This window comes from Catharus ustulatus, chromosome 1 (genome assembly GCF_009819885.2).
Source record: "Catharus ustulatus isolate bCatUst1 chromosome 1, bCatUst1.pri.v2, whole genome shotgun sequence".
Lineage (NCBI taxonomy): Eukaryota > Metazoa > Chordata > Aves > Passeriformes > Turdidae > Catharus > Catharus ustulatus.
Window position 1 is genome coordinate 1,878,268 of NC_046221.1, and position 143,728 is coordinate 2,021,995.

Sequence of the window (143,728 nt, forward strand, 5' to 3'; positions counted from 1 at the left end):
GGAGCAAAGCTCTCTGCCTGCTGGGGCTCCCAGTCAGGTGCTGAGAGCAGCAGGAGGCTTAGTGCTGCCGCAATCCAGGATCACGGCCGTGGCACTTGGGGAAATCGGGATTTGTGAGCGTTTCTGGGGAGAGCTGGGACAAAAACAAGCACAGTTTCCACTGCTTGGAATGGTTTGGAACTGTGCTGCAGATGAGAAATGGGGAGGGCCTTATTTACCTGAACAGATGGATGCAGGAATGTTTTCTTTCCCAGTCATTTTCCTCTCCAGACAGCAGCGGTCTCGGGACTACAGAAGATCCTTGGAAAGGGAAGGACATCTTTTTCCCTGTGGTCATCACCATGTGGCTGTGATTACCCACGGAATTAGGTGCCACCATACCTTTCCCAGATGGCATTTCCAGACGGGAAATCCCAGACTGAGCCTTCCCGTACATCGCTCGTCTAATTTTCCAAACAGAAAACAGAGTCTTGTGTCCCCAGCTCTGAGTGAATCAGCATCTCCCTGGAGATTTCAACTGACACCAGCCACCAGTCTGACCCGTAATGTCACTTTTTGTGGGCTTCATGGTCAAAATCTCTTCTCCTGAGTAGTGAGAATATGTTGGATGGGATTTTATTTGTTGGCAAAAGCCCTTGCAAAAGTGTCTCAGAGAGAAATTGTCAGTGAAACAAGTAACCATCATTCCTCAGTCGTCATTCCCCATCCCTGGGAGTGTCCAAGGCCAGGATGGATGGCACTTGGAGCAGCCTGAGACAGTGGAAGGTGTCCCTGGGTGGACCAAGTTGAGTTTTAAGGTCCCTTCCAACCAAACCCTAGAATTCCATGATCAGTGATGCTGTTAAGAGCTGTTTTCCTGCTGGTCTGGATCAAGGACTTATTTCCTGCAGTGTCTCAGGAGGTCATAAGGGATGTGGAACCTCTCCATGAAGTAGCCCAAGGACAGTGGGAATCCTTCCAGAATGGTTCCAGATGCATGACAGACTCCAGTTTCAGATCTCCTGTCCTTTCCAGTACTCACCCCTCTCCACTGCCATATTTTGGGGGATGAATTTCACCCTGGACATTCCCCCTTGTACCAGCCCATTCCCTAATCATTATGAACATGTTCCATTATAAATGGGGTGTCTTCCCCAGATCTTCTCCTCCCTTCCAGCATCCTCATGCTCTGGGAATCCTTTTCTGCCTTCCCACCACGTTCCTGATGCCCTTCCTATGCCCACCAGGCACCTCCAGTCACAGCTCCACACTCCTGACATCCATGGCAATTTGTCTTCCTTGTCTTCCTCTGAGACATTTCTAGGTATAAAAACATGAACTTCTCTTTTCTGAAACAGCTCAAAATATTCAAGAAGAAAATCACTGTTGGCAATATGAAAATAAGCTGAAAATTATTTTATTGAAGGAAGAGGATACAATAAAAGGTGTGGATAGAAATAGAAAGCACTCACATGTATGAAACAAATAAGGCCTATTATAATAATTTAAGGAATTATGATGGTTTTTACATGGAAAACAGTCCTCAAACTGGAAAGTCACGACGACATGAAAATTGGTAATTCTGTTTTCTGACAAAGGTTAACCCAGAATGTTTCCATCCCACAAAATGCTACATTTGCATATGCTCAGACACTCACATATGTTTGCAAAATGCAGCCTGCTCCAGACACAGCTTTTTTTTTCTGTAAGGAAAAAAATAATTCAAAATACCAACCCTATTTTCATCACAGAGCTGTCTCTTCAGGAAGTGCCAGCCATGAGTGGAGACAGTGGCAGAAAAGTAAACCTGGTTGCTCTGTAAAGCCACCACAGCATGAACTAATGTCCTGGATGGTGTAAATTACTCCAGAGCTCCAGCTATGTGGAGAAAGTATGGAAAATCAATGGAATGTGTGGGGCTACAGCTTCTCCAGAGCTTTTCCAGACACATCCACCACCAGCACCTTGGCTTGGGAGGAAAAGTTCTCTACCTGTTCCTCAAACTCATGGGTTTTTGCTCTAATGTGCAAGTGGGATATGTTTTTTGAGCCATCCTGATCTCAGGAATACCTGATGGATGTCCCTGATGCTTCCCTGCTGTGGCAGGTTTGGCCTTGGATCTTTGGAGGGATCTTGGTGTCTGTTGTTGGGAGACCACATCCAGTTTCATCCAAAACAGGAAAAGAAGGAGAAGGAGGAGGAGGAAGAGGAGGAGGAGAAGGAGAAGGAGAAGGAGGAGAAGGAGGAGAAGGAGGAGAAGGAGGAGAAGGAGGAGAAGGAGGAGAAGGAGGAGAAGGAGGAGAAGGAGGAGAAGGAGGAGAAGGAGGAGAAGGAGGAGAAGGAGGAGAAGGAGGAGAAGGAGGAGAAGGAGAAGGAGAAGGAGAAGGAGAAGGAGAAGGAGGAGGTTGCGAGGAAGGAGAGAAAGGAGAAGAAGACAGTGAAGAAGGAGAAGAAAGAGAAAGAGAAGAAGAAGAAGAAGGAGAAGAAGTAAAAGGAGAAGAAGAAGAAAAAGAAGGTGAAGAAGGTGAAGGAGAAGAAAGAGAAGGAGATGGAAAAGGAGAAATAAAATCCCCACATGTTGATTGTGTTGAATCACAAAGCCAACATCACACTGTGGTGGAAATTCCTCCCTCTCCCCAATGCCTCCCCTCCTGGCTTTCTGTCTCCCCTTGGAGCCAGTGGTTACTGGAACCACCAAATCCCACATTTCGTCGGGCCAAGTCCTCTCCAGTGTCCACCAGCACTGAGCCCCAAGCCCTGGAGGGCAGAGCCCAGGCTAGAAAAGCCCTGCAAGCCTCTGCAGTCAGCAATATCTGCGTGGAGACCTCCCCACCTGGCTGGAGGAGCCATTCCTGTGGTGGCCTCGTGGCTGCTTTTACGAGCAGCAGAAAAAGGGGAGGAGGAGAGAGGAGGCGTCAAAGCTGAATGACAAAATCGAGGCTGGCTCAGCCAGGGCATTTCCTCCTGCAAGAGGAGCAATGGGATGGTTTCCTACACCCCTGTGGCCAAAGGAATGCGGGAGCACACGGATCCTAAAGGAGTCAGGAACATGCGTGGGCTGGCCCAGCCATGCCAGGGAATGAAGGAATATTCATTCCTCCAGCTCTGCTCCAGAGCTTCCCTTCCTCCCGTCCAAGGGATTAAACGATTCACTCCAGGGTTTGCAGGGAAAAGCCTGGGGGAGCCAGCCAAAGGCAGAGCACTGCAAGGAGTTCAGCTCAGGATTCCTTGTTAAAGGAAGAGAAGGGAACAAAAATAAAGTCGAATTCCTGCATCTATTAAACAAAAGTCTCCATGTTTTGCCAGATTCCAGGACGAAGGGCTTGTAATGCAACACTTTCTTTTATTTTTCTAAATCTTTCTCTCAGTCTTCCTCATCCTAACCTTTCTCACTGAGGTCTCCAATGCTGTTGTTACCCATCCATGTAATGCCCAGTGTCCTTAGGGAACACAATTATTAAAGATAAAACAAATGTCAACAGACTGACCAGCACCTATTCTCCTCCCTAGGGCAAGAAAAGAGATTTATCAGCACTTCACTCCCTAAAAGTGCTTCCCCAGGTTTGATTGAGCACTGATGAGCTCCTGGCATCCCTTTCTTAATTATTTCCACTAATAAGGGCAGATATCAGTGGCAATTCTGGCTTTAGGAAGTTCATTCTAGGAAATTAATTCCCCTCAGAGCCTGTTAAGGAGGGAAATGAGGTGCTGAAATCAGCTGAGTGCACCTTGCTCTGGTTGCTGACCACCTTCCAGATGTTTCCTCATGGAGTTTGCAACATCTCTGCCCTTTGGGAAACACAACCTTGCAGGTACAGCAGGGAGAGGCAGGGTTTATTGGACTGCATGAACCATTGGGAAAAGAATTTAACACATTGATTGAGGGGAGTGTTCATTCTGCAAAGCTTTTTCCTTGGAGAAAGTTTAGATCTGAACACAAATCCTGCCCCCATCTCCCACAGTCGCAGTCACAACAGTCCCCAGACTCTTTAAATCTTAGAATCGGGATCATGGAGTGGTTTGGATTGAAAGGAACCTCAAAACTCTTGTTTCAGCCCTGCCCTGGGGCAGCTTCCTTTACTCCAGGTTGCTCCAAGCCCTGTCCAACCTTGAGCATTTCCAGGGCTGTGGTAGCCACAATTTATCTGGGAAAACCAGTGATAATTTTCTCTGCCTTTGTAAGAGGAGCTGCTTCATCAGCAGTGAAGCGCTGTGCATGAAAAAATATAAATACACTTTAGGTAAATTTTTTCCATTTCAATAATTTTCCAATATTCCAATGAAAAATCCTTCTTTGTGAGCATCTATTCTAAACACTGCACCTAATCCCAACATATTTCATCCTCCCTAGGAAATCCTGGAGTACTCAGAGGCCTTTATTCCATGTTTGTGCTGTTCATGCAATGGCACAGCCAGCAGTGAAGTCTGCTGGTGAATAAATGTCCGAGGTGAGGGACATGCAGCATTTCTGCAGTGTTGTATTTCAGTTTATCCGACCTGGCTGTTCTCAGATCAAGTGAAAATCAAACTGCTCCTTTGTTGGATCCACATTCTGAAAATCCAAGCCCTTCTTTTTCTCCTCTGAGCCAAGTTCATGTCCCAGTGATTCCCCCACTCAGCTCTTTCACCTGGCTTGCAGAGGGAGAAAAGCAAGTTGTTTCCAGAGAAAGGGAATGACAATGGGCGGGCCAGTTTCAAGCTGGGATAGAAATGCAGCTTAATATGCTGTCAAAAATGATTTGAAACAGATCCCTTCGTGCCAGCTGATAAAACTGAAATGTTCTGCTTCGGGCTGAGCCACCGCAGGTTGGAAGCTGACTTTTTAACCTTTTCCCATGGAAAAAAAAACCTGAAAAACACACTTTTGGGGGGAAAAATGTAAAAATGTTAATATTGAAGCCTTGCCTTGAAGCATTTATGAAACTCCTGGTGTGAGGTGAAGCAGTGGAGTGTTGGTGTCAGAGTGAAAGGACAAGGCAGGGTTTGTTCCAGGGAGGGACACTGCTGCTCCTGATGCCTTGGGTTGGATGCCAAAATTGTGGCAGCAGAGTGCCACACATCCCTGGGATAGCTTTTAGGAATTATCCACCACAGCCTGGAGTGCTTGCAAGAGCACCACAGCACTGTAGTGCACCCAGCTCCTCCATTTGCCCAGCCCAAAAAGAAAGATAAGAAGATCCCCGAGTTTGATTTCTCTAAAACTGATATCTTGTTCCATTCATGCTCCAGCATCAAGGTTTAAAAAGAGAGGATCCAGCTGACACAGACAGCAAAGTTAAAATAAAAGTCAATATTGAAGTCTTGTCCTGAAGCATTTTTAAGACTCCTGGTGTGAGATGAGGCAGTGGAGTGTGGAGTGTTGATGCCTGGACAGGTTGACCTGGCACAGAGGCTGGACAGAATCAAAGCAGGGATTTATTAAAATCCTTCAAAGGATTCACCTTGGGCAGTGCAAGAGCCTGGTGACACCCAAGACAGACTCAGAGTCAGGAGTGTCACACTTTTATAAGTTTGGGTCCATTCCCATTTTGGGTTCATTGTCCAGTTCCAGCTCCAGGCTCTGCAGTCCCACCCTCCCAGATTCTCCTCAATTCCCTGTTTGCACATTTTGGGGCTGGAGCTGCAGTGTGCCCTTGGTTCTGGGTTGGAAAAGAATTGTTTTGTGTGACTGAGCTGGGAGGAGAATTTGTAACATTTGATATGGAGTTCAGAGTCACACACTAATGCAGAGCAGAATCTGGAAAATATAAAAGCTAAAACTTAAAGCATCAATGTCAGAGCAGGAGGAGGAGGCAGGGCTCCTCAGTGGGACCCTGCTGGCCCTGATGCCAAAATTCTGGCAGCAGGCTGGGCTGGCTTTTAGGAGTTATCCACCACAGAATATTTGCAAAGAACAACTCACAACCACCAAAACCTTGGTGTGCATCCAACTCCCCCACTGCCCCTTGTGTGCCCAGCCCAGAGAGGAAAGTGAGCAGATCCCTGCCTTTGATTTCCTTAAGCTGATAACTCTTTCCAACAGCAAGGTTTAAAGGGGCTGACCCGGGTGACCTCCAGAGCATCCCCCAGCCCTGTCCCTGCCTGCGGGATCAGGACAGCAGGAGTTTGTGTACAAAGCTGTCACCACTCCCAGGGTGGGTGGATTTTCCAGCTCATCTGTAACCTGAGTGCCACTTCAGCCCCGGGATCTTTCTTCCCAGTGTCAACAGCACGCAGCGGCCGAGCTATCCCCTTACACATTATCTTCGATCAACTTGATGGACAGGAGGGAGCAGAGCCAGGAGTCATTGTGGCAGGCTGGGTGTTTTTACAGGCACAATGGTTAATGGGCTGGTTAATGTAAAGGATTAGCCCCTTCAGCCCTGGGACATCTGAGAGGGGAGGAAGGGGGTGCTGCTGCTCAGCCAGCCCCGCTAGGAAACACCAAAATCGGCTCGGAATCGAATAGGAATGAACCAGAAAAGAATTCTTTATGGGCGTGTTGGGTTTGGCGTTTTGGGATGGTGATGCTCAGAACATCATGGTCTGCAGGGAATGGTCCTGTTCCCAAAGCTGCCAGAGCTGTAGGAATGCTTGGACAGCACTGCCAGGATGGGATTTCTGGGATCATCCTGTGCAGGGTCAGGAGCTGGACTGGATATCCCAGTAAGACCCATCCAGATCAGGATGTTCCATGATTCTCTGATTTCTCCTTTTGGAGGAGCAGGGAGGGATGAGGAGGCTGAACAGGCTCTCCATCCCTAGCCAAGGATGAGAGGAGAAGGCAAGGGGAAAGCTCAGCTGTGCCCTGGGGACACCAGAACCCTTCTCCCCAAATCTCCATCCTCCAGAGGATGCCCAGAGCTCTGTCTCTGTGTCAGGGGCCCCAAAAAGCGCCTGCCCAGAGGGATTGCTGCATAGAAAGTGAACCTTTGCAAAGCCCTTGGAGCCTTCCCCTTCCCTGCTCATCCCCTCCCACCTTGCAGCATTATTCCAAGCCCATCGAGTGCTATTGGATCACCACTAAGAGCCCAAGCTTATGGGATTTATGGCCATATGCTCGCATGGCTTATGCACTGAGCAGCTTAGAAACCCTTCCTCCAAATTCCTCAGCAGGGTAAAACCTCCTGCCTGCCTGGCTCAGCTTACAGCAGCGAGAGCTCCTGGAGAGACCCTCCCGGGAAAGCTACTGGGATCCAGGAGAAAAGGGGCTGGGAAAATCCTCCTTGGGAGAAAAGGGGATGGAGAGACCCTATCCACAAGAAATGGGGATGGCAAAACCCTCCCCAGGAGAAAAGGGGCTGGAAAAATTCTCCCCAGTAGAGAAGGAGATGGAGAGACTTTCCCCAGGAGAAAAAGGGACAGGAGAAACCCTCCCCAGGAAAGCTGCTGGTTTCCAGGAGAAAAGGGGCTGGAAAAAATCCTCCTTGGGAGAAAAGGGGATGGAGAGACCTTCCCCAGGAGAAAAAGGGACAGGAGAAACCTCCCCAGGAAAGCTGCTGGGTTCCAGGAGAAAAGGCTGGGGAAAATCCTCCCCAGGAGAAAAGGGGATGGAGAAACCCTCTCCAGGAGAAAAGAGGATGGAGAAAAACATTCCTCAGGAGAAAAGGGCTGAAAAAACCATCCCCAAGGGAAAAGAGGCAAGAAAAACCTTCTTCAGGAGAAAAGGGGATGCAGAAACCCTCCCAGGAGAAAAGAGGATGGAGAGAACCTCACCAGGAGTAAAGGGGCTGGAGAAACCTTCCTTAGGAGAAAAGGGGATGGAAAAAACCTCCCCAGGAGAGAAGGGGATGGAGAAACCCTCCCCAGGAAAGCTGCTGAATTCCAGGAGAAAAGGAGAAAAAGTCTGGGATGGTTAGAGCTGCCTCAGTGAGGCAGGTGAATCACTCAGGGCTGGTTTCCCTCCTGTCACTGAGCCAGAGAAACACAGATCTGTCTGTGGCCAAATCGTTTGCAGATATGGTTTAACCTATAATTGTTTAGGGTTTGTATCAGGCTGCTGGGATTTAACCATTTGGTCAGGCCCAATCCTGTCAGCAAAGTGATGCTCAGCATCCCTATGTCTCATGGTAACAACTACCTGAAAAAAAGAAAAAACCCTCAGTTTCAGTTGGTTAAAACTCACAGAAAAAAAATTATTTCCTTACTTTCCTTCTCGCCCCAAATGGCACCCTAATTTCAGAAATGAGGGAGTAAAATGTAGTTTCAGCTTAGCTGCTTTTCTTTTCCTCATTTCCATACATTTTAATTATTATTCCATACTCTGAAGGAGAAAAATACAGGAAAATATTTTAAAATTAAGCTTGTGATTTTTCTGTCTTTCACCAATTCACTCCAGCAGCATCCTGGGACTGCTCTGAAAAGTGAAAAAGAGATGGGCCTGCACCAGGACACTTCATCTGAACCTTGGGATTTGATGGCAGCAGGGATCTGAGCACAGGCAGGGAGCTGATGGAGCCTGGAATGTGATTTTGGAGCTGAGAAAGCATTTTCTATGATTAAATTTATATTATTATTTTGTACTGATGACCTGTGGTGACACCCACCCTTGGTTTCTCCATTGGGGTCCTTCTCCCTCTATCCTAAATATGATTTAAATTCTGTAGGAAAGCAAAAGTGGTTTCTCCTTCTGGTTCAGGTGCATAAAAAAAAAAAAATCCAAGTTAGCAGAGCTCAATTTTCTGCTGAAGGCAAATCCCAGCTTTCAATTCTCTGTGTGTCCATCTGTGCAGAAAGGCTGAGATGTTGCTGTTGTGAAATATGAGAGTGACAGAGAAAGGAAAGAGCTTGTTCTGTTCTCAGAAAATCACCCAGGGGCAAAACCCCAAACCCTGTCAATAATATATAATTTTAATTGCCATTTTCTAAGAGGAACCCATTGAATTTTGGAGACTGAATGGGCCAGGGGTGGTTCCAGCCCTACCTTATAATGAGAATTTAGACATCTGCTGTGTTTGAGGAAATGGGGAATGTTGTGGTGGGCTCAGCAAGGAACAAAGTCCTCCCTCAGCCAGGGACTCCCAAAATGATGGAGCTGGAAATCTCCCTGGATCAAAGAGCTCAGGCACAAAGCAAGAATTATCATGGTCACTACAGATCAAGGCACCCAAAGATGAAAGGCTGGATTCTTTATATTTATAGAAATATAAATGTATGCACTATTCTGCCTTGATAAAGGGACACTTAATTGCACACAGTTATTATAAATCCTGTGCAGAATGGTCAGTGCACAGTGATGAGACAAAGGGAGCATTTTTCATATTTTCTGTCAATTCATAAATAAGGTGAAGAGGTAACATCACATTCCCAAGTGACAGAGGGAATTTGTGGCAAAATAAAACCTGAGGATCCAAATTTTCTTTCAGGTCTTGTTCTTCTCAAGGGGTGTTTTTATTATTTCTCTTTCTGTATAAGTCATTTAAACAAATTTATATTTTAGCAAAGCCTGGAGCTGTTTCAGCTGCAAGTGGCCTTTCTACAGAAAAAAAACAATGCCCCAATTTTCAGCACAAGTGGGGAAAAGAAAACAAATATCCTCAGGAAACAGTTCCAGCAAATTTGTCACTTCACTGATAAAGTAGTTAGGGGTTTAAATGAGACTCACCTCATCTGTAGACCTGGGTTGAATTCACCTGAGGGCAAAATACAAAAAAAAAATCACACAGAAATCACAGTTTTCAGCAACCTTTGCAATATTTTGCCAAGCAAAACCCACCTCAGTTCTGTGCCAGCCTAGAAACAAATTTAAATAGAGTGAAGCAAGACAATGTTTTTATTTAACAAAGGAGCAACAGGTGGGGGAGATGCAGGAGAACAGTTAATTAATGTAAATTTGGCTGCATCCATCCACATGTTGGTTGTTAGCCACTGAGCTCTGGGTTTCTGCACTTGGATCTTTCAGGTTGCCTTCAACCCTAAAAAAACAGCAAAACTGGTTCAACATAAACAGTTATCTATAGGACAAAGAATGACATCGATTTAGGGTTTATTTATACAAAACAAGGTGAGATTAGGAGGAGCAGATGAGGAAAGGGGTGAGAAATGATGAGGGGGAAGGAGAAAAATAATTGATATCAAAGCCTTGGTTCAGCAAAGAATCTGGAAATTCACATTAAGCCTGAATTTTCTGCAGGTTAAGCCCACGCTTAAGTGCTCACATGGAGGTTGAGAAAGGGCCTTAATTACAAAAGAAAATGTCACATTTATGCCAAAAGAACTGAATAATTTGTTGGTTTTGATTAACGAAATAATTAATTACATTTTTGGCAGCCATGTTGTTGAGACAATCATTGAATCTTAGAATCTCCTGAACTAGAAGGGACCCACAAGGATCAAGGTTTGATTTTTATCCAGGTGAGTTATTAAACCCTTATAAATTCAACAATGAGATGGAATGGATTTTTTAAAGCCCTTCATCACACGCATCCAATAAACTCAGATTCCCCAAACCCCAACAACCTCTCACAGGACAAACTCCATGGCCTGAATTCCCTCCTTCCTCAGGGGATGGAAAGGGATTTGATGGGATGGGAGGTCTGAATGAATTGTGACTGCAGAAATCCAGAACCCAGTGCTGAACATAAAAAACACCTTTTATGGAATCCCAGAGTGGTTTGGGTTGGAAGGGACCTCAAAGATCATCTTATTCCACTGTCCCAGGTTGCTCCAAGCCCTGTCCAGCCTGGCCTTGGACACCTCCAGGGATGGGGATGCTGATGGCTGGGTAATGTTTCTTTTCTAAAGAAAACAATAAAGTGTCAATACAAAGAAGCTGGGAAATGGTGGCCTTGCTTCTTGAAAAATTGCACCAAACATAAAATGCTGATGTGGTGGATTTCTTATTCAACAAAATTTTTGTTTAATAAAATATTTATTTAATTAATTTTATTTATTTATTTATTTAAAATTTAATAAAATGTCCATTTATCCTCAGCCTAAAACCTGAGGGTCACAACAATCTGCTGGATCCATCTGGGACAGGATTTGTTTTTTCTTGTGGTTTCTGACTTCAGGAAACCATTGACTGCAGCACTGCTGGACACTGGAATATCCCAGTGGAATATCCCAGTGGAATATCCCAGTGGAATATCCCAGTGGAATATCCCAGTGGAATATCAGTGCTGAGATATTCCACCCCTGGGGCAAACAGCTTGTGGTCCATCCATGATTCCAACTTCTCTCCTCCAAATTATTCCTCCATATTTTGACATCAATTGTGTGGTTTTCAAACCAGACCATGCAGGGCATGCCCTGGTAGGACAGGGAGGGAATGGGTGAGAATTTCCTGGAGAAGTGAAAGTTGGCTTGTCAGGTCATGTGGATCCGTGGAACTGATTTCATCCCAAGGAAAGATGTGAGCTGCAATTCAATCCAGTGCCTTCAAGCAGGAGAATTCCCCCAAGGGGAAAAATTCCATTGCTGAAATTCCATTGCTGAATGCTGGATGTGGAGGCTGTGCCTTCTCTCTGGACCTGTGGAATAGGTGACAGCAAGGGGGACGAGGATTTATTCAGTTTTTGCCTTTATGGTCCCATTGTGGAGATCACAATTAAAAATGAAATTAAAAACAAAATCAAAACCAAAATTAGAAACGAAATTAAGTGACTGTTAGCAGGGTGCTCCCATTGCCAGATAAATTCCCTCCCAAGCCCTTCACTCCTTCTGAAGGAAGAAATAACCTTGATGCTGAGGTTGTTTTCACACACGTGAAAACTGGTTAAGGTTCAGTGGTTTTAATGTTGAATTTTGACTTGGGCTTGTGGGGGGAAGGGGTTGGCTGAGAGGTGCAGAGCAGCAGAGGAGAGATGAGATGGGAAGGCAAAAAGAGGAAAGCAGAGGAATTTGTGGGATTTGCTCAAGTTCACGCACCTATTAATAAAGGGCAAACGAGAAGTGACAGGGAGGTAACACTGAGCAGGCCTCGGCCATCCCACAAAACATCTCCATAATTTCAGGGAGCAGGAACTCCAGCTGACAGATTTTTGGCGCTGCCATGGGACTGGGGAGAGGAAGAGGAGAGGGGGGATGTGTAGGAAGGGGGCAGAGCTGGTGGAGAGGAGCAGGAGCAAGGCTGAGCTCCGGGGCGAGGCGCTGGGGGCAGCCCGCGTTCCGCCGGCTCCCGTCGCGCGCGGAGCGAAATCGCCAAAAATCTCCAACTCTGCAGCTGGGTTGGGATGCACTGGGACAAGGAACACGTCATAAACTCCGGGCTGGAGCGTGGCAGAGCTGGGAAAAGCTGAGTCCCCCTCCAGGGTGGCTGCTGAGGCCACATTACCTGACATTTCCCCCGCCCCAGCTCGACATGACTCAAGTGCCGGGGGTTGCATTAAGGAGGTGTGAACATCATGAGCCTGGAAAGCAGCCAAAGCTTGGGAAGGTCAAGAGAGGAATTTTTCCACCAAGTTCAACTGGACTTTCAATCAATTCCAGCTTCACCCTGTGGCTTTCCCTACGTGTACCCAAAAAAATGAGGTGACGTGCCACGTAACGAGTGAGACCACACAGGGCTGACTCGCTCAGGGCTCCTCTCTCATGCAAAGTTTGCTGAGGACATCTGGGAACATTCCTGTTCGAAAAAGGGGTGTCCAAAAAGGGCTTTTTTGCTATTTTTTCAAAGGAAGCAGTGGGCAGAAAAATATGGAAACAACATGAAAAAATAGGATTGGAAAGATAACAGCGGATGATTGGCAAATTTTGGGATGAGTTTATGGCATTGGGGACAACCACCGAGGGGAGATTGTTGAGACAGCCAAAGCTCAGCTGCTGCACCCTCAGTCAGAAATACAAACTCCTAAGAGCACAAAAGGTGCTGGCAGGGCCACAGCACCGAGCTCAGTGAGGGAATTCCGTGCCCTGATGGAGAAGCCGTCGCTCCATTCCCTTGGTGGGTCCTCGTCTGGTTCAGCTGCCTTTGCACATCTCACCCCAAGTGCTGAAATTCATCTTCAGCTTTGCCATCAGCTCTCCAATAAATTACCCTGGAGAGGTGTTTAGAGACCCCAAAGTTCCCAACGTGTTTGGGGAAAAGCACTAAAGAATGATGAAGAGCTGCTGAAATTTTATGTTACAAATATTTTTACAGCTTTAGCCCCTATTTTTAGTTAACAAATCATCTACGGACCAATTATAATTTCCTTCACACGTATTAAGTACACAGAAGAATTTGCCAAACACACTGGTGCTAACCCCAAACATTCAAAAAACATGAGTCAGCCCCTCTCACTGCCTTCCCCCCTCCCACCCTGCCCTTATTATGGACTTAATCTTCATCAGACTTCTGCAAAAATAAGTGCAGGCTCTTTATTTGCCTTCTGGAAATTTTTCCATTTTGCCTCTTTAAGGTTTCTTCTGCACCTCGGAGGATTAGGGATTTGTTTTCTTTTTAAAAGAAGTCTGATGTTTCCTCCTATTTACTTGTCTTCCAGAGTGAGGGATGCCTAAAAATCCCTCCAGGTAAAGACTGGGACACAAACTCCTACAATCCCTGGATTTTCCCATTTTGGTTGTATCCATGTGCAAGTACCCTGTTTATCCTTCATTATGTGGAGTATGAAAATGAAAAAATAATGTGATTACTGCTCCATCTTCCCAGTGGGATTGAGGGCATGGTCAGACCTTCAAAATGTTGGAACCATTTTAGACCTTCCAGACCTTCAAAATGTTGGAACCATTTTAGACCTTCCAGTTTTTTTAAAAGGAGAGTAATTTCCCTTTTCTCCAAGCTGGTCATGCTGACTGAAGGCTTTTATTTCCTTTCCCAAACTAAAGTGCCCAACACCATCTGAGGTGCTCCTGAAAACCAAAACACCAACAGTTTTATTTTTGTACAGATCTATCTTGAAACATCAGCATTTACTGATTTATTCACATCATACTTTTCCCCTGAATATCAAATACCCATAAATTAATTCTCTGTGAGTTTCCATTTTGCTGATGGGGTCAGGAAGGAAAAAATGCTCAAGGAATTTTCATCCCCCTTGATTTCACCTGTTCCAGAGGATCACAGTTAGTGCCTGTACCAGAGGAAAAGTCCCAGGCCCATCATCCAGAGCTCAGGGATGTGAAAAAAAACCCCACAAGGATCCCAACCCTCTTTATCAGAGTGCACCAAGCTCCTTGGGAAAGCAGGAGCCTGGATGAGAGCTCCTGGAGAAGCAGGACATGGACACCTGGAGCAGGTCCAGATGTTTGCAGGATGAGAAGAGATGGAGAGAGAAGGGGAATGGGATGAGTTTCACACCTCCAAATCCAATTCTTCTCTTTCCAAGGGATCTGGAGACAGCTGATTCTCATTTTAAGGTCATAACTTAAATGTTTTTTTAACAGCCAATATAGATAAAGACATGAGCTGTATCTGGCTTTCCACATGGCTGGAACTTCTAAGAGGATTTTAGTGCTCTGTGCACTTTGGGGCTTTCTTTTTGTCTCTTCTAACAGGGCCACAGAAACACTCAGCACACACAGAATCATCTGCACAAAGCTTCTTTCTGGACCTGTGCACTGTGGCAGACACTGAAGTCAATCCCTCCTGGCCTGTGTGGTTTTGTGAGAATCCAGGAAAAAAAAAAAAAAAAAGGTAAAAAGCAAAATTCACCAGATCAGCTTTCTAAGCAGTGACTTTCCCCGAGCTTTCCTAGAAACCCTGCTCTGCTTTTCCCATCTCCTGCCAAGCTGTATAGAATTGGATGAGCATAATTTTTCTTTTGCTCCTTCTCCACGAGCTTGTGCCAGTGCGAGGAAGTTTATTTTTGTAACTTAACCCCCTCTTGCAAAGTGCACTTAAAGCACCTGGCTTTCCATTTTGAATTAAACCAGAACTGACCCTACTTTGCTGAAAATGTAGCTGCTCTTTATTTGACTTGCAGGGCTTTAAGTCAGCTGTAATGGGCTGGGGTTAAGAGAGTCTCTGGTGAGGAAAACTTAGGAGGGGAGAGAGCAGCTGCAAGTAAAATAGATTTTAAAAATCCCTGAGATGCTCAGAGCCAGCCCTGTGTGACAGCCTTCAGATTCTACCTGCTGTGAAGGAAAACCCATTTGGGGTGCTTGGGTTGATCCTCTTTTCTTTTATTTCTCTTTTAACCAGGTTTGTAGAGGCCTGGAATGAAATTGAACCTGGAGGGCAGGGAGGGAAGGGGTGTCTGGAGGCTGTAAAGGCAGAACTGAGTGACTTGCACAGACTTCAATAATTTGCAGACATCTGATATTAAAATGAGAGAAACCCCACCCCCACATGCACAGCCTGGGAACTGTGCCCTGCTGACAATTTTAATGGCTTGTGTGCACCCCAACCTTCCAGAAATGCCTTTTGCTGGGATATTTATTGATTTTTCTGGATCTAAACAAAAAGCCCAGGAAAGCAGGAGGGGGAAGAAAAAATATTAATAATAATAAAAAAAAATGGAAATGAGATGAAAACCAGCTGATAACTCAGCCTCAGGGAATTCCTGTCTCTCTGCAAAGACAGACATCCAAAGAGACGTGGCAGCTTCGTGGGTCTGGGAGAAGCAGGTCAGGACGTCAAGGGGAGTTAACAGAGCTGGGAAAATCCCTGAGCAGGAGGCATTAAGGGCACCCATCACACTAAGCCTGCTAACTCCTTCTGAAGCCTCATCTGCTCCCAGCAAGAAGCCTGTGATCAAGAGCAGAGAATAAAAATTACAGGCTTCAAAGGGGAAAATTAGTTTATATCAGAATCTGGAGTGTTCAAGGCCTAATAATTCACTAATTTGGAGGTTTCTGTCGTTGTTCTAGCTGAGTGAATTAGTGCTTTAATGTTGGGAAAAGAATTCTCAGCAACACAGGTTTGCAGATCAGAGGTAATATTCTGAAATGAAGTATTTAGCTCACTTTGATTTACCCCTCTTCCATTCCTAATCCTGAGAATGATCTGACATGGATGCATTTATGACAGGATCCTGTGGAATCAGATCATTTACCCTCTAAAGGAAAAAATAAAAATAATGATTTATATAAGCTATCTCATTTTAGATGGGTGATACTGACTGAAATGAACATTACACCTCCTTTTCCTTTATACCAATCCCAGTTTTCACTTGGAGAATGAGGATGTTGCCATTGCACACCTCAGATGGTGCAATAAGCCACAAAAAAAAAAAGTAATTCTGTAGCACTGGAGACCCTGAAGGCACTTCCTAGAGCAGCCAGACCTACCCAGAGTTGTCTCTAGCACCAGCTCTGTTCTTTAACTCTAATTTAGCTCTGGATCTGTCATTCTGCTCCCAGAATCCCATCTCTTTGTTTCATTCTGTGTAAATGATGAGCAATGCAGAATTCAGAATCCCTGGAACAAGAGAACCAAGGGCTCTTCTTCAAGCTTCGGGGCATTTGGAAAGAAGTGGCTTTTCCAGAGGTTCAAAGGAATTCTGCCAGCCTGACATCACTGCCTGTCCCAGGGCAGGGGTGATGCCACCCTGCTGGGCTCAGGGAAGGCTGATCTTCAATGTCAGATGATGAGGAATCTTTCCCTTGGTCCTTTTTCATCGTCCTTTCACAAAAACTGGGTTTGGGGTGAGAGCTCATCCACCCAACCTCTCTGAGCTCTCCTCATCTCTGACCCTGCTGTGAGAAAGAGGTTGGACGAGGCCAGCTGAAGTCTCCTCTGAATTTTCCTCTGTTGTGGTCTGGCTTCCAGGAAAAAGCTGGAAGTGGGAAGGGAGGCACACAATCAGTCACAGGCAGGGATTTGGAAGGAGCCTGGCAAACCAAGCCAGGAACCCAGGGAAACTCAGCTGGGAGGGGTGAACATGAGGGGAAATCAAGAAGGTTGGACAGGAGCACTCAGATCATCGAGTCCAACCATTGCCATGCCCACCAATCAACCATTTCTAGCCTAGAAACCTTCTGAACCTTTCCAAGAAGAATGATTCCAGCCTGGTCCAGTGCTTGACCACCCTTCCCGTGGATTAATTTTTCCTGATATCCAAACAAACAAACTCCATCCCAAATCCTGCTGGGAGCAGTGCAGGGATGAGTCACTGCAGACCTTGCTCCTGAGGCTGTTTGATCCCTCTGCTCCTCCCTAACCTTTGTCCTGCCTCCCAAATTTCCATTCGTGTCCGCGCCGCCGCTCCCGACCCTCGGCTGCCGTGCCAAATTTTTCTGTGACTGTATCACTCCATATCTGAGCTGCAAACCTCGACCACAGCACGGTCCCCGGCTTCAAATCTATCAAGAGAACATATGGAGAGCTGCTTTTTATATTTGGCCCCCAGCAGTAACCTCAAAGTTTTCCCACATGCTGAGATGAGACATCGTTCATTTTTAGAATCCATCTTTTCTCTCCTTATTTAGAGATGTTTCACCATTGGCTCGTTGGGTTTTTTGGTCAGTTCTGGAGTGGTTGGGTCACTTGGTGCCGTCATGGGGTGAACAAAACAGTGAACATTTGTTTCCACGTTATTAATCAGATCTTTTTATAACCCCAAAGGTGCTGTGAACTGTGCTGGGAAGTTTTAATTATTGACTGACCCTCAGAAACGCAGTAGGGAAGGCTGAGACTGTCCTTTTTTTGTCTGTTTATTCATCAAGATTTAGGGGGGAAAAGGAAGAGGGGGGAAGGAGTGAAAAGCATCTGTGACACCTCTGCTATGAATAGCAGAGCAGAGGAAAAGGCCACGCTCAAAATTGTGAATGTATTTCCTTTTTAAGAGATTAAAAATGCAGCTTCTCTGCAGGAGCAGAGTTATCCGTGGAACAGGTTGAAAGGGACTCGTGGCAAAGATGATCCCATGGTCCTGTTCACTAAAATAAAAATAAAATCAGGAAAAGCAGGGCTTTTCAGAGAGGGGATTGGCTTTTGGATGGGAAGGAAAGGCAGACTGCCCACCCCAGCAGAGCTGAGCTTAAAACACAGATAGAACTGACAGACAGACAGACAGACAGACAGACTGTTCCTGCAGGGATCACAGCCTCCTGCCAGAAACCCAACGTGCTCCCAGTACTGCTGAGCAAGGCCCTGTGAAATAAGGAGCAATGACCACAAAAATGCCTGCGCTCCAAATTCCTGAGCAGCTGGCACTGCTGGCAGGGCTGGCTGCACAGGGAGCGGCCAAATCCGCCAGGAGCATCCTCAGCAAGGGGGGATTTGCTGAGCACTGCCCCAGCTCCACACCAGCCCTGCCCAGAGCCTTTTGGAAAAGGGATTTTGTCTTTTCACAGAGCTGTGCTTGTCCCTCCAAAGGGAGATCCCACTGCTGTGGGACCCGGGCACCTGCAGGGCTCTGCTCACTCTCAGTGGATCCCAAATCAAAATTGGAGCATTAATTCAAGGAAATCACAACCTGGGAGACAGAAAGTGAAGAAAGGTAGAAAATATTAACCAGAGAGTTATCCAAGATCTACTATCTCCCCTTCTCTTTAAATATAAAGAATATGGGGGGAAACAAGCCACTTTTTTATTGTTGTGCTTGTAATTCTGAAGCTCACAATGAGGACACCAAGGAGGAAAATTCCACTGAGTACCAGGGCTGAATAAAAATATTCCAGAGAACAAACATATTCCAGAGAATTAACATATTCCAAAGAAAAAACATATTCCAAAGAAAAAACATATTCCAAAGAAAAAACATATTCCAAAGAATGAACATATTCCAAAGAAAAAACATATTCCAAAGAAAAAACATATTCCAAAGAAAAAACATGTTCCAAAGAAAAACATATTCCAAAGAAAAAACATATTCCAACCTCCAGGTGCAGCACATAAGACAAGCATGGGTGTGATTTCCTGCTCCTCCAGTTGTCCATCCTTCCTCAGAATCTGGATTTAGGGTTGGATCCCAAAAGGAGCCTCAAAGCCCTTGATAAAGTCTGTTCAGACACCATCCCAAACTGAAGTTTTCTCCATCCCATTTCAGCCCCTGCTCCCACACATGAAGTCCATGGTTGATATCTCCAATGAATTGGCCAAATTCAGGGAAATTCTCCTTGTTCCTGGGCCACCATGGAGAGATGATGTGGGAGCAGTCCCAGGCTGAACTTGGGGCTCTGTTTCCACCAGCACTGGAGACCTGAGGACACAGCAGGTCCTTGATGAGCACCTTGGACATTGAACATTCCTCCAAGATCTTGTATTCCCATGAGGACTGAGGAGGAATTTGCAGTTTTCCACATGGAGGAAGGGTTGCATGGCCTTGCTCAATTTGGGAAATGGGATTTTAGTCCTGACTAATATTTTTTCTTCTCTCTGCTTCCTGTCTCCTAAACTCCAGAGCATCAACCTTTTTTCTCACTGTGGAGAGATCCAAACCCCCATTTGTCCCAGATAACATATTTTGGATTGTTTGATACCACACTGCTGTGTTTCCAATTAGGTTTCCTTGCTTTTATCTTTTTCTGTGTAATCTATTCAGTCCCTCCCCCTAATTAGAACCTTATTTGCCTTTTCCCCCCTTTCAACAGTGTTTATCCTTCACATTGTTCCCTCCATCTCTGCTCAGCGAGACTGACTTCTGTTATCTTTGTTTTTTAAATATATGTTTAGGTTTTATTGGCACAGACATTTGTTTGAGCGATCCAACTATTCATTACAGACCTCATGATTTTCCACAGTAAATTTTCGAGACAATCAACACAGATCAACATTATTTCGTGTCTCATTCCACATTCTTTCGGAGAGTTATGTGTTATGAACAGCCCAATGCTTCAGATTATTACCTTCCATCCACAAGATACCCTCGGAATCAGAGGATATCTGATGATATTCTGATGGCTAGACTTCCAGATGTTTTATTTTATTTATCCTGCTTGGCTTGTTTTCTAGGACCGAGTCCAAACCAGCCTCGAATCTCAGGGGTTGCTCAACAGATTCTGTGAGGGGCTGTGAGAAGTTATAAAGCAAGGGGGGAAAAAAAAGTCCTTGCACAACAAATAATTCTGCAAACTCCAGTATTGTCCTTGTGTATTTAAAATAAATGTTGACTAATAACATTGTAAGGAGATTAATAAGGAATTTTAACATGGACTTTTGGGACGGCAATTCCCAAAATAAACAGATTTCTTGCTGACACAAATCAGCAAGAAACTTTCCAAGGGCAGCTTTCCCTGAGTGTTATTAGGAATATTTTTGCTGTGGAGGATGGCACTTGTCTCTGGGAGTCAGGGTGTGTATTTGAGTCAGGATATCAGCCTCCATTCCCAGAAAACAGATGGAACAAGGATGAGAGGAAGAAAACCACGAGCTGTGGTGTCCTCCTGCCCGTGTGGAGCCTCATGGGGCTGGGGACCAAGGAGCACCTTCCTGGAAGGAGCTACCACATCCACAGAGGTCAATAAAGAGGCAGAAGAGGCTCAAAATTGGGCAGAATAAACAAACCAGTAAGTTCACAATTAATAATTTCACCTTGTTGTGTAAAGACATTGACAGATTTCATTTATTGATAGGCAAGAGGGGTATTCTCATAAAATATCTCTGGGAAGAAACCATTTCAGTCCACTCTACTTTCCTTTTTCCTCCCTGGTTTTGGTATCAAATGAGGAAATTAAGGGGCTTGGAATTAAGCATTTTCATTTGAGTGGGAGGTTTTTACTTCCAGGAAAGTCTAATTCCATCAGAAAATTCATAATTCCACCAGAAAAAATCACCAGATTAATGATGGACACCACCATGGCTTGGTTATCCCAAGGAAACCTGCATTGCTTGGAAGCTTTGGAGGCATCATCCCATTCCCTGGAGCTCAAGGGCTGGGAACTCCCCAGGCAGGAGCAATCCTCTGGTTCTGGGAGGAAAGTTTGTGGTGGTGCCAGTCATCCAGACCCAGGAAAAAGGGATCTCATTTATCCCATCTCTCACCATAATGAGATAAAAACTAGCCCTGGAAGTGTCCAGGATGTGGCACCTGGGGATGTGGATTATTGGTGTGTTGGAACTCTGGAAACTGAGAATTTTGGACTTTCTGTGCTGCTGGGCACTGACCCCCAGGAAAGCACTGCTCTTGACCTGAGGCTGTGGAGAAAGCTTCCAAAACTGAGTGACAGAAATGGGATTGTGGGTGTGTAGTTTGAATGGAAGTGTGCGGTGCAACGTGGTGGGAGATTTGGAGTTTGAGGTTTTGGGATATGGTGATGTGTGTGGAGAAAGGGGGAGGTTTTGGATCAGGCTTGGTCCTTTTTCTTTGTGGGTCTGGTGATCTTGTTTACAGTAATTTCATTATTATAAACCACACTGAGTATAAGCCGCACTTACGGGTTTCAGCAACTTTTCGTTCTTTGTCCATACATAAGCCGCACATTACAATACAGGGTGTGATAAAAGGTATCTATTCTGTCACCATCTGTTGAGGGTGGGGCAGTGATCCTGATCTCCACGGGAGATATTCTGCTAATGGGCCATCCATTGAAACCAGGCAGGGCATTGTTCTTTATCTTTTCACAGCCCATCCTTCCTCCAGCCAGTCATTTTCCGCTCATGGCCATTGAGTCCCACTGTGGCACTGATAAAATTACTGCATCCCATTGGGAGTTGCTCCAGCCAGGGGGAAGAGCCCAACATTTCTTACCAAGATAAAAACAGAGGTTTTGGGACACTAAGGGAGCCCCTTTCTCCACTGGACTCCAGAGGAAAACCGGATTTCTCCACATCCCCGCTGGAGCTCCGGAGGGAAACTGCACCTTGTACAGGAGCACTGCTCCAACTGAGCCACATCTGTCACTGCAGGAGGATGCAGCCACCATGGGATGGGACTGCTGCCAACACCCTGCCTGACGGGTGTCAGGCTGTACTCTGACTGTGTCAGGGTTTGGGGTTTGTTTCTTTGTAGTACTGTATTTCTATTTTAATTTCCCTAGTAAAGAACTGTTATTCTTAATTCCCATATCTTTGCCTGAGAGCCCCTTGATTTCAAAATTATAATAATTTGGAGGGAGAGGGTTTACATTCTCCGTTTCAAAGAGAGGCTCCTGCCTTTCTCAGCAGACACCTGTCCTCCAAACTAAAACAACAACTTTTCATTCTTTGTCCATATAGAAGCCACACCTGATTACAAACTGCACTTTGGGTTCGGACCAAAATTTTAGTCCAAATGGTGCGGCTTATAATTGTGAAATTACTGTAATTGGGTGGGGGACTCTGCATTGCAGGTCACTGGTGGGTGGCTGTTGGGTTGAAAGTAGGGATGGTTTGGGTGGATTTTCCCAGTTGAATGGTTGGTCCTTGGAGGCATTTTGGAGAAAGAGACGTGGCTCCATTTTTAGGCAGCTTGAAGTGCTGTAGAACTCACTGTAACACAGATAAGAATTAATAAACATCCGAGTCTGAACACAAAATATCATCTGGAGCATTCAATCCCGACCCTGGCAAGAAAAGGAAAATAAAACGTGGTAGTGGTGAGGGTTTTGCCAACCTCAATGACTCCATGAGTCCACTCTGTTCCCTTCAGTGGGAATCACAAATTCTGCCACAGGTGAATCCCTGCATTATCCCTCCAGGATTCCCGTGGGTTTTCATCTCCCAGATCATGGATCCAAGCTGATCCAACCACACAGCCCAGCCTTGTCAAGCTGCTCTGGAATTCCTCTCACCAGGTTCTATGGCCTTGGTTCCTTGCAGCCACCAGCAGAGTTCTTGGGAAAGGCAGAAAAATGAGACAGAAGAGACAAAAATAAACCCATTTTTGTGAGTGTTCAAGGGAGTCTAGAAGCCTTTTTGTAATTTTAAGCCTCTCCCCCCAATTTAATGCAAATCTCTTTCCTTTCAAACCAAGTTCAAAACTGAAATTCCCAATACCAAAAAAAAAGAAAAAAAAAAAGAAAAGGTAGGAAATTTGAGGATTTTCCCACCCCACCCCACTTTCAACAGCTTCCAAACCTTTTTACTACGACGGCCTGAGAGGGCTCTTTATTTTTACAGCTGCTGCATACCTACTTCTCCTCGCTGGAAGACGCACACGCAGCTCCAGCGATCCTAATCTCTTCATTCCAGGAAAGGAACCAGCTGTAAATCCACTGCAGCAGGATCAGGATACAGCACCAGGGCTGTTGTTCTGCCCTCCTGCTGCTTCAGACTTCCCCTGAACCGCTCTCACACTCAGTCCTGTCCTGGCTCCAGGAGCCTGTGTTTTAACAATCCCTTCCCATCTCCCAGTCCTGCCCTTAAAGACATTGGAATTCGGATTTTCCAGATCTGCTGAGACACCCCTGGAAAGCAACATTGGAGTTTTTTGGTTTCTTCCACCCTGAGAGCACCCGAGAGAGGGGTTGGGTTTGCATCCACTCCCAATTTCCAAACAAATGGCAGGGATAAACTCACTCCCTGTCCCTGGGTGATGCAAATGAATTTATTTAACGATGTGCAGCACAGCTTCTTCCCACTTTTACTCCAAGCAGGATTATCCCTATCCCTGCTGAGGTCTTGTCATAGGGCAGGCTGTGAGAACAACAAAAATATTGGCATTATCTGGAAATAAAAAATAAAATCCAATCGATATTTGCAAGGTGTGAGAATTTCCCTGCACCCCTGGAATGCTGCTCAGGGAGTCACCTTGTGTCCATGAAAACGTCACCTCCAGGGTGAGCCTTTCCCAAATTTTCGTGGTAACCTGGTGCTGAGTGTGTACAAACACTCACAATGAGTGCTTAGCAACCCCTCCTGCCAGCCCCGGCAGGGGCAGAGGGAACAAAAATGTGTGGGGAGCTCTCCAGCTCTTCCTGCAAGGAAAATAAAGCGGCAAGGAACAGAAAAACCTGGGCTGGGCTGATGGGGAGGAGGCAGAGCAGGACCTCTCCCTCTATCCCTATTTCCCTCTTTCCTCTTTTCTTCTTTCCTCTTTCCTTCTTTCCCTATTTCCCTCTTTCCTCTTTTCTTCTTTCCTCTTTCCTTCTTTTCCTATTTCCCTCTTTTCTTCTTTCCCTATTTCTCTATTTTCCTTTTCCCCTTTCCCTCTTTCCTTATTTCCCTCTTTCTCTCTTTCCCTCTTTCCTTATTTTCCTCTTTTTCCTCATTTTCCTCTTTTTCCTTCTTTTCCTCTTTTTCTTTTTCCCTCTTTCTCTTTTCTTTCTTTCTTTCTTTCTTTCTTTCTTTCTTTCTTTCTTTCTTTCTTTCTTTCTTTCTTTCTTTCTTTCTTTCTTTCTTTCTTCCTTCCTTCCTTCCTTCCTTCCTTCCTTCCTTCCTTCCTTCCTTCCTTCCTTCCTTCCTTCCTTCCTTCCTTCCTTCCTTCTTCCTTCTCTCTTTCCCTCTTTCCTTCTTTCCTTGCTGTCAGCATAAGCCTGGCTTTGGGTTCTTGGACTTGGCAAGTCTGATTTGGGGTCTAGAGAACCTCGTGTCCTCAGTTAAAGTGGCACAAGCAATATAAATATAAATATAAATATAAATATAAATATAAATATAAATATAAATATAAATATAAATATAAATATAAATATAAATATAAATATAAATATAAATATAAATATAAATATAAATATAAATATAAATATAAATATAAATATAAATTGATTGCTTGGGGACAACAATGCCTCGCTGAATCCTTCACCCTCACCTGGCACCTCAGCCTAAAATCTGTTTTATTTGGTTTTCTGAGAGGCCAGGACAAAGAATTTCTTCACTGGGGCAGCTGTGGGAGATGGGCATGTGTGTCACCAGGATGATGTTCATTTGTCACCAGCTTCTCCTCTTTCCTGGAGTCTCCTGAATGCATTAAACTGCTTTAAAATGCAGAGCCTGGAATGTGAAATGTTACTGAGTGGGTGTTAATAATTCCCAGTCAAAACTCAGAGACAAGGCACCGTGCAGTTTCTGAACAAGCATTCAACAAGCACAGCAACCCTTGTGAGTTGTGAGTTGTGTTTGGAAAAATCCCTCAAATATTTGTGAGCTGGAATATATTTTAAATGACTGCTCCTGGGTAGCTCCTCCTGCAGACATCCTTGTTTCTGCTGCTGGAATTCCACCTCGTGCTGCTTCCCATGGAGAGCTGACTGCAGGGCACCCCCAGAGCTGGAGAGGAATGGCAGGGTGTCAGATGTGCTGAAAGGTGAGCACCTTTAGCAGACCCTCTCTGGTGTCCCTTGAAGGTTGATTTAGCTGAAGACATTGAAATGTTCTCCCATCCCAGCAGCATTTCAGCCTTGGGACTAACACCTGCCTTAGCTCCACGCACACAACGTGACACAAACCCATCAAAAGGCAACCTGGACCACACAACACCGATTTCCTGCTCCTGCATCCACCAATTCCATCCATGATTTGTCTTCCCTGCTCATGCCTGGGCCGTACAAATGTCAGCTGAAAGGGACACCAGCTGCTCTGCAATCCTCAGAGGCAATTCCTAGGCACAGCTCATAAATACCAGCTCTTAAATTTGGCTACGTCTGAGCCTTTCTAGCCCTGCTCTGCTGCCCTGCTCTCCACGTCTGCAAGGATTAAAGCTCCCCCCCAGCCCTGCCCCTCCCTGGCTTTGATCCTTTTGTCTGGCCTGAAGAAATCCAAGCTGAGATAGAAAGCATGTGGGATACATCAGCCTGGTAGAAAGCTCCTCCGTGTATTAGCCTTCTTCTGGAGGAGTGAGATTTTTGTGGTATGATGCACAGAGCCAAACCTGCCAGCATTCCCTGGAAAGCAAGGAGAACGGGGAGAGGGGGGGGGGAGAGAAAAATCTGAGCTCATTATTTGAGACCTGAACATGTCATTATACAAATATATCCTCATCATTAAACAAAACATCCACCCAGCTAATTTCCCCATTGCCACCCTGGTCAGGGGGCCCTGAGGAACGGGAATATTGATCCATTTGGAGGGTGAGGGCTGGGCTTGTCCGTGCTGGTGAGGAGGAACAGCTGGAGGGAGCATTCCCCAGCACAGCAACAGCTGGATGCCCCTGCATCCATCCCAGCCACATCTGGCAGAGGCACGAGAGCGCTGCCACAGCTCCTCAGGCTCTCCAGTGCTGCTCCAGGGGCTCTTTGCCTCCTATCAAATCCTCAAGTTCCCATTTCCAGTGCTGTTCCAGGGGTTATTTCCCTGCCAATCAAATCCTCAGGTTCCCATTTCCAGCACTGCTTCCAGGGGCTCTTTGCCTCCCATCAAATCCTCAGGTTCTCATTCCAGTGCTGTTTTCAGGGGTTATTTCCCTCCCATCGAGTCCTCAGGTTCCCATTTCCAGCACTGCTTCCAGGTGTTATTTCCCTCCTATCAAATCCTCAGGTTCTCACTTCCAGTGCTGTTACAGGAGTTATTTCCCTGCCAACAAATCCTCATATTCCCATTTCCAGTGCTGTTCCAGGAGTTATTTCCCTCCTATAAAATCTTCAGAACACAGAATCACAGGGTTGGAAGAGACCTCCAAGATCATCTAGTCCAACCCATTCCTAGCATCTCAGCTAGAACATGACACCCAGTGCCACATCCAGGCTTTTTTTAAACTCATCCAGGGGTGGTGACTCCAACACCTCCCCAGGCAAACCAATACAGCACTTTATTATTCTTTCCACTAAAAACTTTCTCCTAATATCCAGCCTATATTTCCCTTGTCGCAGCTTGAGGCTGCGTCCTCTGGTTCTGTCAGTGCTGCCTGGTGAGACACCAACCCCCCCTGACCCAGCCACCTTTCAGGGAATGTAGAAAGTGATAAGGCTTCCCTTTCCAGTGCTGTTCCATGGTTATTTCCCTGCCATCAAGCCCTCAGGTTCCCATTCCAGTGCTGTTCCTGGGGTTATTTCCCCCCTATATAATCCTCATATTCCCATTTCCAGTGCTGTTCCATGGTTATTTCGCTCCCATCAAATTCTCATATTCCCATTTCCAGTGCTTTTCCAGGGGTTATTTCTATCCCATCAAATCCTCAGGTTCTCACTTCCAGTGCTGTTCCAGGGGTTACTTCCCTCCTATCAAACACTCATATTCCCATTTCCAGTGCTGTTCCAGGTATTATTTCCCTCCTATCAAATCCTCAAGTTCCCATTTCCAGTGCTTTTCCAGGTATTATTTCCCTCCCACCAAATCCTCATATTCCCCTTTCCAGTGCTGTTCCATGGTTATTTCCCTGCCCTCAAACCCTCAGCCCTTGGCTGTCCCCCCAGGGCAGTGACACAGCACAGTGACAGTGACACCAGGGACTGTGTCCCGTCCATCCTGGGGGAATGAATGACAGCATTTCCACTCCCAGGGGTGCCAGGGCTGTTCCCAGGAGGAGATGACTCGTGGGCTCTGTCACAGGACATTGCTAAAACCGCTGGCTTCCCTCCCAAGGGAAAAACCTCCCGGCTGGAATTCCAGCCCGGCTGGCATTTCACCACACAAAGGATCCCTCTGAACTTGTCCCAAAGCTCTGACTAATCCCTCCTGCATGGCACAAAGGGCTTGTCACCCTCCCTCAGTGACACCATCCCATCTCCCTTCATCCCAAAAAACCCTTCTCCCCCTCCAGTCATCCTCTGGTGGCCACAGCCAGCCCACAAACCCTGCTCCCTCGGGATGTGTGGATGACTTCTCCCTGCAAGCATCCCCATCCCACCACTGTGCCACCGAGGAGGGGTCAGGTCTCCAGCCCCTGAACCGAGAACCTCCTGTACTTGCTGTGAAGCCACAGGGCTCTTTGACCATCTGAAGCTTTCTTTAATTAAAACTAGGAATCAAATTCTCAAAATAGAGATGACTCTACTTTGAGCTGAGCCCTGGGTTTGATGTTGTGCTGGTCAAACTGTCTCCTTGCCCTCCACTGGAACAGCAGTGGGATCACTTTATTATAAAAGTGTTAGACAGCAGAGAAATAATTCCTGAAATCTGAAATAATGGGGCAGGACACAGGAGTCATTTAAATTGCTGAGTTTTGGTGCTCTTGCCCACGATGCATTTGTCACCATGAAGTGTGGAGTGCTGAGAGCCTGAAACACTTCTGCAAAGGCTTAAACTCATGGATTTGCAAATCCAGGAATGGCAGACTTTTTATTCACGTTGGAGAAACTGAGGCAAGACAACTGACTTGTCACAAGGAGTCTCTTCAATGCACTAAATCATTTATCTTCATTATAAATCAAATTATAAATGGGTGGGCAGGAATGTTACTAACATTGACTTCTAATTTAACTGTTTGGGAAAGCTCCTGGGAAAATCTGGGCCAAAAGGAAGATGTTGCCAAGCTGTGTTTCTGCAAGGCTGAGGGGTGCAAAGCCTTCCAAGGTGAATGCAATGCAAACATCCTCTGCACCTGTAACAGAGGCTGTGGCTGCCCCTGGATCCCTGGAGGTGTCCAAGGCCAGGCTGGACAGGGCTGGGAGCAGCCTGGGATGGTGGAAGGTGTCCCTGGCCATGGCAGGGAATGGCACAAGAGGAACTCTAAGGTCCTTTCCACCCCAAAATATTGATTCTATCATTTAAATCCCATGGTTTCCCTAAAACCCCACAACAATCCATGAGTGGCCTGAGGACATAAGCCATTAACTACACCATCCATCCAGAGAACCAGGAGATAAAATCCAACCTCAGCTGTCCTGGGAGCTAAATCTAGGGCAAATCTGGATAAGGATAAAGCACTCCAGACTTGGGGTGAAGACCAAAATCAGACTTGAACAGCTACATTCCACCTTTTCCCAGCAATGGGATGGAAAATGGAAAAGGAAGCTATTTAGGACATTGAGGACAGAGCTGGGGAAGGTTCTGGAGCCCCAGGAGAGGCTGAGAGAGCTGGAAAAGGGGCTCAGCCTGGAGAAAAGGAGGCTCAGGGGGAACTTGTGGCTCTGCACAACTCCCTGACAGGAAGGGACAGCCAGGGGGATTTGGGATCTGCCCCAGGGAACAGGGACAGGAGGAGAGGGAACAGCTCAGGATGGGCCAGGGAAGGTTCAGATTGAATATCAGGGAAAATGTTTTCCCTAAAGGGGTTGTCAGGCTCTGGAACAGGCTGCCCAGGGCAGTGGTTGAGCAGCCATTCCTGGAGGTATTTAAAATATGTGTGGATTCGGCACTTGGGGACAGGGTTTAGTCACAGCCTTGGCAGTGCTGGGGGAATGGTTGGACTCAATGATCCTGGAGCTCTTTTCCAGCTGAAAATGATGCTGTGACTCTCTCTGCTTTCTTTTATTCGGTTTGCTTTGGTTTTCCTCGAGGTTCAGGAGCGGGGATGGCTTTTCCCCACAAATCCACGCTTAATCAGGGTCAGAGCGCCGTGCCTCTTCCCACTTCCCAACCACTGGTCTGCTGAGCAGAACACCACTCATTAACCCCTGCACCAGAGCAGGGCTTGGCTTGCCTGCCCCATCCCCAGACAATTACAGATGTTAAGGATGACACAGCCCCCGAGTGTCCTGGGAAATGGGCTCAGACCACAAATCCATTTCACGTCACTCACCGCCAACACCCCAGAGCCTTTGGCCACTGCAACCAAAACAGGCTGCTCTGAGCTAGAGGAAAAACAGGAGAGGGATATTTTCTACTTTTCACAATAAAAATGGGTCCAGCTCCTTAGTGGCACCGCTTGGTTGTCAATATTGGGACCCTTCCTCAGAATCTCCACGGATGGAATAAAAACAAACATTGACTTTTCTTTTTTAGCCAGTGTAATCCAGACAAATAACAGGATGTGTTTATCTGAATTGCTTTCACAGCCATCTTCTCAAGCAACTGTAAGTTAGAGGGAATTCTCTTATTCCAGGTCCAACCCTGGAATTCCCAGCTGGATCCCACTGGGTGTGATCAGCAACACCAACATAAAAGAGCATCAAAACAAGAAATCTGAAAGAAAGGCTAAGACTAGACTTGGAGCTGGTTCTTGAGAGCAATTTCCTAAATTCCATGTTTTGAGGGAGGTGTGGGGTTGGGATCAAAGCAAAGGTTACACCTCACTCTGCCCATCATCCTCAGTGACACTGCTGAGCCTGTGCTGAGCTGCACAGTGAGCAGAGAAGGATGTTAATTATTTCATTAAAGTGCTTTGGGCTCTCTCTGGGTGATGGTGCAGCTGGGAATTGCACTGGGATCAAGGACAGGAGAAGTTTGGAGCCAGTCTGGGCAACGGAGAGGCAGAAGAAGCCCTTGGTGGAAGCTGTGCCTCTTGAGCCACTCCTGCTCATATTCTTGGGCTTCTCCCAGGATCTTTCCACAGTTTTTCCCTTCAAACACAAACACTCAAAAGTACAAATACAACACTGGAAGATCTTTAAGATTCCTTCCAACTCAAACTCTTCTATGATTCCATTCTTAAAATCCTTCCAAAGTGCATCCACCATCACCAGGATATGCCACAAAAGTCTCCTTAAAATACACGAGCCATGTTCAGGAAAAAAAAAAAAAAAGGGAATAAACCCCACTGCAAAATCTTCTGCAAAGTCTAAATATGGTGTATTCTGTTTCCTTCCTTTTCACCACTCACCATGGTCTATCACAGCTGGAATTATTTCACAGAATTCTCAGAATCACAGGGTTGGAAGAGATCTTCAGTATCATCAAGTCCAACCACGCCCTGACATCTCGACCAGACCATGGCACCAAGTGCCACATTCAGGGTTTTTTATTTGTGTGTCTTCAGTTGTCCCTGGGAAATTCCCAAGAAGAAAAACAGACAATAATCCACATCAGGTCTTCTGTAAAATCCAGGATTTGGAATAGAGGAAAGATCTAGGGCAGAGTTCTGCTCTCTGTAGATGATCAATAATTTTTTAGTTATTATTATCCCAGTTAGTACCCCTGACAGGATTTGACTTCTGCCCTTGCCAAGGGGTCCAAGACAGGGTACAGCAGAATAAATTAAAAAAAAAAAAAATTTGGTTTTTTTTCCTTTTCATTCAGCACTGAATCGACCCCAGCAGGGGAGGATGGAGGAGATTCCCTCACTCTTGCTGTGGTCTGTGAGTACTGGGTTTAATCAGAGACTTTAAGATCTCCAAGCCACCACTGCAGGACTTCAATCCCAGCAGCTCCCAGAGGTGCTGTGCACACGAGGCTCATGCAAACGAGGCGTTGTCCCAGCCCAATGCCCCCTCCATCATCCCCAGCTCCTGCAGCTCCTCAGGTCCTTCCTGCTCCTTGGGCTGCCCTGGCCCCGTGTGCGGTCCTGGAGCACAGCCAAGCTGTCAGAGGGACACCTTTCCTCACTCTCTGGGGTGCAATGTCCTCAGTTTATGAACACGGAGCAATTCTGGCTCTACGGCCCTCATGAGCGCCATCAATCACGGATTTTCATCTCAAACTCTCCTTTTTTTTATGGCACTTACCAGGCTGGCTGGGAGAAATGCTGTCACTCCCACCACACTGCTGGGGTTGCTGGGCTGGGTGCTAAATTTATTTTTAATACTCGGAGTGGAGCCTCCAGCAGATTCCTGATGAGGGTTTTGGAAATCTGGGAATGAAAAAGGCTCTCTCAAATATTCCAGCTCAATCCAAACTTAGTGTAAAACGGGATTTGTGTACTTAGAGTTGTGGTTCAGTGTTTCTCAGGGATAAAGTTACGCAGATATTCCCCCAAAAAATCCAGGCCAGTAATAGATGGGAGTCTGTGGGACATGGTTCTAACACCTGAGGTATTTCAAATTTATTGATTTATTGATTTATTCAATACAAATCAATATATTGTTTTATTTATCTATCACTTGAATAGCTCTAGACGTCAATATTGAGATTATTAATTATAATCTATGGGGATATTCTCCATTTTAAAATACTATAACCAAGAAAAGAAACAAATAAAAAGCCTGAGATACCAGTTCAGCCCCCTACAATTGCTCATTCTCATATTTTACTGGATATCTTTGGATATTAGAAATCAGAATTTTATAGAATTTCTAATAACAACAGGCACAAAGCTACCCAGTCCAGAAAAGGAGTAAAGACTGTTCTTATTTTATGGAATTACTCAAGAAATAACCAGAACAGACATGGTAATTATTTCCTAGTGCTTTGGAGATACTATCATTCATTGGGATTTTACCTTCAAAATATTTCTGACCTAGAAAAATCATAATTTATTTTTTAGAGCATGACAATCCTGCTCAATTAACCTGTGAATGCCACTCAGATAAGATTGCTTGGATATTTGCTTGGTTTCAAAGGGCTCCTGGATTATTGTTTGTGATGGAAATTTTCTAATGGAAAAACATTATTTCATCGTAGAAAAACATTATTTCATCTATTACCTTAGACCCTGTCAGGTTCAGGGTAAAATTTCCCATCAGAGTCTGAAAAATATTCCCAAGCTTGGGAAAACAGATTGGAGGAGCAAAACAGAGTCAGTGACCAATTTCTGGGATTTATGACGATGCAGAAATTTCATTCTGTGGGCACCCTTCCTTCCTATCTCTTTACCTTTGGAGCTCCTTGGTTTCCTGAAAAGTTCTGCTGATTTTAGACAAAGAAATCTCAGATTTCTCAGTTACCCAGGTAGAAAACAAAAAATACTGACAGCATCTGTCTGACAGCTATGGGTTTTAAGAGAAAAGCTGAACATTCAATTTCCTAGAGTTCAGACCTCATGGTAATTCCAAATCCAACCTGTTTCATTTTTAGACACGGGTGTGAAGGAAATTTGTGTTTCCCAAAGGGCAGTGGAAGCCCTCAGTGCTAGGAGAGGGCTCCTTTGGCAGAGGAGGAAAAAGCAGAGTATGGAGGGGCTTGACAGCTGTAAACCAAACTGAGTTAACAGAGAATTGATGAGTTCTGAGTGTATCTGCAACAAGGAAAAATTGAAAAAGATACACGAAGGATTTTTGTAGTTAAACCACGCGCATAAATAAACGTGTATACGTGCCCTATTAAATTGTTGCAAAACTTTTACCAAATATATTGATGCTGATTGCTTTGCACCAATGAATAGAACAGGTTTTTGTGATGCAGTCAATGACTTAAGAATATTTGTTAAGAATATATAAAGTGGAGAACATGCAGAATAAAGACACCGTTGTTATTCTGATCGAGTGTGTGTGTGACATCCAACCCAACAGTGACAGGAGCCATTCCAACCTTGGATGCAATCAGCATGAGACCACACATCCCTGCTGGGTGCTCAGGAGCCTCAGTGTTCCCAAATTCCTCAGGGGACAGGAAAATGAAGCTCACTCACCACGGAGTCCCCTCCCTGTGCCAACCCCTGTCCTTGCCAGAGCTTCCAGCGCCAAACCCCTGAGCTACGGCGCAAAACTCTTCCATGATTGTGGCACCCTCCTTTTTCCCAGCACAGCTTGTGCTCCAGCCTGCCCTGAACCCTGGCCAGATGGAATTGCAGAGGATGAATCCTCCCAGCAGGGAGGGCGTCAAGGTGCACCCAGGAATTTCCCCCAAAATCTCCACGGCTCCTCCAGCCCTCCCAGACACCTCCACAGCCTCCACCTCCCAAACTGCAGCCCAGAGAGGCTTTGTGCAGCCACCCTGCTGCCCTGAGGGAAACAAGGAGGGTATTTTCCCTTAATTCAGTCGGCAAACATTCCCCACACAAAACAGCTGGGCTGGGAAGAATGGCTGGAGGCACCATCTTGCATTTGCCCAATGGATTAGTTGGTAATTGCTGGGTGTCTCAAATGCAAAAGGGCTCCTGACTCCTGTGTGCAGCAGGACAAGGCTTGGTCTTTATTTAATTTATTGGCCATTATTATTTTCCTCCCCCTTTCTCACCCTGACCTGTTTCCTAAATCCTTTTTCTCAGGAGGGAGAGGGAAGCAGCGTTGTGGGGTTTTCATTAACAAAACCTTGTGAGCCCCAGAGTGACTTTGGAAGGCAGGATATTGACCTTTATGGCTCCTAATGCCACATTACAACATCTAATCCCACATTCCAGGCCGAAACATGGGGAAGGGATGGGTAGGAGAGAAAATGCCACTCATTGTGCAAAACGCTCCAAAGGAAACAGAGGTCAGTGCAAGGGAGGTGCAGAGAGGTGGCAAAAAATAAAATAAAAAAAAATTTAAAAATTAAAAAGAAAAGAAAGGAACAAAATTAGATTTGGGTGGATTTTTTCTGAGGATGTACAGAAATTTCCAACAGAAGAACTCTGGAGTGGTTTATCATAATGAGAATTTCACATCCTCTCTTTGACTTCACATCCCTCCCAAAATTAATCTGCTTCTGATTTTCATCAAGCTTTTATCACCCAGGAGGTGGGGGCACGACAAAGGCTGCCCCAACCAGACCAGGGAGGAGCTGGACACAAGGTGGGCACTGATAAAAGACAGGCTGGGAAAGCTGGAGCTGCTCATCCTGAAGAAGGGAAGGATCCCAGGAGACCTCAGAGCCCCTTCCAGCCTTGGGAGCTTCCTTGGGAGAGGAGTTTTGGACAAGGGCCTGGAGTGACAGGAAAAGGGGGAATGATTTCAAGCTGGAGGTGGGTAGATTTAGATTAAATATTAAGTTTTTCACTGTAAAGGTGAATAAATCTGGCATAGGATGTCCAGAGAAGCTGTGGCTGCTCCTGGATCCCTGGAATTGTTCAAGGACAGGTTGGATGGGCTTGGAGAAACCTGGGACAATGGGAGATGTCCCTGCCATGGCAGGGGTGGCACTGGAGGATCTTTAAGGTCCCTTCCCACCCAAACCATTCAAACATTGCATGAACAGCCCTTCCCTCTGGATGAAGAGTGGGGAAATCCCATTTGCTTTTTTATTTTATTGGCAAAACCAACAATGCTGGAAGACAAACAAACCCCTTGCTGTGTGCAGGGAGCAAACAGGCTCACCCCACCAAACTGTCCCTAAGGGTGACAGTGCCCAGGACAAGCTCTGTCCCCATCATCTCCCTAAAATATTTCTCTCCTTGTATTCCCCACATTGTATGGATGTAAAATTCTGATTTCACGAGTCCACGCATGTCTGAGCACAACATCATTGAAAGTCTTGCTTCAAGGCACTTTATACACATAAAAAAGGAAAAAGATGGATTTGGGCAGAGCAAGGAAAAACAGGCAACTCTAAATAACCAATAAAACCTCTGCTGGAAAATAAATAGAATAAATTAAAAAAAAAAAAAAAAAAAGGACTTTATAACAATTTGCAAGCCAACACTGATACCTGTGACCTGAAGAACATCTCCAAAGTTTGGTTTGCATCCAAAAGTTCCTGAGAGGTTTTAATCTGGAAGTTTGCTTTTCAGGTAAAGAATGGGAATATCATGTGAAAACAAATTGATTTTGATAATGCTTTATTCTAGAGAAAAAAACCCAATAGAAAATTAATACTTTAAGATGAAAATTTCCTGGTCTGCCATGTGCAGGGTGGAATGATTCATGTTATTCGAGCAATCTGGGGGAGAGAGAGGGTAAGGAAGGGGATTAACTTCTTGGGAAAGTTTACAGAGTTTTTTTCAAGTTCCAGGATTCTCTTCAAAGCCAGAGGCAGATCCCACACATTTTGTGTGCCTTCCAGTCTGCCTCTCCGCAGATGGCTGCGCTGATACATCCCCATGTGGAAACCCAGACATCCAACTAATAATTAGAGCTCATTTCTGCAGCCCCGAGGAGGCTCCTGGTGTCTTCCTCAGAGCCCTGACTCCCCATCTTGTCTGGGGGCAAGGGAGAAACCAGAGGCTGTGGCTGGGCATGAACACGCACAGAGCTGCTGGAAAATCACTCCTTGGTCCCTCTCCTTGATCCCATCCCGGCTCCTCTGCTCAGACACCCCGCTTTTAAATCGTTTTTGGTTTACGTTCATGCGAATTAAACAAAATAAACCGAAGCAAATCAGCCCTGACTGGATTTGGGTTTGCTCCCTTTCCGCAAGACGCACACCAGGGCTTTGCTCGCAGCGCAGCCAAAACCAAAGGACAATTAAACTCCAGGTTCCCTTTTAAATTAAACATTCCCTTGCAGCTCGTGGGTTCTGCTCCAAACCAGACAGCGAAACGGGTCGGTAAGAGAGTTCAGAGTTGTGGCACAGCTCCCCCAAAATCCCCCTCACGCCCTGGATTTTGGGGATGAACTCCTGCTCCAGGATGGGAACATCCTGGTTTTTCAGCAGGTCTGCAGAGATGGGGGAAGGATGTTTGTTATTCTTGAGGAGTTTTATTATTTTTTCCTGGATTCACAGCAGCACAGAGGCTTGGAGGAGCTCGTTGCTTTGCTAATGTGTGGTTTGCAACAAGAGCTGCGGGAAGGCTCCTTGAAGGAAAACCAAAGTGGCTTCGGGAAGGAGCCAAGCCCAAGTGTTTGGGAGGGATCCGGGGAAGAGGATGAGGAGTGGGGAGGGGGAGAGGTGAAGGAGGGTAATAAGAGCTGTGTGTGGTACTTCCACACAGAAAAAAAACCCCTTGAGGAACGGATTTGGGATGCCTCCCTTTGGAAACAGTTGAAAAAAGGGAGCAGAAGGCTGCATTTAAGAAGAGGTTAGAAATGTTTAAAGAGCAAATAGACCCAAAAAAACCCCAAACCATGTCCTTGAGGGCTCCTCTCCCATCAGCACTCCCATTCCAGGAGAGCACACTGGGTAAGGCTACGTGACCAGTGAATGTGTCCTGACCCCAAGTGCACCACAAGAATAATAGAACCCATCTTGTGCTTTCCTCTGCTAGAGTTCAGAACACTTTGTGGGAAAAGTTGTGTTTTCCACAAAAAAAAATTGTTCTCCAACAGGAACTGGAACCGGGAAAACAAAACAAAACAAACCCCAACTTTTAGACATTTTCCATCTAAAATATAAAAATGGGAGGGAGAAACATTTTAAAGAGGGGAAAACAGTTTTGCTCAAAACCAAAACATTTTGTTTCTGAGAAAAAAAAATAAAATAAAAAAGCAGCCAAGGCACAGGGGAGGTTCAAGTGGCTTGTCCAGAATCCCACTTGGGACTTGCACCTACATCTCCTAAGCCACAAGTGAGTCTGTCTTCAGTTAAACTGTAATGTCAACAGTGATTTCAGGCAAATGCTGAAAAAATGAGCCCAGTTTTACTGGTGAAGGCGCCGGGCTCTAAACCAGCCTCTGGAAGAGCTCTCCTTGCCCACACACGTTATCCAGCACTGGGGAGGAACAGCAGAGAAGGCAGGGAGAGAACATCCACCCCTCTGAACACCCTGAACACCCACAAACCTTCCCCAAATTCCTGCTGCTCCGCTCAGGCCAGCCCTGGGATGGAATTCCCCCGAATGACCCCGAGTTTTGGCCTCTCCAAGCCCTCCAGGTTTTCTCCGGAGCAGAGTTTTCCCAGAGCACACGGATCATGCCACGCATGGAGACTCTCAGGATGTCATCTGCCACTTCAGAGGGACTCAGAGAGCCAAGAATAGCAGAAAGCCAGAGCAGCACATACCCCTGGGTGCTCTACAGCTGTGCTCGAGCCTGAGACCTGTAATTTTCACACCATTTCTCACCACCCTACATTCAGACAACTCCGTTTTCCCCAGCTCTGCGGTCTGCACACCCAGATCTCCAATTTTTACATTGTCTCCTCATTCCAAAGGGCTGGCAGAGCCTGGAGGCAAAGTGCTTCCAGTGTGCTGTGTTTCTTGCCCTGGTTTGTGTTGGCTTCTGGAAGTAATTCTTCTGTTTAATAATTATTTCATTAAGCAGAAAAGTGGTGAAAAATGCCCCAAACAATGGCGTGGATGGGTTGATGGATGTTCCATGATTGGTTTTGCCTGCACAAGAGCTGTGAGTGAAGTGGGACACTGAGAACTGGAGAGGAAACCACAGCAGAGTGAGGCAGAAAAAAAATCTATTCTACCTCCTTTCCACCTCCTCCTTTTGAGGGGGATGAAGAAATCTTTGAAACTTTCAGTCCTTACCCATCTTTTCAAGTTAAACATGCACATTCCTCCAGCTGGTAGAGGTAGAGAGGTCATTTGTGTAATCAAAATTTTAAAAAGGGGGAAAAAAGGGGAATTCTTTATTTGGAAGGTAAATTTGTAGCTTGGCTGTTGGACCTCTGTGCAGTGACCAATGTAACTCATCTCTCAGCTGGAACCAGCCACATTCCAGCAATACCCTCACCCTAAATTAAGCAAATCTGTTCCAGATTTCCAAAGAATTTTACACCTCAAACCTGCATGAGGTGTAACCAATCTAATCTTTCATCCAGTGGGGCAGCAGAGGATACAGAAAAATACCTTGTGAGGTGGATTTCTTTTCCTGACTTGGTGAGAATTAGAGCAGAAGTGTTGGATCTGCAATGACAACTTGACACAAAACCCAAAGCTGGAGGATATTATTGCTTTGTTGTTCAGTGTGTGAGCAGTGAATCCAATCTCCAAGGTTTTCAAACCCAGCTGGGCTTAGATATTTAGATTTTACTTTTCTTCTTGGTATCCAAGTGAGTTTAGGTGCTGAAGACTCAGTGAATGCTCCTGTGGATATCTGGAGGCTGTGCTGGAACCAGCCCTGCAGCCAGCCCTGACACACAGCCTGGCAACAGAAGGGTTAACACAGCACCTAAGGCACAGTTCCAAAATGCAAATGGATTTAAAGTTCTGTGTTATTTACTGGCAGAAGCATCACCCTTTACCAGTGCCAGTAGCTCATTGCACTCAAGTCCTCTCAGGCCCAAGAATTTCACAGAGCAGATTCTTGGTGTAATTATATCCGCAATTTTTTAAAGGATGGTCTTTCACAGAAGTCTAAAACAAGCTCCACACGAGGAAAACACCTGTCAGCAATGAAAGCAAGGAGAAACTGCAGATGGGTCAGGTCTGCCAGGGATGTCTTCTCCAAACTCCAGTTGGTCAGGGTCGAGGGAATATCTGCCTGCCTGGATTGCCATGAGGGATGGAATCCCAATCCTCTGGGTGACAGCCCTTGTGAGAGATGAGGGATGGAGGTCAGCTCCAAGGGTTCCTCCACCAGAGGAGGAAGATGTCATTGTGCCACTCTGGCAGCCAGAATCTTTCCTGGGCTGGAGCCCTCTGTGCAGGATCTGCTGGGGAGCATCTCCTCCTTTTTTGTCCTGTTTTGGAGTGGGGATTCTGTCTGAGAGGGGCTGCACATCCAACACTCACCTGTAAGAGACTGTAGGAGGTCAGGATGGTCAGGACAGAGGGAGAGATCCCTAAAGCCAGGTCTGGAACTTTGGGTTTATTGCAAAGGGCGTGGGTGGAAGGGCCCTGCCTGGAGCTGCAGCCACAGCTCGGAGCAGGGCAGGGACAGAGTGAGGGGTGAGAGAGCAAGGGCTGAGAGAAAGAGCTCAGAGAGCGAGGGTCCTGTTACAATACAATAAATAAATACAATAAATACAATACAATACAATAAATCTTCTTCTGTGTTGAATATTCTAATTTCCACTGACCAATCTAACAGAAGATACAAATCCTACAGCATTTACACACAGCCTGTAAGAATTATTGCATTACCATGCTGTGTTACACTTTAAACCCTAAAAATGACTCTTTGGGCCCCTCCTGCCAAGCCAGCAGGGTCTTCTCTGACCCTTGGACTGTCTGCAAGCAGAGGGAATTGTTCAATCCAGAGGGGATTGTTCAATCCAGAGGGAATTGTTCAATCCAGAGGGGATCACTTTTAGCTTTTATTACTTTTATTCTATTGTTTTCTAGTTATTTAGTAACTAAGGTTTGGTATCTCAGAGATGGCTTTCATTGCAATCTCATTTATGGTTTCCGTATTCTCAGCATCTTTTGCCAGGCAATCATATTTATAAGGTTTTCCTGTTCCATCCTCCCCAGCACTCACCCATCTCACCAGCTCTTCCCAAAGGGCTCTCTCACCACCCTAAATTTGCCCATGGATATCTTTGTGGAGCCAATAGATTTTGGGTGAAGATCTAAACCAAACGGAATTCACTCTTCCAGGTGCTGTGTCCATCCCTAAAGCACCACGATGCACATCCTGGAATTTTTGGGGTGAAGAGAAATGTTTTTTGAGAGAGGGTCTTAGTGATTGGAACAAAAATAAAGCTGCACTAATTTAAATTAGGATCAGAAAATCAAATAAACACCAAAATCTGTCTATCCACATCTGAACTTTTCTCTGATTCTTAAAAAAAAAAAAAAATAAAGAAAAAAGATCCCAGTTTGGCTTGGATTGAACCGAGTTGAGTACAAAGACCAAACCCGTCACTAATTAACGGTGTCTCGTTTTCTGGTATTTATGCACCATAAAAATTAATAAGGGACTTCTCTGGGAAAATAAATGGTTAGCTGGAAAGCCAGCTCTGGCCTTTGGTTTTTTCCTGTTACTCATAACTTCTCAATGAGATTCCTTGAAACTTTGAGCTGGTTCCCTCCCAGGAACTTTTAGCAGCTTCCCAGAGCCAACATTTCACACAAGGAATTGATGCAGCCTCCCTGGTATCAGTGGAGAGAGACTGGGTGTAAAACTGAACTGGTTTACAGATTTCCAGACCTCATATTCTCAAAAAATAAAACCAGGAAGAACACACGCAAAATTTTGGGAAGCTGTGGATTCAGGTACATCTATCTCTATAATTTTTTTTTTTTTTTTTGTGTTTTATGGTTTAGGCACCAAATGTTCTATTTTTAACAGTGGTGATCACCTGTAGTGGTCACATGGAAGGCAGCAGGTGTTTTCTTTCCTAAAAAAAAAGTCTAAAATTTGGGAACATCTCCAGTGAGCAATGGAATCTTTCATTGACACTCAGTTTTATCCAATTTCCTCATATAATCCATTCTGGGAGGGCTGGGGAGGGGAGGGAAGCACAGCAGAGCTGGGGATGGACCAGCAGAGCTCCAAGGATGGAGCCAGGAGCTTGTTTTTAGGGGAAAAAGCACTACTGACTCCACATCCTTGCACTGAAAAATGGAATATCCTGGGTCAAACCTCCAGCTGGATAAAGCAAAGAGAGCTTTGGTTTTTGTTTGGTTTTTTTTGGTGGGTTTTTTTGTTTTTTTGGTTTTTTTAGTTTTTTTTTTTTTTAACCTCTGTAATTCTCCCAAAATCTTCAATTCCAGCTTTTCTCCTCTTCCTGCAGCAGCCCAGCACTGCAGAAGGAATGGGCATTTCCAGGCAGCCAGGTCTTCTTTGAGGCCTGTGGAGAGCTGTGGGAGCTTGGCTGGGGATGAAAGCAGGAATGAACAATGCTGGTTTATTCCTGATATTTTGCTGCAATATTTCAGTGATGTCAGAGCCAAACCTTCGGGAAAAAAATATATATGTAGTACACAGGGTTGGGTCCAGTGGCTGGATTAAAAGAACAGGATTATTTTGATTACCTTGATTTAGAGCACCAGCAGTGCTGAATCATGTTCAGCCAAAGAAATATCACAGAGGTAAAATTTACTCCTCTGTACGGGGAAAAGCAGGAGAGGAAGAAGGCAGGGAGGAAAGAAAAATGACTCTGAATCAAAAGATGAAAATATACACCGGTTCAACATTTTCTTCTTGTAATGATTTTCTTTCTTAAGCAGGCAACCACAAAAGACAGAGATGTTTAATCCATTAAAAGTGCAGCTTTCTGGACAGAATAATCCAAGTTTTGTCAAGCCACCAGCCTGCTTCTCCCTGGGTGGGCCCGGGCTGGGGAGGGAATGGGCTTTTATTTGATTCCCCAGAACAGGTCAGTGTGCACAGGCTTCAGGGATGGGATCTAATAACCTTCCCTGGCAGGTTTTCAACAGGAGAATGGGGAAAATGGATTTTCATCAGGGAGCAGCACAAATCTGAATTTTATCAGAACCACAGTGGTAAGAGGGAGGATGGCTCTGGGGAGAGGGTGGATGAAGCTCTGCCTCTCTTTCAGTGGCTCCCTTCACCAGTCATTCCCATTTTCTTCAAAGGTTGGAAAGACAGAAGATGCCCCACTTTAGCAGCACGTGGATTGATGGAGGGAGGTTTTGACAGCCTGGCTTGAGTCAGAGCAGTGTAAATCATCTCTGCTGAAAGAGGGACTTTCCTGGAGGATAGCACAGGCAAGGACAGTGAAGGGATGGAAATCTCTCCCATTCCCTACTCCTCTCCACCAGGAGAATTTATGCACAAACACTGAAAGCCTGATTGGAAAACAGCAGCTATTGGGAGATAAGAGTTATTGGGAGATAAGAGTTTATTGGAGATAAGATAAGAGTTATTAGGAGATAAGATAAGACAACCCAGGCTTTGCTGTCGTGGCATGGGCACCACCAACCCAACACCCTCCCTCCAGCACCAGCCCTGGGTGAGGTTGCAAATCATCTTGGATGTGGGAGGTCTAAATTCCAATTTCACATCCTTGGTCACTCTTCTTGGTACCAGCTCTTGGGCTGTCCTCACACCTCTTATTTTTTTAACAAATGCTCTGAGAGCTCAGTTTTGTCTTGAGGTAAGAAAAATGGGTGAAAGCTCTTTAAAAAAGCAGGATATTTGCAGCACTTGAAAAAAAAAAAAGTGTTTTCCTACTCATATTATTTATACCTTCTACTTTCATTTGAAGGCAAATGTAAAATCACAGAATCACAGAATCATTTGGGTTGGAAAACACCACTGAGATGTTAAAGTCCAACTGTTAACCTTGACAAAAGCAAAGAGGTTTTGCCCCTCTCTCCTTTGGGAGAAAAAAACCCCAACAAAACAAAACCTCAAACAAACATACAAAACCCAAACTAAATTGAAAAGCATCAAAAAACCCGAAAACAAACCCCAAGAAATACAAGTCTCATCTCTTCAGTTAAAACTTCAGTTAAAGAAGATTTCCATACTAAAAATTAATTCTGTTCTCATCAAAATGATCATTTCTATTACAACAAACAGCAAAAGCAACTCTGACATCCCTAAACCCCCAGTACAGCAGAGGGCTGAGGAAATGTGAGCCAAAATAGAAATGTTCCCTCTACAGAGTTGGACTCTGAAGATCCTTGTGGGTCCCCTCCAGCTCAGGATATTCCATGATTCCCTAATTAGGAAGGATTGATAGACAGAGGTTGAAGGTTGGGATTCCCTGAGAGGAAACTCAAGGAAAATCCCTTCTGGAAACTCACCCTGGTCCCAGGAATCTGCCTGTGGGTGATGCCTGCAAAGGCTGAGCTGGAACAGAACAGAGCAAAAGGGATAAAATTGGGATTTATTGAAAGGATCCACCTTGGGCAGTGCAAGAGCCTGGCTGGGGCTGCACCCAAATCAAATCCAGGATGGATCCTGGGCACGAGTTTTACACTTTTATAAGTTTTGGTTTATTTAGAGATGGGAGTTAATTGTCCAAGCACAGCCCCAGGTTATGAAGACTCAACCCCTTGGCTTGCCCCCTTTCTCTCACTGTTGTTTCTGCTTTTTGAGTACTGGGTGTCCTTGATTCTCTAGCTGGAAAGCAATTGTTTTGTCACTACCCTGTGAAGAAAATTTACTAACACCCAATATGAAGTTTCAGAGTTACACACTAAGCAGCAGAGATTCTGAAAAATAAAAAAGCTACACCCCAACACATCATGGGTCCTTCCTCACCAGAGTCATCCCAACCCTCTCCCTGCCTTTCCACCTGGCTCTGGGAGGAGCCAGGTTTATCCCACCATGGGATTCACACAGAAAATGGGATTCACACGGAAAAACAACCAGCTCCTTGTTTCCAAGGGATTTGGATCAGCCTTGACTCTTGTTCTCTTCAATGGAAACACTTGCAAGGCATTCCTGGTGGATAAAACACATGGAGGGTCAGGACCTGCCATGTGCAGGGACAAACCTTGTGGTGTGGTCCCCAAAACCACACCTGAACACGAGGCCTTGGGGAGATCTTACAAAGTCCATCTAGGTCCCATGGGAAAGGCATCTCCATCGCTGAGCGTTTTTCCCAAAAAGGCCCCAAATTTCCCCCAAAATCTCGTGCCTTACCCAGGCATTAAACCACACACAAACTGAGCCCCCGAGAATGTGGAATTAATTGCTCATTTCCCAGAAACCTCAGGCAGTTTGTCACAGGCTAATAAAGAGAATAATTGGATCATGGGGGAAAATCATAATTAGGTTCACCAAACGTAGCCTAGGCTTCTGTTTTTGTTTCAAATATCAGTTCCACCAAAGTAGGAGTATTTTGTGTTTCTATGATTTCCTGAGTAAAATCGGGAGGAAATCGTAAAATGCTGAAAAACGCCCACAAATTAAAAGTTCTTATCTCGACACGAAAATATTATTCAGAATCTCTGTGGATTGTTTTACTAATTTCCAAAATGGATGATCAAATACTGAGTGATCCCTCCATGGCTGCCAATATTTTTAATAGGCATCTTAGTCAATGTTAGTACAGCTGTCCTTTTCAAATCAACTCTTCTGGTGGACTCACACTTGGATTGGGAGATTTCCCGAGGTTTTTATCTGCTCTTGGTGGGCCCGTCCTTGGATCCCGTCACACGAGAGAGCAGGAGGTTCCTCCTCATCCAAAACACACAACCCACAGCGCAGGGAAAAGGACACACACAATTAAAAGGGGCAGGAAAAGAAGGGGAAAAAATAAAAAATAAAAATAAAAGACCAGCAGGGTCATTTCATGCTCCAGCAGATCGGCATTTTTATGTCAAACTCTTGGAATGTCATATTCCTGCAGCCACCCTCCAGCCTTACTCATGGCGAGTTCACATCACCTGTTTCCCCTCGGAGTTGACATTTCCAAGGGCTTTGGCTTCCCTGATGTGCTGTTGGAAAACTGAAAGGCAAGAAAGTCTCCAGGTTCTGGAGAAAACACGGCAAAGCCTCACGGAAACGTCAACAGCCAACGGAAACGGAGACCAGGAGGCCGTGAGACACTCGCTCTGCTGCAGAAAACAACCAGTAATGTTCATTTCAGGAATTAATGCTCATTTCAGGAATTTTGTTTCTCAGATTGAACTTTTCCCCAAGTCAATTTGACTGGAGGTTGCAGGAAATTTAGGAGTGCATTGACAGAGGGAGAAAACTTTGCCCTCTAAAATCTCGTTTTTCAGGTGGAAAAGTGCTTTTTGACCCCAGCTGTGACACGAGAGAGGTTTTGTGTCAATAACTGAAGTTTTATTGTTTCTGCCCGGATTGCTCTTAAACCTGGAAAAAAAAAAATAGAAAACTAAGGAGAAGTCTCTGGGCTGAATAATTTCGAAGCCTCCAGTAGCTTGAAATATCTCCAAACCTATTAAACCCTGAAACCAAAATAAACATTTTGTCCTCCCTTCATGGAAGCATAAAGAATGTCTTAAGGCAACCCGTCCACTCGCCTGCCAATCCCAAATTGCCCTCAAGAACATATTCTCCAGGGCTTTGTCAAATCAGCTTTAACATTCCTCAAGCAACAGGGGGTTCTACCACGTTCCTGGAAAGGCTTTTCCACAGCCTGGTCCTGTGTCCTCTCAGAAAGGCGCCGTGGAGCGCCCGGTACCTGCGAGAGCTGCAGCTGCAGAGGAATCCAACTTTCCATTCTGTGGTAAATCCCATGCTTTCAAATATCTTTCCAGTCTGGATGCGAGGGAAGGCAAAATATTTTCAAGGTTTCCAGCTCTGAGGGAAAAGGACACTTGCAGTCCAGATGAATGTCAATAAAGGCAAAATTTGGGACTGAGATGAGGTTTATTGTTTTTATATAAACAATATGCTGCAGCATCTTAGAAAGAAAAAGGAATAAAAGCGCTTCCTGAAACTGAAAACCAAAACTTTTCTTTTTAAAGAAAGCTTGTCAGAATTGCTGTTTACAAACCGTATCAGTTTTATCAAATTGGCTTTTTCCAACAGGAAACATTCCTGCAGAAAATTTCCCATTGGCTTGCAAGCAGGGCTTTGCAATATTCAAGGTCACAGAGTGGGTTTTGTTTCTGCTCTCCAAGAATTTCAACTGCCCAACTATTGCTTTCCCAGAAGATGCATTTCACAGAAAATTATTATATTGGAATTGAATCCTTTTAAATTGAAGGAATTTAAATATTTTAATCAGTGTGTTCAGGAGCAGTGCAGACCAATGGCTAAATTCAAACAGTGTTTACGTTGAGCCAATTCTTTATTTTCTCAGAATTTAAATTCTTATACCCTTGGTTTTCAAAATATATTGATTCAATTAAGAACCTAAATGTTCCTTAAATTAAAGAAATGTCAATATACAACTTGAGCTACTCCAGAATTTCAAATTAAGTCTGGGCTTGAGGTGGATTCTTGAATCCCAGAATGGTTTGGGTTGGAAGGGACCTTTACAGGTCATTTACTCCCAACCTCCCTGACATGAGCAGGACATCTTCAACTAAATCGAGCTCTGTTCAACTTGTCCTTAAATGTTTCCAGGGATGGGGCATCCACCACCTCTCTGTGCCAGTGTTTCACCACCCTCATTGTAAAAAAACGTCCTTTTTTCTATCTAATCTAAACACCAATACCTGACATAAACACCCATCCCCTCAGCCAAAACCCAGCTGAGGCACCCTCCCATCCTAAAGGCTGCTCAGACTCCCTTCCCCACACCATTGATTAATAATTATTTGCAGAGGGAAGCTGCCTGCTGTCTCAGCCCTTTAATATTGATTAAGAAGCACTCGGCAAGGAAAGGCTGGGTGGCTCCAGCTCTGGGAAGTGCCAAGGAAAATAAAGCTGGTATTAGTGATCCTCAGCGTCTTTGCTGAGAAAAAGGCAGCATTGTGGGCTGGGAGACTGCTCACCAAAGGCAGATCTTTTCCAGTCATCCAACAACAATAACAGCACTGGATAAATAGGGGGATACTCACAAGGGGAACCCACGGAGGCAATTGAAAATGAGCAAAAGAAGCAAAAAAACGAGAGGGGAAAAAGGAAGGTGTTAAGACTTTCCAGCATTCTGAGAGAACAAGGTTTTATCCTCAGTCGGGGGAAAAACAGATTTACTAAACAGAGTGACCTCACTTGTTTGCACAGCATTCAGTAACATGAATTTTATTACCTAGGGTACCTCCATGGGAGCTTGCAAAGCCTTTCCAGCAGCCCTGTGAAAGATGCCGAGTGTATGGAAAAGACATAAACCAGCTTGAGGAAGGAATGGCACAGCTGGGGGAAACAAAAAAAGAGAGGCTAGAAACACCCTGGTTGGGTGTCAGTAAAATTGAGAGAGAAAATCCCTTTGCTGTGAAGGTGGTGGCTGCCCAGGGAAGTTTTGGATGCCCCTGGAAGTGTTCAAGGCCGGGCTGGATGGACTTGGAGCAAAGGAAAGCATCCCTGCTCATGGTAGAGATGGAATGAGACAAGTTTAAGGTCCCTTCAACCCAAACCATTCTGGGTTTCTGTGATCCTGTGAACACCCTGAGACAACACTGCTCTGCCCTACCCAGTGAGGGATGTTTGAGCTGCTGGTGGGAGGTTCCTCCTTGTTTCCTGGAGAAAAGACCAACCCCACGTGTGGCTCCTATGAGCTGATGGGTGGGAGAAGCTGTCTCCGTGTCCCCTGGGGTTGGAGCCTCTCGTGGATGGGAGAAGAGCAAGGGTAGAGCATTCCCACACCACTGAACCAACAGGATGCTCAGGAGCACTGCTGCCATTCCCTGAGGGGTGGGGACAGAAGTTCCATGGGAGCAGCTTGAAGCCAGCCTTGTCCCCAGCAAGCCTGGACAGTCCTGACCAGAGTGGACACCAAGCGAGAAGTCACACAAATTTGTCTGCTGTTCCTCAAAGCCAACAGCCAGCCACAGAACCCCAGAATCCCACAGGTTTGGGTTTAGAGAACCTAAACATTATCAAGTTACAGCCATGTAGGAGTTTATTCATTGCAAATTAAACAATCTGTGATTTCCCCATTTTTGCTTTTTGTGAGGGAATTTCTCTGGGAGAAAGGCAAGAGTTTTCTGGGAGAAGCACTGGAAGCAACCAGATGAACACACAAAAAATTCCTTTTTGGGTTGGTGCCTCTATCCTGGGGTGCTTTCAGCTGGCCCCTTCCAAGGAATTCTCTCCCAGCTCCACCTGGTGGCAAAAAGGACATTTGGGTCATTGCTGTGGTCACCGGGTCAGGGTCCAAGAGTTTCCTTGGGGTTGAATTTTTCTTGACCTGAGATCATCAAGAGATCATCAAGAAAGAGTCATCAAGAAGAAAAATCATCAAGAAGAGTTTGGCCAACGCCCTTGGGCACAGGGTGTGACTCTTGGGGATGGTCTGTGCAGGGCCAGGAGCTGCACTTGATGGCCCTGATGGGTCCCCTCCAGCTAATCTGGATCACAGGATATCACAGGATTATCACAGGATAATCACAGGATAATCTGTGATTCCCTGGAGGCTTCTCCAAATGGGATCAGAGTAGTGAAATCTCCCAGGCTTGGCCTTTGGGATGTCCAAGACTGAGCTCAGAACTGGCTCCTGGTGTCCTCTGAGATAACCTGAAGTGTCTCACCTGTCCTGCTCTGCTTCCCAACTGAAGGAGTGGAGGTTGCACCCCTGCCTCAGGCTGGGGCAGATAACTTCAGCTTTATCTGTGTGTTTGGCATGGCTGTGATGATAAGGGCTTGTAAAAGATAAGATAAGATAAAGACACCATGAGATAACACTGGATCTGTGCAGGACCCTTCAAAGCTCTTTGAATGACTAAAAAATTAAATCCTGATTAAAATATCTGCAGGATCAGGTCAGTTCCTGGTTGAAAATACCAAAATAAGCTCAGGGCATGACTTAATTTCTCCACACACAATTAGAACAGCAGCAGCAACATCATTGTCTGGTTTTTGCTGTTGCCAACTGAGAGAATGAAGGAGAGAAAGAATAAAAAAGAGAAAGGGAGAGAATGAAACCAAGAAGAGAGGAAGAGATTGGAAAGAAAATCCAGCTAGCTGCAGAAATGCAAAACATTCCCTAAAAGCAGGAATTAATAATGGCTCTTTTTTTTTTTGCAAGCTAGAAATTTGATATTTTAAAATGTATAGCAGAATATATTCCTGAGAAAATAACAAGGCAAAAAAAAAATAGGAATCATTAAAAACCCCCAACTTTTTCTTAAATACTAAATATCTAATTTCTAAACATTGTAATTAATGAAAAATCATGAGCTGGCAAAAATTCCTGGGCCTGGCTCATGGCTAACGAAGATGCCACAGCCCCAAACATGCAATGCTTTGACTTCTGTCCTCAAGCTGATTCCAAACACTGTTATTTATGGTTGCTGGAAATGGCTTGGGAATGCTGGGTGCATCCATTTGGGATCTCCCACATGCCAGGAGCTGAGGTCACTGGTGTGACAAACATCAGGGTGTGGGAAGTGGAGCCTTGGTAGAGTTATGGGAGCTACAGGGGCTAATTCCAGGTTTGGGAAGCTGCAGAGAGACAAAAGGGAATCAGGGAGTGTGGGAAAGGGAGGCAAAGCCATGGCAGCACTTCCAAAAACCATGCACCCCATTTATTCCATAAATCCCCCCAGTGTGAGCAAGGGCACAGAGAGGAGTGGAGACCAGCAGAGCAGATGTCCCCATCCAGCCCCACCTATCACTGTTTTTTTCTTTTTTATTATTTTTATTTTTAATCACAGTCAGGATAGAAGCATAAGAGAAAGGATTTTTGTGTCTGGACTCAGTTGTTTATTAATTTTTATCTGTAGCACAGTGAGTGCTGCAGCACTTCAGCTAAAAGTGAGGAAATGTTGGTGCATCTCGCTTGCTACAAGGTCTCTTAAAGCTCAACTATCCAATTAAATCTAACATCTGTATTATCTATACTTTTGACCCAATGACCAAACACCTGTGTCCCACACTGAGGGATTTTCTATCCAACCACAAACTGCCTGAAATCAAGAAGAAGGAACAAGAAGGAAGAAAGAGCCAACACCCCAGAACCACCATCTTGTCCCACACCCATTGCTGTATTCCAAACCCCAAATCCCAAACCCTTCACCATGTGAAATCACACATTTCTATTCAAATCACACTGATCCCAACTCCATCACTCAATTTTGGAAGCTTCTCCAAGGCCTCAAGTCACAAGCAGTGAATTTTGGGGGTCATTTTCAGAAAGCACAGAAAGTTCCAAACTCCCAGGATTCAGGGTTCCCACCCCATCCATTGGGATCTCCGGGGGTGTTTCCTGCTGCTCCCCATCCTCCTCCCTCCCTGTGGGCAGGATGGAACTTGGAATGTGCAGCTGGCTCTTCCCTGGGGCAGGGGAGGCCATGGAGAGAATTCCCACCCTGGAAAAAGGAATTTTTGGAGCCACTCTTTCTCCCCCAACTCCAGAATAAAACAAAATGCTTGGAAATAAGCACAGGGAAGTCAGGAATTGCTGGTTAATTCCCAAGTTGTTACAACAATTCCCATCCAGTTCCAGTTGAGGCTGGACAGAGCACTGGGGAGAACACTGAGAAAAAAGGATTTATTTAGATCCCAATCCCATTTTATGCTTTTCTTTCCTCAAAATAATCAGGAATAAGTCTATCACATTCCTTCCACTGGTGAGTCCTACACCAAATGTTCCACACAGGAACTTTAAATAGGGAATTAAAAGCCCTGTGTAAAGCAAGAATATTTCAGAGGGATCATTTGTACAAAAAAACCAGGAATTTTTAAAAATAACTAATTTAAAGTGAAAAATAATTAAATTATGAATCATATTTTCAGTTCTATAACTCCTGAATATTTAAATTATCAGCTCTCCCACACAGCTGCTTGTTTTGCATTTTGAGTGTGCTTGACCTGCCAGAACTGGCTCTGGATTTCTCAGAAATTCACAATACACAATCCAAAAATAAAAATGAAATGTGGATTTACATAAACAACCTTTCCCTTGTGAGAGTGCTGCAGCACAGCTCAGATGTGATTTCAGGTGAGTGAGAGGTAAAATCCAGGTGGTTTGGGTGAGGTTGGCCTTGAGATAATCTTGGCATCAGAAGCCAAGAAATTGAATTAGGAAGCTTCAGGATTATGCTGATGATCTCTAAGAATCCTCTTATCTACAGAAAACCTAAAAACTCCCATAAATTATTGCAGTGAAGTTATCTTTTTTAATAAAATATATTCTGATTTTCATGAAAAATATTGGTATTTTCATCAGATTTCCTTCCTGCTATCCTTTCCTTTGTACTTCCACGCACCAAAAAAAATATATCTATGTATTTTTATTTTCCTGGCCAATTCATGTCCATGGAGGGGACATTTTATGCATCAGGATAATCTGGTGTGCCCAGGAGGCAAATCCATTGAGGAAAGTGGGAATGGAAATAATTGAACTCTGATTTTTGAAGCATCAGAGCTGAATTTTTTTTTTTTTTCAGTTTTCCACCAAAAAAAAAAATTCTTTTTGCACAGATAAAAAGGAAACAACCCAAACTATTATCCAGCCATGGCAGTCACTCTCACCAGGTCCTGTTCATGCTGTTGAAATAACCTGGTCCAGCTCATTTTCTGCCACCAAACCTTGCCAAGGCTTCAGAAGAATTCACCTGTGCCTGCTTCTCCCACCTTTGCAGCCTCAAACCATGACTGAAAGTGGAAACCTTCAGCTCAGGTCCAAATTATCCAAATTATTACAACAAAAAACCAAAGAAGACTCAACCAAACATGGTTTGGGCAAGGCCACCACCAGCCCAGAGCATCCCAAAAAAGTCAGGAATGGCTTCTTTGTGGCTTTTTTTTCCAAATGGAAGTGATAGAAGTAGGGGTTTTAAGAGGGAAAATTCAATGCTAATGGCAAAGGCAATCCAGAAATAAACTCAGCCACAAACAAACCCCCTCCTCACCGTGGCCTTGTAGTTTTGGGGCTGGGTTCATGTCCCAGTGGCTGTCCCAAGGAATCCCAAAGGAAAAACAGGCACAAGTGAGGTCATTCCCACCTGAGGAAGGGAAAACTTTGGTTTTGTTGGAGTTTTCCCCCCTCAGGAGACAACAAGTAGAGGAACAAGAGAGAGGTGGCTCATGGAAAAAAACATGAAACCAGCCCAGCCTTGATGTTTGGGACATTTGCCCATTCATAACCAAAGTGTCTCAAATTTCTTCTTTATGCCTTACTTTTAAGTTCTGGGCATGGCAATTTTCGTGCTGCCTTGTTAGAAGCAACAAACCCCATTTTTTTCCTCCTTAATTCTTACAAAAATAAGTGAAGTTTCAGACATGCAGAGTTTTCTGTCTGAATCACCAAGCAGGGTTAACTGGTGGAATTTCCCAGCAGGTTTTGGGGGATTTCTTTAGGCTGGAGATCCCTTTAGTCACCACCTCAGTGCCCAACCACTTTATTTTCATTTTATTCCCTCAGCCCTCCCAAAAGGCTCTGCCCAGTTCTCCTGGAACATCACTCAGGGAGAGCCTGAAAAGCTTTAAAAAAACAGAATCCCAGATTGATTTGGGTTGGAAAGGACCTTAAAGATCATCCTTGTCCCATGGGCAGGGACACTTCCCACCAGACCAGGTTGCTCCAAACCCCATCCAACCTGTCCTGATCCTTTGAGAGATTCTTCTGTGCAAGTGAGAGGGAGAAATTAGTGTTAATTTAGGCTGAGTGCCCTTTAATTAGCACCTTGCAAATTAACACTGCCCTGGGAAGCTGAGAAGGCCAGGAATGAAAGAGAAGCCAGGACAGGAATGCCATTCTGGGGAGTTCACCATCGAGGGAGAGGTGGAAATGGGTTGAAAAGCAGGCTCTGGACTTGAATTCTAATATTTATAATTGCTATTCTAATATTTATAATTGCTATTCTAATATTTATAATTGGTATTCTGAAATTTATAATTGGTATTCTGAAATTTATAATTGATATTCTGATATCAGTTGTCTGGATTGGGATTCTGGGCTGGTCAGGGTCTGTCTGTTGGCTCAAGAAGATTTTGTAGCAGTTCCTGAGTTTGGAATTCTGCAGGGAATGCTGCCAGCCTCTAATTTTACAGGATATGGGAACGTAAATAATGGAATCACTAAGATTGCAAAAGATTGAGATCATCAAGCCCAACCTAACCCAGCACCATCATATTCACAATTTAACCACACCCCAAGTGCCATGGCCACACATTTTTGACCCATTTCAGGGAATACAAACAAGAAAGAAAGAAAGGAGTGTGAGCCCAGGCACACCAAGAACCCAAGGCATGAAGAGTGGAGGAAGAGGAGGGTGAAGGGCTCCTCTGATTCCCACTGATTCTCTCCCCATTAACCCCAGGGGGAGGCTGCACCCCCTGCACTCCTCAGACAGGAACCTCATGGAAATAATTAAAGGAAGCTGTGGCTGTTCAGTCCTCGAGAATGTGGAATGAAGCAATGGAAGGGTTTTAAAGGCCTAAAAACACTGATAACACAGATGGATCACCCCCACTTCGTCATTTGATATGAGGCTTTTCCCAAGGTCTGGCCATGTTTTATACCAAAAAAATAAATAAATAAAATAAAAAAGAAGAGTTTTGTAAGGTCCAATTATATTTACCCACCATTTCTTCAGGGGTAGCAAGAGGCTGATGTGCTGGAGCAGCTCCATGGACTTGTTTCTTGCCTTAATTCCGTCAGTTAATTCTTGAAGTCCAACCAAGAAGGTTAGCCTTCCAGAAATCTGGTTTCTCCACCAGCAGAATCAAAGAACCAACCCAAAACACTTCAGGCTTGGCTTGAGAGGGTTATTTGCAGAGCACTTGAATTTCTGCATCGATTTTAGCCCATATGAAGAGCGACAAGGAACATTCCTGGGCACTGGAACTCACTCAAATATATTGTTAAAATATCGTGTTTGTCATTCTCTTTAGACTAAAAAGGTTCAGGCATCGCTTCTGTCTCTTAAGCAGCTCACTTAGAACCTCTAAAAGGAGATGTGCAAACCACTGCACAGCCTGAGCTATTTAATGGTGCTAATGATGATGATGATGATGAATCAATATCAGGTGTTTAAGGCCAGGCTGGAGCAATCTGTCTAATGAAAGTGTCCATGCCCACGGCAGAGGTGGAATGACAGGAACTTTAAGGTCCCTTCCAACCCAAACCATTCTGTGATTCTGGGACCTGACTCTTCCATCTCATCTCTTGGTGATTAATTTTATCAGATCAATTTTGGTCAGATTTTTATTCTTTCATGGCTATTTAAGAGGAAGCTTGGTATAAAATTTGCCCCCTGGTTGTTTTTTCTCTCTCCTTCTCCTCGTTCTGTGTTTTTACTCACATGCTCTCCACTCATCTGTGCCCAAGCACTGGTTCCCTGGCTGGGTTACACACAGTTCCACATCCCTCAGTGCACCTGGAAGCTTGTAGGAGATCCAGACAAGTCGTTATTTATTTCTAAGCTCTGTTTTTACTGGATTTGACTTCTCACGCTCCCTTTCTGCTCAGCACATCCACAGCTCCAGGCTGAAACCACCTTCAAGTGACACTGGGGAAAACAACTGAGAGAAGGGGGGAAGAAACCTCTTGTGATTTTAGTGGAGCTGAAATCTTGATGTGATCCTTGCTTTAATCCCAGATTCCCACCATGCCCTCTGCATCACCCACTTCCTCTGTGGGAACAGCTGTCCAAACGCTGCCACATCCTCGGCTCCTGCGGCTTCACCACTCCCATTAGCAGCTCCTTAAGATGCTGCCTGTGAGCTCCAAACCTGCGAGTTCCCATCACCCAGCTGCCAGGAAGGGTAAAGGGGAGGTCACTGGGAAGCTGAAGGGTTCACCCTGCAGGGTTTGGTGGGATGCAGACCAGAGGCAGATCCATCTCTCACCCCATAATCTCCATCTGGTCTCTCTTCTGGATTAAAATCTGGTTTGTGGAAGGTGCCCATGGCAGGGGGATGGGAATTAGATAATCCTTGAGCTCCCTTCCCACTCAAACCATTCCATGATTGTATGAAAAATACCTGGATCAAAGTGTTTGCCTGGCTCCTCAGAGCTTTGAGCTGGTATTTCTCATCTCAAGAAGGGACAAAGCAAAGCAAAAGGAGGAGGAGCACTGAGTGAGCAGGGTTTTCACTGATTTAGTAAACAATTCCTTAGGTGTATGATAATCTGTGAGGAGAACAACAGTGGGACACCAGCACAATCCTGGATAAAGATCCAGCATTTCTGTTTGAGGATGTGCAAAGGAACCAGCTCTGAAAGGGTTAAAAGCCTGGGTGCTTTCCCAGGTAAAATAAGGTAAAATAAATTAAAAAAATGCAAGAATTTTGTGTGCATGGGAAGGAGAGAACTGGAAAACCAAAGGGACTTTGGAAACCCTTTGGAGACACAAGGCAGAACCAGAATCACACAAAGGTCTGGGTTGGAGGGGCCTTAAAATGATTTGTTCCAAGGTTTAGGGTGGATTTTAGGGAAAGGTTTCTTTCCCTCCCCAGAGGGTGCTGGGCACAGCCCTGAGGCTGCCAGGGCTCCAGGAGAATTTGGACACTGCTCTCAGGGACAGGCTGGGATTGTTGGGGTGCCAGGAGCTGGACTGGATGATCCCCACTCTGGTTATCGAAAGGCTGCAGGGAGGTACTGAACAGCCCCACAGCTCCCTAGTGAAGAAAAGGACATTTGATCAAGCAAGTCAGTGTGTTGCCTGGGATAACAACAATTTTTCTAATCGTTGTCATTCCCCCAGACTAAATTTGGCCATGTCCAACCTATTCTGGGCTCCAGTTATTTTGGAGTCACATCCTGACAGTGACACTCTGCCAAGGTATCCTGACTTGGATGACCATGGAATCCCAGGGGAGGCTGGTGGAGCCTCCTGAGCTCAAGGATGTCATTTACAATGGATGGAGAGGCATTTCCCCAGCTCAGGGTGCCACTTTTGGGGCTCAAATTAGCCCCAAGGCCAGGTTTATGTTCATGAATAACACTGAAGGAAGGATCTCCCACAACCACTGCACAAAGATTTTTCCAACAGATGTGAAGGAAGAGGAGCACACTTCAAGTATAATTTAAAATACATTTATTGTTTCATTTGTTCTTGCTTTTTTTTTTGCTTTTTTTTTGTTATACAAAGATGTTAAATAACTTAAATACATTCTCAACAGTCACTCAGAATCAGATTTATACCTACAAGCTGTACATATGAGGTAGAGAAAAATAACTTAGGCTCCCATAAGACATTGGAAAATAAACAAAACAAAACAAAAACAAGAAAAATACTAATCCTTCATGTTAGTATTCCCACCTCCCTTTAAAAGGAAATGCCATCCCAGGTGTGCAAAACAAATCCTAGACTTTACATTCCTGCTTCAGATCATGAAAGGTGGGGTGGTCCAAGGGAAATTCCTGGGCTGGGTTGGTGATTGGTGTTTCAGATGGATCCATGCTCAAGGGGAGCTGGGAGGATGAGCCACACATATCCTAATTTTCCTGAATTCAATCCCACCTCTATTAACCTGGATGTCTTTATCCCCTTCCACTGCCAGCAGGGAAAGCTGGCAGCTCCACATGGGGCAAGCACCTTCCAGAGGTGCCAATCCTAAGGGGAAAAGATTCCAGATCCATTGCACATCAACGCCAACACCCTTCCCAAATTCCTGGGGGAGTCATCTCCTCTCCTTTTTGCCCAGTGCTAAGCAGGGTTGTTCCCATTTCTGAAAACACTCAGCAACAACTGAGAAAAAGGGAAAATCCTGAGGATTCCCTGGCAGGTGAATTGGATGTGTCTGCATCATTTCTGGTCTCACTCCCCACTCCCTCCCTGCACCTGAGGAATTGTAGCTACAGGAAGCAAAACTGTGCTGCCAAATCCATTTTCTTTTCCTCCCCACCCACAAAGCCTCAAGATTCCCTTTTTCCTTTTGTTTGCTCTATTCAGAAATATTCTGTTTGTGGAACTTGCAAATAAATTTGGTCAAACCCAACGTTAGTTGGTGAAAAATAGATCTAAAAACTATTCAGTGGTAATATCCATGACCAGATTTCAGGGGGTTGAGCAGATCCAACCAGGAGGTTGGAATGAGATGGATCTTAAAGATCCTTTCTAGCCCCAATTTTTTCCTGATTCCTGTGATTCCTCTGGACCTGATCCTGTGCCATGCTGAGCGACGTGGCCCAGCAATGCCATTTCTTGTATTTCTTGTGGGAAAACGTCACTTTCTAAAAGTCATCACCTAATTAGCATCCTAAAAGCTGAAATCCAGGATGAGCTGGCCACGGGAGCCAGACTCAACCCAACAGATGTGCCCTCAGAGCTGGATAAAGTGGGAATGAGGAGCTTTACTGCACCTGTTCCATCGGGTACAGAACAGACCGGATTTTACTGCAGCATCAACTGAGGAATTTTTCACAGGCACCATAATCCACCAGAAAATCACCTTAAGCAGCTTCTACTCCATGAAAGTACCCTTGAGAAATCTGTCCCTTCATCTGGGGTCTCATCCAAGCCTAGCCCAGCCAAAGCACCCGACTGTATGTTCCCTAAAACAGGGCAGCTGAAAAACGACGGACAAAGGAATTCCAGACCTGCGCTGAAGGAAGGCAGATGTCAACGAGCTGGCTGACAACAAAAACCCCTCAGAAATTATTTTAGCCCTGCTCAGGTCTCCAACCAGCAATCCCAAATGTTCTTTAGAAAACAGAAGGCCCATAAATCATTCCCTGCTTCCCAAGGTGATGGACAAACCTCCTGAAGCACAGCAGATCAAATCCCCAGCTCCCCAGCTCTACACTGCCCCATTCAAAGGGAGAAAAGTTGCCTGTGTTGGATCAAGCCTGGAATTTGGTCCTCTTCATTTAACCTTCCAATCTACTCAGATTATGATTTTATTTTGCCCAACTTTTTAAGAGCCCTTCTTCCCAAGCCAACTGAGCTCAATGGGAAATCCCCGGTTATTGCAAATAAATTTGGGATTTTCTCCCTCCAGACCCATCTTCAGCTAAAAAAGGTAAACTTGAAATTTTGGGATAGATTTTTTTATACTTCCATTAAGAGCCACTCATTTTTCACAACTCATATCTTTTTTACCATGAATAATGGTAATAATTACAAATCCCCTTTGATGGAACGCTGCATGTTTCACCAACTGGAGTTTTTGATAACTGGAAGATAAGGAGAACATAATGTCTAGGACTTGTTTTGCATTTCTCCACATCCGGCATAAATGAGTCAGTCACACAGAATAGAAGCATGTTAAAAAACAGATGACGGGTGCAACAATTATTTCTGTGGGTTTTTATTTCTTTTAATAGAAAATTCTAATATAAAACAGCAAACGTTTTCAGTTTGCCTTGTTTACAAAAATATTATATATAATTTTTTTTTTATATTTCTGACATAACTAAAATGCACTATTCAATAAAAATATTCTTCCATCAGCTAACTTCTCTTTTTAAAAAAATTAATAAAAAAGTTATATAAATAATGGTTGCACCCCCCCACCCCAAAACTGATCTGGCTGGATCAGCTTAGGAGAACCAACACTTTGACACTTTTGGGGGAACAGGGGGTGAAAGGGGGTCAGGAACCAGAGATCTCCCCTCCACCCATCCACCCTTCTCCAGTTACATCTCAGCAAAATCCTGTTTCTCTGGGGATAAGAAAAAGGGGGGAAGTTGCTTTGCACTTTTTTTTTAACATATATATATATATGAAATGTCACCATGAAAAAGTTCAGGGACTCAAATCCACCGCTGAAGTAGTTTTACAAAACTGAGCAATTTCGTTGAATTGCACTGGGGATCCAATGGTGTGGTGGCAGAATCAGCCTCTCTGGAAAAATCCAGTTAAATCCAGCTGGGACAGAAAGGTTTTACAGGACACTCCCCAGTGTTTTACACAGGAGCTCCCAGTCTCTCACTTAGGGTTTTCCAGATTTGTGGATGGAGCAGCACTCGTGCTCCGTGCGTTAATTCAACTCCAGCACATCTCTCACCACCACAAACCCCAGGCCGAGCTCTCCCAAGGGTTTTGAGATGGTTTGACATCTTCTCCCCCAGCTCCTGCTTCAGTCCCACTGGATTTTTCCAAAAGGAGGCTTTGCCCCCATTCCTTCTTCAAGGATAAGGCAAACATTGGAAAACGCTGGAACTAAAGACCCCCCGCCCAAAACACACCCACAGCGTGGTGCAGGGGGGACAAGAAAAATAACCCACATTTGTTTTACCACCCTAGGTCAAAAGGCCAAGAAGACAAGTTCTCCTGATTTCAGAGTGTTAGTATATTTTATACACTGCCTATACATTTAACACATGTGCCTCGCTACTATTTAGTTATTTATAATTTTTTTTTTAACCACAGGAGAATAAACCTTGCTATTTACAATATATAACAGGCAAGTACTATATCCACATGAACATAAATACAATTTGTGGTGGTTTTTTTTTTGTTATTCATTTTTTTGTCTTTTTTTTTCCTTTTTTTTGTCCTTTTTTTTTTTTTTTTAAATACTTACAGAAAGCATCCAGGCTTCAGTGCGTGAGTTATAATACACAGAAGAGCTCTTTCACTCAGTAGTTCATTCACTCTTTGCTGCTTTCTTCTAGGCAAGCTTGGACAATCTGCCTCATTTCCCACCCCTCTCTCTCTCCCCCACACTGCTGAACACACCAAGCTTCCCTATCCCATCCCATCCTGGCGTTTTTTCCAGGATATCCACGCCACCACTCCCCTCTCTTCTGTTCTAGGGACTCATTCTCCTCTCACACCAGTGCAATGTGGAGTTACTCCAGCGAGGTCAACGGAGACAGAGACACCAGTGAAAAGGAGGAAAATGAGGCCCATGGTTTAAATATAACAATAATAATAATAATTATTAATAATAATAATAATAATGCACATAAATTGCGGCCCATCCTTTAATTAAGAACAGATTTTTAAAAAAAAAGAAGGAATGGAGCCAGAAATAGTAATTCAGACCCCAAAATTCCTGTTTTGAGCAGGTTTGGAGGATCTGGCTTTACTTTGGAGGGGAAGAGCTATTCTAGAACACACAAAAATGTAACAGTGAGTTTGCACATATGTGTGAGAGAGAGAGACAGAGGGAGAAAGAGAATTTAACATAATACCACATTGAAACCATAAGAAGGTCCTTCTGAAGGGCTTTACAATAAATAAATGTTCAATATTTATATATATATATATATATATTTATGTGTCAGGGTGTGTATATATATCTATATATACACACTGAATAATAGGTTTCTAGGCAATTTATTTTTTAAACCATTAGATAAACTGCTCGAGGGTGACTTTCCCAAAAGCTGTGAGACCTTCCCGGTGCTTTGCAGGGCTGGAAGGTGGGAATTCCACACATGGATTCCACCCTCACTCCTCCAGCATTATCCCAACCTCCAGAATTGTACAGCAAATAAGGAAACACCAAAAAAAGAGACTTTTGCTTCAGTTTGCAGAACCATGGTGCTATGAAAGAGAAACACCCTGTCCCTCCCCATGTCCCCTCCTCAAGATTTGATGCCAACGAGCCAGGCTGGACTGCAGGTATTTGTTACCAGGAAAACCCCAAATTGATCTTTTCCCAGCAGATGCATATAAACAGCTTAAATATTAATGGCTACAATTTGGGAGGGGGGGGATTAAAAATTAAATAAAAATAAGGAAAAAAAGGCTTTGAAAAATAATGGTCCATCTTGGGAAATTGCTCTCGTTTTGTTTTACTGATTTTTGCTAATGCTTGAGATTCTCCTCTTTTGAACACCACATCAATGGCTTACAGAAACTTGGTGGAAATTGCTACTACTGGACAATCAAAAATTGCTACCAAAAATCAAACAAAACACGTCTGCTCCCCATTTTTTCCTTAGAAAGCTTCGTTCAGGCATTTGCTGGCTGCCTCCAATCCACTTTTATATGAAGAATATTGACACATCAAGTCCTAGATCGTAGATCTCCTCTCCCAAGTGAAAAAGAAATGCTGGAGGTTGTCGTGTGTTTCACAGCGTTGGAGTGATCAACCCCTGCAGTCAAATTTCTGGCTTCTCTCAGGTTGTCTCTGTGTCGATTGGTTTATTCCAAATCCACGAGTTTGTCAGGATTTAGCAGTTGTGTTTTTAAAATACAGTTCTGGATCTAGTGGTTAAAAAAAAAAAAAAAAAACCCAACAAAAAAACTTCATCTTAAGGTCATAGGGTTTACATACAGCTTGTGTCATGTACCACTGCCATGGTTTAGAGTAAATGGAATGATGACCTAGGAAAGAAAAGTCAACTCCTCCAGAGGTCTGATCCAGGGCACAACGCGAGACAGCCCCGGGTGCCAAGACGCTCTCGGATTCCTCTTGTCCTGCTCAAGAGAAACACGCCCAAATTCAGCTGGCATAAGACTCGACAAGTTCCAGTTGGGATTTCTGAAGCAGTTACCACAGGTTGACCTCCATCGGCAAGAGGCGGGAAGAGGAGAGAAAAATAGATCGTGCGCGAAGTGAGAATGAAACAAAAGTATCTAGTGGTTTAAAAAAAAATATTCAATTTAAGACAGCGATAGTGCTAAAGAACCTGCATTTGGGTGAATTGTTTTAAATAAAGAATGTGGGATAGGACTGAAGGGGACAGGCACATCTGGTGTTCTGCTGTCTTCCCAACCTCTTTCTTGGATCTATTTTTGTCTGCAGCGTGCTGGACCCAACGTTTTCGAGCTGCACGTGGTGACAGTGCACGCGGATACGGAGCTGGCATTACAGAGCTGATGCTCCCAGTGGGGCTCTTTGTCAGAGCCTGGGTTGCTCCATGTGCAGAAACTCCACTGGAAGAACCCATCATTCCCTAAAAAATCCCTCTCCAGTTTTAGGAGAAATGAACGTCCGCTTCCCGCGGCACCGCGCTCAAAGCGGAAAGATCTTTTGCATCTGCTCAGCTCTCTAGGCAGCTGGGTGAGCTCCAGGAATAAAGAAGTACAGGATGTTTATGCCAAAGGGAGTATCTTAGCCCAGGAGTTCATGGAGGATGGCTGAAACAATGTTCCAAGGAGAAATGATCCGTCAAACTGCGTAGACGACAAAGGTGAAGGTCAACTGGTGTCTAACCCCAGTGTGACAGGCACTTATTTCCACATGGTTGGACCTCATGAAAATTCAGTCTACAGGAAAAAACAAAAACAAAAACAAACAAAACAAAAAAAACCCCAAAAACAAAACAGCAACACAGCTGGGTCACCTGTACCCTACAAAGTGCTTATGTCTCAACATAGCTTCCAGATCCCAGAAGGTCAATCAAACCCTGTTTGTCTCCATAGGCAGTTCTCCAAGCTGGCCCATCCCTGGGGGTGGCCGTGGGTTGTGTCAGTCCTTGCAGGTGTAAACCTCCTCTCTCTGGGTGCACTGCTTGCACTCCACGTAGCAGCACCAACGCACCTGGCACTGGCACGGGCGCGTCACCACCCGGCTCTGCGTGTTGTGCCCCCGGCCGCAGCAGATGCTGTCGCAGTTCTTGTCCTTGTAACACTTCCGTCCCGAGGTGCCGGGCGAGTAGCGACTCATCAGGCAGAAGCTCGGCGAGTCGTCAATGTAGACGAGATCCGTAGTCCTTGGGATTTGATCGCTGTGGCCAGGGATGGATTTTTTAGGCGGGGAAATGTCGCCTTCCCCCGTGGCCTCGTTGGTGGTGCTGCCCACCTTGAGCGAGGTCTCGTACTTCTGCTTCAGCTGCTTCCCGATCTCGTGGAAGGGCGAGAGCTGCCTCCAGCACGTCCGGACGGTGCAGGAGCCGGACACGCCGTGGCATTTGCAGGTGGTCTCCACGCCGGCTTTGATGACCTGCAGACACACACACGGCCCCAAAGAGAATCAGTCACGGCGGAAGAAATCAAAACACCAAGTAAAACACGACATTTTCCAGAAGGCACAAAGTGGATGACACTGCAAAAATATCTGTTGGAAGCAGAAAGAAAACATATCCTACAGGAAATACTTATTTCAAAAGGTTCTTAGTTCCCAGAGTATGATATTTAGCTGCAAAAACTTTGCTTAATTGGCTAAGTAAAGATAACAGGAAGGTGCACAAAGATTGTCCAGTGCTGCCACTCATGGTGTAGGCAGAGATCTGAAACTGTGATACAACTAAGAGATTAATACATATTGCAACACCTATTTATCTTCGTCAATAGTAAGTAGATAAGATATAAAAGTGGAAGAAGTTGGTTTATGGAAAGAGGTGAGGTGGCACATGCTCTAAAAGAGGAGTGTGGACAATAGGAACCTTCTCCACAGGACCCCAAACCCAAGTATGAGCAGAATTAATCTTAGTTTAGCATCATCAACTGACTGATGGTAAACAAAAGATCCCATCCTTTTCAAATCAACTGCAATAAAGAAGTTTCACGGCACAAAACCACATCCATCTCCTTTAGAAACAGCACTGGAATGTTCCAGCTCCCCTTCTCCAGAGAGTTTGACACCTGGGATACCTCCATGGGCAACACAAGAGCATGTTATTTGGACAGCCACAGATATCCCTCATTTTGTCCACAGATTTTAAAAATTATTTTTTATTTCCTCCCACTCTACCCCTTCCCCAAAATTAGGTTCTATTGGCTTTATATGGGTCAGGTACAACCCCCTCTTAGGACAGCAGCTGAGAACAGAGTTTGTTTGACAGAGTTGGGTCCTGACAAGGTACCAAAGTATTGCTGAAAGTGCCCTTCCTTTGGGCATCTACGGTACCTAAAACAGAAGAAAACAACCTCCCCCCGTGCCCATGATGGCATCTGGCTACGTTGTGGCCTCCTGACAGCAGAGGACTGGCTGCAGTCCATTTCCTGGCCATCCGGTTCTTAATTATTTGGCTGCACAAATCCTGCTGAGCCCCATGTGCAACTGTGCAATAGGTCATGGACTCGGAATTGGGGCCTGGCCCAATTGTGATATTCCAGAAACATTTTTAGAAAGACAATATGCATAATGCAGCCTTCAGCAGAGCCTGTCCAATGGTCACACTTCATTCCTGTGACAGCCAAAGACCTTTGCAAGTGCAATCCAATAATACACAGTAGCATTGGAAGCGGTGACGGGTTACAGGGGGAGATGTGTGGCTGGTTATAGCGCTCAGCTGGGATGGCTTGGGTAAGGGCTGTCACGCTTTGTGTGCCAAAGTGTCTCGCCAAGTCCACAAGAAATCCCACAATGTCAGACAAGAGCGTGCAGAACACATTTCAACACCGTGGGGGTGGGAAAAACCCCAACCCTCACCCGCGCCCTCCCTGGTGTAAAGTCTCGTTTCGCTGCTTGTCCAGAAGTGAGAGCTGAGTTCGTGTGAAACAAAGCTCCTCCACCTGATTTCACGCCCACACCATCAGCAAACCCGGCAGAAATTGCTGGGATATTTGGGAAAGGGCTGCACACTGCAGTCATTCATCCCTTCAGGCTTTCCTCAACCTTTCCTCCTCCCCCAGCACACTTGCATCTGCCCCACCTGGAAAAGGAGACAACCCCCATTGCACAGGAGTTGGGAAGGCAAGAAACCAATGGGAACTGGCTCAGCTTGGAGCTGATTGAACAAGACAGGGTCATGAAACTCAGGAAGGGGACCTGGAGGGGGGGCAGTTCTTGTCAGGAGCTCTCTGGAGCTCTGTGGGAGTGCTGACGGTGCAGGAGCACTGCGGCCAAAGCATCCACGTGGGGCTGGGGGATACAGCCCAGCACGCGTTGGAAAACCTGATCCTGATGGATTGGCAGCTGGCTGATGGCAGAAGACCTTCAGTCAGGTGTAAGCATGTAGGTTTAGGCACTTGAATCACATCAGCCAGCCAGGGTTGACCTCACCCAGGCAAACACTTGAGTTTAAACACCTCTGCTTGAGAAACACCTCCGAACTCCTGTCAGAGCCAGGGGAGGACCCCGCAGTGAGGCAAACACCTGCTCCACTGAACAGCTCTCCAGGCTCCCACTGACAGCTCAGCACACCTCTACCACCAACAGGAGCCTGGGGACCCAGCTCACACAGAGGCACCTCAGTGTAGGGGGGTCTGGGAGCAGAATCCCACCCTCTGGGCCAGACTCAGGTGTCTAAATATCTCCACCTAGCACCTAGCACTAACTGAGGTGCTTTAAAACATTCTCCTCACACCTGCAGCTGTCCCTCCAGCAGCACAAAGGGCTCTCAAGGGGTACTAATAGGTGTACTCAGATTAATTCTGTTCTGCTCATTTGGGCTCAAAGTTCCACATGAACCCCAGTCTGGATTTTCCTGACTCACTCTTAGCTCGTGGCTGGGACAGCTCTGGTGTCATGCACTGGTGAACCATAAAAGGTTTCCAGTGTCCCCATCCCCATGAAAGCACCAGTTCATGAAACCCAGCGTGTGCATTTCCCCGTGGCTGCCGTGCGAGCGCGGCGCATCCCAGCCGCCCCGTAAACCTGCTCCTGGAAGGACCAGGAAGAATGTTACGAGGCAGCAAGAGTGCAAATCCCAGAACAATTCCCTGCCCAGGCAGCCTCCCCTGCTGCTGTCAGTCACGCTGCAGCTCCTCGAGGCGCTGCGTGATGGGGAGCTGCTGCCTGCGGGCCCCAGCCACCCACGAGCCAAAAGGAGTCTTGGCAAAGCCCTTCTGGTTCCCGTCCCGCTCCCCAGCTTCCACCACGACCTCTCCTCCTCTTGCTGCAAGCTCCTGTCACAGACACTTAAATCCACCTCATTTCTTCAGGAAGCAGAGCAAGACTGATCCAAGTCAGCAGGTTGCTTGGAGCGGTGTTGGAGAAAGCTTTGCTGGCTGGATCCTGGGACAAATGTCTGGATCGTGCTTTCAAACCTGGAGGGGTGTCCAGGATAGAAAAACGCAGTATTTATTCCCAAAAAACTCTTGGTTAGATGAGGAAGAATAAGGTTTTTCCTTATAAAATCATATTTCAAGACTTGTAGTAGCTCCTGCTTTCTTTTCAAGGCTCATCACAGTTCAGAGCTTGATTTACCTGCGTCCTTCACAGACCTGAACCTGCTCTGAATAATCACTTAATCTACACCAAGGATGTGGCCACCTGCACATTTGTCACAGGTGTGAAGCAGAATGGCCCAGCTTCAATCCAAGACACAAAACATTTCATGCTCCCCATGGCCCCAACTCCACAGCTACCACACAGCAACTCAGGAGTGACAGCAACAAGGAGCATCCTTTTTGTACTGGGTGCTGTAGAGAGCTCCTACCATGAAAACAAAGCCAAACAAAGACAAGTGGTGGGTCAGGGATGGCATCACACACGAAAATTCTGTCCTCCCACTCTCCTCTAACAACCACCTGGTTTGGCAGTCTCCAACAGAACAGCTTGGGAGGATAATAAGGATTTTTGAGCAATTCAGCTCGACTCAGGAACACCAATTCCCACTGACCTTGCTGTGAGAACACCCAACACCGACAAACGCAGCGCCAGGAAAACACAAAGCAAGACAGAACCACTTTTTCCCTGGGCTTTGCTGCTCGGAGGAAATCAGATAGCGCTGCTGGACTGCCTTCCCGAGTGGCTTTACAAGGAGCCACGGGGAGAAGGGATCACAGCAGAGCATTGCTATGCAACATGTAATCCTTCCTCCCAACAATGGTGCGCCGCGAAGCTCAGACCCAGCGCCCCCGTCATGATCGGTCTCAGACATGCTGCAACACACAATTTCTCAGTGTTTTAGCTGAAACGCCGAGGACAGCATTCCCATTCATTCCCAGCTGGGTCACGGGGCTCTGGGGGTGGGTTTGTTTCAGACAACCCTTGTCTGGGCAGCGGGGCGGACGCCCAGCCGTGGGAATTCCGCGCTCGGCGCTGCGCTGTCGTCATGGCTGGGCTGCGGCTCCAGGGCTTCAAACCATTCGCTATGGTTGGGGGGAGAGCAGGCAGCAAACCCTCCTCGGGGGCAGCTCCTCCAGGGAAAAGCCTTGCCTGGCTTTGGAGAGATGCTTCCCCACAAACCCAATCCCTTCCAGCCCCCGCGTGCAGAGCCCTCTTCAATTTAAGCAGGCTTAGTCATTCTCTCGGCTCAAGTATTAATGTTTGTTTGGACAGCAGCCACGGTCCCCACACACAACCAGGGGACCAGACTTGTCCCTTCAATGCCATTGGCTGAATGATAAAAGTTTCACAGATTGTTAGAAGTTGTCCTTTCATTTTTTTCTCCCACCTTGCCAAAAAAACCTGATTTTCATCCTGTTCTCAACCTGCTGTTTCAGAACAGTTTTCCCCTCCCACCACCCTTCCGTCTTTAAAAAATAGGAACACTCATATTTTAGTGACATAGGTATTAAAACACAAACATTTAATCATAGAACAACATAACCCTACTTCAAATTGAGAACTTCAGAAGTATTTTCCCCATGTTCAGTATTCCTAGCATGCTTCCCATGCTAAAAAAGCTCCACATAAACAACCAACTGCGACCACTTATGGGACACTGCAAGCGGTTTTTTTCCAGAGTATTGATTTCCAGGCCTAAGAAAGGCTTTGGCTGAGCCATTCTCAGCCTGAAATGAGAGGAAAATCCAGAGAGCACGCCTGGGCATTCCTACCTGTCATAACCTGCAGCAATTAATACCAGTGGTGGCCCTGAAAACTGATCTGTACATTAAGAGCTCTTCTCGGGCTGTTATTTGCTGGGTTTGATTTGTACCTTGGTAAACACGTGATGCCTCATTTCTCACTGCAAACACATTCCTAAAAAAATGCCAAAAAGGATGCTTTAAGTCTCTTTTTTTTTCTTTTTTTTTATGCACCAAGTGGATTAAACACCAAAACAGCAATTATTACACATCATGAGGGTGCAGCAAAACCTGGAGTTGGACTGGAAGTGTTAATGAGTAGGAACTGTGTGAGGCTGGATGGTCAGTGCTTGTAAACACTGCCTCTGCAACAGGAGAGTTGTGCCTCCCTCTGCCTGTGTGTGACCTTTAGTGAGTCACTTAATCTTTCTGGGTCTCAATTTCCCCCCTCTGCCCAGAGGAGCTCCAGAAATGAAGAGGGTGGCATGCTCTGATAACGTGTTATGTGATAGCTCATGAAGTTCCTCAGACAGATGATAGCTGGGCAAACATCTCCCTGATATGGAGAGTGCATCTCCAGCCCTCCAGAGAGGTCCCTGCCAGCACTGCCTGGGGGGAAAAGCCATTCCTCACATGGAATTCCAAAATGAGCAAGTCAACAGCAAGGGAAAGTGCAGGCACCTCCCACCATCCTCTCCAGAGCATCCCAGATGGTTCCAGGTGTGGCTGTCTCAGGATTTGAAGCCTACAAGGGGGACAAGGACCATGACAACCTTCAAGGTCCCTTCCAAGCCAAGCCATTCCAGGATTCTGTGATCCTTCAGAAACATTTGCTCTGCACAGACCAAAGCATCTTGTGCAAAAAACAATGAAGTTTCAAAGCAGGAAACTGCTTAAGGAGAGATCTTCCTTGTTCTCCATTTCTGCCTCCCCAACAATTTTGTATTAAACCCTCTCAGCTCTCCAGAAAACTGTGGTTGTACACCTCAGGCAAAGGTTTGTGTCCCTCCTTCTGGAAGGATGAAGGGAAAAGGCAATGAGAACATGATAATTTTTTTTTCCTAGGGTAACAGCAGCCCCTTTTAATTGTGCCCCTTGGATCTGTAAGACATGCTTGACCAGACATACCTCTGGAAGAGGTCAGCACTCCTGGGATTAAGAAACTTAGCAACGCTCCAGAGAGGGAGTTGGAAAGTCATGTTTAATGATACTTTGCTGAGAAAGTGGGCAAATTTAATTAAAACATCACTTACTCAAGCCCAGTGGAACTAATTGAGTGCTCTAATATTCCTCCTTTTCATTAATGGGTTACAAAAGAGGGCTGCACTTGTGTGTACAAGGGGGAAAAGGGGGGAGGAGAGAGACAAGATGAGAGCTTTAGCAAGGCTGCCTGGGCTTCATTTAATATAACTCAGAAACTTCATTGCTGGCAATGGAGCTTTAATAGAGTTGACTTCTCCCCCATCTCCTCCACACACACATCTCCCCCCAAAACACCCTCTCCACCCAAGACCCCTCGGAAAGAATGGCTGAACGAGGGGGAGTAGGTCTGGCAAAGGAAGGGAAATTGCTTTTTTAATAAGTGGTCTATTCAGAGCTCCTGCTTTTCAATAAAGAGAAGGCTGGAGAAGTCCTGGTCTAATTACCTCATCCTCACACTAGACAAGCTCGCCCTTTCATTAACCACTGAGGTCATATCATATAACTTGGTGAGCCACCACGGGCACAACATGTTCACTGATTATTTCACTGGTGGCAGCAAAATTGCAGGCAGCCCATCAAGGTTGTAAAAAAGCAGAAGTAAAAATCATAATTAAAGGAGAACGTCTACCAAGAGACACTCAAACTAGGCGGGATAGGATCATGTCACCCTCGCAGAAACACAGATTGTTTGCTGCTGTGACACCATGGAGAAACTGCTCTGGTGACCAGGAGGGGAGAGGGTTGCTTGCCAAATTAGTCACTCCAGCACAGGTCCTTTTTTTTTTGCTGGGTCTCAAGGGACTATTTGTATGTTTTACCACGTTTGGGAGTAATGAGATGGGAAAAATGACACGTAAAGGATCAGTGGGAGACCACCAAGCTTGTGCTGTATCTTTCACAGAGACTTCTCCACTCCCTCAGTGAACACACACATCCACTCACTGCGAGAACTCCAGCTCCAGAATGGCACAAATCAAGGCTGTCTGCACTCCCACACTGCCTCTGCTCCACCCCAAATCAAAGCCAGATGAGTTATTGTTCCAATAACCACACCAGGTTAGTCCCAAGGTGTTTCAGACTGCTGCACTCACTGGGTGAGCAAACCCTACTGGATGGTTGCAAAGTCTTCACAGCAGGAGTTGGTTGGTGAGCAGCTTCTCTAAAGACACAGAAAATGTGCTGAGAATCCTGTTTAACTCCCCACCTTCCTCAAGGAAAACATCCATCAGCTCAGCAAGGAATGCAGCAGTGCTCTCAGCCTCCATCCTCCCATCTCTGCACTTGCAGTGGGCACAGGAGGAAGAGCAGAGACCAAACCTGATGTTAATCTGCACCTAAGAGCAAGCAGGGCCAAAGATGCATCAAGAGGATCAAACTGCTTTCAATATTCTGCAATGTGAAGCAAGCAGTTCAAGTTTTGACTTTGCAGCCACAAAGCCAGCCTGGTCCTCATCTCTGACCATCATCTTAGTGACACCAAACTGTGCCAGTGGTTTAGGGCCACACATCCCAAGCACAGAGATGTGTTCTCCTGATCTTCAGCCCTCCTGACAGCCTCCTTCTCAACATCCATGGTGGTGCTGTGAGCCTGGAGAGCTTGGCTTGGCTTTCAACCACCCCCTGGCACAATGAACGACTCCAGCAGCACAAACACAGCAACCACTTCAACTGCTGCTGCAAACAGGCAAAGGAAAGCTGTCAGACAGCAATCCCAGCTCGACAGACACGTTGTGGGTGGACGAAAATAGGAACACTGGATCACTGACCTGCAGCAAAGGTCTGTGACTTGCACTGCCAGGAGGGCTCTGGGTGTCCAGACAACCGTCACAACTGTTACTCAGCTGTTTAGCTGCAGATCTTACACTCTGAAACCCCTGCCAGTGCCCAGAGTCTGGCTGTGCCAGGGGGAGTGAGGCAGAGGATGCTGGAGAGTCCTGCATCTTCCCCTGGGAGCTAACTACAAGGATCAGGACACACAAGGGAAGGTTGAACCCCTCCAGCTCATCCTTGGAGCTCCAAGCAGGCAGTGTAGAGCACAGGTGGGTAATTAAGGACACAAATCCTAAATCCAAGAGTGGCCTCAGCCATATGGACATCCTGACTGCAGCTCCTGGGACTGGGAACACTGGGAGTTGGGCCAAACCCATCTGGGAGGTTTTTTAGCCCTGCCACTGCTGGTGGATAATCCTGGAGCTACAAGGACTTGCCAGTGGCAGCTGAAGTCACATCCCTGGAGGTTTTGATGAGACTGTATTGTGTGACTGAGGAATGAGAGGAGGGCCAGGATATCTCACAGAAGCATCCAGCATGGAATCACAGCCTCCATGGGCCACCCTCTCCACTGCCACTCCCATCTGCTACACACTCAGCTCCAAAAGATGGGACAGAGCAACCAACACAAGGACTGAAACAAGTCCCATCACCCTGCAAAGCCCCTGTCACACGTCAGAGAGCTGCCACACGGGTTCAGAGACACTGAGCCCTTTAATCCAGAGCAGGAAAGCTGTCAGCCAAAACCAGACACCAGCTAAATCCAGGATATTTCTAATCCTGATCTCAGCACTGTCTAGGAGCACCTGGTAGTGGGGAGAGGGGGAGACATTTTGCTGGCCAGCCCTGGCTGGTGGCATTCCCCGATGCCCCAATTCCGTCGTGAGGAATGACATTTTATACATAGACACAGCAACAACTGAGCTGGGGTGGCCATTCCTAGAATGCACAACTGGCTGGGCTGCATTTGCCTGGGAAACTGGAGACCCAGGTCCCCCATCCCAGCCCCAAGCCTGCATCCAATCACACAGACAATAACAAGGCTCGAGGGCTATTTCTGGCCTTGCAGTATGTCCCCCTTGGAGGTTGGTGCAATGAAACACTGATCCTAAGCACCTGTGCTGGCCAATCTGAGGGATTTTCGTGTTGGAGCAGCTCTAGGCTAGGTACAGCCAAGCATGTCGTGGGAGAAGGTGGAAAGCCCCTTCCTTTCCCCCTTGCTGGGATGACCCAGCGCTCACAGACACTTTGTCCTTTACATCTGTCACAGAAAATGCTGAGCTGGAAGGGGATCATCCACTCCAAATCCTGGCCCTGCATGGGACAAACCCAAAAATCACACCCTGTGGCCCAGAGCATTGTCCAAATGCTTCCTGAAAAGGTGTGAAGAGCAGGAAGAGAGGATAAAGGTGGGAAAAGAAAAAAGGGACTCGACAACCAAGCTCTCCTGTTCCTGACATAGAAGGTTTCTGCCAGAAGACAAAACTGAAGGGACTTTTAGGTCTGAGGTCAGCCAGAAATTAATCTCTCCAGCCTGGTTCCCTGCCAGGTGTTTCTCCAGCCAGTTTTAAAGAAACCTGGCCAAGGAGATGCTACACTGCCCATGCTCTGCTGAACTGCTGCAAGAGAAGAGAGAGAAGAGAAGAGAAGAGAAGAGAAGAGAAGAGAAGAGAAGAGAAGAGAAGAGAAGAGAAGAGAAGAGAAGAGAAGAGAAGAGAAGAGAAGAGAAGAGAAGAGAAGAGAAGAGAAGAGAAGAGAAGAGAAGAGAAGAGAAGAGAAGAGAAGAGAAGAGAAGAGAAGAGAAGAGAAGAGAAGAGAGAAGAGGAAGAGAAGAGAAGAGAAGAGAAGAGAAGAGAAGAGAAGAGAAGAGAAGAGAAGAGAAGAGAAGAGAAGAGAAGAGAAGAGAAGAGAAGAGAAGAGAAGAGAAGAGAAGAGAAGAGAAGAGAAGAGAAGAGAAGAGAAGAGAAGAGGAGAACTGCTGCAAGGACTTGCTGTGGCAGCATTAAACCCTTCCTCTGTGTCCTACCTCATGTGAGCCTGAGGAATCTGTCTTTCCATCCCTTAGTGGTGGGAAATCCTCCCCTCCCAGTGGGAAACCAGCAATCTTTGTCTCCACCTCAGAATTCCCAGACCTGGCCAGTCCCACTTCTCTCTCCAATTGTTTTGCACAGCGAAAACCAGGGCATAATCCCACATCTCAGGCTTCTCCCCTCCAGAAGGAGGATCACTCCAACACCCCTATTCCACACCCAAAACCAGCATTATCCCCCAAAAAACCCCACACCGTGCAACCACCCCGCCCCGCGGCGCCTCCAACGCACCTTCATGCCCACCAGGTTGTTGTGGAAATCCACCCTGGCTCGCAGGTCCTTGTTGGGCTTCCTCCCCAGGAACTCCTTGACGAATTTGTTGCTGTACTTGAGGTTGTCCCCGCAGCCTCCCCACTGCCAGGCCTCCCTGTTCTCCAGGTCGGGCGCCTCGTCGCAGGTGCAGCGCTCCATGCGCCCCGCGCTGCACGCCTTGGCCATGGCGTGGGTCAGCCCCGCCGAGGAGATGGCGTACAGGAAGGCTGTCTCCTTAAAACCTGCAGGGACACCAGCAGCACGCTCTAATTGCAGCAGGGAGAGAGGGAAAACAGCCAGGAAATGGAGGTAAAACTGACAGGGAGAGGAGTGTGAGCTGTGTTGGAGAATGGCGGGGTGATAGGGGAGGGAGCAGAGTGGGCATCTGGGGGCACCTCCCTGCTCCAGCAGGGCCATCCCAGAGCACAGGGCTCAGGAATATCCCCAGGGACTCCACATCAGGCTCAGGATGACATCCAGGTTGCTCTGGAATATCCCCAGGGACTCCACACCAGGTTCAGAATTACATCCAGATCATTCTCGAATGTCCCCAGAGACTCCACACCAAGCTCAGGATGGTGTCCAGACTGCCCTGGAATATCTCAGAGACTCCACACCAAGCTCAGGATGGCATCCAGACTGCTCTGGAATATCCCCAATGAGGGAGATTCCACACCAAACTCAGGATGGCATCCAGACTGCTCTGGAATATCCCCAATGAGGGAGATTCCACACCAAACTCAGGATGGCATCCAGACCATTGTGGAATATCCCCAGGGACTCCACACCAGGCTCAGGATGGCATCTAGACCATTCTGGAATATCCAGAGGCTCCACACCAGGCTCAGGATGGCATCTAGACCATTCTGGAATATCCAGAGGCTCCACACCAGGCTCAGGATGGCATCCAGATCATTCTGGAATATCCCCAATGAGGGAGATTCCACACCAGGCTCAGGATTACATCCAGGCTGCTCTGGAATATCTCAGAGACCCCACACCAGGCTCAGGATGGCATCCAGATCATTCTGGAATATCCCCAATGAGTGAGATTCCACACCAAGCTCAGGATGGCATCCAGGCTGCTCTGGAATATCCCCAGAGACTCCACACCAGGCTCAGGATGGCATCCAGACCATTCTGGAATATCCCCAGAGACTCCACACCAGGCTCAGTCACTGCCCAGGAATGAAGCTGTTCCTCAAGTTCAGGAAGAATTTCCTGGGCATCAGTTCCTGCCTGCTCCTCCTGTGGCACTTCTGGGCACCACTGGAAGAGCCTGGTCTGTGCTCCTGACACCCCCAAGCTCTGCTTGCTCACTGATGGTGAGGAGGGCATGGGGAGGGTGAGGAATGATGGACAGAGGTGGCACAAGCCAGGATCCAGGAATGCAAAGGGAATCTGGCCAGCTCAGTGGCTGTCACTCTGTGTCACTCAGTCCCTGCCTGAAAATGGAAAGAGTTGAGCAGGAGTTGCCTCATCACTGGAAGTGTCCAGGATTAGGATGGACAGGGCTTGGAACAACATGGAATGAGTCCCTGCCCATGGCAGGGGTGAAACTGGAAGAGCTTTAAGGTCCCCTCCAAACCCAAGCATTGTTTGACTCCATGAAGAGCTGGACAGGACATGGAGGTTCCACTGCTGCTACCAAGGGGACACCAAAGAGAGGAACCCAGCACAGACTTCCAGCCCTCCTCATTCTTCCTTTTCCTCCTGAATCACATCTCAGGGTCCCTCTCCAGAATTGTTGACAGAAGACACCTGAAGGGTTGGCAGCAGGAGATGTGTCACCCAATGCACCTCACTCAAAAAAAAACCAGTTCACACCTCAAACCTTCCATGCACAGCCTTTCTTCACACCTCCACACCCACCTGCAGGGATGTGACAGCATCCACTCCCCCCACAGGCCAGTGCCACCCAGAGGGACCTACGGTTCCAATCCAAATTATAAAAGCCAGAAATAAAAAGCAAACATGGCAGTATTTATAGCTGCCCATTCTCCAGCTATGGAAGCCGTAAACGACTGCATATTTGAGATGCAATTCCAGAACAGCTTTGGATGGGACTCAAGAAATCCCCCACTCAAAAATAACACAAGTGGATGGTGACAGTAGTGGATATAGCTGCGAGCTGGTGTGTCAACCAAGGACATGCAGAGACACTGCCAGGTCATTTTTGGAACTGTTCCTTGGGAGGTTCATGACAGTCCAAGCAAACTCATGTGGCCGTTCCCAGAGCCTGCCTCCCCAAAACACTCCCAGGAGGAAGAGGACTGATGAAAATCCAGCCCAGGAGACTGAGGTTTGGTTCTCCCCAGGGTTCTGTGGTTCTGCTTCCTCCCAGACTGTGGTAGGAATTATCCAATCATTCTACTGCTCACCTGGAAAAGGAGAACAGGAACCTTTTCCTCACTAGAAACAGCATTAAAATAAAAAAGGTTCAACTCTGCACTCACTGAGGACACTGCAAAGGGAGGTGAGAGATAAAATAACAGATTTTGTTCTCTCCCTGAAGTCAGACCACATTCTCTGACAGCCCAGAAACACCTTCAGCATTGCAAATACTTCACTGGAAGTGGTGAGAGAATTCTTAATTCACTCAACAAAAACTCATGGGTCTCCAGATCACTCCTCTGGGTAAAAAATGCCTTCTAACCATCTCTCATCCTTTGTAAACTATTTTTTTCTAGGTGGTCAGACTGCCCACATGCCTGTCACTACCCAAGACAGATGTTCCCAAGCCTCTGTGCTCCTGGACTGGAGAATTCTTGCCACAGCTACACAGAATGAAGAGGCACCAGTGTGAAACACAGAATCCTCAATGGCATGGGGTGTGCCAGCCCTGCCCTGGAGCTCTGAGACTGCAACCATGGCTCGGTTTGGGTTGGAAGGGACCCTGAGATCCATGCAGGGCTGCCCCAGGATCCCTTCCACTGTTCCAGATTGCTCCAAGCCCCATCCAAGTTGGCCTTGCACCCTTAACTCACACCCACCAGCCTTCACTGAGCCCAGATCTCCACCCTGCTGGAGATTTCACCGCTGAATTCGGAGTGGTTGTGGAACCACAGCAAGTCAGCACTGTGTGACCACAACACATCCCAGAGCTGACACAAAGCCAGGAGGAGCAGCTCATCTGCCAGGTTCTCCCTTCCCACCAGCTCTGTCTGCTCCCCATCACTGCAAGCTTCCCAAATTCCCTGTGCCCATCAGCACGGGGATCATCTCACCCCCGGGCAGCTCCCAACCAGCTCCAAGTGACATTTGGCTCTGGCCAGATTTTAAAGCCATCTCCACCACGCACTATTTGATTGCACCAAGATATTTTGTAACAAGATAATGAGCTTTAAATCAATGCAGGCATTCTAAGCCCCAGTGCATTGACAGTCTGCCGGGCCCTGGCTATCCAGTTTCAGCCATTTCCAAAATTGTGCACGAGTATCCAAAGAGGATAACGAGTCCCTTAAACAATCCTCTGTTATTTTAAGAAACGGGGCTGCATCAGCCCAAGTTGCAAACCAGCAGCCAGAGCTGCTCTGGTGACCTAAGTGTAAAAGCAGAGGGAGAAAATTTAAGTGAGAACAGTTAAATTTCTAAATGAAATAAGTAGTTTTTTTCCCCTTTTTCCATTCTCCCTGCAAAGTTCTGGAGGAGATGAAAAAGCCCTCAGCGATGAATTTGGAAAGCTGTGCCCTGGTGGGTGATGCATGTGAGCCTTTGCCCTGGGCCACCCCTTGCTGCAATGCTGAACCAGGAACCAGCAGCTCCTGGAGAGGAGGAGAAAGATTTACAGGGCACTGTGTTACTGCTGGGGAACAGCACCTGAAGGATTTACAGCCCTGGGGCAGGGCAGAGATGCTGCAGGGATATAAACCAAGCACAATGAGACAGCAGAGCCCCCAGAGCTCTCATTTATTACAGACTCCCTGACATGGGGGGGTCTCCGTGGGGTTTTAACTCTGGCCAGGGGACAGGGATGTCTGAAGGAACGAGCTGTGGCCTCCAGGTGTCAGCATGAGAAAGTGCTTGGCTTCCCCAAGGCACCACTAATCCAGGGACTCCTCTGGCATGCAGGGATATTTTTAAACGTCTTGCAGCTCTGGCCGGACCTCCTGGGTTTCATAAGGACTTTCCTTGTTTCCACCAGTCAGTGACAGTGCATTAGTTAAGCCCTGGTGCTTCTGAATTACTCCTCCTCATTAATTAGCCCTGCAAACCTCTGCTCTTATCTTTAAAGGCTTCACAGCCTGGCTTTTCCAGGTCCAGGCTCATTGCTGGGTGTGGGACTTTGTGGAAGTCACTAAAGCCCTGGGGACCCTCACATGCTGTCTGTAAAATGGTGCTGCAGCCTGGAAATAAGAACTGGATTTTACTGGGAGGGTGGAAGGAAGGAACTGGGCTATATATGGTAGTACAAAGAAAAGAAATAAAATATAGAATAATAAAAAAAAAATAGAATATAATGTTCTGCAATACTCCTGACTTCTGGGCATCTCCACCTGAGCTGCTGGGAGGAGGTGTGGGAATTACCCACTGCTCACATCCATAACATTTACAGGTTTTGCCCTGTACTATGACAGGGTTCTCCTTGCTCCCTTCTAAAAGGGCAGCACAGAACAGTCTGGTTTGCCTTATTTCCTTTTAAAAAAAGGCATTTTCTCAACTTCTTTTCCTGACAGACTGACATAACAAATAGGAAAAATAAATTGGAAATAAACAAATAAAATAATAAAGAAAGAGGGGACAGCTTTGAGAGCTTCCCAACCCTCTGCTCCAGCAGCAGCTTGATTTCCAGCAGAAATGGGCACAAACTGCAGCTCCTGGCTGCAGAGAGCTGCACAAACACCTCCAGCCTCCAAGGAGAGCAGGCAGAGCAGTGGGAAGCAGGGGTGAGCCCATGAATTACCCCCATTAGCACATTCCCTGCCTGCCCTGCACTGCAGGATGAGCTCCAGCCTTCCACAGAAATCTCTGTGGAGCTGGGGACAACGAGCACCAGCAAAGGATGGCCCAGAGTGACCAGCAGGGCAAGGGAAGAGTGCAGGTTTGGAACCCTGAGAGTTTTGAATTTTCTGTGCTGTCAGGCACTGATACCCAAAAGAACCACTGATCTTGTCCTGAGACTTTGGAGAAAGCTTCCAAAATTGAATGACAAAACTAGAATCACTGGTGTGCAGTTTGAATAGAAGTGTGTAATATCACATGGTGAAGAGTTTGGAATTTGGGGTTTTAGAATATGGTAATAGGTATGGGAAAAAATAGAAGTTTTAGGGGGTTTTTTCTTCCTTCTTGTCCTTCTTGGGTATAGGCAGTACTTTTAATTGAACAGAAAATACTGCACTGATGGTTACAGGTGTTTGGTCATTGGGTCAAAAGTAAAAATAATGTAGGTGTTAGCTTTTAATTAAATTGTTTGGCTTTAAAAGTCCTTGTAACAAGAGAGATCCATCACCATTTCTTCATTTTTAGCTTGTTAACTAAAAGTGCCATAGCGCTCACTGTACTATAAATAAAAAGTAATAAACAGCTAAGTCCAAACACGAAATTCCATCTCTTGTGCTTTAATCCCAACTCTGACTAAAAAAAAAGAAAAAAAAAAAAGAAGATAAAACCTTGAAAAGGTGGTATTTGCACCACTTAATTAGTGGCCTGCCTGCAGTTTCTTCTGTCTTCATTTAGAGTCAGGATTAAAATATGAAGGAGACAAATTTCTCGTGTTCTGGCTTGGTTGTTTATTAAATCTTATCTAAAGTACAGAGAGTTCTGCAACACTTCTAGCCACCAGCTAAAAGTGAGCAAAATGGAGATGAATCAAACTGGTTACAAGGTCTCTTAAAGCTGAACAATCCAATAGAGCATTAACACCTATATTATTTATATTTTTGACCCAATAACCAAATTCCCATGACACTGAGTGACCAACCAGAAACCACTGCCTGAAATGAAGAAGGAAGAACACAGAAAGGAAACAACACTCAAAATCCTCCATCTTGTCCCACACCTATTAATATACTATAAAAACCTCTAATTCCAAACCCTTCACCATGTGAAATCACACACTTAAAGATCTTTGAGTTCCAACTCCCCCTGCCATGGGCAGAGACACTTTGCATTAGAACAGGTTCCTTAACAAGCCATTGAACCTTGAGCATGTCCACTTCTGTTCTAACCACACACCCGTGACTTTAACTCCATCACTCAAATCTGGAAGCCTTCTCCAAGGCCTCAGGTCAAAAGCAGGGTGAGAGGAATGTCAGATTTGTCTTTACCAACAAGCTGTGGGTCTGCTGGTAGATAAAATCAGCATGGAGAGATCAATGGAAGGGATGGATCCCACTGATGGATGAATGGGGAAAGATATTTGCCTTTACAAACAAAGGTTTGCTGAGAAATGAAATTGGATATTGAAAGACGAAAGAAGCAATGGGGAAAACCATGAATTTGATAAGAATTAAAAATTAAAAGGGAGGGTTGTACATCAGAGGGGAATCTTAGGGGTCAGGTGTTCTGGGAAGTCTGTGCCTCTCAAGTACCTCAGTCCAAGGGGGAAATGTGGATGGGAAATTGGGATAAAAGGGAGGCAGAGTCCTCAAAAAATTTGATAAATCGAGGGGAATACCCCATGGCCTCTCCCTTTATTCAAATAAAGCAAAAACAACTCCTCTGTCTCCTTTTTACACATAAACCTCCAGTGTCAGCGGATTAATTTTCCCGACAAGAGCGGGATTCAGCCCCAAAATTTCTGAGTCCCAACCAAACCTAAGAGCCAGGGCAGCCCCAGACCGACCTCTCTTGAGCAGGCTGGCGCGGTAGCGGCCCTCGAGGGTGCAGTTCCAGCGCTCGAAGCGGAACTGGTACTGGCACTCCAGGGCGCTCATGCTGATGGCCTCCAGCAGCGTCTCGGCCACGCCGGGGTCGCGCCGGCACATCCGCCGCTGCTTCTTCTCCAGCTTCAGCCGGTCACACACCTTGTAGTGCGCCTTGGCCGCCGCCTCCTCCATCTCCGACGTCAAGGGGAGGATGGTCAGGGGCTCGTTCCCCGTCAGCCTGCGGAGAAACACGGGGGAAGCGCGGTGAGGGGAGGAAGGAGAAAATTACCGCGAGGAATTCTCGCCGCGAGCGGGTGCGCCAGCCATGGAAGGGTCCAAGGCCAGGCTGGATGCTGAGGAAACTGATCTGGTGATTCCCAGCTAGCGGATGGATCCCCAGCTTGGCTGTCCTGGTTTTAGTTCTAAAGAAACACCAATTAATGTGGTTTGGGTTCACCAATTTGAATCTCCTCGGCATGGGTAGTTGGTAGAGTCACCATCCCTGGGTATGTTTAAAAAAAGCCTGGATATGTTTTAAAAAAGCCTGGATATGTTTTTAAAAAGCCTGGATGAATTTTAAAAAAGCCTAGATATATTAAAAAAAAATCCTGGATGTGGCACTGGGTGCCATGGTCCAGTTGAGGTGTTAGGGATGGGTTGGACTCGATGGTCTTGAAGGTCTCTTCCAACCCTGTGAATTCTGTGAAATTTTCCTGCTGTGATAGGATTAGGAGGAAGGCAAAACAGGCTTAACTTTAAATGGTGTGAAGAGAAACTTTATTACTAGAAATTATAAGGAAAAAAAACCAATAAAAAAGCTCAGAATAAAACTTTAGACAACTCTTTCTCCTCACACACACTTCTTTTCTTTCACACTGAAAATGCACAGAAAACAACTCAGTCAGTTTACCATCTTTAAAATACTTTTCACCAATTCATTTCTCTCCGAGGAAATATTTCCCCAAACCAGCTGGGGGAGGGACTGCTTGGATCTGTTTCCTAGAGGGACCCCATTCAGAGGTTTTCTCCCAAATTTGCCCTAAACCAGGACAATGGTCTTTAAGGTCCTTCCAACCCAAACCTGGGACTCTGTGAAATGCAGTCTGTGGTAGGAATGGGGTCAGTGGTGGGATCAGGATCTCCTGGCTGAGCATCCCTGTGGACTTGATTTCACAGTAAGGATACTCACAGTGTGTGTGCACGGAAATATTTGGATTTATGCTCCCTACCAGCTCTCACAGAGCTTGTTTGGGCATAAACCCTTGGCCACCTCCACCACAGGACTGTGTTTAAAACCGAAAGTGGAAAGAAATCATTCCAGGTGCCTTGCTGCATGAACTTGGGCAACTGACAAAAACACACGAGCACCACTGTCCTGGGCATAAACAAAAAAAATACATTTTAGCACATCAAGCAGAGCCAGAACCCAGCTTGGGAAGGGACAGAGGATGATTTGTCCCATCAAAGCGCAAGAGACACCCCAAGAAAGCACAGAAAGCCACCCTGCCCTCAGCAGAGAGATACTGACAGAAAACCCAGCAAGCCACAGCCCGAGCTTGGAGAGCACGATACACTTTCCAGGAGATGCTGCCAAAAGCTTTTACAACACAGAACAAGCTCAAAACCTAAAAAAAACCCATAACCCAAAGAAATCTGTGTCCCTTTGCCTTGTCCCCTCCCTCCCCTGCCTTCTCCCAGCACACGGTGACTCCAGAGTGGGCAACAAAAGATGCCAGCAGGCTGTTGCTGGTGTCAAGTGAGGAGCTGCTGGCAAAGGAGCAGGCTGGCAGCAGCCCCAGGGAGCAGAGAGGCTGCAGGAACATCTGCTGGGCTCAGGAGACTCTGCTGGCCAGGCTGCTGAACCCCACTGTGCTGGCCCTGCCAGGTGCCAGCCCACACACTCAGTGTCAGTCTCCATCCCAGCACCTGGAGACACAATTCCCCAGCCAGAAGGGAAGAATGGCTGAAATCCAGAACTGGGAACGCTGCTGGGATGTGGCAGTCCTGCACTGGGGAGCACTGGGGGCTCGGACATCTCCAGTGCTGCAGGAGCACTGGTGTCTGGGGTTACAATACAGAGTGTGATAAAAGGAATCTGTTCTATCACCATCTGTTGAGGGTGGGGCAGTGATCCTGATCTCCATGGGAGATATTCTGCTAATGGGCCATCCATTGAAACCAGGCAGGGCATTGTTCTTTATCTTTTCACAGCCCATCCTTCCTCCAGCCAGTCATTTTCTGCTCATGGCCATTGAGTCCCACTGTGGCACTGATAAAATTACTGCATCCCATTGGGAGTTGCTCCAGCCAGGGGGAAGAGCCCAACATTTCTTACCAAGATAAAAACAGAGGTTTGGGACACTAAGGGAGCCCCTTTCTCCACTGGACTCCAGAGGAAAACCGGATTTCTCCACATCACCACTGGAGCTCCGGAGGGAAACTGCACCTTGTACAGGAGCACTGCTCCAGCTGAGCCACATCTGTCACTGCAGGAGGATGCAGCCACCATGGGATGGGACTGCTGCCAACACCCTGCCTGACGGGTGTCAGGTTGTACTCTGACTGTGTCAGGGTTTGGGGTTTGTTCTTTGTAGTGCTGTATTTCTATTTTAATTTCCCTAGTAAAGAACTGTTATTCCTAATTCCCATATCTTTGCCTGAGAGCCCCTTGATTTCAAAATTATAATAATTTGGAGGGAGGGGGTTTGCATTCTCCATTTCAAAGAGAAGCTCCTGCCTTTCTCAGCAGACACCTGTCCTCCAAACCAGGACAAGGTGGCACTTCCCAGAGCATGGCATCACTACCAGAGCACAGGGAGAGCTGCCCCAGCTGCCATGGAACCTCCCTAATCCCATAAAACCCCTTTATGCAACCCTGGCTGAGCCAGGTCCTGTAAGGCAACGGTGGCACTCAGCTCCTCACAAAGGCCAAGCTGTTCTTCACGAGGAAATGTTTCAGGGGGTGTGTGAGGGTGGTTTTTTTGGTTTTTTTTTTGTTTTTTACATACCCTAGCCATGGCTGTTATGGTTAAACTGCCAGCCAGAACCCTGTGATCGTGGTTTTTTTGCTCCAGGAAGGGGCTGAGTGGGAGATGGAGTGGACACCTCCAAGTGGAAAAATGTTGAAACTGGATGATCTTTAAGGTTCCTCCTAACCCAAGCAGTTTTAAGCTAGATTCCAAGATTCCAAAGATTGTGTGTGCGTCCACCAGGAACCTGGAGAGAGAGCAAACATCTCACTGCACACAGCCCAGGAAGCTTTACCTCTCTGCAAATTAACTCCAGCCTCTCTGAGAGCAACATCAACCTCCAGAGTCAAGAGCCTGTTGGCAGAATTCAGCATTTTGAATTTCTGCACTTTGATGAACCTCGTGGGTCCCTTCCAGCTCAGGATATTCTGTGTTTTTTTGACCTAATCTTGCCCAATTTCTGCTCTGAGTGCAGCAGCCAAACCTCAGGAAGGACCAGAGGAACTTTTGCAGCACCACTTGTGCTATTCCCATCCCAGTTCCACCAGTCTGAGGCCAGGAAATCAGAAGGTTTATCACGAATTGATGCAAAAAGCAAGACCCATCTGGTTTGCACGCACTCTGTTGTTGTCACTCTCCTTCCTTGCTTGTGAACTTTATCTCTAACATGGCTAATTACATTTTTTTCCTGGAGTTCAATCACCCAAGGGTTTGGGAGCCATCCCAAGCAGACACAGGCCAGCTTTTATCTGTGACATCATGGAATTCCTGCCCTTCCAAGAGGCAATTCAAGACAGATCCTGCTTCCCACTCATCTCAGGGCTCAAGAGTTTTTCTGGCCTCATCAGCTCACACTTGCATCAGTGCCCCTGGATTTTCCCTGGTCTGAGTGGGGACTTTCCTGACAAGGATTGGAGCAGATTTTTACACAGACCTGTGGGTGCAGCCTCATTTCTGAGGTGCTGCAGAGCCCCTGCAGGTGGGACCCAAGGTGATCTGTTTGCTATTCCCATCTGGAATGACTGCTGAAATATTGCATTCCCATCCCACTGCCTCCTGTGCTAGGAAATTTCTCTTTGGTCCATCTGTACAATGACTGAATTAATTCTGGTTCCACTTTCCATGTGAATTTTTTCCTCTGGAATTGCCACACTTTCAGCCCTTTTTTTTTTTTTCCTTTTTCTTTTTTTTTTTTCCTTTTTCTTTTTTTCTTTTTTTTTCCTTTTTCTTTTTTCTTTTTTTTTTTCCTTTTTTTTTTTCCACCACTTTTCCTTTAATAATTAAAAAATTGACAACTTGAGCACAGATCTTCACTACAACACCTAAATTAGTGATTGCACAGCTCAAGGAGTCTGAGTGCTGCTGGACACCAGGCCTGTATTATTTTATTTTGCACCCAATAACCTCCAGCTGCTCTCTCTCCCTCATCATCACATTCCCACACCGTGAATATTTCCTAAATTGATTTATCGCACTCCTCCTCCCACAAAGGCTATTGAATATTTGAAGTATAAAAACCCAAAAGTCCAACAAAAAAATCTGAATTTCAGGTTGATTATGAAGATTTGATATTTGGAAGAAGAGCTGGACACTGAAGGCTCAACCACCTCATTCTGCACCATCTTGGGTTTTACTGTGTTTGGGATTTTAAGTGTTTACAGCTTTAAGTGCCCACATGAACTAAACTCTAAAATATCCCAGATTACATAAAAATAAAGCCATGGATTCTTCAAACCTCAGGCTCCCAAAATGAAATCTCAACAAGTGCTCATAAAGATTGTTCTGTCAGAATTCTCCACTTCTACCCCAACCCTTTCCCAGTGCAATTTTCCCAGTGATCCCTGCCAGGATGCTGTGACTTTGTGAGGCTCAAGGAAGGTGAGAAAAGAAAAAAGTGTTTTTTTCCAGCCTGAGGGAATCCAAACCATCCTGAAATCAAACCCAGCTTTGCTAAAACTCATCTTTGCACGTCCCAGAGCTCCCCTGGGCTCAGCTCTCTCTGTCATTGTCCCTGAGCAATGGTGCCTGGCTGTGGGAGAGCTTTAAGGAAGCAATTGCAAACTCCACACAGCAATTCCATCACAATCAGGTTTGATCCTTATCTGCCTCTCCAACAGCAGGGACAGAGCTTTCCTGAGGTGACAACCTCTCAAATGTCACTTCCTTCTTATCAGAGTGCCCAGATCTCAGCTGGAGCTCCTGCACCAGCCACAGCCCCCAGCACAGCACCTACACCCTCCCAAAAACACAAATTTGGGGTGGTGGGGTCTCCCAACCTCAAAGGTGGGAAGCAGCCAAACCCTACAGCCCTGCTCCAAAACAGAGATTTGTTCTTCTAGGGGAAGGTTTTGGGATTTTAGGATAAAGGGAAATGCTGCAGGTCCTTGGATCAGCTTCTGAGGGGTGGGAAGGAGGAGAAGGAGGGGATAAAAGTGACAGCACAGGGGAACTTCCAACCCATTTACCAGGGAAGGAATTATGGAATATGCTCACAGATTTTTGTTTTGGAGGTTTTTGGTTTTTTTGTTTGGTTGGTTGGGGTTTTTTTGGTTTTGTTTTGGTTTTTGTGGGTTTTTTGGTTGGTTGGTTGGTTGGTTTTGGTTTTTTTTTTTTGGGGGGTATTTTTTGTTTGGTTTTTGGTTTTTTTTTTTGTTGTTGTTGTTTTGGAGGTTTTTTTTATTTTTTAGGAAAAAAGAAGGAGCAGGTTCTTGCAGCATTCAATCATTCAAGCTTTCTTCAACCATGCTCCCTGAGCCTCCTCTCTGAGCATCTCAGGATGGACACACAGACATGCAAAGATCCACAACTTTGGGTCCTGCCCAGAGTTATTCCAGCATCCACCAAAAAAATGGAAAACAGCAGCTGCTTCTGGATAAAATAAACCAATGGTGCAAACCTGCAGCTTTTCCCTTTCCTGAATGCCTCCAGCACTCACAGCAACCACTCTGATCCCAAAGTTCATTTTGGGTTCTACCTCAGAGTTCCCCATTTCAGGAACAGCTGAAGCTCTCAGGGAAGAGAACACAGAGAATTCCCCCTGCTCTGAGGAGAACACTGGGCTCCAACAGCTTTTAAACCAGTTCAGGAGGGATTTTTCTGGGAATGGCACAAAGCATGGATGGTTTTCTCCCAGATACAGGATGTATAAATAAACCTCCATCCAATTTCCTGCCAGAACGGGCCCTCACCTTCCCCTGCACAAATTACCACAAAGTTTGGCATGGAACACATAAAGGGAAAAATCCTCTCAGTGGATGAGCAGGGAAGTTGTGACTCAGTCCAGCTGTGGAGGGCTGGAGATGTTCCCATTCCTGCAGAGGGCTCTGTGGGATGGAGGAGCTCTCCTGGCACCACAAGAAACTCCCCAAGCTGCTGCAGCTTTCTCCAGGAGCCCTGCACACACCAGCAATCACAGGAAGGGTTTGCCTTCCCTTCCCCATCTCAGGGAGATGCCACAGCAGAGGAAAAAACCAATTTGGGGTCTCTGGTGGTGCACCTGAACCACAAGGCTGAGCAATTCCTCCTCTTCTTACACCAAACCTTATTCAGGCAGTTTCCAGCCCATCCAAGCAAAAGACACTTTTATTTTTAATTCCCCTGGAGCAACCCACTGTGTCCACAAACAGGCAGAGCAGGGAAGGAGGGGAAGGTTGTTTCCTCTCCCCTTCATCCTCTCAAGAATGAAACAGCAATCAGGGAGATTTGCAAAGGATTTTCAACCCAACGGTGCCAGGGGAATGCACGGGCCAGGCAGAACAGGGGCTTTCACTGCTGGTTTAAGAGGCATTAGCTGTGCCCCAAGAGCCTGGAATTATCCCCCCACACTCTCCCCTCCTGGGCTGGACAGCTCCTGGACCCCCAAGCCAAACCTGCTCCCTGTGCTGCCACTGCTTGGTTTTATTTCACTGATTTTTTAATTTTTTTTTTTAGCCTAACATCATTTCTTTTGGCTTGGAGCCTGCTGGAGTTTTGGTGCAGGGAAGCAAGAAAATGGGAAGATGAAGAATTAACCCAGAGAATAAAATTAAATGTTTGTTTTAACACATTAACTCCACATGGGATAAAGGGAAAAAAAAAATCCAGAAACCCAAAAAGAGACAGATTTTCAGAATATTGGGGGTTTTGTTTGGGTTTTTGGGGGGAGGAGGGAATAGTTTGTTTTTTAATTTTTTTTTTTAATTATTGAATATTCTTTCATGCCAGGATCTCAGCTCCATCCCTGACATAGAGCAGACAAATTCTTGCTCTCAGGCACAGGGGGAGATTGTTGAGCTGAGGAGCTGGACTCAATCCTTGCAGCTCCCTCAAGATATTCCATGACTTTTAATCTAAAATTAGGCCTAAAATGACACAGAAAACAAAGGACATTTCAAAATGCACTTATAGAAAATACACAGAATCATCCCTGCCTTGCTTTTGAGCAGTTTTTGGTGGGATTCAGCACCAGGAAAGGACCACACGACAGAACACAGCAGAAGAATTTTTACAACATTTTAAAGACAGAAGACCAAACAAAACATTTCTTACCAAGATAAAACAGAGGTTTTGGGACACTAAGGGAGCCCCTTTCTCCACTGGACTCCAGAGGAAAACCGGATTTCTCCACATCCCCACTGGAGCTCCGGAGGGAAACTGCACCTTGTACAGGAGCACTGCTCCAACTGAGCCACATCTGTCACTGCAGGAGGATGCAGCCACCATGGGATGGGACTGCTGCCAACACCCTGCCTGACGGGTGTCAGGTTGTACTCTGACTGTGTCAGGGTTTGGGGTTTGTTCTTTGGAGTGCTGTATTTCTATTTTAATTTCCCTAGTAAAGAACTGTTATTCCTAATTCCCATCTCTTTCCCTGAGAGCCCCTTGATTTCAAAATTACAATAATTTGGAGGGAGGGGGTTTACATTCTCCATTTCAAAGAGAAGCTCCTGCCTTTCTCAGCAGACACCTGTCCTCCAGACTAGGACAGAGATTCATACAGATGGGTGATGAAATCTCCTGTAAGGCTGCCTGGAGTGAGCAGAAGCTACATCACTGCTCCCAGTTCTGGAGAAACCCTTCACTGGACCCCCATGGCAGCTGCAAGGGGATTCCTGCTGCAGCCACAGCTTTGGGACATTCTGCATTTAACCCAGCTGCACTCTGGAACCCTCTGGATGAGGGCAAGAACGGCCCCAGAGGGGTCAGGCACACAGCACACTGGCGTTTTTGCAATTTGGGGCTTTCCAGGGCTTAAAGGAGTCTTAAAAATGAGAGGGAGAGAGAGAGGGAAAAGAGAGGGAAGGAGAGGGAAGGACAGAAGAGAGAAGAGAGGAGAGAAGAGAGGAGAGAAGAGAGGAGAGAAGAGAGGAGAGAAGAGAGGAGAGAAGAGAGGAGAGAAGAGAGGAGAGAAGAGAGGAGAGAAGAGAGGAGAGAAGAGAGGAGAGAAGAGAGGAGAGAAGAGAGGAGAGAAGAGAGGAGAGAAGAGAGGAGAGAAGAGAGGAGAGAAGAGAGGAGAGAAGAGAGGAGAGAAGAGAGGAGAGAAGAGAGGAGAGAAGAGAGGAGAGAAGAGAGGAGAGAAGAGAGGAGAGAAGAGAGGAGAGAAGAGAGGAGAGAAGAGAGAGAAGAGAGGAGAGAAGAGAGGAGAGAAGAGAGAAAAGAGAAGAGAAAAGAGAAAGAAAGACAGAAAGGGAAAAGAGAGAGAAAGAGAGAGAAAGAGGGAAAAGAGAGAAAATAGGGAAAGAGAGGGAAAAGAGAGAGAAAGAGAGAAAGAAAGAGAGAGATGTTTAACAGATAATAATAAAGGAACTCAAAGGGGAATGGTTTTCAATGCAGATCTCGATGAGGTGCTGTGGAGCTCCTGGCTGCCCACAGCTGTGGTGCCATCCCTGGCAGTGCCCTGGCAGCCTGGATGGGGTCTGCAGCAATCCCAGCAGGGCTCCCACCCACGGCAGCCCCAGGGCCAGGTGGCAGTGTCACTCTGCTGGCTTCCCACTCAACTCCCACTTGTGTCCCTCACACCTCAGGCACCCTCTGGGGCTGAAGGCTGAGCAGTTCTGCAGCAGCAGGACCCAGCCTGAGCCTTCCCCTTTATCCCAGCTGTGGGTAAATGGTGCTGTCCACCCCAAACACTGCCTGCTCTGTTCCCTGCAGATGCTGCAGCCACAGAGCTGCCCTTGCCCAGACCACAGAGCCTGGCAGCAGGGAAGGAACTCCTTGGAGCCAAGGCAGCAGCTTCCCTGGCTGCCTGGAGAGATCCCTGTGCGCACACAGCACTGCAGCTCAGGAGAAAATCAAGTTTAGTGTGCAGACAGCACAAATGAAATGAAACCTTCGAGGGAAGCACAGAGTCCATCTGCACAGAAAAACAACTGGAGAATGAACTTCTCTCATCTGCACAGAAAAACAACTGGAGAATGAACTTCTCCCATCTGCACAGAAAAACAACTGGACAATGAGCTTCTCCCTCCTTCCCCAGCCCTGGTTTTACAGCCAGGACCTGGAGGTCCCAGCTGGAGGCAGAGACTGGCTCCTGGTCAACTTGTGGATAAATGACAACTTCTAGAAACAAGCATGTGGGTGCAGGGAGGAGGGGGGTCAGCTCCCCGTCCCCTCACACCATTACCAGCCCCTATTAGATATCCCTGGAGGTCAGCTCTGCAGGGTTGGGATGGTTGGGCGGTTTGACACATCATCTCAGCTATTTTGGGAGCAGTTTACGGGGCTGCAATTCCTCCCCTGCACAGCCCCGATAGCTTTTCCACTCTAATGTCACATTATCCTCGTGGCAGGTTTCAAAACTAAACAGGTGAAAAAACAAACTTTCAGGGCACTGGGCAGAGCAGGATGCACGAGAGGCACTGGGGTGATGGGGTGGTGGAAGCTCATCCCTGTCCTGCTTTTCTGAATCACTTGTGAGCACTGAGGTGGATTCCTTAAAAACTCAGCAGGAAAAGCTCATGCAGGAAACTCATCCCATGGCAAAAGGTGAATTGGGATAAAGTCCTGAGGCTTCATGAGCCTCAAATGGGACTTTAATGGTCACACCTCCAGTCAGACAAATCCCTGGCCAAGGTTTCACACTCAGGTAAGGATAAGCCAGGGGAATCTGTTCCTGCTGCTGCCTCTGGAACAGGCTCCCAGCAAGTCACCAGCACCACAAACCATTTTCTGCTCCAGATCCAGGGGCACTGTGTGGTCCTCCCTTCCTTCCCTGCCACCTCCTGAGTGCTGCTCTTGTCCTGGGGCTCCTCCACCCCTCAGCCTGTCCCAGCAAGAGGAAAAGAACAAACAGTGTGCACATCTGCCCCCAACCCCCTGATGCTCCTCCAGTTCCCTCCAGGGGCTGAACCCAGCCCCAGCTTTGTGGAAGGGAAGCTGATGCTGTGCTGGGGTTAATCAGATCAATGTTGATGTTTTTAACAGACCTCAGCTACCTTTCAAAAGTGACTTGACTGCAGAACAAGGCAAGGACCTCAGCCAGACCTACCCTGGCCAACACTCCAGGTGAACACCCTCAGGATACTTGCTGAGTTCAGCACATACCTGGGGCTTTTTTCACACTGCATAAAGACTGTCTGAACAAAGAGCCACGTTAACCAAAATTCTCCAGGCCAGGGAAAGCCACAGTTTTATTCTGGGTAGGCAGGACTGCACAGCATCCATAAAAAATGGGAAAAAGAGGGAGACAAATTTTTTATACAGTGATAGGATAAGCAAAAAGAGTTTTGAACTTAAAGAGGAGATATTTTCAATAGATAAAAGGTAGAAATTCCTCCCTGTAAGGCAGTGTCCAAGGCCAGGCTGGATGAGGCTGGGATAGCAGGAGGTGGGAATTTCCAAGTCCCAACCCAACCTGTGATTCTGTGATCCACTTCAAAGCAACGCATTTGTGCTCAGTAAAAAAAGGAAAATCCTTTGTGCCCTGCATTAGAGCAGCACGTGGGGCACACCCCACCAACCAGTCTTAAGGAAAGCATTTCCTTCCTGTATTGATCAGCCACCCACCCCACAAAGTGGCATTAAAAAGGCAGGGGGCAGGACAACAAGCCAAGTGTTATACATAGCAAATTCTGATTAGATTATGAAACTTTAAGAAGATCTTAACAAGTGGACAGTGTGCATTTTACATAATTAGCTTGTTACTTATAAATGCCTCCCATAGTGCCAATGGCAGATTTTCACCACCTAAAATAGCCTAAAGCTGTCAGATTCAGGAGCTCCTGCCATCCCAATTTAGATCAACTCAAACACACAAACCACGAGGTGGTTTCGTTACACCAAGATTAAGAATTGAATCGGCTCTTGTGTGCCTGGATGGTGGAGGGGTAAAAGATTACAGAGGGCAAAGACATATTATGTCACTGTGTGCCAGCCCAATCCCCAGTGAATGTGGCAGCTGTTCCTCACGCTGTTTTGGGAGATTTTGGGCTCCTTTTGGGGGGACAGAGCCTGGCTTTAGGGCTGGAGGTGAAGCTGTGGGATGCCACAGCTGCATCCATATTCATGGAGCTGAGAGCTGCTCCCCAGCTCTGTGAGACTCATCCTTCATCAAACTGGGGCTGTTCCACGGCAATTCCAAGAAGCAGCTCCAAGAAGCCTCGAGTTACAACCACTGCCTAAAAAAGGAGCAGCAGAGCAGGTAAAAAAAAACCCATTTGATTTGCAAGTTGGGGGTGTTGGAGAAGGAAATCCCAACAAAAGCCACAACAGAGCTCCACTGTGTTATTCCTCTGCATCCCTGGGGCCTGCAGCTAAAGGGAAAAACATTTTCAGTTCTAATGAAAAAGTGCAAGAAAACAAGAGAGGAAAATATCTTGAGGAAAGATTCTCAAGGGAAGAGCGTCCACAGGTTTAGAGTCGTCCCAGCATGTAAACATCATCCAAAGCACCTTCAATCAATCATTTCCTAAAGCACCCATCAAAAGCTCAGAAAAGCAGCAGAGCAGAAAGTTCCTAAATCATGGGTTGCCCAAAAAATGATCAACCCAATCATGGGTTACCCAAAAAATTATCAACCCAATCATGGGCTACCCAAAAAATCATCAACCCAATCATGGGTTACCCAAAAAAAATGATCAGCCTAATCATGGGTTACCCAAAAAATTATCAAACCAATCACGGGTTATCCAGAAAAATGATCAACTCAATCATGAGTTATCCAGAAAAATGATCAACCCAGTCATGGGTTACCCAAAAAAATGATCAACCCAATCATGGATTATCCAAAAAATGATCAACCCAATCATGGATTATCCAAAAAATGATCAACCCAATCATGGGTTATCCAGAAAAATGATCAACCCAATCATGGGCTAGCCAAAAAAAATGATCAACCCAATCATGGGTTACCCAATAAATGATCAACTCAATCATGGGCAACCCAAAATATGATCAACCCAATTATGGGTTACCCAGGAAAATGATCAACCCAATATGGGTTACCCAGGAAAATGATCAATCCAGTCATGGGTTACCCAAAAAATTATCAACCCAGTCATGGGTTACCCAAAAAAACAATGTTGTATCTTCACCTGTTGAACAGGACAGAGATCACTAAAGCTGCCATGGTCTAACACTGGCTCCTTTCAATATCCCATACTGGGCATTTCCAAGTCCCAAAGAACTTGAGGGAAAAGGAAAATCCTTCTGGTACCCTCCAGGAGAGCTGGAGAGGGTCTGGAGACAAGGGATGGAGGGACAGGACACAGGGAATGGCTCCCATTGGTTAGATGGGATATTGGGATGGAATTCCTGGCTGGGATGGAATTCCCAGATTTTCTGTGGCTGCCCTGGATCCCTGGCAGTGCCCAAGGCCAGGCTGGATCCCCCTGGGATGGTGGAAGGGGTCCCTGCCGTGGCAGGGCAGTGACATGAGATGATTTATCCTTCACCCTTCTAATCCAAACCACTGAGTGATTCCATGATTTCCCTCTCTTAACAATTTTACTCTTTAGCCCTCAGGGGTTTATTTCCCAACCAATCTCCAGGACAGGGTTTGAATCTTTTCCTTTAGAAAGATTGTTGAGTTTCTGCTGCATGGAGGGCGTTGGGTTTCATCTGTGAGAAACTACAGTGAGGCCAGAATTCCCAGCTGAGAGAAATCCCAAAGATTTCACATCTGGGATCTCTGCACTCAGCACAGAGCCTTGGCCCAAGAGGATGCCCTGCCTCACAATAGGAGTTGCTTGTGTTGAAAATACAGGATCCATTCCCCATCCAGGCCTGGACAATCAGTTTTCTAAAGGTTCAGAGGTATTTAGCTGACATCTCATTTGAAATAATTCCTGCAGTAATAGGAATTGTTACATCTACATCCCTAAATTCCTCTGAAACCCAGAATGCTACAGAATCCATCTGTGAAAGACATGAAGAGATTTGAAAGTTTGGGGCCTAAATTATTCCTGGTGAATTCCTTTGGGAGCTAGGAGTGGAAGAAGCAAATCATTACCGACAAATTATTTGAGCCACTTAAGGGCCAGGAAACATCAGCATAATTCTATGTATGCAGTAGGAAATCAATTCCATTAAAAGAATAGAAAAAATGGCCATATCTGCAAGGGAGCAAAATCCTTTTCCACATTCCCATCTTGCCTTAATTCTCAAAGGACAGCTAAAGGGAGAGGAAGCAGTGGGCAGCAGCAAACTCATTTTCTGAGAATTAAAACTCATTCTCATAGTGCCACAATAAAAGGCAAATTCAGGGAAAGAACATTCCCAAGTCATCAGCATTCCTCATTTTCCAGGCTTTACATCTCCCTGGTGTGACAACCAAGTACAGGATGACCTGTGATAATTCCAAGAACTCCAAAGTAATGACAAGAAATCTGATTTTCAGCACAGGAGGGATGCTGGAGTAAGTGGACTCTTGACAGCTTCCTCTGAGCTCTTGTCTCACACAGCACCTTAAAAACACCCACGAGGACCCAAATGTGTTTTCCATGGAATACAGAACACGGATAATGTGTTCTAAATCAGCCCTGGGGCCAGGCAGTTAATGAGAACAGTAAAGAAATATTCAGTAATTGCCCATTCACTGAGAGAGGCGAGGAATTGCAGAACAAACCTCGCATGGAACCACGGGACAAAATTCCAGGGTGAGGAGGGGATGGCTGAGCTAACTCCTACAGCTCTCCTCTGGAGCTTCCCTAATTAAACTGTTCTTAATCAGCAGTAATTGTGCAGGAAAAGGTGTCTCCAGACAGCTGAGGTGCTGGCACCGAACCACAAATTACAGCTGGATGCACTTTGGTGGTTATGTTCAGGTTTTTCGTGGATTTACCAGGAATTGTGTCCAGCACCACAAGGGACAAGCAAATTCCAGGGAGTCCAGCCCATACCTGAGGGTACAAACACCCCAGGGAAATCCTGGGGCCTGAATAAATGAATTAATTAAATAAATAAATAAACAAATAATAAATTAATAACTAAAAAGTGAGTATTTTTGATGACTCAGGTGGAATTTGTCCGATATGGAAGCACAAATAAGGGAAATAAAAATTCAAATAGGGATTCAAACCCCCACATTGGGGTTCCTACACTCCAGAAGCCAGCCAGTTTTGCTAGAAACCTTCACAAACAACCTGAACCCTCCTTTTCAGTCCAGCTCTTGCTATTCCAACAGGAGCAGGGGTAAAGAACACTGAGAACCCCTCCTGCACTACTCCATCAACAGATGCTCATTAGAGCTAATCACAACCAGAGCAGCCCCAGCCTGGAATGGAGTTTCCATCTGTCTCCAAAATGCACGTGGGCTTAGCTGTGCAAATCCCACATCCCACCTATTTCGGTGGAACTGGAGACTGAGTCATTATTCCCAGGAGGATACAGGGCACAGCTCCATGGAGCCCATCAGAGGTAGAGTTAACAAGCTAAAAATATAAAAAAAATAAAACCAGAAGGATCTAAATTCATTTCCAAGTGTTGCGAAGGTGCTCAGCTATAGAGCAAAATCTCAAAAACACATTAATTATTACACTGGAGCAAGAGTAGATTATATTCCAAATTAAAAATTAAAATGAGAACTTGCTTATGAATAAACCTCCTCAGCAGGGAGGACAAGCAGAACCAGAGACACCCACCCAATACAAGATGACAATTCAGGGTAAAAAGTTAAAATCTGTCTGAGCCCTGCTTGCACTCCAACTTAGCCTGAGTCATTTTCTTGCCCTGAATCCTGTGGCAAAACATATTTATAAGGAAGGGTATGAATGTAAATTAAAGGGAAGCTCAGGAGATTGGAGGAAGTTTGGAGTTTAAGCACAGACTCCAGGGTGAAATGTGCTTTGGTTTCTTGGACAAACCAAACCAGAATTCACAGCTTTTGAAGCAAATCCTACAAACCACGCTGCTGAAGGAGCAGCTGAAACCCAAGAGCTCTGTGACAAAGCTTGGCCGGGGAGCTGGGACCACATTCCCCTCTCTCATCTGAGCCCCAGACTCTGTCAGGAGCCCTGTCCCACCCCAGCCTTGGGGGCTCCCCCTTGCCAGAACCTCCTCCCTGATGGGGATGCATCCACACCCCCTGACCCCCATCCCTAGGGACCCCAAAACTGCAGCTCCCACACCTCACCCCACATCCCCTGACCCCAAATGCAGCTCTCTCACCTCACCCCACATCCCTGACCCCAAATGCAGCTCTCACACCTCACCCCCATCCCCTGACCCCAAATGCAGCTCTCACACCTCACCCACATCCCCTGACCCCAAATGCAGCTCTCACACCTCACCCCACATCCCCTGACCCCAAATGCAGCTCTCACACCTCACCCACATCCCCTGACCCCAAATGCAGCTCTCACACCTCACCCACATCCCCTGACCCCAAATACAGCTCTCACACCTCACCCCCATCCCCTGACCCCAAATGCAGCTCTCACACCTCACCCCCATCCCCTGACCCCAAATGCAGCTCTCACACCTCACCCCCATCCCCTGACCCCAAATGCAGCTCTCACACCTCACCCCCATCCCCTGACCCCAAATGCAGCTCTCACACCTCACCCCACATCCCCTCACCCCAAAACCTGCAGCTCTCACACCTCACTCCCTTCTCGATTCCCCATTCCCCAGGGTGCCATTTCTGTTCCTGGTGCTGGAGAAAGGAATCCCTCCAGTTTACCCCAGCCCCAAAACAGCAGCTTTGAAAGTGCCCCAACAATGTATTGCTCACAGGCAGCTGCAGCAATGAAAAACACCAAAACCAAAATCATGGAGACACATTTTATAGGGAGGGAATGTTTGGGAGATGCTCATTGTTGTTAAAGGTCTTGAGATGAAGGGAGCAAAGAACAGCCCATCCTAGCACAAAAATATTTCTATTTAGCATCAAACTACTCTTTGTATGAATTTCTTCCACACTGTGTCACTTTAAGCAAGAACTCAAGACTGTTTTCCCAGGATCATAGCTGTAGGATATCCACATTGAGGGCTTTGACATTCCAGTGACAAACCCTAATCCATTCTAGAGCTGTCAAGAAGCAAAGTGAACTTCAGCAAAGCAAACTGCAGCTTTGAGGAGGAAAGTAATGCCCAAGGAACACAAAGATAAGAGGAAAAACCTTTCTAACAGAATTTCTTTGGGAATCAAAAGCATTCTTCACCCTGGAATTTTCCTCAGAGGTAGAGGGCCATGCCACTAATTGAAAAAAAAAAAAAACCTCCAAGTTTCCAAAGCATTTCAAGCGATAAAACCCGAGTTGGAGCCTGAAAATAAATCATAACAGTAATAAGCACACACTTGAGAGAAGGGGGAATAAAAAAAAAAAAAAAAAAACAACCCAACAAACCAGATATAAACCTACACTGGAAAAATCTTACACTTCAGTGTGGCCAAAATGCCAGTTGGTACTTGTCACATTTGGGCGCTCCAGGCAACGCTATCACAATGGCTAACAGGGCCAGGCAGAGCTCCAAGACCAAAGTCCAAAGCCCAAGAGGACACACAGATGCTCCCAGAGCCTTGGAGAACAGTGATGGCATCCCAGGCTTTTTGCTGAGGCTTTCACACACGTTCAGCATCCTGAGCAGCAGCCGGTCAGAGCGGGGCTGCGACCTTTGGGACGCCTGCTCCCCGCTAATCCTGCCTGAAGGAGGGCCCAGAACACATTCAGAGGGAAGGATCCGTGAGATTAAGATGTTTATCCGTGCTGTGTCCTGCACAGAGGGGATTTCAGCGTGTCCTGGGGAGCAGCAAGGGCCAAGAAGGAGAGAAGGGAAGGATAGCAACGCTAACAACTGCTCTGGTGTTTGCTGGAAACCTGGCCCTGCACAGAAAGGGATCAGGGCAGATTTTCCCCACATGGAAACACCTTGGGAGGCTGAGCTGACACAGCTGCTCACAAGTGAAAAGCACAGTGTAGGGTGAAATGCTGAAGTTTTACAGGTGGCTCTGGCCAGGAAAGGTGCCATGAACCCCTAATGGTCACCCCAGGCTATCAGCAGCCCAAAGTTGACTCAGAACAAATGTTAAGGTCAATTAACTCCTGCCCTGGATGAATAAAACAGCTGCATGAAGAGCTGAGGGTCTCCCTTCCAAACTGGAGGGGCATTTGGCACCAGAATCCAACAGGGAAACCTCATGGAGACTCTCAAATCATGGAATATCCTGAGTGGGGAGGGACCCACTGGGACCATCCAGTCCAACTCCAGCCCTGCACAGACACCCCAACAACCCCAGCCTGACCCTGGGAGTGATGTCCAAACACTCCTGGAGCTGTGGCAGCCTCAGGGCTGTGCCCTGCACCTTCTGGGGGAAGAACCTTTCCATAAAACCCACCCTGAACCCCTCAGCAGCTTCCTGCTGCTCTCCTGGATCCTGTCCTGGTCACTGGGGAGAAGAGATCAGTACCTGCACCTCCAGTTCCCTGCAGAGGAATCTGTTCCCTGCTGTCCCTGGAGGATAATGCTGAGCTCCTCTGAGTTTGCAGCAAGGGAATAAAGGTCTCCAAAGCAACTTTGGCCACACCTTGGACACAGTGGAGGAGAGTTTAGGTGCTACAACAGGAGGCAGGATGAAGACAGCAGCAAGAAAAGAGAATTTTACACACAGAGTGAGGAGACAAGGATTTATGGAAAAGTGAGCAGTAAAAACATTTCTATCCCACCTTCATCCTGCAATAATTATCATTTCTAGAGTGTCCACAGCAGCTTGCAAACTCCATGTTCAGGAAGTTCACACCAGACAACTGGGGTCACAAATGAACAGCACAACTTTGTTCCAGCACAGAAAATCCACACTGAGGTACAACTGCACTGCAGCTCCCAAAGAGATTGTGGATTCCCCATCCCTGGCAGTGCCCAAGCCGGACTGGACAGGGCTTGGAGCACCCTGGGACAGTGGGAGGATCCCTGTCCATGGCAGGGGTTGGAATGAGATGGGCTTTGAGGTCCCTTCCAACCCAAACCATTCTGGAATTCTGCAGTGATGCCTTTGGATGCTGCATGCAGGAGATCCATGAAGGAACAGGACAAGTCAACCACTGTTTCTATAAAATTTCTGGGCCAGTTCTTATTGTGGTTCATTTGGGGTGATGGGAAGTGGGTCCTGGGCAAGGATGGACCCTGATAATTTTATATTCTTCCACATTTGGTCATAATAAGTGAGGGATCATTCAGAGAAACCACTGGACATTCCCCAGAAAGGTTTTACACAAAAAAAAGAAATAAAAACCAAAAAAACCCAAAAAACCCAATCAAAAAACCCCCAAAACCCCCAACACTAGTCCCACACTAAAGGTCCCAAAGCTTGCAAGGCAGGTTTAATTTTAGAGCACACTCATCGGATTTGCTTACATAATTTTCTTGATTTGGAAAGCTTTTTATTTCCCTTAGTGAGAAAAGCTGTCCAAATTTATCACGTTAAGCAGGGGGCTGCTTGCCCAAAAGGATCTTAAAATACATTGGCTGCAATTTTCCTTTTAAAGTTTGCATATCACAATTAGGGCAATGTGGAATTAGAGCAGCTTTAAAGAGTGAGGTGGGAAAGAAACCATTAAAAAGGACAAATCCTTACCAAATTATCCTGGCACCTAAATGCAAGGGCCCTCATGTTGTCCAGAGGCTGCTGAAAGCAGGGCAGCAAGAGATCAAGGAGTGTTCCAGTGTGAACCCATTAAGCAGGATGTATATAAATCCCACAGCAGAGATTTGAGTGATTTTAAGAGTTTTCAGTGATTCTGAGAACATCATCTCTCTGTTTGGAACTGCTGGGGAAGATGCTGGTCTCGTCTAACTGGACCAGAGCTTGGTCTGCAAAGAAATTTCCCCTTTGGATCTTCAAAGTGACAGGGACAGGACTTGGCAGCAGCTGGGATTCTGCTCCAGATTTCATTCTGTCCACCCAACCACCCCTTGATCACAGCAAGAAGTCAGGAGGTTCTTCAAACCTTCCCAGGTTTGTTCTACAAAAAAGTTTGAAACTACAAAAAGTCATCAAATCCATACACCAACATCCCCCTCACCCATCACTCCCAATTTTGATTCCCAATTCAGTTCGTTTTTGTAGATGGAAGCTGAGAATCTCCTCAAAAAATGGAAAAGCTGCAGGGGTAGAAAGAAGGGGGCAACTTACACGGAAAATCTCACTAATCCATGAATGCCACAGGTCAACATCCCTCAGATTGAAAGTTTACAGCAGGAAAAATTCAGTTTAGGTGTTGTCAGGTACCTTCTACTGAAATCTAATTTTTAGGGCCACTCCAGCAGATCCTTTACCCCATAATGGTCACAGCAACACACGATGGAAGAAGTGGCGCCACAAATGAAATAATTAAATTTGGGTCTAAAATGCAGCTCCCAGGAGCAGGCAGGTCTGGCATTGATGGTTCCAGCACTCCTGACTATTTACAAGAGCAGCTCTGGAGCTCTACAATCCCCCAGGAAGCCACAGGGGATCGAAAATCACACTGGGCTGCTCTTGGATGTGAGCAGATCCCACCTCAAAGGCAGCTTGCTGGATTCCCTCTTTAGGTGATGGTCACAAACTCAAACTTTGTGAGCCTGACCTCCAAGAGGCTTCAAAAAGCTGTCCTAGAACAGAGAATCATGGAATTTGGGCTGGAAAAGACCTTAAACTCATCCAGTTCCACCCTCTTCCACCAGCCCAGATTGCTCCAAGTCCCATCCAACCCACTGAACACTTCCTGGGTGCCCCCAGGAATCCCCAAGAGAGGAGAAGGTTTTGCAGGATGTATTAATGCACCTCTTTACAGACACTGAGGTGAAAAAGCAGCATCATCCCCAAATAAAAACGTGTCCTGAGCTGAGAGTGCTCAGCAGCACCTTGGTGTCTTCTCAGGAGTTTCTCAGTTGGATGCTTACACAAAATTGATGTGTTTTCTCTTTGTTTTTGGTATTTCCCAGAGCAACTGTCCCCAAAAGTCTTAAAAGACACTAAAGATGAAGTTAATGGCCTCATGTCTGAAAGCAAACACCAGCACCTCACAGTGCTGAGCTCTCCAGGCATTGCCACCTAAACCTAGGGAGAAAGAGCTCTTGGGCCAGGTAATTAAAACCAATGTCATAACTAAAAATTTAAATTAAAAAAGGCATTTCTATTCAAGGGTACTCTTTGAGTAAGAATAGAGATTTAGATCAGACGTTAGAAATTATTCCCTGTGAGGGTGGGGAGGCCCTGGCACAGGTTCCCAGAAAAGCTGTGGTTGCCCCTGGATCCCTGGCAGTGCCCAAGGCCAGGGTTTGATGGAGCTTGGATCACCCTGGGATAGTGGGAAGTGTCCCTGCCCATGGCAGAGGTGGAACAAGATGAGCTTGAAGGTTCCTGCCAACCCAAATCAATCCAACTCATTCCATCATAAGAAAAAACCCCCCCAAATCTGGGACTGATGTCCATCACTGCTCCAGAAAACTTCACCAGAAGTTCAAAAATTCACAAATTCAGTGCAGAACCTCAGCAGCCACATGGTCAGTGCTGGTGCCAAGCTCCCAAGCCTGAAGGAGCTGAGGAGCAGCTTGGTGAAGTCCCTCAGCTGCTGTGGAGAGGGAAGGAGGAGTTCTTGGTGGCAAGAAAATGAGATTAAATCAGCTTAGGGTTCAGGCAGAGCTGTGAGTGAGACCCAGCCTTTGCAGGGCAGCACAGAGGGGCCTTTGAGGGATTTCTGAGCTGCAGCACAGAGAGGTCTCACAGCCCCAGCACAGCAGGGCAGCAGCAGCAGCATCCATGTCCTGCCTGTGGGCAGTGTCTGTTCCCTTCTCCACAGCCTGTGGGGACTCTTCAGGAGAGCCATGAAAAACCCAACCTAAAGAAACTCAGGGTTTGTTCACCCCCCCTCCAAAAAATAAAATAAATTCTTACACGGCTGCCAGCTGCTGCTGTGGCCACCCAAACTGCTCCCCCAGTTGTGAAGTGATGCTGAACTAAGGAGAGGAGCTGAAATATCCTGAGCAGGAGGGGAGGCTGAAGTTACACAGGGCTATTAGTAAAATAAACCTTGCTCTGGCACGCTGCAGAAGCCTTACCCAGAGCAATGCTGGCACTCATTTCAGGCACTGGCTTTAACCCTTCCTTGGAAAGGAAAGGAAAGGTGGCAAAGCTGTGCCAAGCAGCCATTCCCTCCACAATCTGCTGGAAGCTGCTCCTCAGGGATTAAAGCTGCACCCAAAGCAGGGGTCTCACAGCAAGGACAAAGGATCAGGATGGTGTTAAATCAGAGAATGGGGTGTAGGGACAAGGACAAAGGGTAGAGACCCCCACCTGCAGAGGGGTCAGTGCTCTCCTCCCCTCCAGAGTCAAAATGTTTAGGATCAGCACGAAGAAGAAAAAAAAGCCATGATATTTTTCCCCTCAGGGATCTTCCCTGGCACTGGCAGGATTCCCCTCCTCTCCTCCACACCCACATCACCCAACACCTCAAATGCAGAGGAAAAGCCCTGTCCCACACCCAGCTCCCTCCAAGGCAAGAATTACCCAGGGCACCACATGGAATGAATGTTTTTCACTAAAACTTCAGGAAAACCGAGGCCAAAAAGTCTTTCACAACCACAGCTCACCCTGTACTGGAGGGAAACTCCTCAGCTAAAGGAGGAGTGTGCTGTTGGTCAAGTATTCCCAGTCCATCCAGAGACTGCAGGACAGCAGGGAAAAGCTGATGTGTGACTCATTGCTCTGCGTTTTAAAGTGAAAAAACAAAGAGATTGGTTTGAAGAGTTAAAGGAAAATTAAAAAAAAAAAAAAAGCAAGATTCAGAAAGGAAAACTAAAAAATGAAGGAGAGTAAATACCTCTAAAACACCAATTGTGCAGATGCAGGAGGTGTTCAGAGGAGCTGGCTCACACAGCAGCTGAGGTGAAGCAGTTTCTGTGTGAGAGGCTGCCTATATTAGTCACGGGTAAGGGGACACTCCAGCAATGCTCCACTGGAATGAATGGAGCCCAGGAATGCAAAGTGGGGTGGTTAAACCACATCACTTTTGGAGTGCCTCCTCCAAACAAGGCTCTGAAGTGCCCTTAATTCAGTTCAGCCTGCTTTGCATTGAAATCAGCTCTGCTGAAGTGAATTAAGGATCTTTAATCCCCAAGGAGAGTGTTTCCACCAGGGCTAGTTAAGAGTAATTGAACTAATCCACTTTAAAAGTCAGTTCAGATTAGTTGTGCTAAGTGGCTGTGCAGATGAGGCCTGGGAGCACAGGGACTGTCTCTAGCATGCAATAATCCCATCAATCTGCCCTGGGGAGGACAGCTCGGGCTGGGAGGGATCCAAAACACTCCAATCAGAGCACTAATGGAAATGTCTCCCTGTGCCTGACAGGTGCCATCTGGTTGCAACCAAAGGCATTTTCCACGTGGATTTTTTCTGGGCAGCCCATGTTTGCTGGGCATGGCCTAAGGGAAGTTGGGTTTTTATGGGCAGCTCCCTGCTCCAAGAAGGGCTGGCAGCATCTCCCACCTGAGCCACGCTCGAGGCTCACATCCCCTCACTGAAATATCAAATATGGGTCTCCCTCCATCCCAAAGGGCTGAGATATTGGATCTGGGGTCTGTGCAGGTGGGAAGGAGCCAACTCCACCCTGCCCTGATGGCTGGGGGGGGGATTGGATTCCCCATTTAGTGCTACCACACCCACCCCACTCCTCTGCAAGCTCCCAGGCTGTTTCCCACTTCCCACTGGTTTTCATCCCAGCTTTTCCACTGGTTAGACCAAAAGCAGGTCAGCCCCACACAATTCCCACAGAAACAGGGAGCAGAAAGCCAAGAAGGGCAATAAAAACCAAACAAAGGGCTACAACCACCCCAACCACATCCTGCCTCGATTTTCACTCCAGCTCCCCCCCAAGCCCCAGCAGCAACCCAGGGCAGGCTCAGCCCAGGTTTTGCCTTTCTAGGAAACCACGGAGCCCCTGTTTCATGCAAGCCACTTCTTCCCCAGCTAAGAATAATCCCCCCAGCTGCTGTTTGATGTCCCCATCGCCATGGAGGCAGTGTTTTTGGTCAGGGAGCTCCCCAGGCAGAGGCAGCGAGGCTGCGTGTGTTCGCTGCCCTTAATGTTTCCTGTGCGGTTCGGGCTGTTTTACCTACAGGTATGTTTATTCCACTACTTTAGCAAACCAGCAGACTTTTTAATGGAACTGTTGATATTTTTCCTGGCTGCTGCTCCTCCTGGAGAGGCGAGGCAGCGTACAAACGGAGTTCACTGCGAGCTGCAGCCCGGAGCTGCTCTGCTCCTCCTGGGACCGCGGGGAATTGAAGGTTTCCATTGCACTGGTCAGGTTTCTTCCTTCTCCCAGCCTTCAAGTTTTAGACACACACAAACAGAGGAGCTCAGGCAGCTGACAGGAGCAAGAGCAACGTGGGGCTGCTGCTTGAAGCAAGAGCAGCAGCTGCCCTGGAAATCCAGCCACGCATCTCCAGGCTCTGGAAAAGGAGAGCAGGTGCAACGCTGCACCCCGAAAATGAAGCCTGCACCACTCAGCTTGTTTTGCAGCCAGACCTCGTGGGCTGAAGCTTGGTGTGTCCTGCTTTTAAACACTTCAGACCTTACCGGGTCAGCAGGAAGATTTCTATAAATTTGTCTTTGGATCCCCTTTATTGCTGCAACAAGAGGAAAAACTCCAACCCAGTGGGCTCACTGAGGGCATTTTCAAATACAATCCCTAGTCCAACAGCCTTTGGGGGCTCTGAGAAGAACCAGCACCAAACCCCTGACTCAGCTCACTGTGAGAACAGTCCTGTGCCACAGCTGAAGCACACAAAGCCACACAGATCATGACAAACCTCTGCTCCCTTCACCCACAACGGGGTAAAACACATCCAGACAGGTCAGACAGCAGCTTCAGAGCCACTTCCATCCAAAGGAGCCTCCAGAGAGCTCTGGGAGCAGAGCAAAGAGCCCCACACAGGCAGGGAGGAGCAGCTGTTAGGACATGGCCCTGATGTGCCCAGCTCAGCATCCCTGGCTCTCTGCAGGCTCTGGGAGCAGAGCAGTCACCCCCACGTCTGTGAGGGGGAATATCCAGCAAAAACACACCCAGAGCCACGCTGTGACAGGGTCACCCAGCCTGTGCAGCCCCAAACTGAGGTGGTTTTGTCCCAGTGAGTCAGGCCAGGCTGTCACTCAGCTCTCAGATTTTCCATGAGCATGGAGCAGGATGCAGCACTGAGGGAGGATGCCCTTCTCCTCTCCTGGTACCTCCCACCCTGCTGTGTCTGGGACAGCCCTGCTGAGCCCAGTCCGTGCACTGGGAACACAAAACCCCCACGGGCACTGCAGGTACTTTTAAGGCATCTCCACAGTGTCAGATTTGTTTCTTCATGGTTGGTGACCCCTCTGCAAGCCGAGGAATCCAGCAGGTGCAGGATTGTGCCTGGTCCCAACTCCCCTGCAAGCACCATCCCTTCAGCCCAATGCTTTTCCTGCACCTTGCACAGAGGCAGGACTCAGCCTGGAAACACATTTTCCTCAGCTCCACAAACCAGTGTGGACATTACAGCTCGTAACACTGACCACAGGGACTGCTCAAAGCCTTCCTCAGTCCAGCTCACACCCTCCCAAGGGCAGCTCTGCAGCTCCAGTCCTCTCTCCAAACTCATGCTAAGCCTCTGGATTTCCAGAGTCAACATGGGACAAGCCAGAAGATAGAAATAGTCCCCAGGGATGCAACACAGCTGTGCTAATGAGCCAGAGGAAATGTTGGATCTTTGGTCAGACCCTGTAATTCAGCTCAAGTGGCTGCTTCACCTCTGGCCTGTCAGATCAACTTGTTAACCACAGACTGGGAAAGAGCTCCCTGCTTGCTCCCAGCAGGAGATTTCTGTTTGGCAGGGGCTGAAAACGCCCCTACCCCCCTCACCTTGGATTGCAGAGAGGCCCAGAGATGCAGAGAGAGAGCTGAGCTCTGAGTTTGCCAGGTATTTCAAGATCTCACCTTACACTGGGAGAGGATTAGGGCTAGAAAAGAATTTTGTCAAGATTAAGCCAAACAAGCCAGTTCTTTTAAATCAAGTATCAGTTCTGGTGAACTGTCCCCAGAGGGGTTTGGGCTGCAGGATTGGGTTTCTTGTCAGAGGAGATGGGCAGCACTGGAGAGCAGCTGAACTCCGTGTTCCTGAGCTGGGAAAGGTCCCCTGGAGTCATGGATTGCCCTGGGAGAGGCTCTGCAGCCAACACCAGTGGATCCAGTCCAAGGTGGATGCTCATCCCAAGTGCAATCACTGAGCTGGTACCCAGGTTCCCAATCCAGGATGGGCTGAGGCTCAAGCAGGATGTGAAGGAGCTGAGAAACACCAAAATCCAGCAGCCTTTCTGTGTTAAACTCGAGTGGAAACACATTTTCCTTGATTATCTGACTAATTTTTAAAGCCTTGACTGATGAGCCCTCACCCAACTCTGCCCCTCTGCCTTAGGAGAGGCTCTGCAACCATGGGACACACAAGAGACTCACAGGAACCACGAGACATTGAACCCAAAGCAAAATTTGGGGGAAACAAAATCATTCCCCCTGCAGGAATATGGCAGAGCTCCTGCAAATAAGGCAGAGTTTTCCTGCAGGCAGAGAGGAGCTCCAGTGCCAAGGCCCAGCATGGCAAATCCACCCCAAAAATCTCACCCTGAGAGCTGCTGGGATCTCCACGGATCCCAAGGGTGGCATTGCACAGTCACCAGGGCAAATTGAAGTCATCCCAGCTTCAGTCACAGGCAAGGAGAACCATCCAACAAGCAGAGAATTCAACTTTACACCTTGGATACTTTGGAAAGTGAGGTGTTTGACAGTGATCCTAAAACAGAGCTGGAAAACCCCACAGGGTCCTCTGGAAAGAGCCACCTTCACCTAAAATCTTCAGCTGCAACCTCTAAAAATTGCAGTTACACCCCCAGGGCTGCTTGGCTTTGTTTTGTTGCAATACCAAAATCAGCTCACAAGTCTTAAAAAAAATAATAATCATTAATCTGCAGAGAAGAGATGACAAAGAGGATATCAAAATAGTGAAAAAACAATACCCCTAACTAAGCAGGGGTTGACAACAGAGGTTCCCACTGAGCTCTGCACTGGGAATTAGCTGTAGGAGAACCATGAGGAGCAGCACAGCAATGCCTCTGTGTTGTTCCTTTCAGGGTCAGCTGAGGGAAGGGTACAAAACTGCCAGCAATTCATGAGAAGAACCTGCCATGGACAGGGATCTTCCACTGTCCCAGGATGCTCCAACCCCATCCAGCCTGGCCTTGGACAGTTCCAGGGGCAGCCACAGCTGCTCTGGGAATTCTATTCCAGTCCCTTCTCACCCTCCCAGGCAGGAATTCCATCCCAATATCCCACTTCATCCTGCTCTTTGGCAGTGAGAACCCATTTCCCCTTTTTCTGTCCCTCCATCCTTTGTCAAAGCCCCTCTCCAGCTCTCCTGGAGCCCCTTTAAGTACTGGAAGGGGCTCTAAGGTGTCTCCATGGCCAGGGTTAAGAGGTGCTGAAGATCCAGAGCAGCATCCCAGTGCCAAGCTGTGGGCTCCATGAGTCAGAACAATTCATCTTGGCCACCTGTGTCACCTCCTGTGCATCACCCAGAGGCCAGACTCAACAAACCTCCCTGTTCAAAATAAGCTGCTGATTTTTGAGCATTATTTCTTGTGCTCATCAATTGACCTCTTCCAAAAGGATTTTTTGGCCTTGAAAACAACAGTGTCTTGACCCTCTTTGTGCTGGGGGGCTGCTCCCCAGAAATTCAGAGAATTTCAACAGCAGACCAACGTTCTGGTTAGACTTCTGCCCATTCCTCCCAGGATTGCCTCAGCCAGCCCTCAGGGAGGGTTTTCAGCTAAGCTCAGATATCCCTGTGGGGCTCTTTCAATGCTTCATTCAGGTCTAAGGGGAATCATCTGCTGCTCCACATCCCAAAAAGCACCTCCTGCTATTGCCCCAAGGCAAATCTTGCTGCTGCACTCTCTGGGAGATTCCAACAAGTTTCTCCAAGAAAGGAAAGTTTTGCTCCAGTTGGGAAATTCCTCCATCCAGTGCATGGCAAATGCAGAAATCAAAGCAAGTTTTGCCCTAAACTCCATGGCCATGTGGCTGCCCAATTAATGCTACTTTAATCAGCTAGGCTAAATGAATCTGCTCATGAAATTCCTGCCAAGTCCCATCCAGCCTGTTGGGAATGAACAGGAATTGGGTGTTCCATGCTGTATCCCCAACTCAGCATTACTGTCACACACTGTTGAGTTTGCATGTTCTGTGGTGGATGGAGAGAAAAGAGGTTGTCCTCTGTGTTCTTCCCAAAAAGAGTTTAGCTGTTTTTTCTAACCTGTCATTTCCCCTTCCCTCAAAATCCTTCAACTGAATTAAGAAAATGCTCCCCACACCTTAGAGAATGGTTTGTAATAACAGACTGGAAGGCTGCAGGGCACAATGAGGAGCTGCTTGATCCATGTGAAACAAGAGTTCCTGGTAAGAGCTGAGGGGAGGGGAAAAAAAGAAAAATCAGCATAGATTTTTCTATCAGCTCCAGCAAATCCTGTAACTGCTGTGTTTATCCATGGAGTGAAAATACTCCCTGTTCCACTTAGGGAAGTGCAAACACACATTACAATAAAATGTAAAGCTTGCTGAGCTGATAAACTTCATAAGTGTGTTTTATGACAGTATCTGGAGAGATAAGGCTCATTAGCACTTACAGCCACCATCTGAAGGAACCTTAAAAAGCACAGCTACAAACAGCAGAAAAGGAAAAAAATTTGCATCTTGACATCAAAAAAAAAGCTTCTAAAGGGTTAACCCTTTCCATAATAATAATCCTAATAATTTGAGTCCTCTCAACTTGACCTGAGCTCTGGAAAAAGTCAGGAAAACAGACCCACATGTTGGCTCATGTTGGTCCAGAACCTGCAGCCACGTTCTGCAGGAGGAGCAGTGGCACCCCAAGACCATTTAAGAGTGCAAACAACAAATCCTGTGCTCGAGGGCTCCTCAGGTTGTATGAACACACTGCAAGCCACGAGGGAGATGTTTTGGCTGCAGAGAGAAGGAGCTGCTTTGGTGTGGAGGGCAGCCAGAGGATCAGCAGGTTTCAGGTTGGAAAGCCACGTCCAGCAGAGTTTTTGGATTGCTCCAACACACCCCTGGAAGTTGGGAACTTGGGAAGTTTGTGTCTAGCAGGAGGTTTCAGCAGGAGCACAGCACCATCCCACCCCAGGCAGTCTCCCCAGTGCGGATATTCCAATTCAACATCTTCAAAATCCCCTTCTGACCTAACTCCCTCTTAGAAGGCATCAAGGCAGAGATGAAACAGGGAAGGCAAATCCAATCTTCAGCTCTCCTGAGGCAAAATTCCCATGTCCCACCACTCCTGTGCAGCTCTGGACCACAAATGTCCCATTGACTGGTCTAGCACCTCCTCTGGGTGCCCAGCCACCCTCACAACAGCTCAAGCTCAGCAGTTTCTTCTGACTCAGATTTTTCACTAATAAAAATCTTAAAGAATGTTTAAATATCAACATTCATTAGAAATAACACTGTCACCATGTCCTTAAATGAAGGGAAAGGACTGGAGCATCCATTCCAGGAATATCTACAAGAGAGTTGGGGAGAATGTTTTTACACAGGTAGATAGTAATAGGACAAGTGGGAATGTTTTAAAGTGAAAGAACAGGTTTAAATGAGCTATTAGGAGGAAATCCCTCCCTGTGAGGGTGGGGAAGGACTGGCACAGGGTGTCCAGAGAAGCTGTGGCTGCCCCTGGATCCTTGGAAGTGTCCAAGGCCAGGGCTTGGATCACCCTGGGACAGTGGAAGGAGTCCCTGCCCATGACAGGGGGCAGAATTTGAAAAATCTTTTCTAACCCAAATCATTCCCTGATTCTCCAAGAGGCAGCTACACCAAGTCCGCCAGCACAATGAATTAATCCAACAGAAAAAAAATGAAGAAAGCAGCAAAAACTGACAAAAACTTGCTGTGGTCTGAAAGATTCAGACTAAGCAGCATCACAGAGTGATCTTCCAGACTTTCCACTTAACTTGGTTTCCCTTCCCTATCCCACAGCCTAATTCAATTACCTGCCCCCAAATAAGCCTTAAGGCGATTCTCATTACCCCGATAAAGCACAAGGCCTTTAATTATTAAACACTCTGGGGCTTTTTGTGTTGGGGTTGTGGGGCTGGACTCCCTTTTATTGTTGTCAGCAGCTTCCAGAAATGAAGTTAATCATTGACCAGGCCTTTCAGCAGGAGACCAGAGTCCTGTGGATTCCTGGTCTCTGGTTCTGCATCACCAGTCAGGCTAAAGGAAGTCACCAGCCTCCTGCTTTGCCAGGTACCCACTCAATATTCTCCTGACAAGCCATCTTCCCCCTCCAAGGTGTCATTTACAGCACTGGAAAAAGAAAAATGCAACATTTGGACATGGAGGTTGCAACAGTGCTCATCGTTAACCTGAGTTCAGAGAGGAACAGCCCCAGGTGAGGGAAACTGAGGCATGAGGCTCCAAAATGTCAAGCAATGTGGTGAATCCACTAATTCAGCCAAAAAAAAATATTAATTCCTGTCTGAGCTACTGCTGCTCCATCCTCTGCAGGCAGGAGAAGCTTCCAGGCACTCCCCAGCCTGACTTGGGACAAATCCTGCTCTCCAGGGATGAAGATGCAGACCTGACACAGTTATTTCTCCAGGTGTTCCCAGCTTTGTCACCACCCTTATGGCACCTCATCAAATCCAGTGCCACTTCCAGCACCTACAAAGCAAATGCTGCTTCTGGGCACAGGGTTCCTTTTCCAAAGGAATGGAGGTTAAACACTGCTTTGAGTTGACCCAGAGAGGCCAACTTTGGGAGCGAAGCCAGGCAGGACTCGCAGCATTGACAATTCATCCAGCTGCAAAAAAGCAAGGGAAGAGGGGGAAAAAAAAAAGCCCCACACACAAACCAGGCAGGGGTTTTCCAAGGAAAACCCCAAACCCAGCACCTTAAACCCAGCACAGCCATGTGGGAGAGGCAGAACAAGCAGCAGAACCGCTTGGGGCAGGATGGCCAAGCCGTCCTCTCCAGCTGTGTTTGCCTGCCTGCCGCATTCCTGCCTCGCCAGCCGAGGCCAGGTTTTGTTTTTTCGGGTTGTGCTGGGAAGCAGCTGCTCCATCTCACACACGCCAGGGCCTGGCGGGTGTGCCCGGGAAACCACTGCGGCCTGGTCACGCCATGGAGGGGCCCGCAGGCCACGCCATGGCCTGATCTCACCATGGAGGGGGGAGCCCACAAGGCCACGCCATGGCCTGACTGCAGCCATGGAGGGGCCCACGGGGCCGCCGCCGCCATTGAGGAGATGGCACGCTGTGGTCTGGTCACACCACGGAAGGGGCCTGCAAGGCTGCCACCATGGCCTGGTCATGCCATGAAGGGGGCCACAGAGGGGGTCACAGATCGTGTCACGGCCTGGTTGTGACATGGATGAACCCACAAGGCTGCTGCCATGGAGGGGGCCACGGGTCATGCCATGGCCTGGTGTCGCCATGGAGGGGGTCCGCAAAGCTGCCGCCATGGCCTGGTTGTGTCATGGAGGAGCCAACAAGGCTTCCGCCATGGAGGGGCCCCGCAAGGCCGCTGCCATGGCCTGGTGATGCCATGGAGGGGGCCTGCAAAGCTGCCGCCATGGCCTGGTCATGCCATGGAGGGCCCCTCAAGGCCACCGCTATGGCCTGATTGTGCCATGGAGGAGCCCACAAGGCCACTTCTATGGAGGAGCCCGCAGGCTGCGCCATGGCCTGGTCATGACATTCAGGGCCCCACAAGGCCGTGCCATGGCCTGGTTGTGTCATGCAGGGCACTGCATGGCTGCCGCCATGGAGGGGCCCTCAAGGCTGCCACCATGGAGGGGCCCGCAGGCTGCACCACAGCCTGGTTGTGCCATTCAGGGGCCCACAGACCGCGCCATAGCCTGATCGTGCCATGCAAGGCCCTGCAAGGTTGCCGCCATGGAGGAGCCTGCAGGTCGCTGCCATGGCCTGGTCGTACCATGGAGAGGCCCACAGGCCCCGTGGCCCCACACCACCCTCCAGTGACAGGGACACACACCCAGGACCTGCCACAGCCAGGTCATTGCTCAGCACGCCCCACAGGTGGCAGAGCCCACTTTTATTGGCGGTGACATTCCAGCTGACACCACACGGAGCTCGAGGACTCGCAGCCCGCTCAGGAACCCAGAGCGCTCACAGCTCCGGAACAGCCCTTCAAGCCCAACATTCCACTCTTTTCTAAGGCTCTCTTAACAAAATTACACCCTGAGCGACGAGGCTGCTGTCCTACAGCAGAGCAGGGCACCTATTCTGCACCTGCCAAAGGGAATAAAAATACATCGCACTTCCCACACTCCAAACTCCAGAGCGCGGCTCTGGGGAGGGGTGTGTTGGTAAATTAGGGCAAGCTATGCTTCCCCTCCCTCCCTCTCCCCCCGTGAGCATTTGAGGGTTCCTGTTGCCTGCGTGCAGGGGACAGATCAGTTACATTTATGCAGAACATTGCAATCTGTCAATATAAACACTATGTAAGCATGAGCCACTTGTAACATTACTACTGTCTTGACAAGTGTTTGCAGAGGGGGCAGAGCTGCTGGGATCCTTCTGCTCCCAGAGGGAAAGCAAAGCAAATCCCAACCTGCAGGGAACACGCTTCTGCCAGCAAGAATTAGAAAATAATTTTTTTTAAAAGTGCATTAAAACTGAGTCAGACTTAGAGTCCCCAGAAATAAAGGGGGGTTGATTTATGGACTCAGATCCACAGATCAGGCAGCTCAGAAAAGCAGAAGCTCCTGTGGGCTGATTTCCCTTCCCACCAGCACAGGATTGAGGTTGCTCAGCCACTCTGTCACCCCAGCACAGTTAATATTGTCACCTGCCCCTTCCAAAGCCCAGAAGTGCGAGTCCCAACACAATTCCCAGATGCCGCTCTGGCATTTCCACCACCCCCAGCCACATTTGCGAGAGGAAAGGGAGGGAGGTGAGGTGCCCACGCCCAGAGCAGGGAGGAAAGCTGAAATGCAATTCTTTCTCAGGGATCCCAGCAGTCTGGGGCTGCTCCAAACTCCCCCCAGCAGCCAGTTGGAACATGGTGCAAATTAGTGCTCAGACAGCCCAGCTGCAGAGGCCGTGGCCGCACATAAAAGCGGCCTCACTTCTGGAGCAGCCGCATCCCAGCAGGCTGACACCGATCCCGAGGCAATGCCTCCCCCTCTGGTGCAGGCTCAGCCTCTCCCACAGCCATCCTACCCCGAAATTCAGCCACCACCATCATCATCCTCCTCCTAGGGGCAGCTCTAAAGGCACAAAAAGCCACCAGAGCTGTGCTCAGTTTTGCAGACTTGCTTTCTTCTATCAAGAAGTTTCTTACCAGACAAGGCTTTGGAGTTGTAGCATCACCACATCCCTGCTGCCAGGCTCCTCCAGCTGTTTCCCAGCTGTTAGGGCTGAGCCAAACCCCTCAAAATCCCTCCTGAGCAGGTGCCTGCAGGGTCTCAGCTCTGCACACCAGCGTCTCACTGCAGGTGCTGCTGCTGGGGAGTAGCCCTGGGTCATGCTGGCACCTGCTCCAGGGAGGAGGGCAGCAACACCCAGGGTGCCAAAATTCTCCTCAGGAAAAAAAAAAAAAAAAAAATCTAATCGCTCCCTCCATGGATCATCGCCTCCAGCACATCTCCCAGTCAGGCAGCTTGGGGATGGGGAATAAAACAGCAGCAAGAACCCCACCTGCACCACAGCTTTAACTCCCACACACGCTCCAAACTCAGCTTCCAGAGGGCATTTATCCTACTTGGCTGCTCGTGCATCCCTCCAAGAACACCAGAGGCAGCCTTCCAGGGAAGCAGCAGCCTGCAGCCGTGGTGTTCCCAGCCCAGCATCCCTTCCTGCCGCCCCCCGGGACAGCGCAGACATAACTCCATGCTGACACAATCTCATTATCGTGTAACCATGCCCCATTTCTGTCCCTGGGCACTAATTCCCCACCAGGCCACACATTTGGAGACATGGAATTCTTTCCCTGAAATAAGACATTGGGGCTGGGGGGGAAGGGATCATCCACAGCTGTCCCTATCCCCCTCCAGACTGCAGGAGGAAGCAGCCAAGCTGCAGCCCCAGCGTGACATCTGCTTCACACAGCCTCACTCTGTGCCCCACCACCTCCTCCACAGGGATGCCAGCACCCAGATGGCCCAGCAGGCCACCAAAAGGTGGTTTTGGTAATGGCTTGAACTCAAAAGGAGCATCCCTTTCCCTGCCTGAAGGGTGTGTTTTAGCTCAGCTCATGCAGCCAAGTTGTTAGGAAGGATTTACCAGCATGAACAGATGTGCTGCCTCACCTGGAGCAGCTCCTTTATGCACGTGGCATAAGGAAAAAAGATCATTACCAGCCTTCCCAGGGCACTTGCAGAGCCACTGAGTTCTGCAGGAACATCCAGCTTTTACCAGGTGGGATTTCTTTCCTTATCAACAGACAGAAGCCCACAGCAAGGAGGGCTCAGCTCCTCCACACACACTTGTTGGATCTCAGCGTGGATTATCAGGACCTGGGATCTCAGCACTGACTATTCCCAGTGTCCCCAGCAGCTCAGCAAGTGCAGCCTCTGCTCTTGGAAGAACAAAGAGGGGATCAGCAGCAGATGCTGCTCCTTCACTGGGGCTTTAACCAGAGACAAGGATGCTTTGCATAAGCAAACTCCACTGCACACCACAGCAGCCCTGGAGCACTTGGAGTGCACATCTGGCTGGGTGCACATCTGGCAGCATCTCCTCTCCCCTCCTTATTGCCAGGGAGGGAGTCTCGAATCATAAAAAGCAGCTGTATCAAGACAGAGAAAAACCCAGAGTAGTCAGGACAGACAGCAAACGCTGCCCTGCGCTCAGAATGTCCCTTCTTAAGTTAAAACCTCTACAAGCCAAGAGAGAAATCCCAGAAGGAACTGGAACGAGTTACCTGCTGCTCTAGAGCAGACACCAGCACGGCAGGGATTAATAGAGGAGTTAGAGGCAAGCTCCTTCCAAAGGCTGTCAGTCCCCACGGCACAATTCAGCTGCACAGTGCCGGTGGTCCTCGGCAGACACATGAGCCAAGGGGCTGGGAACAGCCCTCCACACACTGCCGAGGGAGAAAAGGGCTTTTCCTAAAAACCTGCACACACAGGACAGGCTGTTTCCTTAGAAAACCAGCCCCAGCAGCAGGAAGTGGAACGGTTCTGGAGTTGGAAACAGAAGATGTAAGTAGCACTGTTTGGAAAACTTTGCCAGACCACAAGCAATGGACAAGCCTCAACACCGGGATTTGTTTTACTGGAAAGAAAGGGGGAAAACCTCAAGTCTGCTAAAACATTCTCCAGGGCTGGTCCAGTGGCTCCTACCAGTGGTCACAACACAACATCCCCCAAAAAAAAGAAAAGAAGAAGGAAAAAAAAATAATGGGTACGAATCACCACTGTTGTGTAAACTCACACCAAAACCTCTTACACAGGTGCTCGTGTCCCAACAACATTTTGGGACAAATGGTTTAAAATTAAGGATAAGAGGCTGCAACACCCCATAAAGCACAGAAGGAAAACCCCGCACGGAGCTGAGGCGGCTGCGGAGGACATTGAAGAGGAGCGCGGGTTGAGTTGGCTGGTCCAGCTCACCGCACAGAGGCGGGACAGCGGGATAAACCAGGGACAAAATCCCGGGATCGGTAGGGAAGGGAAGGGAAAGGAAAGGAAGGGAAGGAGCTGGATCCACCTGCGCCGGGCCGGGAGCTCCCCCTGCCGGCCGCGCCCGCCGCGCGCACAGGTGAGCGCCGGGGATGCGCACCCGCGGATCCCCCACCAAAAAATAAAAAAACAACCCTCCGCAAAATGCACCGCCAGCCAGCACCTGCTGGGACGCGCCCTTAAGTTGGGAGGAAAAATGAGTTTTCTGTCCCGTGTCGCACGGGGTTACAGCCCGCGGCTGGTGCGCTCCAGGTCCGCTCCGTGCGCGTCACCCCCGCGGGGCACGGCGGAACCAAGCGCTCGTTCCGCGGGGAACAGCCCGGCAGCTCCCGGGGGCTACCGGAGAGCTCGGTCCCGACCGGAGAACCCACGGGGATTTGGGACGTGGGACAGCCGCGGGCACGGCTCTGTCGCTGCCCCTGCCCGGCTGTCAGCGCCCGCGGAGGGGATGCCCGCAGGAGCACGGCAGCATCCCCACCTCGGGCGGGACGCGCAAGGCGCAGAACCCCTCCAGCACCAAAAAATAAACTCGGGCAAAAAAGTTACAGAGCAGGAGCGGGGGGCACCTACCCGAAGTAGGCAGCGGAGGGCCGCGGGGCGCAGGCGAGCAGCCCTAGGAGCGCGCAGGAGGAGAGCCATCCCAGCAGGACGTGTCCATCCAGCATCTTGCAGCGGCGCCGGCGCTGCTCATCTCGTTCCCCCGCCGCGCCCGCTGCGGCCCCGCCGCCCGCCCCGCTTCTTATAGCGCGGCCGGCGGAGAGAGCCCGAGCGGCGGCGGGGCGGGCCGGGGAGGGGCCGCCGGGGGGGAGGGACACGGCCGAGGGGCGGGCGGTGACATGGGGACACTCCCCGGGAGGAGGGACGGAGCGGCGGGGCGGGCGGAGCGCGGAGGAACGGGAGCGGAGCGGGGGAACGGGGATGCGGGGATACGGCTGGGGGGAAAAGGGTGAGAGCGCAGGGGTTGGGTGGGATGGGCAGGAGTGAGGACAGGGATGGGTGTGCCAGGGGCGGGTGTGCCAGGGGTTGGCAGCAGTGCCAGGGCCAGGTGTGACAGGCGTGGGTGTTCCAGAGGTGGGCGGCTGGGCAAGGATGGGGTGCGCAAGGGCTGCGTGGTCGTGCAGGGATTGGGGCAGTTGTGCAAGGGGTGGGTCTGCCACATCTGGGCAGCTGTGCGAGAATCAAGCAGTCGTGAAGGGCTGGATGTTCAGGGAGGGGGAGGTTTAACACATCGGGGCAGCTGTGCGACAATCAAGCAGTAATGAAGGGCTGGATGTGCAAGGGGTAGGTCTGCCACATCTGGGCAGCTGTGCGACAATCAAGCACTCGTGAAGGGCTGGATGTTCAGGGAGGGGGAGGTTTAACACATCTGGGCAGCTGTGCGAGAATTAAGTAGTCGTGGAAGGGCTGGATGTGCAGGAGTGGGACTGCCACATCTGGGCAGCTGTGCGAGAATCAAGCACTCGTTAAAGGGCTGGATGTGCCGGGGTGGGTCTGCCGGAGGTTGGACGTGGGAAGGCACAGCCATCGCACACCCGTGTGCACAGCCACACGCCTGTGAGCAATGCAGGGACAGGACACCCAGCACCCCGGCGGGGAAGGAGTTAATGCCCTCAGTGTCACCCTTTCGGCCGGGGGCAGTGGCAGCGTTTTTCCAGCTCTGTCGATGTCACTGTCATCGTCATCCTGGAGGTAATTCCAGCACCCAAGGACAGGAAGGTTCCCCTCCTGAGCGTGTGTGTGTCACCCTGCTGAGCCACCTCGTGGGGACAGAGGCAGGAGGACACTCAGCACTGTCCCTGGGATTAAACTCAGCCCCTCAAAGCTGTGCCCAGCAGGTGACATTTGAGTACATGGTGAGCAGCAAGACCCTTGGGGTCATCGGTGTTTCAGAATCTGTGGACAAATCAGTTCACACAGGGGGCGAGTTCATGGCGATGAACCTTTTGTCCTGGAATAGCTCCTGGAGTGACACTGGGAGCTCAGTGAATTTATTCTCACCTCTGACAGTGCCCTTGGGCATTTCCATCTGCCCAGCATTGTGCAAACTGTGTGGATTCTGCTCATTTTGGGGGTGAGGAGGGGAAAGATATTTTTAAAAATTATTTTTTAATGTTTAAAACATCTCAGCCCAGTTCCTGTCCACATTTTTGCCAAAACAAAAGCAGACTTATGGAAAATCACCGTTCAAAACCTCCCACATCCACCCGTACATGGGATGTGGGGGCTCCCACTGTGGCTCTGCATCAGCACCCCTTGGGATGGAGACTGAAACTTGTTTGGGGTGGGTGTCACATCCATTCCAGCTTCCTCAAATCCACCTGATTCACCATTTTCTGGGAATTTCTCTCAGTGTTTGGGGTGAAGTCAGCCCCCTGTGGGGTCAGCAGCCATCACAGCCTGGCAGAGGCCAGGATAACATTCCATTAAAGCCTGACCAAGAGACCTTTCCTCGAGGAGAATTTGGGAGTTAGGAGCAGTGCCAGGGTCATGTTCAGTGTCCTTATCCAGCCACCCGAGCTTGGGAAAGGCGATGAAGGGCTGTGGGTGGAGGGCAGGACAAGCAATGTTATCACCGGGAGGCTTTGCCTGAGCGTTTCTCTGGTGGAAAAAAGCACTTTAGGAGTCATTTTCCACGCACATCCCGAGGAGCTGGTGATCCCAGCACGTGGAAGGAAACTCCAGTTCCTCCAGGCAGCCCCGGGGCAGAGCTGTGGCTCATGGAAAGGCGGTGGGAGCCTTGCTGTTACTCATTTTCTCTGCCCCAAGCGAGGTGCCCGATCCGGGGTGATGCCCTGGCTGTGTGTGACTCTTTCCAAAGTGAGGCAGCACCAAAAATAGTCCCCACTTCTGCTTCCAGCCAGGAAAAAAAGGGAAGCCCGGGCAGCACTGACTCCTCCAGGGCTTTGCTGTTTGTGGTGCCTGGGGACCAGGGATGCAGCATCTTCCTGGGGCAGCTTTGTGGCTTTCAGGAGTCCCTGGGGTGACAGAAATCGGGGTGTTTCTGCTCAGAGCAGTGGCCTTGGGCGGTGTCCCCGCAGCCACCGACAGCAGAGGGCAGTGCCACATAGGCGCAGTGCCACGGCTTTGGAAGTGGGAATTTTTCTGTCCGGGATGGAGGGGACACAGCAGAGCCAGGAGGAAACAGCCAAGCACCCAAGGAGTTGTGTGGTGTAATGGCTCTAAAAGGTCGTAATTTTCTTTTTGCGATCAAAAGATGCCAGGTGCAAGGACAATGCTGGACAGGGAGTTGTTGTCCCCTCTGGTCTGGCAGCAGCACAAACCCCGTGTCCTCCCCCTAACCCCGACCCCAGCGCTGTGCTTCTGGAACGTGTCACCCATGGGAGTGACCTGCCAGGATCCAAGCCTGGCACCCTGCAGAGGGTCCCGATGTCCCATTCCCGGTGCCAGGGTGTGTCCCAGCCCTGTGGGGGACACATGGCAGCTCAGGTGCCAGGATCTCATCAGCACTGCTGTGTCCACCCCAGGGGGATCTGCAGGGTGACTTCAATTTTCCTGCTCCATGACTCAGGTCTGGAGCAGGCGCCTGCCTGAGGCTTCCCCATCCCACAGGAGCCCTCACTCCCATCCACGTTTTTTACAGGAATCCCAGAGCATCCCAGGTCAGGGCTTCCCTTCTCTCCCTCAAGTTTGCTCCAGCTGTTTTTCTCTGCAGTGCAACACCACGTTCCACACTCCAGCCCTTTGCAGAGCTCGGGATTTTGCCCATGGAGCTCCCTCTGCACAAACCCAACCTCTCCAGGGCAGCGACTCCAGCTCAGCGGGGCCATTGACTCACAGGAGGGTGAGAGGCAAGGAAAATACCCGTGAGCTCATCCTGCTCATCCCTCACTGCCAGTCCTGCATGGATTCCCCAGCAGATATTTGGCAGCGACTCCCAGGTTGGAGTAACCCAAGCAAGGCAGCGAGGGCTTGGGCAGGGCTGGGTGTCCCGGGATAGCTGAGAAGCCTTTGGTGGTGTTTCCTCCCGGCAGATCACCTCCCAGAGGAGCCACTCACATTTCCCTTCCTGCTTTCCTGAATTAGAAGTGGGCCTGGCATTTGTGTGCCCTCCGGACAGAGGCTGAAATAACAGACCAGGGCCGGGAGCGCCGCCTGCCCACGGCACAGCGTTTGTTCCACCGTGCAAACCTTCCCTCCTGCATTTCCACTCACTCTTTTCTCACCATCATGTGCACTCCCAGGGTGTTTCCTCCCCTTCAAGTCACCACACACGGGCTGGAAGCCTCATTCCTGCTTCTTTTCCACCAGGAGTCACCTTGAGCTCCTGCCATTGGTGCTGTTATCCCTCCATCCCTTCCCTGAGTCAATAATTCTTGAAAATGTGACCCAACCAGGCCTGCTCCTTTCAGCTGGGATGCTGAGAGCCAGGCTGAGAGCATCCCTGCTTCCCCAGGGCTCTGGGTGTGCAAAGCAGAGGAATGAGGAGCAGCATGGCCCTGGTCCCACTTTTCTAAGTGAAGAAAAGACAACGGGCTGGCTGCAGAATTTTACAAAACAAAAAGCAAATGAGAGCAGTTCTCCCATTCTATCCATGCAGAGCAGAGCTGGATGGAGGGATTTGGGGGTGCTGGAGGGCTGAGTGTGTCCCCTGCTGCAGAAGCTTTGCCCTCTGAGATCCATCTGGGATCCCTCAAAAAGCCATAGTTTTGGGCTGCACACCTTCAATTTCCCCTTGCTCCTCTGTAAATCTACCCCAAATGGGGCAATCTTGGGGAGAAGAATCAGCCAGGGCAGCAAGGTGGTCAAAATGCAGCAGAACCCCTCAAATCTCAACAAGGTGGAGGTTTCCCTAAATCTCCCCTCAGAGATCCCCTCTCTCAACTCGTTACAGGACACACAATAAAATACTTTGAGGGTATCTCATGTGAGAAAAGAAAGAGGTGAATTTTAGGATTTTTTTTCCCTTTCCCTCTAATTTAGGAAGCTGTTGCTTCCAAGTCAAACAGAGGGAAGCACCAATTCTTCACCTTTTTGCATGAAGTGACCTTGAGGTGGCTGCACAGACTTTCAGAGAATCGTGGAAGTATAAAAAGGTTGGAAGGGAGCTTAAAGCTCATCCAGCCCCACCCCTGCCATGGGCAGGGATCCCTCCCACTGTCCCAGGGTGATCCAGCCTGGCCTTGGGCACTGCCTGGGATCCAGGGGTGGCCACAGCTGCTCTGGGAATTCCATCCCAGCCAGGAATCCCTTCCCAATATCCCATCTAACCAGTGGGAGCCATTCCCTGTGTCCTGTCCCTCCATCCCTTGTCCCCAGTCCCTCTCCAGCTCTCCTGGATCCCTTCAGGGGCTCTGAGCTCTCCCTGGAGCTTCTCCTCTCCAGGGGAACCTTCTCAGTTTTCCCAGAGCAGAGGGACTCCAGCCCTTGGAGCATTTTCATGACCCTTTTTCTCTCTTCTTGCTTCTATTAGGGTCCAATCCTTTTGTTCTGGCAACAAAGCACATTTCTTTTCACTGGTGTTTCCAAGAGCTGGCAAATTATTTTTTAAAGTACCTAAAAAGAGAAAATTTTTTTGCCTCCTTCTTCCATGCACATCCTTCCTGAGTCGTGCTCTGCTCTTGCAAAGCTTTTTCTTCACTCCATCCATGCCACCAAAGCCTCTGAGCAAACCCAGGCAGGAATTCCTCACAGGGGAATCACCTTTCTGCTGATGATTCCGTGGAGAGTGATGGACTTTACAGTCTGGACCAGAATGATTTTTAATACAATTAATCTCGGTGCAGAATCAGGTCTGTCTTGTCTTTATGACAACGAGCATGTCAGGAATGAAGGGATTCTGTGAGGCAGAGCTGCAGGAGGGATTTTTGAGTTCTGAAGGAGCAGTGCCAAGGAAGCAGGGACTCTTCCCACCTTCTGTGGGATTAACCATTATCTGAAGGATTGAGAGGACAATTTGAAAATTGTCATTTTCTTATGAAAATCAGGTGGAAGAGACAGACCTGGCCTCGTGCACTGTGAGGGAAGAGCCCCTGTGTGAGCTCAGCACCTCCTCAGAGCTGATTAATTCTGTTACAGAGCCAGCCCTGAAATATTCCTGAGCTGTGACACTCCTGGGCTGGCTGGGAGAGCGACTGGGAGGGAGAAATTCAGAAATGGAGAAATGTGGGTGTCTTGGGTTACAATACAGAGTGTGATAAAAGGTGTCTGTTCTATCACCATCTGTTGAGGGTGGGGCAGTGATCCTGATCTCCGTGGGAGATATTCTGCTAATGGGCCATCCATTGAAACCAGCTGGGGCATTGTTCTTTATCTTTTCACAGCCCATCCTTCCTCCAGCCAGTCATTTTCTGCTCATGGCCATTGAGTCCCACTGTGGGACTGATAAAATTACTGCATCCCATTGGGAGTTGCTCCAGCCAGGGGGAAGAGCCCAACATTTCTTACCAAGATAAAAACAGAGGTTTTGGGACACTAAGGGAGCCCCTTTCTCCACTGGACTCCAGAGGAAAACCGGATTTCTCCACATCACCACTGGAGCTGCGGAGGGAAACTGCACCTTGTACAGGAGCACTGCTCCAGCTGAGCCACATCTGTCACTGCAGGAGGATGCAGCCACCATGGGATGGGACTGCTGCCAACACCCTGCCTGACGGGTGTCAGGTTGTACTCTGACTGTGTCAGGGTTTGGGGTTTGTTCTTTGTAGTGCTGTATTTCTATTTTAATTTCCCTAGTAAAGAACTGTTATTCCTAATTCCCACATCTTTGCCTGAGAGCCCCTTGATTTCAAAATTATAATAATTTGGAGGGAGGGGGTTTACATTCTCCATTTCAAAGAGAGGCTCCTGCCTTTCTCAGCAGACACCTGTCCTGCAAACCAGGACAGAGGGGGCAGGAACTGGGGGAGACCCAAGGGTTATGGGAGGGTAAATATCCCAAAACTCTCTGCAGATCCATGGGGAGCTCACAGCTCTGCTGCTCCTGTTTGCCTCACCCTGAGGGTGACAGGGTGAGCTGTCCCTCTGTCCCTCAGGTCACCCCCCTCTGTCCCTCAGTGCCCAGGGAGCTGCCCCAGCCACGGCTCTTTGACCCTGAACATTCATTAAACAGCACAGTCCCTGTGAGGGGAAAGGAGGGGTGAGATAATGTGAGAAAAAAGGGAAAAAAGAGCAGAAAGTGGGGATTAAATGCTGGTTTTTGGAGTTTTGTGTCCCTGGCTGTGGTCACTGCTGTCACCTTGGAGAGAGGTAACAAAAACCTCTTCAAATCTCTACAAATTCATTTCTGGTGGAAGTTTGTAACAACTTCCAGCCATCCCCGTTATCTGTGGGTGCTGTATTCCACCATGGGGATTTTTTGGAAATTCCTCTAATTGATTACTGATAAAATAATTCCAGTTTAAAAATCCTCCTTGCATTGGCTTTACTGGGAAGGGGCATGGGGTGTTTGATCAGTTTTTAACATAGCAAAGAACAAAAAAATCATAAAAAAAGTGGATGAGGAGCAGGTCTGGCAGTGCTTTCTCTCTCTCTCTTTTTTCCCCCTTTTTTCCCCTTTTTTGGTTTGGTTTGGTTGATTTGTTTGGATTTGTTTTGTTTGTTGGTTTTTTGGTTTTGCTTTTTTTTGTTTGTTGTTTTTTTATTTTTGTTTTGTTTTTTAATAGTGAATTATCTGGGAATGGAGATTGTCAGGGAAGAGAAGATATCCAAAAAATCCACGTTGAAATTCTGTGGGTGGCACAAAAAGTGGGAGAAAATTTCCATGGGGGAAAAATGAAAGTATTCTCAAGGCAGGTCCAGAATATCAGCAGATTTATTTGGAGAATTTAAAATATGAACTTTTTGCCTGCAAATTACAGTCTGGATTTAAAAGAAAAAAAATCCCTGTGTGCAAAGGAAAGGCTGGAAGGGGTGAATGCCCTCAGAAGGGAACAGAACTGAGCTCCCATGGATGTCACAGCCAGAGCCAAAAGGACATTTGCTGTTCCTTGGTCTCATTTTTTGCTGGAAAGCCTCAAAAAAAAAAACCAAAAAAACAAAAAAACCCAAACCCACAAAAAACAAAACAAAAAGCCAAAAGCAAATAAACAAACAAAACAAAAACCACAAAAAAAACCCAAACAAAAGCAAACAAACACCCCAAAACCAAACACCAATCAACCAACAAAACCAAAAACAAAACCAAAAAACTCACCAAAAAACCCCCAGGGATGGCAGGAGTGTCCCCAGGGATGTCACTTGGGCAGCAGGAGTGTCCCCAGGGATGTCACTGGGATGGCAGGAGTGTCCCCAGGGATGTGTCCTCCTGTGCTCCCCCATCCTGTGAGCAGCCACATTTATTTCAACAAAAAATTTAAAATAATTGCTCCCCAGTCCCGCTCTTCCCAGTCTGAAATTCTGGAGGAAAATTAACTTTTTTTTGTTTTTTAAGGAATTTCTCTCAAGTTGGTGACAGTTGCTGTGGCTCAGCACATTGGGACATTTGTGGGACATTCACCAGGGGATTCATTCCCCCAGTCCAGCACCCAAACCTTTTTGGGATGAGCAATCCCATCCCACAGAATGCCAAAGGAAAAGGGATCCAGCCAAGAGATCTGGCAATCCTTCACCTGCACAGCAGCCAGAACCAAAGTGAGCAGAAATATTTGAGTAGCCACAACATCAAGCCCACCCATTGAAAGTGTGTCAGGGATTTTCCAGCCCAGCTGACAAATCTCTCTCTTATTTTTATTTTTATTTTTATTTTTATTTTTATTTTTATTTTTATTTTTTAAAATTTATTTTTATTTTTATTTTTATTTATTTTTATTTTTATTTTTATTTTTATTTTTTATTTTTATTTTTATTTTTTAAAATTTATTTTTATTTTTATTTTTATTTTTATTTTTATTTTTATTTTTATTTTTAATTTTTATTTTTTAAAATTTATTTTTATTTTTATTTTTATTTTTATTTTTATTTTTATTTTTATTTTTATTTTTTTAGCTTTTATTTTTAGAGGCCGGGTGATGCCGCTCGTGTTATTTCACTTTTTTGGACGTTCCGTGCCAATAAAAGTGTTTGATTTCACTGTGTTTTGCTTTCTTTGAAACTGGGCTTATGATTTCCTGCTGGAACTGAGATGTCATTGTCTTGAGGGTTGTCATCTGCCTGCTCCCCAGCCAGAGGGGCTGGAGCTGGGTGTTGTCACCTGGCTCGCTCTGTGAGCCCTGCCAGGTTCTGGCCACGTGAGAAGAAGGTTCCTGTGAGTGATTCCCTGCTCCTGGGAGGAAAATGAGCCTTTGGAAAAGAAAACTCAAGTTCAAAAGTCCTTTTAACGAGACAAGGGGGAATGGATCCCAACTGCCAGAGAGGGAAGGGTTAGATGGGATGTTGGGAAGGAATTCCTGGCTGGGAGGGTGGGGATGTCCTAGCTCAGGTTCCCAGAGAAGCTGTGGCTGCTCCTGGATCCCTGGAAGGGTCCAAGGCCAGGCTGGATGGAGCTTGGAGCACCCTGGGATAGTGGAAGTTATCCCTGGATAATCTTTAAGGTTCCTTTCAACCCAAACCATTCTGTAATTCTGGACTTTCTGAGCACAGAGTGATTTTCTTGCTGCTCTCTCTCTCTGCTGCCATCCCTGCACAGCCAAAATACAGAAATAATAATTTTAAAACTTCCAGCTGCTGCTCAAGTTCTTGCAAACCTCATCCCAGCCTGCTACAACCCCGAAATCCTTTCCCAGGATTGTTTCCATTTGAGCAGCAGAACAAGATTCCAGCTCTCAATAGGTAACTCACAGCTGGGGAAAATCTGAATATCACTGGGGCCTTCTGGTTTTGCTGTCACCCGTTGTCTCCTGTCTTAGCTCAACACCAAATCCAGTTTGGGAGACAACCTGAGCCCTGGAACCTTGGAGCATCCTGATTTTGGGGCTGGGTGAGCTCAGAGTCCAAGGCTGGGCTGTCTGCTGGGTGTTTGGGATGTGAATTGTTGGGAAGCAGTGCAGTGCAAAGCTGGGATGGATGTGCAGACTCCAGGGCAGGATTCTCATCTGGTTCCCTCCACAAAATCCAACTTCTAGCATTTCTCTGGTTAATCTGACAGGGGATTTTTCAAGGCATTTGTGTGGGGAAGCAGAGAAGAAGCTCAATATGTAGGGAAATTCACCCTTATCTGTTTTAAAGTTTCAATTCAGAGTCATCAAAGATGAAAAAGACCCCCAAGATCAAATTAACCAAGCACCAACATGATCACCCCAAAACTGGATCTCCAAGTGCCAAATCCAAAGCAGGATTTTCACCCATTTTTTGTGGGAACCCTTCTTCCCAGCCCCAAAAGAAATATTTTGTGTTCTGTTTTCATATTCACTGTAAAGAACTTTGGAAATGTGACTCCAAGGCTCTCTGCCTTTGGGGGGCTTCCTGTTTCAGCATTCCTGGCAAGCCTGAGGGGCACCAAGGAATATTCCATGTACCAAATGTGCACAGTGCAGAACATCCCCCCACTCTGTATCCATGGACTAACCTTGACAGGGACAAAAAAAAGCAGGAATCTTCCCCTCACAATATCCAGTTTTTGATGACATACAGATAGAACAGTTCCCTCCTTTGTATTAGCACATCACCAGTTTTCCTTCTCTTTTGAAATCAGAGTTAAGAAATTATTTTCCCTGATTTTCCAGTGGCACCCACCAAGGAGAATGACAGGGAATAAGGATGGGACAGCTGGGTGTGAATAGACCCAAAATAAAAATCGAGGAACTGGATGCTCTTTAAAATACATTAGATGGTCTTTAAAACAGAAAAAGAGGGACTCTAAAACACACACTCAGATGGAATTTGGTGGATTTTGAGACCCAGGAGTGATGGATCTGGTGGTGTTTAAGGTCCCTTCCAAACCAAGTCCTTCAGTGATTCTGTGATGGTTGATTGGGGATGAATCTGACAGACACAGATGGGATGGAGCACCATAATCCCCCCAAAAAAATGTAATTAGTGATGATCAGATATACAGAAATTATTAATTCTGTCTGATGTGTTTGGAATGCCTCCAGATGAGGAAATCTGGCTGCCTTAGGAGCTCCTGAATTCCCACCCAGCATTCCTGCAGCGTGCAAGAGGGAGGCTGGAAAATGAGTGGCAGCTCCTAAGCCTCCTGAGATTTGTTCCAAAGCGTGGATTTGGGCAAGATCAGCTTGCAAGGTGAGCACAGGGCAGATGGGAAGGTGGGGAGCATCAACCCCAGCACGGGCTTGGCTGCAGGAGAACCCAAACCGAGTGATTCTGAGACAAAACCCTCCTGGCTGTGTCACAGAGGCACTTCCAGGATGGCCAGGCTGGGCTGGTTGCTGTGTGGAGCCCGTTGTTGAGCCAAGCAGAGGTTTTCCTCCTGGTTAATGGCTCAGCAAAGTGTGTTGCTTTAATGGTTAATCATCTACTTCCATTGTTCAGCGAGGAGAGGCAGGCAGATAATGTGACAGGCTGAGTCCCCAGCCTGAGCTGGGCAAGGATTTCACACTGGGACAAGGATTTCACACTGGGACAAGGATTTCACTCTGGGACAAGGATTTCACACTGGGACAAGCAGGGAGAGGGAAAACGCTGGGCTAGGAGGCAAAATCTCACAGAAATCCATTTGTGCCTATGTGTGCACACATTTCTGCAGAGCAGAAACACACACACACACATCCACGTGAAATTCTTATTTCCACCCCACACGATTTTCCAACAGTTAAATGAGCTGATTGTCAGAGATCACAGAATCAGAATGGTTTGGGTTGGAAGGGACCCTACAATTCATGTGGCCATGGGCAGGACTTCTTCCCCCAGAGCAGGTGGAATTTCACACAAATGGTTGTGAGCTCACAGGCAAAACTCTCTCCAAATTCTTTCAGCAGCAAGTCAGGCTGGGGGCATTCACCATTCAGGATTTCAGGTCTCAGGAGTATCTCCTCTTACTCTGATTGCAATGCCAAGCTTGCACATCCCTCCCTGCACCCTTTGCTGTCTGAGCAGGTCCATCAGAGATGCTGGGAGGGGTCAGGGGGCCCAGTTCTGCTCACTGGTACCATTTTGGACATGTCTCACTCAGGGAATACACCACTATTTCCATTCCTGGAGGACCTTGGAATCACTGAGGATGGAAAGCCAAGATCATCAAGTCCAACCATTCACCCAGCACTGCCAAATCCACTGAACCATGCCCCCAAGCCCCACATCTGCTGTGTCCCTGGGGACAACTCCCTGGACTCACCCACATGAGAAATCAGAGTTTTCCAGTGTCAAGGAAGGAGCCTCTGGGTCGGATTTTCTCCCTTAGTGTATTCAGCAAATATCAAACTTCATTATTGCATCCTGACCTGAGTGTGTGACAGTGACAAAGGTGCACCTTCACCCCAAACAGAGGAGCAGGCACCGAGTTTTCCTCTCTATGACAGTGGCAGGACCCAGGGGACAGCTGGAGCTGTGCCAGGGGAGGTTTGGGTTGGATTTTAGGGAAAGGTTCTTCCCCCTGAGGGTGCAGGGCACAGCCCCAAAGCTGCCAGAGCTCCAGGAGGGTTTGGACATCACTCCCAGGGACTGGCTGGGATTGTTGGGATGTCTGTGCAGGGTCAGGATGATCCTGGTGGAACTCCTCCAGCTCGGGATGTTCCATGATTCTATGACTCACCTTAATTTGACAGGAGTTTGATTCCACACTTAATCAAAAATTAAGCATCCAACTCCCTTGAGCTGGTGACTTCCAGAGCCCTGTCCCTTCCCACAGGGAATTATAGAAGGAAGGACACTGGGATCATGTCCTTTATAACTCCCTTTGACCCATTCCCATCACCCTGAGCAGGATATAACCATTTTCCTATCTCCTAAAACACACAGCTCGCCCCCCCAACACCAGGAAACAACACCCAAGAGGGGAAAAAAGAGAAATCCCAGCCACTGAGGGCTGACAGAGCAGACACAGAGCTCCCCTCAGCAGCCTGTGTGACTCAGCAAGGTCAACACACTTCAAGCCCACTCCAGGAACAACAGCCTTGACTTTTTGTCATCATCCCAGGAGGAAAGAGGCAGGAGGAGAATGGTCTGCAAACACTTGGAGTGTTTGTTCCTCCCCAGAGGACACTTGGCACTTCCAGCCCTCCAGGGCAGGGATGGGGAACCTTTGAAGTGCAGGTTCCCTTCCCACCTGAGAGGCTCCAGCAGCCTGGCTGGATTCCTCTGTCATTAAAGCTGATTTTGCTGCTGTTGAGCAGTGATGTTACACAGGGTGATGGGGAGAGGTCGTGGCCACCAGGCTGGAGGAGAGGATGAGCAGCAGGGATTAATTTCTGTCTCCAGGGGGAAAATGTGCTGGAGGTGCTGAAATCAGGGGGATGGCACAGGGAATTAGAGACTTTTTGCCCTGAACTCCTCCACGTGCCCTTGTGCCAGAGGTTTCTCCATTCCTGGAGGAGCTTATGGGACAGCACAGGTACTGCAGAGGATGATCATAATCTGGTATCATCATCATTAATAATCATCCATCATAATCACACCAATAATTAGAATAATAGATAATAAATAATAATAAAGAAATAATATATAATAAAACACGTAACTATAACAGTCATACTAATAACCACAACTACAGATAATAATAAACCATAAAATCAGATAATAATAAACCATAAAATCATCATAGTCATCATACCATAATTATCAATCACAAAGGTAATTTCACTGCCCTGACTGAAATATCCAGCCTTGCAAATGAAAGATAACAAAGCAAATTTGATATCAAAGGATAACAGAGGTGGCTTTTCCTCTGCTCAGGGACAATAAGTCAGAGCCCTCTCACCCCACAGTCCTGAATCTGACCTGTTTCAGGACCCCATCCTCATGCCAGCACAGGAATCCACCTGTTCTTCCAAACAAAAACCCCTTCTGCTGCTCCAAGGAAGGATGTGGCCCCTGGAGAGGGTCAGAGCTGAAGGGCTGGGATGAAAAGAGGAAGGGCAGTGGAGGGACAGCCAGCCTTGTTTGGGGTAGGGGACACAGAGGTGATGGGGTCACTGCATCCACTGGGAATTAACTTGTCCAGAGGGGAGGGAAAACAGGCTCTGAATGCAGTGACACAGACTGGAGTTAAACATTAGTGTGACCTGTTTGCAGGCCTGGCTGGCAGCAGCAGGGACAGGACTCAGGGCTGGAGGGGTCACTCAGAAATCACCAGCTTGGCTTCCAACCCCAGGAACCTCAGGACACCCAGAAAACTCACTAAAATTCACCAGGGCAAATGGTACAGTAAAAAATTGTTTTACTCAAAGGGGCAAGGACAAAATATTTCCTCTTCCTCAAGGGAGAAATGCAAAGTAACACACAAGAAAATATCCCCAGCACAAAAAATGAAGCTATTGCAATAAACACAGCTCACAGTTTGTCCCCTCTGTCTCAGCCCAGCTCCTCTCCATCCAATTCCAACAAACCCTCCTGCTTTGGGATCTCACCTCCCTGCAAGACAGCTCTGATGGCTTTGATTTAAGACATTGCTGATTTATTTTTTAGTGGGAATCCAGGAAAAACCTGTCTGAGGAGAACCTTAAGGGCACATCCATGCCTGGTACAAAATCCCAGAATGGTCTGGGCTGGAAGAAGCCTTGTAGATAACCCAGATCCAACCCCCTGCCATGGCAGGGACACCTTCCACAAACCCAGGGTGCTCCAACCTGGCCTTGGACACTTCCAGGGATGGGGCAGCAGGTGAAAATCACAGGAACTTTCTCCAGTCTGACCAGCTACTTCTATTTGAGGTCACTTCTCCCTTTCCCAAGGGCCCTAACTCATGAAATTAATTTTCAATTCAAATCCCAACTCGCTTTCTGCAGAAAATACTTGTTCCAGCCATCCATCAGTCATTTCTGTATCATTCCTCCCTGCAGATCACTCTGCTGCTTCTTGGAGCCAGTCTCCAGTTTCCCCATCTCACTCTTTCAAAGCTTTTTTTTGTTTTGTTTTTGTCTCCTTTTGCACTGTCCTAAAAAAGAAACTGAAATTCCTTCTCTCAGGGGAGAGAGAGGCTGATGATCCCCAAAAAATGCCCAGATCATTGCAAACCAATAAAAGCAACCAGAGGGTCTGTCCCCAGCAGGTCTAAATTGTTTGCCACACTCATTTCCAGCTAAATAAAACCCCCAGGGTTTAAATTTTTAAAATTTCCAGTCCTTCACAAAGCCATTGCTCTTAACCCCGTGATCCCTGCAAAAACAGCTTGGGTAAAACTTGACATTGATCCTCGGGGATTCCCCTTCTGAATGTTCCTGCAGCAAATGGTTTTATTTTATTTTATCACTTCCCAATAAAACCTGAGCTCTGGGGCTCTCAGCTCTATCTGTGGCCAGAGGAAAATCTGGCAGCAGCCCAGGGCTACTCGTGACTATGTAGGAGACTCTTGGTGCCAGAGTTCATGCCCAAGAAAAGGATGCAGAGGGTGGAACAGCACCCCCAGGTTCCATTTACCAGAAATTCTCCAATTTGGTTGTTTTCTTCTCATTCACCACTGCCCTTGAAGATCTGCTGGCCACGGGAATCCTTTGGATTTACCTCCAAACCTTGAAAAGTGGGGCTGGAGGCACACTCAAACATCTACAGTAATTTCATGATTATAAGCCGCACCATTTTGACCAAAATTTTGGTCTGAACCCAAAGTGCAGCTTATAATCAGGTGTGGCTGATATATGGACAAAGAATGGAAAGTTGGTGTTTTAGTTTGGAGGACAGGTGTGTGCTGAGAAAGGCAGGAGCTTCTCTTTGAAATGGAGAATGTAAACCCCCTCCCTCCAAATTATTATCATTTTGAAATCAAGGGGCTTTCAGGCAAAGATATGGGAATTAGGAATAACAGTTCTTTTCTAGGGAAATTAAAATAGAAATACAGCACTACAAAGAACAAACCCCAAACCCTGACACAGTCAGAGTACAGCCTGACACCCGTCAGGCAGGGTGTTGGCAGCAGTCCCATCCCATGGTGGCTGCATCCTCCTGCAGTGACAGATGTGGCTCAGTTGGAGCAGTGCTCCTGTACAAGGTGCAGTTTCCCTCCGGAGCTCCAGTGGTGATGTGGAGAAATCCGGTTTTCCTCTGGAGTCCAGTGGAGAAAGGGGCTCCCTTAGTGTCCCAAACCTCTGTTTTTATCTTGGTAAGAAATGTTGGGCTCTTCCCCCTGGCTGGAGCAACTCCCAATGGGATGCAGTAATTTTATCAGTCCCACAGTGGGACTCAATGGCCATGAGCAGAAAATGACTGGCTGGAGGAAGGATGGGCTGTGAAAAGATAAAGAACAATGCCCTGCCTGGTTTCAATGGATGGCCCATTAGCAGAATATCTCCCACAGAGATTAGGATCACTGCCCCACCCTCAACAGATGCTGATAGAACAGATACCTTTTATCACACTCTGTACTGTAACCCAAGACAGTTGCTGGCACACGGACATGCGGCTTATAATTGTGAAATTACTGTAAATATTGGTGTCTGCACCTGGAGGGACCTCCTGCCTTCTAAAATCCTGCCTAGGCTGCCCCACCAGCCCCCAGCTGCCTCCCCCCTGGATGCAGAACATCCCAAAGTTTGATCCCTGCAGGTCAGGCTCATGTGGATGTCCTCAGTGCCTCAGACAGTGTTAAAACCTGCACTGAGCTGGCTGATTTGAGATTTGGGGGCTCCATGTGAGTGGAAATCTCATCATTTCCTTATGATTTCTGGGGTGCTGATCCCATCACCAAACACATGGGCAATCCTTCCAGTGATCTTGGACTGCTTTTCTCCTTGCTTTGCCCCTTGAGGCACATGGAATGACCCAAATGCAAGAAAAACTTCCCTGGATTTGCTGGATTCAGCAGTCTTGTGTCTTTGGTTACAGGAGCACTGCTCCAACTGAGCCACATCTGTCACTGCAGGAGGATGCAGCCACCATGGAATGGGACTGCTGCCAACACCCTGCCTGACGGGTGTCAGGCTGTACTCTGACTGTGTCAGGGTTTGGGGTTTGTTCTTTGTAGTGCTGTATTTCTATTTTAATTTCCCTAGTACAGAACTGTTATTCCTAATTCCCATATCTTTGCCTGAGAGCCCCTTGATTTCAAAATTATAATAATTTGGAGGGAGGGGGTTTACATTCTCCATTTCAAAGAGAAGCTCCTGCCTTTCTCAGCACACACCTGTCCTCCACACTAGGACACCTTGTCTGGGAGGTTTCTGGCTGGATAATTCACACATCTTTGCCTGGTGACCTCAGCTTGGACGTGGAATGAGAAGCAGAATTTGAGCCACAAACCAGATCAAGTGTGGTTCTGCATTTGCATCTTTCCTTCCCCAGAGACCTGACCACTAATTCCCACTTTATCTCCATGTTACTCCTGCTCTCCTTCATCTTTTGGCTTTTTTTAATCCCTTTCTGAGGCCAGTAAGAGGAAAATGTTCTGCTGTGGGCCCTGGAGCTGCTGGGCACTCAGGTTTCTTTAAAGCCACATCACACCACTGGGCCATGGGCAGGAGCCACAGGCTGGCTTGGGAACATTTTTCCAAATTTTTGAGGTTGCCTGAACCTTGTGCACACCTGGAGCAAGGGATGGAGTATGTTTATCTGCAGATGTGTATCAACACATCTTTTTTTGGATGGGATCTCTTATTTTCCAGAGTATTTTTAGGTAAAATGTGATTTCCCAGGAGCCAGTTTGGGGCAGCTATCCTGTTTGGAGTGGGGACACCGTGGATGGGCTTTGTCCATGGGTTTATTTAGTGCCACAGCATCCTGGCTCAGACCTTGGGGTTCTGGGCAAGTGTTGTGACCAGCCTGGCACAGCTGAGCTCCAAATGCAGCGAGATATTCCAAAGTGGGTGCAGGTTTGGTGCCCTCCAGGTTCCTCCTGCATCCCAATCTCCATCACCCACCTGCCCTCCCCTGCTCTCCCTTGTCCTGGCTGTCCCTGAACCTCCCTGAGCAGCAGAGGGGAGCACTCTGCTGGATGCAGAAGCAGAATCCTCCCCTTCCCAGCCCCAGGGCAGCAGTGCAAGGGCATTTTGGCCCCTGGGAGTGTGTGTGGGCATGCAGAGCTCTGCTGGGCTGTAAATCATTGCCAGCACTCACCCAGGGCAGGTCACAGGTCAGGGGCTGAGCACTGGAACATCCCCTGCCACCAGCCCCTGGTTTCCAGCGCTCAGCCCTCCTGAGCTGGGTCCTCACCCAGCTTTGGGGGGCACAGGGCGTTTCCAGGGGGCAGGAGGTGCAGCTTGGTCACGCTGGGATGGCAAAGTGCAGGGCTCAGCAGGAAAGAGGTGATGGAAAGGACTCAAACAGGCTGCAGAGAGGCTCCTGAATGGTGTGGGTGACAATGGGCAAGGCACAGGACACCCAGAGCAGACCCTCTGGGTCACCCTCTGGGACACTCTGTGCTCCTCACAGGTTGTTGGTGTGAGCCTGAGCAGGCAGGCAGCAGTGAGGGTGGGAAACACAAAAATAAAAATCATCTCCTTGCACCAGCCCCTCTTAACCCCCTTCTGAACCTCCCTGTCAGCCCAGGTCCTCTCTTTGCTCCATTCCTGCATCCCAGATGTCTCACATCCCCCTCCCCAGAGCCAGGCACCTCCTGGCATCCCCCAGCCCCAGCCTCCTCCTGAGGGCAGGGCAGGTGCCCATCTCCTCTCCCTGTGCCTGTGCCAGGGCAGGGCTGCAGCTGCACAAGGACAGGTTTAGGGTTGGTTTAGGGAAAGGTGCTGGGCACAGCCCCACAGAGCTCCAGGAGGGATTGGGCAGCGCTGCCAGGGATGCTCAGGGTGGGTGTCTGGGGTTACAATACAGAGTGTGATAAAAGGTATCTGTTCTATCACCATCTGTTGAGGCTGGGGCAGTGATCCTGATCTCTCTGGGAGATATTCTGCTAATGGGCATCCATTGAAACCAGGCAGGGCATTGTTCTTTATCTTTTCACAGCCCATCCTTCCTCCAGCCAGTCATTTCCTGCTAATGACCAAAACCTCCAAAGCCCAGAAGGTGTGTGCAGCTCCTAGGAGTGTGTTCCTGCTGGCCTGGGCTCACCTCATTTAAGCACTCACTTTAAATCCTCCAAAGTATGTGCGAGGCTTGTTGGCACTTCCAGCACGGGCTGGACCTCGTCCATCCTTCCTCCAGGTCCTTCCTGCAGCAAAGCCTGGGACTGGCAGGCCAGCCTGGAAAAGGCTGGGATTAATCTCCAGCAGCAGTTTTTGTGCTGAGTGAAGATTTAGGTGCTGAAGGTGGCCTTGTTACTGAAATTTAGTGATTGTAGTCTTGGCATGAAGCAATAGGAGGAGCCTAAAATTTGGGAAGAGGGTTCTAGGGGAAGGTGAAGGAGGTAGAGACTGCTGGGAGAGAAGAACTGGGGTAACACAGCCTCTCCTCTGAGCAAAGGGGGGGAATTTCCTCCCCGGTGGGAGAAAAAAAAAAAAAATTGTTTAAATATATATATATATAATATATTATGTTTTATATAATATATTTTATATATATTATAACATATATTATTCTGATGTAACACAATATTATATCTATTATATATTATATTATATTATATTATATTATATTATATTATATTATATTATATTATATTATATTATATTATATTATATTATATTACATTATATAATATTACATTATATTATATTACATTATATTATATTATATTATATTATATTATATTATATTATATTATATTATATTATATTATATTATATTATATTATATTATATTATATTATATTATATCTATCATATCATAATCATCTATATTATATTATATCTATAATATATACTGTATACAAGATATAAGATACAATAAATTATATATATCATATTATATATTATATATTATATATTATATATTATATATTATATATTATATATTATATATCATATATTATAATAGATACTATATATTATATCTATAATATGTATTAAAATATAATACAAAATTAAATAATAAACAAATTAAAACTAAATAAAATGAATAAAATCCAAGTGTGACTTTTGGGTTTGTCCTGTGCAGCACCAGAACTGGGGCTGGATGATCCCTGCTGGCTCAGGACATTCTGGCACCCCAGGTGTGACTGTAAAACCCCAGAGCAGCACCCACCTGTGTGCTGGGTTATGGCTGGGTGCCTCAGCCTTGTCCTGGGCTCAGACTGCGCCTTGCTGAGCTTTCCTTTGATCTTGGGGCTGTTCCACTTGGCTTTGGGGCTTTTCTTTCCCTCCCCAGCTCAGTTCAACCCCCCCAGGATGGAACTGAGGCCAAACAAGCCCCAGCACTGCTCTCTGCCACTTGGCCAAGGAACAATATTTAAGGATTATCAATCAGCAGGAAAATTCTTGCTATAAAAAAGCTGAATACCTTTATTTTTTTTTTTATTTTTTTTTTTTACAAGTTGAGGTCTTAACGCACCAGGGATGAAAATAGAATAAAAGAGGGGCTCATATTTGCCTCTTCTTCATTTTCTCTGCTTTTCCAGATGTGTGGGGGGAAAAAATTATTTTTTTTCCTGCCTTTCTGATGGATTCTTTGCTGTTCCCTCATCCCCAGCCTGGGAATCCTGTGATTCCCTGGAGCACATCCTCAAAGTGCCCTGGCTCACTGAATTATTAACCACTGCATTTTCCCAGGGCACAGGCAAATCCTGCATCCCTACCAGTGGAAAGTTCAGGAGCACAGATGATGCTCCTGGTGGGTGTGGAAAAGGGAAAATCTGTGCAGTTCTCCCACTGGAGGAACCGAATCTGCCCTCGGGGAGGTTTTTTAGCTTTTATTGGCAGGTTTTATCACGGGGAAGAAGTGGAGGAACAGGATTTGTTGGAGGCTTGCTCCTGCCTGCCTGCTGGGCTTTTCCAGCACCTTTTCCACCCCACAGCTTTTCCTCAGCTCATCCCAAGGAAATTTCATCGCAGAGGCTCTGGAGCCACCTTGCTGTGGGCACTGGAGAGGGATCCCAGGGGGAGGTGTGGAAATGGCCCCATCTGTTGGTCACAAACCTGACCCCGAGCTCCAAATCACATAAAATCACAATTCTTCATCTATTTCAGAATAAAAAAATCCTCTATCTCTCACTTCTGCCATGATTTCTGTGGGAGCTGGAATGGGCAGGTGAATATCTGCAGTGTAGAGATAACCAGTAATTAATTAAAATAATCCTTACCAAGCTAAATTTATTTATTTATTTGTTTGTTTATGTATTTATTTAGTTATTTATTTATTTATTTCAGGTGCTTTTTCTCCTTAGCAAACAAGGCTTTGAGTCAAGAGACGGAAACACTACAGGAAGATTTTTTTAAAATAATAATCATAATATAAAGAGTGGCTTTTCTGTCCATTTACAAGTGAGGAATCCACTCTGCCTGCTCTGCACTGCTGGTGCAGGAAGAGCTGTGAATGCCAGGATATTCCAAAACCTGACCCCGAGCACAGGGAGCTCCAAATCACCTAAAAATCACAATTCTTCATCTATTTCAGAATTTAAAAAATCTCCATTTCTCACTTCTGCCCTGATTTCTGTGGGAGCTGGAATGGGCAGGTGAATATCTGCAGTGTAGAGATAACCAGCAATTAATTAAAATAATCTTCGCCAAGCTGAATAAATTTATTTATTTATTTATTTATTTATTTATTTATTTATTTATTTATTTATTGTAGGTGCTTTTTCTCCTTAGGAAACAAGGCTTTGAGTCGAGAGACTGAAACACTACAGGAAGATTTAAAAAAAAAATAAAATAATATAAAAAAGCGGCTTTTCTGTCCATTTACAAGTGAGGAATCCACTCTGCCTGCTCTGCACTCCTGGTGTAAGAAGAGCTGTGAATTCCAGGATATTCCAAAACCTGACCCAGAGCACAGGGAGCTCCAAATCACCTAAAAAATCACAATTCTTCATCTATTCCAGAATAAAAAAATTCTGTCTCCCACTTCTGCCCTGATTTCTGTGGGAGCTGGAACGAGCAGGTGAATATCTGTAGTATAGAGATAACCAGCAATTAATTAAAATAATCCTTACCAAGTTAAATTTATTTATTTATCTATTTATTTATTTATTTATTTGTTTGTTGTAGGTGCTTTTTCTCCTTAGCAAACAAGGCTTTGAGTCAAGAGACTAACACACTACAGGAAGATTAAAAAAAATAATAATAATATAAAAAAGCGGCTTTTTTGTCCATTTACAAGTGAGGAATCCACTCTGCCTGCTCTGCACTCCTGGTCCAGGAAGATCTGTGAATTCCAGGATATTCCAAAACCTGACCCAGAGCACAGGGAGCTCCAAATCACCTAAAAAATCACAATTCTTCATCTATTTCAGAATAAAAAAATTCTGTCTCCCACTTCTGCCCTGATTTCTGTGGGAGCTGGAATGGGCAGGTGAATATCTGCATTATAGAGATAACCAGCAATTAATTAAAATAATCTTTGCCAAGCTGAATAAATTTATTTATTTATTGTAGGTGCTTTTTCTCCTTAGGAAACAAGGCTTTGAGTTGAGGGAGTGAAACACTGCAGAAAAATTAAATACATAAAAAAAAACTTTAAAAAAAAGAAAAAAAAAGTGGTTTTTCTGTCCATTTACAAGTGAAGAATCCACTCTGCCTGCTCTGCCCTGCTGGTGCAGGAAGAGCTGTGAATTCCAGGATATTCCAGGTGTGGATAAAACTCCTGGTGCTCCTGAAAAACCCAAACTCCAAATCTGGGCTGGGTTGGGATGCAGCAGTTCCAGAGGCAGCTCCGTGGAGAGCCAGTGCCACCTTCTGGCAAAGGGACCTTCCCCAGCCCAGCCCCAGCCTGGACACAGATTTTGGGGATTTTTTTGGGCAGGGAGCTCTGCAGGGGAGGCACTGACATTGTGTCACACTGTGCTGGGTTTTTCCAGGCTGTGTGCAGGTGTGGGATAAAAAATTGTCCCTGGAAAAGGTGGGGATTCACCTCTCCTCCCTGTCCATGCAGGAGTGGATAGAGTTGATTGAACAGAGTGTGACTGAGCAGAGTTTGGGCTTTTCAGGGGGTGATGGAGCCAAGTAAAAACAATCCCTTCAAGCCCCACCACGAATGGAACTCTAATTCCAGTCCAACTCTCCTAATCCACCCAGGGTGAGGCTGAAATTTGGGATTTGGGGCCATCCTGAGGTAACCCACAGCAGGAGAAGGATGAAGAGCTGGGAAGCCAAGCCCTGCAATCACCCTCCTTTGAGCAGTGGGCTCCTCCCAGACGCCAATCTTTAATTTAATCACTTGAATCACTTAATTTAATCAATGAATTCATGCTCTGATAATTGCAGCTGTGTGGTTCAGCTCTGGCTTGAGCCACAGGAGGACCAGAGCAGCTAAACCAGATAAAAATAGGTAATTCCTGTCTCCTAGATCTCCCTCTCCATGGCCAGGACAGCTTTTCCTGGCAATGTCAGGAGCTGCTCAGGGCTGATTTCCCCCTGAACTCAGTTCTGGTGTGGCCACACCTCAAATCCCAGGGTTAGATTTGAACCCAATCATGACCAGAAGGATATTGAGGGGCTGGAGAGTGGCCAGGGAAGGGAACAGTGCTGGGGAAGGGGCTGGAGAATTCCTGAGGGAAATAAGAAAAGGGTTTGTAGAATTCTTGGGGGAGCTGGGAAGGGGCTGGAGAATTCCTGAGGGAAATGGGAAAAGGGTTTGAAGAATTCCTGAATAGCTGGGAAGGGGTTTGGAGAATTCCTGAATAGCTGGGAAAGGGTTTGGAGAATTCCTGAATGACTGGGAAGGGGCTGGAAAATTCCTGAGGGAGCTGGGAAGGGGCTGGAGAATTCTTTGGGGAGCTGGGAAGGGAATGGAGAATTCCTGAGGGGACTGGAAAGGGGCTCAGAAGGAGAAAAGGAGGCTCAAGGGGGATTTGTGGCTCTGCACAAGTCCCTGACAGGAGGGGACACCGGGGGGGATTTGGGATCTGCTCCAGGAACAGGGACAGAGGGAACAGCTTCAAGCTGTGCCAGGGGAGATTTGGATTTGATATCAGGGAAAATCCTTCCCTGCAAGGCTGGTCAGGCTTTGGAAGGGGCTGCCCAGGGCAGTGGCGGAGTTTGGTGAACTTCACCAAAGCGTCCCTAGAATTTTTAGGGTTGTAGAAACTTTCTAAGTCCCTAAAATCCAAGCAGCAACCCAGCACTGTGTTCACCCCTAACCCAAACTCCTAATTCCTTCCAAAAATACAAAATATTTTGGAAAAATTGCATTATTTTGACCAAGCTTGCCAAGCCCACCTGAAAACATCTGTCAGCCTCTCTGTTTTTATGCACTGCTTCCTCTAATATTTGTATCTCCCACTTGAGGTCCACCACCATCCCTGTAAATGTTCAAAAGCCTCGTGGGGACGTGGGTTAGGGGTGAACACAGAGGTGTTGCTTGGATTTTAGGGTCTTAGAAAGCTTCTCCAACCCTAAAAATTCTAGGGGCACTTCGGTGAAGTTCCCATTCCCTCCCCACCTGCTGGGGAAATGTCAAACCAATGGACAATGAAGTGACTCCACACACACTGAGGTTCTTCACCTGGGGCCAGGTGCTCTTCTGCTTTCTCCCAGCCCTCAGCACTGCCCTGAGGAAGGCAGAAAAGGGATTTTTGGGAGCTATTCCGTGGTCACTAGATGGCAGTGGCTCTTTACATTTGGCAGCTCTGGCAGGTGAGGAGCAGCCAGGGCTGAGCAGGACTGAGGTCAGGGGTGTCTCTGGAACTTAAACCAACTACCTGTGCTGTTTTAGAGTCTCTGTGTCCCAGCCCGAGCACAGAGAAAGGGTCAGGAGAATCTTCTGTTGTTCCCAGAGCTGTTTATTTTATCTCATCTAAAAGTTCTTTCCCTGTTCAGCAGCTCAGCCCCAGGCACACTGCCCACCCTGGGATGGGATTATCTTTTTATACTATAAACTACATAAACATTATTTACAATTATCTTCCAATGCCTATCACTTCTATTGCACAGTCTGGTTCTGCTCTAAACCAATCTAAAAGTGCCAACATCACCCAAAAGATGGATGCAGGAAGAAGGAGAAAGAAGGACAGAACACGCCCAGGTTCCTCCAGCTTGACCCCAGACCCTTATTATAAACAATCTTAAAAACCTACTTTTTCACCTTGTAATAATCTAATTTATACTCTACTTATTTTTTGGGACTTGTAATTCTTCATGTAAGGGTGGTGATTTTTCCCAGGGGTTGAAATCCAAGGCACAGGGGTTTGGGGCTCTGTGCCCAGGCTCCTGAGCCCCTGCTTGGGTCTGGAACCATCCAGGGATGTCCTGGCTTCCCACAAAAGACAAGTTTACAGTTCAGGAAACACTACCTGAAAGGTTTCAGTGCTGCTCCTGACCCTACATGGGAGATGTTCCTGAACTTTGGTGTTCCACACAGTGTTCATCAGTGCAACTCACTGCAAGAGGGGCAAAAATGTAATTTGTTTCAATTAATAAACTGATTTACACATTTATCTGCCTTGCAAAACACAGGAGATGTAATGCAGTGATGGGATAAGGGGGGTTGGTTTTAAGCTGGAAAAAATAGATGGGATATTGGGGAGGAATTCTTCCCTGTGAGGAATTCCCAGAGCAGCTGAGGCTGCCCCTGGATCCCTGGAAGTGTCCCAGGCCAGGCTGGACAGGGTTTGGAGCACCTGGGATAGTGGAAGATAATCCTGCCCAGGCAGGGATGGGATTTAAAACCCAGCCCATTCTGGGGTTCTACAATAACAACAAACAGCAAAATAAAAAATTAACCTGGAGAACACTGCTGTGACCTGAGGCCTTGGAGAAGGCTCCAAATTTGGGTGATGGAGTTAAAATCACAGGTGTGTAGTTAAATAGAAGTGTGTGATTTCACATGGTGAAGGGTTTGGAATTTGAGGTTTTTATAATATAGTGATAGGTGTGGGACAGGATGTAGGATTTTGGGTGGTGTCTCTTTTTGGTGTCCTTCCTCCTCCTTCTCCATGGTTTCAGGCAGTTTCTGGTTGGTCAGTCAGTGCTGCACTGAGGGTCATGGGAATCTGGTTATTGGGTTAAAAGTATCAATAATACAGGTGTTAATGCTCTATTGGACTGCTCAGCTTTAACAGACCTTGGAGCAGCTGGATCTCTCTCCTTTTTCTCACTTCTAGCAGGTAGCTGGGAGTGTTGCTGAACTCTCTGTACTTTAGATAAATTTTAATAACCAACCAAGCCCAAATAGGAGAAAATCCATTTTCTTCGTGTATTTTTTAATCCTGGCTCTGAGTGAAGGCAGAAGACAGCCCTGCAAAAGGAAAAACCATTTAAAAATCCCCTTTTCCCACAGGTATGGATCATTCCTCCCATTCTCCACCTTCTCCTTGAAAAACCTGAGACAAAGTTTTAAAAACTCATCAGACTCCAAAGAGTAGATGGAAAAAAATTCCAACAGAGCAAGGCAGACACAGTGGTTGGGACTCCAATAACAATGAGTAAATTATTTTTTTTTTCTAAGATTATATAGCTAATATATTATTATATTAACGTGATTTTTCAATTTTTTCAAATCTCACCAAGCAGAAAAATTCTTTTTAAAATATTAAAAATAAAGGGTTGGCTGCTTTGGTTTTGTTGATTTCCTGGTTGTTCATTTTTGTGCTGGCTGGAGGAATTTTATTGTACTTTTTTGGGGATGGTCTGATCCACAAGAATTTAATAGAAGCTGAGACTGGACCTGTGTGGGGGGTGCACACCAGAGGAGCACAGGACAGCAGGTGCTCATCTGGGAGGTGGAATTTAAATTTTTTAATTTATAAAATAATGAAATATAATTTTATAAACTATATACATTTATAAAATTTATAAATAATAATTATTTATTATTTATTATTACTATAATCTATTATTAATATAGTCTGTATTACCCCTGGTAGGCAATGAATGTTCATGTATGAGCGTGAGGAGAAGAAAAATATCTTTATTTGCAGGCTCACCTCTATTTAATCTGTGATTTTGGTACCTGTGCCATCACTTTGGGGTCTCAGATGTGGCAGGGACCAAATCCCTGAACATCCTGGACCAAATCAAATACCTGAACATTCTGGATAAAATCCCTGAACATCCTCAAGGATGGAAGGTCCAACCAGAGACACGCTGGAGGTGCTGTTCAAAGCAGAATCTGGGATTATTTGATTGATCAAAGTGTAAAACTGCTCCTTCACCGCTTCTGGGGTTTGTCCTTTTATTATTAGAAGCCCTGTCTTGTGGCAGTGAGTGGCTGGTTTAATCATCGGCCATCAGTGGCTGCTTTTAATTTTTTAATTTTTTAATTTCTCTGCTCCCAGCTGCACTGGGCTGCTGATGAGTCAGAGCAGATTTGCAGCTCCTGGGCTGATTTCTCTGCTGATCACTTTGTCTTTGTCTTGCTCACCCCCTCTCAGCAATGAACCCTGATATTTTTAACCTGCTCCTCTTTTCCTTTTCTCTTTTCCTTTTCTATTTTGACAGAGCTGAACACTTTCACATTTAGCCAGCCTCACGAGGTACCCCCAGCATTATTCCCATTTTTTCCTAGATTTATTCTGACTCCATTTCTCTATTTTTGGGGACCATCCCTGCACAGGGAGCTGTCCATCAAGAACACAGATTTTTTTTTTTTTTTTTGAGCAGAAGCTCTGTGTGGTGCCCACCAAAGGCAGGTGACATCAGCCAGTCTCATTGCACAGGGATAATTAAACCTTAATTGGCCTAAACCATCACTGGGTTTTGATCACTTTATCACCTATTTTTAACCCAAATTTCACCTAGATCATTCCTTCTTCCTCCACTTTAACAAAACTGGTATTTCCCCTCTTGTCCCCCTTTTTCCTGCTCTTCCCATCACTTCATTTTTCAATTTCTCTCAGCAGAATTTCGGGTTTTTTGCTGGTTTTGCTAATTTTTATTATTATTATTTTTTTAATTCTGGACAGCTTCTGGTTTCTCCATGAGCCATGATCACCCTGAAGCCTGGGAAATCCATCCCAAATTCAGAACCCACTTCAGTCTGGAGGAGGTGAGGAGCCACTTGTACATCCAAGCTGACACACAAACCTTGGAAATGCTTGAAAAGTGGTTTTTTCACTTTTTTTTTTGATGTTTCCATGCTCCCATGGAGACGTGGTTTGTATCTTTTTGATGTTAAGGCTGAGAAAATTGGGATTGTCCAGCCTGGAGAGGCAAAGCTTTGGGCTGACCTGAGTGTGACCTTCCAGGACCTAAAGGGAGGTGACAGGAAAGACTCCCAGGAGTTCATTTCCTCCACCCATCCTAAAAATCCCCTGGGAGTTCCTGGGGTTGCCATGTCCAAAACTGCAGGAAATGGCACCTGGGGGTTTTTGGTGCTGGGTTAAGGTTTGGATTTGGTGATCTCAGAGCTTTTCCCCAACTCCTGTTATTCCTGGAGGTGCCAGGCACCCCCTGGGTGGGGACAAGTGACAAAACCACAGCTGGATGAGGTGGCTTCTTGTCCTCTCCCTTAACTCCCCACACTGAGCTGGACTTGTCCCAGTGGCCTCATTCTCCAGCTTTTCAAGGAGTCTTTAAAATTTCTAATTTCTTCCAAAAATAAAAACATTTCAGAAAATTTGCATTGTTCATGGCCGAGCTTGCCAACCCCACCTGGAAATACCTATCAGCCTCTCCATTTTTATGCTTCTTCAAATATCTGTATCTCCCAATTAAATTACTGGATATTTGATGGAATTTTGGGGTTTATTCACAACACAACAGCTTCTGGAATTGTGCAAATGTGCATCAAGCTCCAGAATATTCCAGAAACCACCTTTACTACCTGTTTTTAAAAGTTTAGAAACTGGAAAGTAACTCGTAATTCCTCATACATTTAATTCCTTCAATCCTTGTGAGTTCTGGGAGAAGGAGGCAGAGGCAGGAGGAGCTGATTCCTGATGTCTGGGGGAGAAATTTCTTGATGACAATTCCAAATTTGCAGGGTCTGCAAAGGCTGACCTGGAACAGAACAGACAGAGCAAAAGGGATAAAATTGGGATTTATTGAAAGGATCCACACTGGGCAGTGCAAGAGCCTGGCTGGGGCTGCACCCAAATCAAACCCCAGATGGATCCTGGGCACGAGTTTTACACTTTTAGAAGTTTTGGTTCATCTTGGGGTCAATTATCCAAGCACAGCCCCAGGCTATGAAGTCTCAGCCCCCTGGCTTGCCCCTTTCCCTTGCTGTTATTTTTGCTTTTTTGGGTGTCCTTGATTCTCCAGCTAGAAAGGAATTGTTTTGTCACTACCCTGTGAAGAGAATTTACTAACACCTAACCTGAAGTTACACACCAAGCAGCAGAGAGTCTGAAAAATATAAAAGCAAAGCCCTGTGCAGCTCCAGCTGCAGGAGAGCACTGGGAAGGGAGGTGAGGACAGGAGAGGATGGGAAGGATCTCAGAAATCAGCTCCATCCATCAGCTCCAGGTCAGGCAGTGCTGCCACCAAGCTCAGGGATGGGAGCACAGCAATCCCTTTTTTTTTTCTGGGAAAAGATGAGCCAAATGCTGCCAGGAGAGCCAGAGTTCACCCAAATATCCCAGCACTGTGCACTCCCTTCCTGCCACGGGGCTGTGGCACAAACTCCTTTCTGCTCCTGTGCACTGA

The 143,728-nt window shown here is 47.0% G+C and overlaps 1 protein-coding gene across 1 annotated transcript; it reads right to left on the minus strand.

The window, feature by feature from the left end:
* Positions 1 to 59,683: 59,683 nt before the first annotated feature.
* WNT9A (Wnt family member 9A) lies at positions 59,684 to 114,860 on the minus strand. Its single transcript, XM_033067152.2, has 4 exons — positions 114,726 to 114,860; positions 79,038 to 79,297; positions 72,233 to 72,495; positions 59,684 to 62,241 (listed from the first exon to the last, which is right to left on the minus strand). The coding sequence occupies exons 1-4, from the start codon at positions 114,818 to 114,820 to the stop codon at positions 61,768 to 61,770; spliced, it is 1,092 nt and encodes a 363-aa protein (XP_032923043.1). The 5' UTR covers positions 114,821 to 114,860; the 3' UTR covers positions 59,684 to 61,767.
* Between the last annotated feature and the right edge of the window lie 28,868 nt (positions 114,861 to 143,728).

Bases quoted from the DNA above. Each gene is read 5' to 3' on its own strand.
- WNT9A (XM_033067152.2), bottom strand. From the start codon at position 114,820: ATGCTGGATGGACACGTCCTGCTGGGATGGCTCTCCTCCTGCGCGCTC. The intron at 79,298-114,725 runs GTAGGTGCCCCC...GTTTCTCCGCAG, and splicing joins CCCTCCGCTGCCTACTTCGG to GCTGACGGGGAACGAGCCCC. The intron at 72,496-79,037 runs GTCGGTCTGGGG...GTGTCCCTGCAG, and splicing joins CGCCAGCCTGCTCAAGAGAG to GTTTTAAGGAGACAGCCTTC.